Below are 144,179 nucleotides of genomic sequence, written 5' to 3'. Positions count from 1 at the left end.
ATGGGCCAGATGCACTCTGCGCTCTTTCACGGACGCTATCGGTAGACGCGTCGTAAATATAACATTTATTGTTCAGAAACAATTTATTGTAGCGGAGTTTAAAGTTGGGGTAACCGGGGTGACTGGTACCGAACTCGATTAACTTTTTGCGAGCGACGCGGGTGGGAACCGAGAAGTCTTCGCTAATTGTAAGGTTATTTTGTTTAAATTGATCGCGCAGCACGGACACTTTCTCCCGGGTTTTCGAATGCGAAAACTTTGCAGCTATGGGGCGACACTTGTTAGGATCGAAAGGGCCGAGGTGATGTGCGCGAAGGAGGGCGTCATCTGGAAATGTATCGCAGAATGATTTAATCATTGATATTATCTTGGTCTCGGTTTCTTGCCATGATTCTTTTGTGTCAGGGATACTGCGAAATACTAGGTTATCACGGTGCGATCTATCTTCAAAGTCAACGAGGCGTAAGTCAAGCGCTTCCAAGCGACAAGTCGTACTGTTTACCTTGTCATTTACTTCTGAGATTTCTTTGGTTACGTGGTCGACGTTTTTAAAATTTTTTTCAAATAAATCTAAGCGATTTTGGAGACCAGTAATTTTTGTTTCAATGTTTTTCTGGCCATTTATTATTGACTTTACGTCAGCAGCTAGTTCGGATTGTGTTTTGGAATTTCGAAGCGATCGAGTGTGAAGATCCTTAAGCAGTTTGAATAAAACATTCATTTGTTCTGAAGGATCAGAAGGAATCGATTCAATATTAAGCAGAGATTCGGAACGAGTGTAGGATAACAGAAAAACAGTCGTACACTGTGTCAAATAACGCCTGTGGACCCGGGAACAGTACCAGGTAGTGGTTATCAGATTTCTTTAGCATGGAAACAATGGAAATCGAGCCGCTTGATCCCCATTCTGAAACCTGGAAAGTCTCTGCTTGAGCTCTCATCATACCACCCGATTGCGCTTTCGAGCTGCGTCGGTAAACTGATGGAAAGAATGATTCTTGCTCACTTGGAATGGTACCTAGAGCGATTCAACATCTATCCGGACGCCATGACGGGCTTTCGTCGAGGTCGCTCGTCCATCGACAACGTCATTGACCTCGTAACCTGGGTCCAAAATCAAAAAAGCCTCAAGAGCCTATCAGTGGCACTTTTCTTAGATATTAAAGGAGCATACGACAACGTCGCTCATGAGGCCATACTGAACTCGCTTGAGGCTGTTGGAGTTGGTGGCCGGATGTATCAATGGATTCGGGACTATTTAACTGAGAGGTGCTTTTTCTTACAGACTGAAGACGGTCCAACTTCGGAACATTACATCAGGCATGGTGTGCCGCAGGGTGGAGTGTTGAGCCCCATTCTGTTCAACCTCGTCTTGGTAGGACTAGCGGAGTACCTACCGCGGTCAGTTCACGTCTCAATATACGCCGACGACATTTGCATCTGGGCTTCTGCGGTGACTCGACCTCAGGTACGAGCCAGGCTTCAGCGGGCGGCAACCATGACGGCATCTTATCTACGAGAACAAGGCCTCAGCCTGTCTACTGAAAAGTGCGCATTGGTTGGCTTTACGCGCAAACAAATGTCATCGTATCCTGTTTCAATTAATGGTCAAGCGGTATCCTATTCTAAGACACATCGCTTTCTGGGTGTAATCATTGACCGCAACCTCTCGTGGAGCCCTCACTGCGTCTATCTAAAGAAGAAATTGGTTGCCATTGCTCAGGTCTTTAAATTTCTCCGCGGCAAAAACTGGGGTACACCAGTCCGTTCTATGATGCAGCTCTACAGGGTACTGTTTCTCGGACTCCTACGTTACAGTCTACCAGTGTTGTCAAATGCATGCAAGACTAACTTTCGCGCCTTGGAGAGCATACAAGGTGATGCCCTACGCACGTGTTTAGGGCTGCCTCGGTGCACGTCAACAGCAGCAACAATTGCCATCGCTGGGGACCATATGATCCAGACACACTTAGTTGTCGACTCTCTCAGAGCGCACATTCGCCATCTGTCAAGGATCCCCGACCATCATTGGACCTCCCTACCAGCCGAAAGACCTCAAGCGACCTTTTCACGAGTGATTAGCGCTCATCAAGAGTGCATACCGTCATCTTTTACACCGGTGACAAAGCCTTCATCTCCCCTGTGGTGCCTACGACAGCCTCAAGTGAATTTTGATATTCCTGGAATTACAAAAAAGTCCAATCATCCATCGCCGGCTCTGAAGCAACTTACGCTCCTATTACTACACCAGACGTACCTTGACCGCATACATATATATACCGATGGTTCGACCTCACGTGCCAGCTCAACTGCCGCATTCGTCGTTCCAGCCAAGAAGGTTACAGTTAAATTCAAATTGTCGCACACGACTACATCGACATCGGTAGAACTTTCAGCTCTCCATGCCGCTATGATGTACGTAACCGAAGAGCCCACAGAGAAATGGGTCGTATTTTGTGACTCTAAGGCAGCCCTTCACAGCATCAAGTCTGCATTACGTCACAGAGTATACGAGCAGATGATATCTGACATCAGGAAAGTACACCACCATGCTCTGGAAAGAGGGCACACCATTACATTTCAATGGATTCCTGCTCACTGTGGCATTGTCGGCAACAACCTAGCAGACAAGGCTGCCCGGTGTGCCCACGAAGATACCCAGACGCGTTCCATACCTTTGGCGAGGTCTGATGCTGCCAGGGAACTTCGCCTACATGCACGCAAAAAGTCGCAAGATCTCTGGAGTTCAGGTGCCTTCAACTGTCGATTATATAAACTGGACCCCACGCTACGGCTACAAGTGCCATCTAGCCTTTCCCGCGGTGAAGCAACCTTGCTGTACCGCTTGTGGCTGGGAGTAGCATTCACAAACTCATATTCCTTTCGTTGTGGAATGGCCGAGAGCCCGATGTGCGATTCCTGTGGGTGCGAGGAGACCATCGAGCACCTATTGTGTACCTGCCTCCGCTACGATGTACAACGCCTCTCTCTGCAGGAAACTTTACACCGACTAGACTTACGACCTTTCACCGAGTCAAAGATACTCGGACCGTGGCCACACCCGTCACTGGCACGAAAAGCGAATCGTGCATTACTGCAATACTTGAGGTACACCGGTTTAAGAGACCGTTTATAGTGTCCCTGTGCATAGTGTCCCTCCCACACGTACTCTGTGCTTACTCTCTCCCTTTCTTCTTCTTTCTATTCCCCTTTCCCCCACCGCCAGTGTAGGGTAGCAAACCGGATACTCTTCTGGTTGACCTCTCTGCCTTTCCTGTCCTTGCTTTCTCTCTCTTTAGCGTGAAGAGAGGCAATTACACGCACCTGCATAGTGAAAACAAGACGATTAGGCGCGGTGCCACAAGCGCTGTTCCCGTGTCCACTGAAGTGTAGGTCGGTGGATCGGCAGCCTAAATCAGCCTCTCCTGGTGATGGCTGTGTCGATGTGGCTGGGAGGCCGGAGGAAGCGTCGAGCGAAAAGGCCGGTATCACGGCTGGCGTATCGCTGAAATGGGCTTTGGTCATGCCTTGCTCGAATTGCTGGAATGCTAATCGCATTACCTTCGAAAGTCATCGTGAGAGTAGTCTGCTGAACTTTTTTCGATAAGGTTGGAACGGACTTCAAATCAAAGCAAAATTAATTCAAAATAAAATTTTCCTCACAATAAAAAGTCGACAAGCCAAAGGAAGCCGCTTACATTTTTTTTTTTGCTTGACAGGTCTTCGACTAACATTTCCCTCGTAAAACGACGAAAGAAATACATGAAGGAAGAAGGCACGCGCGTGTCAAAGCGCAAGAAAGACGGCTTGGCTCTCGCTCTAGGATTTACTATGTTGATGTAGCCGGACCATCGCCCACGGGATATTACACGGCGACGGTTATACATAGGGGAACTCAAGTGGATGGACTCTCCTTTAGAGCCGCTAATCCAAATCAAGCAGAGGAGGTCGCTATCGCCTTGGCGGCTGCAGACGCTATACCGCACGTCGGAGGCGAAACGTAACACTAGGGAAACGGTGGAGCATGTTTTATCAGAATGTGAAAACATCTGTCCAGCGCTTGATTTAGGCACCACTTGCCTCCTTGAAGCCCTTGGGTTCAGGGAGACCAGGGGAAAAGTAAACATGTCAGCATAGAGATTAGTAAGAGACAATTGGAAGATCGGTTGAATAAAAGTAGGGAAACGACAAAGAAACGGAGACGTACAAAAGCAAAGTTCGCAATAGGGGGCCAGAGGATTCGGTTGTGGGAGTTCGTAGTATTTTTTTTCTTTTTTCCCTCTTCTTTAACCTAGGTAGGACACAAGGCAATATAATAGCAAGAGCTTGGTGGCGCAACCCACCGCCCCGTTCCCAAGGGGGCGATAACATCCATCCATCCTACACAGCAGTATAGTGTCACGTGGTCGTGACGTTGAATAACACAGTAGCAGTGCTGTGAACGACAAAACTAACTTTTATTGGGCGAACCTGTGCCCACAAAACAGGCTACACTTATAGCACAACGATAGCGGCGAACACGCTCGGCGATCGTCGAAAATCTGATCAGCGGGTCAAGCGCGTCGGCTTTTATACAGCAAAAATCGAATGTTCCAGATTAAACGTTGGGACCCGCATGCCTTCTAAAATGTTCTACACCATTCGTGTCAAGCGATGAAATCAGATAACACAACGTTCGGCGACAACAGACAGCGGATAGAAGCATCGATAACTTTCCAGAAACTTCGGATACATGCAGGCGCGTCCCGCGCTGTGCGATTTGTTCGGCGGCAAAACTTGTCGCCCGATAAAGACAAGTACACGTGTCAATACCCCCCTCTTAAAAAGCATAGACCCGATGCTGCAAACAAACGAAAGTAATAAGTCAGCACTTATAGCAAAGAAAAAAGCAAAATAAAGAAAGTTCGTTAGCGTCCGTAAAATGGTTTAAGACGCACCACGTGGACCACTTCAGGTGGTGCGCGACGTCGCTGTGAATGCGAAATGCCGTCTGGCACGACCTCATAGTCCAGTGCGCCAATACGTCGGATGACCTTGTAGGGTCCGAAATAGCGTCGCAATAGTTTCTCACTCAGTCCTCGTCGGCGTATCGGGGTCCATACCCAAACACGGTCGCCGGGCTGGTACTCGACGAAGCGTCGTCGGAGGTTGTAGTGTCGGCTGTCGGTCCTCTGCTGGTTCTTGATTCGCAGGCGGGCGAGCTGTCGGGCTTCTTCGGCGCGCTGGAGATAGGTAGCGACGTCAAGATTCTCTTCGTCCGTTACGTGCGGCAGCATGGCGTCGAGCGTCGTCGTCGGGTTGCTGCCATAAACCAACTTGAACGGCGTGATCTGTGTTGTTTCTTGCACCGCCGTGTTGTAAGCGAATGTTACGTACGGCAGGACGGCATCCCAGGTCTTGTGTTCGACGTTGACGTACATTGCCAGCATGTCGGCGAGGGTCTTATTCAGCCGCTCCGTAAGACCATTCGTCTGTGGGTGGTAGGCAGTTGTCCTCCTGTGCCTTGTCTGACTGTATTGCAGAATGGCCTGGGTGAGCTCCGCTGTAAAGGCCCTTCATCTGTCGGTGATGAGGACTTCTGGGGCGCCATGTCGCAGCAGGATGTTTTCGACAAAGAATTTCGCTACTTCGGCGGCGCTACCTTTCGGCAGTGCTTTAGTTTCAGCGAAGCGGGTGAGGTAGTCCGTCGCCACGACGATCCACTTATTTCCGGTTGTTGACGTCGGAAAGGGTCCCAAAAAGTCCATCCCGATCTGCTGGAATGGTCGGCAAGGAGGCTCGATTGGCTGTAGTAATCCGGCTGGTTTTGTCGGTGGTGTCTTGCGTCGCTGACAGTCTCGGCATGTTCTGACATAACGGGCGACATCGGCGGTCAGGCGCGGCCAATAATACCTTTCCTGTATCCTCGACAGCGTCCGAGAGAATCCAAGGTGCCCAGCGGTTGGATCGTCGTGTATGGCGTGCAATACTTCTGGACGCAGTCCTGACGGGACAACAAGAAGGTAGTTGGCGCGCACTGGTGAGAAGTTCTTCTTTACGAGTAGGTTGTTTTGAAGCGAGAACGAAGATAATCCTCGCTTAAATGCCCTAGGGACAACGTCGGTGTGCCCTTCCAAATACTCGATGAGGTTTTTCAACTCCGGGTCTGCTCGCTGCTGTTCAGCGAAGTCTTCTGCGCTTAAAATGCCGAGGAAGGCGTCATCATCTTCGTCATCTTGCGGCGGCAAGTCAATGGGGGCGCGTGATAGGCAATCGGCATCAGAGTGCTTTCGTCTGGACTTACAGGTTACAGTGATATCATATTCTTGCAGTCTTAGGCTCCACCGCGCCAGCCGTCCTGAAGGATCCTTTAAATTCGCTAGCCAACACAAAGCGTGATGGTCGCTGACGACTTTGAATGGCCTGCCATATAGGTACGGGCGAAATTTCGCTGTAGCCCAAACGATGGCGAGACATTCCTTTTCGGTTATAGAATAATTGCCTTCCGCTTTTGACAACGACCGGCTAGCGTAAGCTATAACGTGTTCATGACCATCTTTTCTCTGGACTAGCATGGCACCGAGGCCTAGGCTACTGGCGTCAGTGTGGATTTCGGTATCGGCGTGCTCGTCGAAGTGCGCAAGTACGGGCGGCGACTGCATGCGTCGTTTGAGTTCTTGAAATGCGTCGGCCTGCGGCGTTTCCCACTTGAACTCGACGTCAGATTTAGTTAGCTGTGTCAGCGGCTCAGCGATACGTGAAAAGTCCTTGACAAATCGCCTGTAGTAGGCACACATGCCAAGAAATCTACGCACTGCCTTCTTGTCGATGGGCTGCGGGAACTTTGCAATGGCAGCTGTCTTCTGTGGGTCGGGGCGAACTCCAGACTTGCTGATGACGTGGCCTAGGAATAGAAGCTCATCGTAAGCGAAGCGGCACTTTTCTGGCTTCAGAGTAAGCCCTGATGACTTGATGGCCTCTAGTACTGTCGCAAGCCGCCTAAGGTGATCGTCGAAATTTTCGGCGAAGACGACGACGTCATCCAAGTAAACAAGACAGGTCTGCCACTTCAATCCTGCTAACACCATGTCCATGACGCACCGGAATGTTGCAGGCGCCGAGCAGAGTCCGAATGGCATGACCTTGAACTCGTAGAGACAGACAAGTACACGTGTCAGTAGGTTGTGATTCCCTCAATGAAGATGTAGCACGTCTATACTGTCACGTTGTAGTGATGTGAAGAAAAATATAGTTTCAAAAGAGTGAGTCACGAATCTACCTCATAATAAGGTCGAGCTTGCGCTGCAAAAAAATAACACTCAAAGCACAAGGATGGCTGGCAGCAAAGTAGTTCTTCCTCGGAACCTAATCTAGGGATCAAGGCACCGGCTCATCATATTGGAATGCTCGTGCATTGTAGCGCAAACTCCGGCGCTTGAGTACCAACTCGGGGCATCGAGAATGTATGCCAGTATTCACTGCGCGCGAGCGATTAGATAACGCTCTTTCACTATTGAATACGTGACAACAGTCTGGATATTAGAAATACATGCAGGCCCGTTTTGAGCTAACCGATAACGTTGGAACAGTGGTTAGACGCTAAAGAAAGCTCACCCAAAAAGAAAAGAAAATTGTGTGCAGTTGCTCTAAATAATAACTGAAACAGTGCTCATGGCAAAAATGGTCCCCAAGACTGCACAGCGGCGCCGACATACCAAAAATTCAAGAGCTAAACACTTTCGAATTACTGGTATTTATCAAACCAGCATTTCCTGGTTCCAGGTAGCCCTGTAGGCCAGGGGCCAGTTTCACTACGGGCACTGTGTCGGAGCTCATATTTCACGTGACTGTACGTATGTAAGCATAAATTGTCACAAACTGGCGGTATTTTCCGCTTGTGGCTGTGTTCGTGACGAAATCTGGGGCGGCGATATTGACAGCTCAGGCGTTCTATTTTTTTGCATTGATTTTGCTTTCAGAAAGAGATAATGTTATAAATGCAGTGTCATCCGTTCTTGTCTCGTAGATTTAAGCATGGATTTAAATAAACTCGGTATCCCATTCATCACCGAGAGTAGGTATAAGCGGGGAAACGCTCGCTCGCTCACTCGCGCGAACACATGAATACACAAGCACGCACAGAGACATACGACATATCTTCACCCGCATTCACATTTACACGCGCTCTCGCATGCACACTCGCACAAAAATGCCCATGCACGCTCAGATGGAACTGCATGCATGAACACACAAACGTGCGTATGCTCGCACGCCCATAGACGCACTGGTACGCACGCACATTCAAGCGCGGAAACACAAACACGCGCGCACACGCAAATTAAAGTACACAAGAACGCACGCTCAAGGTGTGCACACGCATATACACTACCTCTCCTTCCCTGGTGCTTCACAAAAACATACGCGCGAACAGGCTGAATGACGCTCGCTCTGCAATTACCGTTCAAACTCCAGCGATCGCTCCAGCGATTTGACGCTTCTTCAAGTCAATGTGCCCCTTCCGAGAGTGTGCAAAACCATTTGATCCTGTCGTGTGACGTAACCGCACATCCCTGAGAAAACACTGCTTTAATGCACCACCAATGTTCCGACTAAGTGCCGTAAGGGCATATGTGTTAGGACGGACTATCCTATCGGCACAGCCAGTTCACACTTGTTTATGATCCGTCGATGTATCGAAATAACCTTTTCTAAAATATTGACAATTCAGTTACGCATGTGCATTGCCGTGAAGTTCCACAGAATGATGAAGGTGCAATTTCCAGAATTTCTGAATATGTCCATGCTACAAAGTACGACAGGTTTTTTTTTATCTTTCAAAGCAAAAGCTTTAGTAACCGCGTCGAGCCGAGTTTCGCCGTCGCCAGCAATTTGACCTTCATTTGACCGCAGATGCGCCATAGCCTTGGCAACACATCACGTGACTCGCTGTGCCGAGCTCCTCTGCCGCCACCGGCTTGGCGCGCATGCGCTCTCCTAAAGCCCCTCAATTTTTCAAAAGTAGCGCCATTCTTAAATCTTTCCGCCACCCCGCTCATAAAGTTTTTACGCTCTCCGCAGCTGGGCTGACGACGTGACTCGCCGCTCGCCTGGCTAAAAAAGGAGCGCCGCGTTCGCCTAGTCAGTGCGAGCTTGGCCATGGGTGAGAGCAAGGCCGGGCCCTCTTCTCTGAGCATCGCGCAGGAGCGGGAGCCGTCGCCGCCAAGTGGCATCTGACCGCCCCGCAGATATCGCCCGGCGCGCTGCTTCACTGGAGAGGGACCTCCGGAATGCAACAGGCGTCGCACCGTCAAGGTCAATATAGCGACCGCGTCCTGTCCGTTTCTGCTTCGATGCTGCGCATGTTCGCGGCGTCTCTTTGCTTGTCTAGCACTCGCACTTTCCCTGTGGCACAGCAGGCGTCGCACCGTAGAACCATGCGTGTCTACCCGGGACTAATCACAGTGATGTCTAGCCACCGACCTAGGCAAAGCCGTCACACCTGGCTTAACGATGATTGTATACCTAAGTATGATATATCACAGCTAAATCAAAGGTCAACCAAGTAAAACCAAGACTTAGGGCACATTCACACCGGCGACTTGAGGAGGTCGCGCGACCAAGTTGGTCGCTTTGCGACCAGTCGCAAATGGTCGCAAACGGTCGCCTTTCTCGAAAAGCGACCATTTTGGGCGAGTCGCTCTCTGCGCGATTTTTCAGTCGCGCGACCGTGGTCGCAAAACTGATAAACCAATCAGCGGCGCACCGGAAGTGATCTTTCGTGTGTCTACATCCGGCCTCCTCCGGCGTCGCATTCAAATTCCGCGTAGATTCCGAGAGTTCTCGCTGAGTACGATAATCTCCGGGATTGCGACTTGCGGGTCGCGCTCAGCCGGGCTTGCCGGTGTGAACATCAGTCGCCTTCGGTCGCTTTTTGATTGCGAGTCGCAAATGGTCGCGCGACCTCCTCAAGTCGCCGGTGTGAATATGCCCTTAACCAGTCTGTTAGCTGAGCTAAGCCACAGCCAATTTTTTGACGTAACACAAAGACATGCGCGCGCTTGCTGTTACGTTGTCCAAGGAATAAAATCTGATAATAAACGCGATGTTTAATTAACAAATGAGAGACTCATTGCTACGTTTAATTAAGGAAGTAAAAATACAAAACATAATATTTGAAGAGCACTCCTAAGAAAACTAAATCTTGAGTTTCGGCCATCTGGAGGGAGACTGTCGAACTCAGTCCTACATGGAAAAAACAACATGGCATCGAACCGCTGCGAGCATGACGCAGAACGTACGATAGGCGCGAGCGATTAAACGACGCGGCCACGGCTTCCAACGTTTCCGCGAGTGATACGCTCAGGTTTTTGTAGATACCACGTGAACTTGCACGACTGTGTTTCAAAAATCATTTTGGGAACAATGTCACGCAATGTGTAGAGTCACGATAAGCATCAATCAAAAGCTACGTCTCAGGTCATCATAGTCTCAGGACTACATCATCATCATCATCATCATCATCATTATCAGCCTGGTTACGCCCACTGCAGGGCAAAGGCCTCTCCCATACTTCTCCAACAACCCCGGTCATGTACTAATTGTGGCCATGCCATGCCTCATCATCATCATCATCAGCCTGGTTAAGCCCACTGCAGGGCAAAGGCCTCTCCCATACTTCTCCAACAACCCCGGTCATGTAATAATTGTGGCCATGCCGTGCCTGCAAACTTCTTAATCTCATCCGCCCACCTAACTTTCTGCCGCCCCCTGCTACGCTTCCCTTCCCTTGGAATCCAGTCCGTAACCCTTAATGACCATCGGTTATCTTCCCTCCTCATTACATGTCCTGCCAATGCCCATTTCTTTTTCTTGATTTCAACTAAGATGTCATTAACTCGCGTTTGTTCCCTCACCCAATCTGCTCTTTTCTTATCCCTTAACGTTACACCTATCATTCTTCTTTCCATAGCTCGTTGCGTCGTCCTCAATTTTAGTAGAACCCTTTTCGTAAGCCTCCAGGTTTCTGCCCCGTAAGTGAGTACTGGTAAGACACAGCTATTATATACTTTTCTCTTGAGGGACAATGGCAACCGGCTGTTCATGATCTGAGAATGCCTGCCAAATGCACCCCAGCCCATTCTTATTCTTCTGATTATTTCCGTCTCATGATCCGGATCTGCCATCACTACCTGCCCTAAGTAGATATATTCCCTTACGACTTCCAGTGCCTCGCTGCCTATTGTAAATTGCTGTTCTCTTCCGAGACTGTTAAGCATTACTTTAGTTTTCTGCAGAATAATGTTTAGACCCACTCTTCTGCTTTGCCTCTCCAGGTCAGTGAGCATGCATTGCAATTGGCCCCCTGAGTTACTAAGCAAGGCAATATCATCAGCGAATCGCAAGTTACTAAGGTATTCTCCATTAACTTTTATCCCCAATTCTTCCCAATTCAGGTCTCTGAATACCTCCTGTAAACACGCTGTGAATAGCTTTGGAGATATCGTATCTCCCTGCCTGACGCCTTTCTTTATTGGGATTTTGTTGCTTGCTTTATGGAGGACTACGGTGGCTGTGGAGCCGCAATAGATGTCTTTCAGTATTTTTACACACGGTTCGCCTACACCCTGATTCCGTAATGCCTCCATGACTGCTGAGGTTTCGACAGAATCAAACGCTTTTTCGTAATCAATGAAAGCTATATATAAGGGTTGGTTATATTCCGCACATTTCTCTATCACCTGATTAATAGTGTGAATATGATCTATTGTTGAGTAGCCTTTGCGGAATCCTGCCTGGTCCTTTGCTTGACAGAAGTCTAAGGTGCTCCTGATTCTATTTGCGATTACCTTAGTAAATAGTTTGTACGCAACGGACAGTAAGCTGATCGGCCTATAATTTTTCAAGTCTTTGGCGTCCCCTTTCTTATGGATTAGGATTATGTTAGCGTTCTTCCAAGATTCCGGTACACTCGAGGTCATGAGGCATTGCGTATACAGGGTGGCCAGTTTCTCTAGAACAATCTGTCCACCATCCTTCAACAAATCTGCTGTTACCTGATCCTCCCCAGCTGCCTTCCCCCATTTGCATATCTCCCAAGGCTTTCTTTACTCCTTCCGGCGTTACCTTTGGGATTTCGAATTCGTCTAGACTATTTTCTCTTCCATTATCGTCGTGGTTGCCACTGGTACTGTATAAATCTCTATAGAACTCCTCAGCCACTTGAACTATCTCATCCATATTAGTAATGATATTGCCGGCTTTGTCTCTTAACGCATACATCTGATTCTTGCCAATTCCTAGTTTCTTCTTCATTGTTTTTAGGCTTCCTCCGTTCCTGAGAGCATGTTCTATTCTATCCATATTATACTTCCTTATGTCAGCTGTCTTACGCTTGTTGATTAACTTCGAAAGTTCTGCCAGTTCTATTCTAGCTCTAGGGTTAGATGCTTTCATACATTGGCGTTTCTTGATCAGATCTTTCGTCTCCTGCGGTAGTTTGCTGGTATCCTGCCTAACGGAGTTACCCCCGACTTCCATTGCACACTCCTTAATGATGCCCACAAGATTGTCGTTCATTGCTTCAACACTAAGGTCCTCTTCCTGAGTTAAAGCCGAATACCTGTTCTGTAGCTTGATCCGGAATCCCTCTATTTTCCCTCTTACCGCTAACTCATTAATCGGCTTCTTATGTACCAGTTTCTTCCATTCCCTCCTCAGGTCTAGGCTAATTCGAGTTCTTACCATCCTGTGGTCACTGCCGCGCACCTTGCCGAGCACGTCCACATCTTGTATGATGCCAGGGTTAGCGCAGAGTATGAAGTCTATTTCATTTCTAGTCTCGCCGTTCGGGCTCCTCCACGTCCACTTTCGGCTATCCCGCTTGCGGAAGAAGGTATTCATTATCCTCATATTATTCTGTTCCGGAAACTCTACTAATAACTCCCCCCTGCTATTCCTAGTGCCTATGCCATATTCCCCCACTGCCTTGTCTCCAGCCTGCTTCTTGCCTACCTTGGCATTAAAGTCGCCCATTAGTATAGTGTATTTAGTTTTCACTCTACCCATCGCCGATTCCACGTCTTCATAGAAGCTTTCGACTTCCTGGTCATCGTGACTGGATGTAGGGGCGTAGACCTGTACAATCTTCATTTTGTACCTCTTAATAAGTTTCACAACAAGACCTGCCACCCTCTCGTTAATGCTATAGAATTCCTGTATGTTACCAGCTATATTCTTATTAATCAGGAATCCGACTCCTAGTTCTCTTCTCTCCGCTAAGCCCCGGTAGCACAGGACGTGCCCGCTTTTTAGCACTGTATATGCTTCTTTTGGCCTCCGAACTTCACTGAGCCCTATTACATCCCATTTACTGCCCTCTAATTCCTCCAATAGCACTGCTAGACTCGCCTCACTAGATAACGTTCTAGCGTTAAACGTTGCCAGGTTTATATTCCAATGGTGGCCTGTCCGGAGCCAGTGATTCTCCGGACAGGCCGCCATTGGAATATAAACCTGGCACTACATATGCTGTAGCAGCTATTACGATAGCAGCCGTAGTTTCATCACAGCTACCATTTCTGTCTCGAAAATTGAGTACAAGTTTTCGTCGTTTCCAAAGGCTTCCATTGATGAATCATTAACCAATATGGGAACAAGCTTCTAGCTTTCCACAGCGTGATCACAGCGTTTGTCTCGTGTGCATTGTCTTCTAGAATAAGTATGTCACTTGCCTTTTCCAATAATAGACCTGGAGCTTTATTTGTTAAGGACTCGTTCGTTCCATTGAAAACGCGCTAGCTTCGGGCCACGGCCGCTAATTGGTATGTTTCCAGAAAAGTTTGATATATATGACATCCTTAACGACATGGGACCTGTTCCGCAGCGGCTTCCTACATAACTTCAGGGGCGTTGTCCGCTAAGAGCGATGCCAAGCTCTACTAGAAACCTGAGTGCGCCTGCACAATATGAGATCATCGCCATATTCACGGGATAGATGATACGTCTTTTTCGGCACGCCAACCCGGAAATGTCGCAGAAGAAAAAATTCACCTACGATTAAGATACACCCTAATACCAAATTAGAGAACAGCTGTATAAGCGTTTCTATTTCGCGATATATTGGCCGGCGGGTACAGTCTGTCTCGCGCGGCACGTTGCATACGGAGCGAAGTGTGGCGCTACTGCCTCGCTAATCGGCAGGCCCCCGTCCCCGGGGCCAGTGTGCCGGGGACGGGGAGTAGGGGCCTCCTTATCCGGCGGTACAATAAAGTTGTCATCATCATCATCATCATCATCATCATCATCATCATCGTCATCATCATCATCATCATCATCATCATCATCATCAATCGGCAGATCGCGAGAAATAATAATAATAATATTTGGGGTTTTACGTGCCAAAACCACTTTCTGATTTTGAGGCACGCCGTAGTGGAGGACTCCGGAAATTTTGACCACCTGGGGTTCTTTAACGTGCACCTAAATCTAAGCACACGGGTGTTTTCGCATTTCGCCCCCATCGAAATGCGGCCGCCGTGGCCGGGATTCGATCCCGCGACCTCGTGCTCAGTAGCCCAACACCATAGCCACTGAGCAACCACGGCGGGTGAGAAAGAGAACGTGGGTGAGATCGCGAGAAAGAGAACGTGGGTGACGCGTGGCCGCGATTCATAGAAGCCATCGCAAACAGACTTCCGTTAATTCAGCGCTTTGTTTCACGGCACTATGAGGGAGGCGAATATGCTCTGTGGAACATAGCCGTATCGGAGCATTATCGGGAGGGTCAATAGCAGCAGGTAGAGCGAGTAGCACAACACGAGCAGAACAGTCTATCAAAGCGGAATGTGTAGACAGAAAGTCAAGGCCCAGGATGAGGTCGTGAGGGCCAGTGCTCTAGAAGATAGAATAAAACATAAGTATGATGTCCGGCGACACTACGCGAGCCGGACACATGCCAATAACGGCTGGTGTTCCACCATCGGCGACTTGGACCACAGGCGACGGGGCAGGAGTGAGGACTGTCTTGAAACGATTCCGAAGCTGAACATTCATCACAGATACGTGCGCGCCAGTGTCAATCAGAGCCGTAACAGGTACACCATCCACGTTCACTTTAATGAGGTTCCGATGTGTGGGCAAGGTCAGAAGAGGATTTTGCTTCGAGTCGGTTTGGCAGCAATATATAACAATCGTTGGGCGCACTCGCCGCATGCAATCGCTGAACTGGCGAAACGCTGCCCTCAAAAGTAGCGACATTTTTATACCTTTCCGGCACCCCGCTCTCACCGGCCTTTCCTTCTCGCCGCCTCATGTCCCTCCAGCCTCTTTCGCTTTATATTAACTCTATGGAAACTCCCATATCAGATTTCCCTCTATCACTCTTAGAAATATTTACACCCTTTGGGGCTTATCTTGTCCCACAACAATAATCGTCATCTGTCTTGGTGTTACAGTGAGAAACCCTATGGTTACAGCAACCCGGTGAACGCAACACAGCCGCTCGAACGACCGGGTGCGCGCAACGCCGGCCATTTTTGGGTTACATTTTGAGATTGATAATTTGGCGATATTTTGTTTGGGTCATCTGGGTACCCTGACCAAAAACACGCTAAATATTCCACCTTGAACATTGGATGGCCACCACGAGACGGAGCCGAGACGGGCGGATGCCGACAGCTAAGTTCTATTTCTATGTTTATTTCTAATTGCAGCGGCGGGAAATCTGAATGGAGGTAGGGCCAGCATAGAAACGTAGGTTGCAGAGAATTGGAGCACTGCGAAGCCAGGAGAACACTTAGCCAAAGTAAGGCGATAAAGTAGGTCGTGGCCAACACATAACAGTTAGGACTAAAGGTTTAATAGTTAGGGCTAAAAGTGTGATTTTTTCTTTTTTTTCTTTTTTTTCTTTTTTCCCCTGGTTATTGGTTTGGTTATTTTACTAGCTCTCTTTATTCTTCTAGAGATTACCAGTGGTCTTTATTATAGTTAATTTTTTCCTCGCTTTTACACTGTTAAATACCAGTAGGACAAGAGAATTCATGGGATGACCGGCTAGAAAAGCCAAGGAGGAAGGTGGGGACCTCGTCCAGTGTGAGAGGTGTGAACGATGGTGTTTGGATGAAACGACATTCAAAACCGTGGCGGAGGCGGAAGGGAACGGCTTCGTGTGCAGGCTGTGTAAGGTGATTGAGAATTTGGAGAAGCAGCTAAAGAGTGAAATGGCGAGGACAAAGGAGGAACTCGAGAAAGAAAAAACGAAACGCGCAGAGTTTGAGGAAAAGGTCGAGAGGGAGTGGGCCTCAAGAATGGAGGCTGTAGAACGGAAATGGAGTGAGGAGCGAGAGAAAGGGCAGCAATTGGAAAAACAATTGAAAGAGATGAGAGAGAGAGAAGCTGAGAGGGAGACACAGCAGGAACTGAAGGAAAAGGAAGCAGGAGGATCACCCAGTGGAGCAGAATTGGGGGCGTACACGTTAATGTGGGGACCGCGGGAGACACAGGTACAGAGGGATTAGACGACAGGAGGCAGAGAAGGCGAGGAAGCAGGGAAGACGCAGCCGACAGAGACAGGAGGGAGGCAAGATTTGCTTGAAGACAGAAAGGTCTGGGTCATTGGAAGCTCCAACGTATCGCGAATGCAAACAGCACTCCTCAGAACAGGGCAGTATGACAGACGAGTGAAGGTCGAATGCATGCCGGGGGCTCGATTTGAAGCTGTGGCGGAGACAGCCAAAAGCAAACTGAATGAAAACAGAGAGGGAAAAACCCTGGTAATTTTTCACGCTGGGGTGAATGACGTCCTGCAGAATAGGGGGCGAATGATGGGCAGACAGATTCAAAAGGGAGTGGCGAAATTAAGGGCGACCTCTGAGGCAGTGCACATTGCCCTGTGTACTGTCCCAGAGGTCAGGGGACAGGGCCCTTTCATTGAAGAACAGGTAGTGGCGGCAAATGTAGTGATTAGGGAGTTGGGGCGAGCCCTCAAGTGTGATGTGGTGGAGGTGAACAGAATGATTTTCCCCCCTTTCGGCCCGGATGGCATTCACTACACTACACCAGCGGGATGGCAGGGGCAGGTAGGAACGAGGGTGGGTCGTAGGGCTCAGGCTTTTTTGCAGGCGCGCAGGGTGACCCTGCAAGCCAAAACGTAAAATATGAAGGACAGGGGAGGGGGGGGAGGGCGCAGGACAGGAGCGAGGAGGAGGAAGAGGAAGAAGAAGGCAGTAAATGTGGGGTTCATCAACATGCAGGGGGGAAGAAATCGCATTAAGTGGGACGAAATAGAAGAACAGTTGGAAAATTTTCAGGTATATGGAGTTGCCGAAACCCATTTAAGAGATGAGGAAGAGCCACCATTCGTTGCGGGATACACCTGGGTTGGGTGCAACAGAAAAATGAAAGAACGCAGAGGAGGAGGCCTTGGGGCGCTAGTGAAGGGACAGGACTGGGAAAGGGTAAGGGAGAGCTGCAGTGAGCACATGTGGCTCAAGGGCACCGTAGGGAATGTTGAGACAATCCTGGGAGTTGTGTATCTGAAAACGGGGAATGAGTCGAAAGAGGAGAATGCAAAACATTTCAAATGTATGGCCAAGGACATCAGGGAGTTAGCTATGAAACGGGAGATAATCATCCTAGGAGACATGAATGCACATTTGGAATACTTTGACGGGGCGACAGATGCAACAGGGCAGATGTTAGTAGATTTTTGTGAGGCTCATTATTTTGTGATAGTTAATTAATACTGAAATTAAATGCGACGGGAAAATAACATGGGAAAGAAATAACACCCACTCGACACTCGACTACTGCCTAATGTCCCACAAGCTGTATGAACGGTTGGGATGTATGGAAATTGATGAGGAAGGTACAAAAAGCCTGGGGAGTGATCGCAAACGAATCAAAATCAGTTTTGGAAGGACAGTACCACTGGTAGAAACTAAAGAAAGGAAAGGTATGAGCAAATTGAATGACAGGCAGCTACAAGAAGTGGCGAAAAACATTGAAAGCATGGTATCCAAGCAACCGCAAAGGGCATGGACATACGACGAGTTAATAGGTATTTTTAAACGAGAGCTATAGAGAAGGGACATATTAGGAAACTAGGAAGTAAGCAGGGAAAATATAAACCGAAAAGCTTGAGGGACCGAGAAGTTAAGGAGGCCATAGAGCAACGCAAAGATGCGTGCAGAAAACACAGAGCAGCGAAGAAAAGGGGAGCCACACCAGAAGAGGTGGAGACAAAATAGGAGGATTACCTTGCAATGAAAAGAGAAGCATTGGCATTAATTCAAGCCAAGATAGCAAAAGTTGGGGTACAGTGGATGTTAGAGATACGAAAAAAAGACAGAAATGCCAGACAGAAATTTTGGGAACACATAAGGCAACAGAGTAAGAAGACAGAGGTGGTTCAGCACTCACTGACCACACCAGAAGGAACAAAGGTAGAGGGAGAGGAAGCTCAGGAATATATTAGGTTAACAATAGAGGCAGCATTTGCAGAGCCAGTGGGTAGCGAAATGGACAACAATGACAACAGCAGGACAGAATTAGAGGAGGAGTACAGAAGGATGACAAGTAAGGAATGGGACAGAATTGAACACAAGGTCTCCGTGGGAACAGCGACAGGACCTGATGGCATACCTATGAAATTGATAAGCATATTAGGCCAGAAAAGTAAATTAAAATTACGGCATCTTATTGAACAAATAGTAGTAGGGGGAGATGTTCCACAGGACTGGAAATCAAGCAGAATGATATTAGTTTACAAAGGTAAGGGAAGCAAGGACAACATTAAATCCTACAGGCCAATAACTATCACATCAGTCATATACAGAGTAGCAATGCAGATGGTGAAAAAGAGAATGGAGGAATGGGCAGTACGTGAAGAGATCTTGGGAGAACTGCAGAATGGATTTAGAAGGAACAGAAGGCTAGATGATAATTTATTTGTTATAACACAGTGCATAGAGATAGCGACAGCCAGGCAGAAACCGCTATGGACAGCTTTTTAACCGAGAAAAGTTATTTCTTTATTTATTTATTTATTTATTTATTTATTTATTTATTTAAGATACTTTCAGGGCCCGAAGGCATTACAGAAAGGAGTGGGTGAACATAACAAAACATTTGTGCAATATACAAAGACAGATTCAATGTGGCGTTTCATGAATGCTGGTTTTGAAGGTGTCGGTATCCAGGATGGCTGCAACGGTGGCGGGAAGGTGGTTCCAATCTTTGCTTGTGCTAGGGATGAATGCACTACTGCAAAGTTTAGTACGTGAAGACGGCACACCAACTTTGAAACTATGGTCAGAGCGAGATGATATGTATGACGGTTGGGTGATGAGCTGTTCTTTCAACAAAGGGTTGTGGTGGTATATTTTATGGAATAGCGAAAGGCGGTCTAGATGGTCTAGATGGAAAGATGATTGAGTTCCTACAAGTTTATACAGATAATGAGGTAGAGATAACATGGGAGGGGGAAACTACAAAGCCAGCTAAAATAAGAAGAGGTCTCAGGCAGGGCTGTCCATTGTCGCCTCTGCTTTTTATGATCTACATGAGCCAAATGGAAAAGAGACTAGAACAGAGCACAATAGGAACTGACATAAGCTATATGCTGGAAGGGCAGAAGGTAGCTCAAGTACTAGCCGGACTGATGTATGCAGATGATATTGTACTGCTTGCTGACACCCGAGTAGGGCTACAGGAACTAATGAGCATATGTGGAGAGGAGGATAAAAATTGGGACTGCAATTCAGTAGAGAGAAGTCTGGGATAATAGTATACAATGAAGAAAGGGGAGAACCATTGGAAATACAAAACACTAAGATTGATCATGTTGAAAAATACAAGTACTTGGGCATATGGCTAAACGAGGGCAAAAAGTACTTGGAAGAACAGGAAAAAATTATGATTGAAAAAGTGAAAAGGAACTCAGCTGTAATGAAACACAAGGCACTTTGGAACTATAATAGGTACGAGGTGGTTAGGGGCGTATGGAAAGGGGTTATGGTACCTGGCCTCACATTCGGAAATTCAGTACTGTGCATGAAATCGGAAGTTCAGGCATGCATGGAAACGAGACAGACAAGTGTAGGCAGGTTGGCCTTAGGAGCACACGGGACCACCCCTAATGAGGGAGTGCAGGGGGACATGGGATGGACGTCATTCGAAGGTGGAGAGGCAATAAGTAAACAAAAATTTGAACAGAGACTCCCAGCACTGGAGGAAAAAAGGTGGGCAGGAAAAGTGTACAAATATCTGTACATGAAAAGTTTGAACACAAAGTGGACACTCAGAACGAGGAAGCTGAGGAATAGATACGTACAGCCGAGGGAGGGGGTCCAACGTGGTTCTAGTGTGGGAAAGGAGGTGAAGGAGACGGAAAGAAAAATGTGGGAAGAAAGAATGCTCGGAAAGCCAGCGCTATCAATGTATAGGTCACAAAAACAGGAGATTAGCTCTTATTTGATAACTCGGGGGGCAGCTCACTATTATTCGAAGCTAGGACGGGGGTTTTGAGAACGAAAACATACAGGGCTAAATTGACCACTTGCAGAAGTACGACTGCGCATGCGCAAAAACCGGCCGCGGGGCGGCGCTTCGTGAGCGCCGTCTCCGTGGTTGGAAAGCAAACTGCGCTGCTCGGGCGTGACATGCCGGCCAACTGAGTCGCTTTCGGCTGCACGAGCTATTATTATGAAAATGGAAATAGTAATTTCTTCAGATTTCCGCCCGCGAAGGTTAATGTGGAGAAGTTTGCGGACGGCAGCTGTGAAGCGGTCGAACCCGGACGGCACGCCGTTGCAGCTAACAGTGCATTCTAGGATCTGTGGCTTATGCAGGCAACTTCTATTCCCTTGTTATAGTGCCTAGAATTATACTCTAGAAGTATATTCAAGGCACTATACCCTTGTCATCTCCTGCCAGTTCTGCAACGCTGAACAGAAGGCCAGCGACGTGCTGGCAGGGCCCGCTGAGGCTTTAAAATATAAAGAATGCAGTTTTCCTTCGCGCTCGTCACTGAGTGACCCTGAGTAGATGCGAATACGATTAAGCGATTTGTGAAGAACAGCGCACAAACAGATGCGGCCAGTCTATGTACGTCATGTCATTTGTGAGTCTGCGCTCGTCTTCTTTTTTTCCGTACATGTCAGTTGTGTTGCGCTCTCTTCCACCATGACTTCGAATCAATTCGTCAAACTATCTGCCTTGATGAGTACTCGCGAGTAAGCGGGAGCGTACTGGCCTGCGGACGCACGCGCTGCCCATATTTAAGCTAATATAACATATAATAAAATAGGTTGGCGTAAGCTTTGAGGCCTTAGCGCTCGCAAAAACAAACTGAATAACCTACCGCGTACATGTACCGCATGCGAAATTTGGGATACGGCTTCGTAAACCACAAGCATGCAACACAGCAGTTTGGCGAAACAGCACGAGATGAATATCAAATTTGCAAGCTAGAACGTGTACATCTGTTGTTCCATGCTACAACTAAGAGTTCGGGGAATGCGACAGGCATAAAGCACTCATCCGGCCACACATTCACAGTGCTCTCCGGCAATGTCGCCAATGGCTTTTGTGAACCATGCTGTAACCACGTAGATGCCCGACTTCATGGATGGTGTGTACGTAGCTCCTATGAGGCCAAGTGGAAGGTCCACGGTGTTTACGTTAAGTTTTATGTGCTTAACTTAACCCTCTTTTTTTTTAGCCCATCAGCGGTGTGCCTGACAAACGGACGAAGTGTTGGCATGAAGATAACCCCACGCATTGTCGCTCGTTATCCAGCGCTCTGAGAAGTCAGCTGTCCGTCCCATTTGCAAAAACGGCAAGAGAATGAAGTCCTCTTCAATCATATTTGAGGCAGGTCATATATGGCGACTACCAAAGAACGTCGACGCTTTCACAAAACGCGAAAGAAGCTCTGCAAACACAACGTCGCCACTTGATGCCGCCGTACCAAAGCAAGGCTGGAGCCGGGATGTTTTCCAACCAAGCGGCGAGGCGCAAGCTTCCCGTTTTTCGTGCTAGGTGGCGCTCCGACTTCTGCAAGTGTGCACAGCTTGCGGAGCCGAAATGGAGACCACTGAGCCATAGAAGTCATAGTCATAGTCATAGTCATAGAATAAAGAATATAATGCTGAGATGCACAGACCTTCGCCCGACCCTGGCAGAGGGAACAGTGGCAGATATGGAAGAGGCATTAGGTTTTCCCGGGGAACGAGGGCAAATAGACGAGAAAAGAGTGGCAGTAACGAAGGGGCGGCTAGAGGATTGGTGGAGGAAGTCAAGATATAGATAATACCATAAATCGGGGAGATAATGTTTCCTCTACTGTTTTAGATAGTTATGTTGGGGGGAGGAGGGGAGTGAAAACTAGGTTAAGGAAAAAAGGATATAAAGAAAGGAAAAAAAGAATAATAATAAAATAGAAGAGGGAGCAAAAGGCTAGGTGGCGCCAGCCGCCGCCCGTGCTTGGTGGCGCAAGCCACCGCCCCGTTCCAAAGGGGACGCTCATAACATCCATCCATCCATACAAAGGGTATAGCCGCCACCCATCCATCCAATCAAAACAACAACAACAACAAAAAAATGGCGCCGGACGGTTCGAAAGCAGGCGTAGCAGCGCCTGTATTGCCGGTGGTACGCCTGCCAGACAATTCTGGCGAGGTGCTGTTGCTAGTCGCAGTTTCTTTGGCTTTACAAGCGAAGCATCGTGCCGAACTGATGATGCTCGAGTTGGAAGTAGAAGCCGCCAGACATCACGTTCGGGACATTGAATTTCGGCTACTGAACAACTTGACCATGGCCGCTCATGCTGCTTCGCTGCGGAGGCGACGCCGACGGCTGCAGCATAGGCTGGTTTGCAAAGCCATGGCAAAGCGCAAACAGACTGGATGAACAACCGCCCGTACTAAGTACTGCATTGTGATACGAGTGACAGCGGTGAAAGTACAGCTGCCACACGTGCAAGTGTTCGAGGATTCACCGCAAAGAATAAAAGATAACGCCATCCGGCATCACCATTATCTGCAATGAAGTTCCTCATCTTCACCCCTCACCTTGTGGAGCCAATAAGTGAAATTGACGGTCGGTGAAGTCGTGTTTGTCGCTGTCACGAATGCGTTATACGGAAATCAATAGGAACGCCATTCGCCGATACCAGCTAACTGCTGTATTTACCGATTATTCCCACTTTTCGAGAATGAGAGCGTCGTGCGGGTATGAAACTGTGCGTGGTGTGTAGAAAAGTTAGTGCTGTGTTACAAAAGTTTGTCGTGATCACACCATTGGCTCCAAGTCGCCAAACTACTCCCGAATTATCTACGTTTGTAGAGATATCGTATGTGAAGTAAAATATTTGCCAACAAGATATGAGCCTCAGTAGTAATTCCTTGGAATACCTGTGTGTTGGTAACATTAAAAATCCGCGCTATAAAAAAAGAGACGAAGCTGCCCACCAGTTTGCCAGTTGTTTGTCATAAACTTCCTTCCATGGAAACATGCATTTTTAAGCTGCAGCGGTCATGTGGGCTGACAGTAGCACACATGTCAGACATGTGCTATGCAAGCACAACTGTAAACCACGCAATCTTCTAAACTTGTTTTTTCAGTACACCAGGCCTGGTTTTAATGCAAAAACCTTCTGAAAGAGTTCAGTCAACCCTTCCAGTTGCTGAACTGAGACTATAGGTAAAAATTAAGGCAATATATGTACGTTATGCTTCTCCAATATCAAGTGGGTCATTCCTGCTATGGGCATAAGCTGCGTACGCTAGAAACAAAAGCTAGGTAGCTAGTAACACTATTTTGGAATGCCTATACACTAGCTACGTCTGACTTCATGGGCTTTGACAGCATCTGCAAAGAATAGGTGAATTCTATTCATCGGAAGACTCAAGCGGGCAATTTATGGAAGTTTTCATGCAGCCAAAGGATCTACATTTGTGACTGAGGAGAAGGAGAAATGAGGGGCCCGATTTTTGCTTGTCAGAACCATCTAAAGCCAACAGATACATTCATTAATTCTGGAGTATTACGTGCCAAAACCACATTATTAGTCATGAGACGCACCGTAATGGGAAACCACGGAGAAACATTGAATGTCAGGGATTCTTTAATGTGCACCCCATGCGTGGTATACAGACATCTTTACATTTTACCTTCATCAAAATCTGACTGCTGCGGGGGGCATTTTATCTTGCACGCTCAGGCTTAGTAGCATGACTATGACAGGATGGTGAGTGCCAATTCGGATATCTTTTGGCTCCACATTTATGATGTCACGCTATGGTCAATACAGACTGCGAGGTCTCGCATGAATTTTGACCACCTGTGATTATTTTAAAAGAGTACCGACCCATATTACCAAAGTTGTAGAACTACTGCCACATGCTCCTCAAATGTAAAAGGATCACACTTGGCTAGTGTGGAGGTTTGAGAACACCTTTAAGATTTGAATTTTATGCGAAGGTTGGTCGCGAATTGCCATAACTGGTGTCTTCGGTGTTGTCATAGAATGGAACAAAATTTGCTGCCATTCATCGCGTAGAAATAAGCCTAGGTACGATGACGTTGGTTCATAAAAAAACTAACAAGAATGCTCTGCATGTTTCTTCTAGCTGAGGTCATGTGCGGCAGGCACAGCAATCACAGGGGCATAGGGTGCCAGCACTTTGCGAACTCGTGGTGCAGCCACCTCCTGAGGACTGAATGCGAAATCAGTTTTTGCAAAGGCATATCACAGTTGGTGATGTAGGGTGCCCTGATGCTTGCCAGTGTCTTCTACCCATTAGCATTCTTTACCCATTTAGTACTTTTCACACTTTTGGGGGACTATTAACTCTATCTGTTTGTACCTGACAGTTTTGCCATCTACCTGAGTCACTGGGTAGTTCAAGATCGGATGGGCAGCACATAGGCTGCTGTGTTGAGGTACCAGGGTTTGAAACCAACCATCGAACCAACTTGGGTCCCTCGGTATGCAGCAATGTGTACATACATGCTGTTGTAGCTTCGACGGGGCGGCTGGCCGGAGGATTTACGACACGAGGCCTAAACGGCTGGGGCATGCAGCGTCGCAAGAAAGAGCCGGACTGCTTCAGTCGGGGACCAGACAAAGAATGCTCTTTTATTTCTGCGAGGGGAAACAGAAGGCAACTTACAGCGTTTGGCGCTGTAAGTTGCCTTCTGTTTCCCCTCGCAGAGATAAAACAACCCAAAACCGAAACCAGAAGCCAACCCAGGATACCACCACACATGCCTCTCTTCAACACACCTCTTGCACGCCGACATGGGTCACTAGATAGGGGACTAGGTAGGTACTGCTGTTCAATGAACCTCTTTCATGCCGACTTGGGTCATTGGGTATGTGCCACTGGGAATGTGCCACTATAAAATGGCAAAAAAAGAACTATCCCTTCAGTTGCTCCGATTCTGGGCCAAATTGAAGCCACGTCACAAGGGTTCCTCAAGCACAGCAACCCAATGCATTGGCAGGCTGGGTCGCAAGCGCACTGGTTATGTACGGCTTTTTAATAAACGACTTTCATGCCAACCACGAATGCACTGGGTATGTTCCGTTCTTCAGTGATCATTTTGCCAACTTGGGTCACTGAGTGTGTGCCACTGTGATTGCGACAAGCGAGGGTCAATTCTCTGCGTTTGCAGGCACTGGCGCACCAAGCTTCTCATCTTGGAGGCCATGCACAGACCTCTCGGCAGCACCACTAGATGGCGCAGCGTGCCCAGAGAGGAGTTCGGTTGTTGTGTGATGTGTTCCTCAGTGTTCGGATACGCCGGTGAGCCATGTATTCCTAAGGTCATACGCAGGCTTTACGGTGGTGGCGCTAGATGGTGCCGAATGTCACTATATTGATTCAATGCTAAAATGCATTACCAACTGCAGTCATCGTGGGATTGGTTTTGCCACAATCTTTTTTTAGGCTTTAGAATGCTTGGACCTCGATTTAAAGGAAGAAAATTATGTACATCCAACTCACATTTTGCAATCAATGTTTAGTAATTGCATAGAAAACTAGACCAGCTGCCTGGATGGACAGTACATGTTGTGGCACTGTCCTACATTTATTTATTTATTTATTTATTTATTTATTTATTTATTTATTTATTTGTACATACTGCAGCCCCTATTATGGGGCTATTGCAGGAGTGGGTTAGACAAAAGAAAAGTCATACAAAAAAACCAAGTAAACAATAACAGTAAAAATTCACAAGAAATAAGCCACATGCAAGCTATTCGGCAAGATAGCAGCCGCGCCAAGCCATGGTCAGAAAAGTCTGGGAGTGTTTGCAAAGAAAGCTTCATCTTAAAAAATGAAAAGTTAGATATGTCATGCCAATAGCAATTGAATGTGCACGCAATCACTGTTTTGGCATTCCATTGCCACTGTAATGTGGCCATGGCAGCTGGGAATTAAACTCGCTACCTTATTCAAGACAGCAAAATGCTGTACCCACTGAGTCACTGTGGCAGGTGAGTAATTCAAGCTTTTGTGCACTTCACATTTATGTGCGAATAACAGAATTTTGTCTGCGAAAAGAAAAACTGTAAAAAGAGTTTTCGAGCAATATGCTGTGCTGGTCAAAACAGACCTATCTTTTGCATGCCTTTAGCCATCAACACAGCACTATGCCAGCCTTCGTGACTTTACCTGTATGATCTTGCACCATTCAGTTGCAGGTTGTTAATGGAAGTATGTGTACATTCTTGTAATACAAGCATCACAGCTAACCAACAGACACTTTCCAAACAAAATAGAAGTTCACAGGAACGTGGAGACTTTTGAAGCTTTCAACAGTGGTCAAACAAGAAATCCAAAAACATCCCTAATTCGACTACTTTGACCACGGCAGTCAATTTACAGCAAAGGCTACACAAGCATTCCAGACATCTGCAAGCTAATGACAAGGAATAGCAGCATGCAAAGCAGCTCAGCATGCTCAGATGTAGTAGCATCATACTCCAGTCATTTCATCACTTGTGAAGGCATTGCTGCGATTGCTGCAGCACTTTCTTCATTTATTGTGTCTCCTGATTTACTCATGACTTCGAAATTTTATCAGCACATCCTTCGAAGTACATACGCCACTCCTACAAATATTCAGCTTTACATACCCACCAGTTCTCTTACAGCCGACATCCCAGTCTCCAAGAAAACCTTGAGGGACACCCCAGCATAATTTTGACAAATTACCGTGCAACATGAAAAGTTTTGCCAGCATGTTCTCCTAAGTGCAAACACCATTCCTGTTTAACCCAATGTTTCCTGTTTAACTTTAACCCAATGCACCAAGCGATTCTCCCATGGTACTTCTTTGAAACATTGAAATGACCCGCCGCAGTGGCTTAGAGGCTATGGTGTCACACTGCTACGCATGTGGTTGCGAGATCAAGTCCTGGTCGTGGTGGCCGCATTTCGACGGGGCCGAAAATGCAAAAGCGCTTGTGTCCTTTGCTTTGGGAGCACGTTAAAGATCCCCAGTTGTCAAAATTCGTTCGGAGTTCCCCACTATGGCATGCCTTAATCAAATCATGGCTCTGGTACATAAAACCCCAGCATTCATTGAAACATTGAAGTGGCTCGGGAAGCAATCAACGAATAACTCTAGCAAATTCCCCACAGTGCTCCTAATTAGCCTGCACACTTGTTAACTTTGCCCGCTCACCAACCTGGTCACCACGACTTCCGCTCTATCCTACACAATTTCCAGCTCACCATAGCTTCACTGTTCACGTAGATTGCAGTGTCAAATGTAGCACTTTCAGAGTTTACATTTTCGAGTGGTTCACAATAACAGCTTTGCTATAAAAATATGTATAGCCTGCATAAAACTTGCTCAAGTATTTGCCACCTAAATGCACTGCACATAGCTGGCCTGGAGTGAATGAGCAGTTTTCATTCTTTCAAAACTGCTACTAATGTGATGCAACACTTGCAAGATGGGTTATTTACTCACTGAGCAAAGCTGACACGTTCCAGAACTCCCCAACCTAAGTGTAATTTCTTAGAAAAGTGAACTATGAGGCTATTAAATGTTGGCCGCTTCGAAAGTTCTAAAACAAATAATCTTAAACTTTAACTCCGAATTCCGAGCAGCAGTAGTCTGCCAAGTTCATAGCAACATTACTGAGGGCTGTGTCCTACTTCCCAATCGGCTACCCTACTTCTCAAGTCTGCAGTTCTCATGATTTCCTTGGCAGAAACTGGCCACAATTATGGGGCGCATGTGCTTGTTTGAGCACTTGTATGCCAGGCATTCTTTTTCTTTCTTAACTTGATAGAATTTTTTTAAATAGCTTTCAGCAGATAACACAATTCTACCCCTTGACCTGGGTTACTCAAAGGCCCAGACATCACTTGCATCAAAAATAAAAATGCATAATTGATTAATTGCATTAACCTCTTGCTTATTCGTAAGTCTATTGCCTTGTCTTATTTTGTAATTATTGCCTACCATCATTGCAAATTGTCAGCCTGTTTCATTATTTTTTGCTGCCATGTTTCAGTTTCATTTTGTTATCTATTCAAAAACAATGATTATGTAACAGATAGTATGCAGACGAGGGTCCCAAAGTGAATGACTGCAACAGGACCCTCGGTTCTAAAATATAAAAAATCATACAAGACATGAGTTAAAGCAGCAAAATTAAACAAGTGCAAGGAAAACAAATGAATGCGCGAAATGCAATGCATTGGTAAGAGGAAATAAACAAAGTACATTTATCAAAAAGCATAACTATACAGAATAACAGGTTACAAGGCATGAAACTATTTACACAAAATAAAACATTTTAATTAATGTTTGAATACATTAAAAGATTATGTTAATTCAAGTGAATGCGGTAGGTGATTCTATATTTTTATTGCTGAAAACAAGGATGTCGTTTGGCCTAGTCGTCATTACATTTAGGTACTAGAAAGTCGAAGTTATGTACAAATCTAGTGCAGTTGGCATTAGTGAGCAATAGTCTACAAAATCGTAAGCAAGCTGTTTATTAGGTGATTCAAAAAGAATACTTGAATAATACTTAAGCCAGATACAGGTAGTAAAATATGGTAGTATTATCTGGTGATTAATGCCTTCCATTTCATTCACACTTGCCAATTGTGTACCATTTTGATTATCTCTTGCTTTCCATAACGTTATTATGATGTCTTACTTTGTTATTTCTGCCTACTATATTGTTTGCCTTTTCTAATTGCCTATGTATTGTGTGTGATATAAATATTGTGCTAATTATTATTGCTATACTGTAAGATAATGATGTACATGCCCTTACTGTTATGATCCCTGATGGGATCGACAGTACAAATAAATAAGTAAATAAATCGGTGAAGTTTCAGCCAATAATCTTTAGCCAATCACTTTACAGCAAATATTGCAGTTTACAAATTGTAGCCGGTGAGTTCACGAGGCATATTCATTTGTAAATTGTCTCAGGATGACACCAAGGGACAGTAAAAGGAAAAGTTTATAGTAGAGTCAGAGATCAAAATTCTGGAATAGAAGATTATATTTTTTTTCTTTCAGCTAACTTTGCTTACCATCAAAAATGATGACAGAGAACAATATTGAGGTAGACGTCGCCACATACAGTACCCGCAGGCATGGTAAAGTAATGGCAAATAATTTATCGGAGAATGTTAATTATGACAGATCCCAGGTACCTAAATTGAAGGCCTCGCTGGCAGTGTCTTTCAGCACTTCACCAGCAAATTCTGCCGGGTATGGATATGGTATAGGCGACACTGTGCTGGAGTTTCAATGAAGTGACGTGCCAGCTGCTGGTTCATGGTGCACCTGCCATCCAGCCTACTGCAGTACTGCTTGTCCTTTGTATTTATGCATTGTAATTGGTCTTTGTATATACAATTTCACTTACTGCCTTTGCTATAATTAAATGATTAGAATGAAAAGTATCTCAGTGCAACTCTAGTCACTAAGAGATGAATGCAGCAGCAAGCATGTCTCAAAGGTATCATGTACATTTGTACCAGCTAATCAAAGCTGCCTATCCTCTCAATAGCATGTAAAAGAGAGTTTGTGTCTACTTCTCCAAGGCCAGCGAATCATGCACTGCTAACCTGGGCCCTCATAGGACGTACATCTGAGTTTACGCCTGCTTCTCCAAGCCCAGCCATTCACCACAACTAATTTCCCTCTCCTAGCATTGAAGGGAGAAAACCAACACAAAACACACTGTACGTACACAAAGCAAGAAGACGATGGGACGAGGCTGGACATATTCTTGCTAGTGTATATTGCGTTTTTCACTGGTTTTTACCCTTCAGTCATGTAGAACTAACTGACCCAGCTCTAGAAAATTTTGCCAGTCGATCATCACTACTCATCTGTCCTCTCGTAGCATGGGCGTGCGAGTTTATGCACGCTTCTCATAGGCCAGCCAATCATCAACACTTTACTCAGTGCATGCGTGTTTATCTTCCTTAGTCACTACATCACCTTTAACACTGTGGGCAGATGGTAGGGTGGTGCTGTGTCGGGAATGCTCCATTTTACAGACGTGAAGCGCCCTTCCGCAGTGTGTCGTCAGTGTGGGTATATTTTACATTTGCATCGAGTGTTCACGTTGTATTGGTGACAAGTCGCAGTGCACGTCTTTTGTCAAGTTTAGCAGTCACCACAACAGTTCTAAGTTAATGCAGTGCCCGCACCACCCGTTGCTGCCCTTACCTATGCATGCCCAACAATGGCATGTTTGTTGGTTACTGCCGAGTCATTCGGGTACCTTCCCTCTGTGTCTGTAAACGATGCTTTTATTTGAGAATGGAGGGACGGTGATCAGGCATAGCACACACGTGGAGCCTCTCCAGCGACATTCACTCCCCAATGCATATTAGTAAAAAGCCTGGCTTGAACATGGTCTGTTCACATATATGAGAGAGCAGTTTCAGGACGGTTTGCGTCGTTCTGTTTCGCTTAGAACTTGGAGGCACGGACAAAGTGTGAGGCATATAATGCACTGAAATTTACGGAACGTTCATTTCCAGGTACAAGGGACCACTTCCTGAGGCCCACTGCCGTAGCAGCATTTCAGTACGAGGTGCGGTTGACACAAGCACCTGTGCTGGTGGAGGTCTTGCCAGTCGAGTGCATCCCTTTTCTGTAAAACAAAGTGATCCGAGATGCTCTTGTCAATGAGTCACTGTGCACGTCAGGTTAGCTATGCCACACCAGAGCCACCATGCTGCTATGAAAAAGTGCATAATTGTTAGCTGTACATTCTCCCTACCACTGTGCACGCCATCTAGTGGCATTTGCCGATCCTCGTGTGGCAGAATCTTGTGGGCACAGTGCAGAGGAGTACACTGATAGCCAGAGATTGAAGTGTGTTTGCATTCCATGATGCCAGTTTAATTCTGTAAAACGGGGCAAAGCACTGGCATCAAGGCAGATTAAATTTGTTGGTGACATCAAGGAACAGTTTTCTGTTTGCAGATTACTGAAGGGCATTATTACGTGCACACTGCTCACTGATTTCATCAGGGCATGTGCTATGCATAGCTTACGTGAACCAAATCAATTCCCCGGAAACCCGAAAAGTAGAGGCATTTTCATACAAATCACTCCCCGTGCACTTGATAACTCACATAGGACAAGTGTTTTCTGTGGTACAAATTATGGTCACCTAGTGAAACAAGCGGCAGTGAAGCTTCACACGGACATGGCATGAGAGCATCTGTAACATAACACTTGCTGATAACACAATATGGTATAGGAATGCAAGTGATTCCCACTAATGAGACGCCAATTTGAATCAAAATTTTGCTTAATTCAACCATGCCGGAACGTCCTGGTCGGGGGCAGTGCACTTTTATGGTATCTGCTCTATCGTTTGTATGCACCTCTCAACTTCCCCGTGCAGCGAAAGTAAGATGCATCAAATGACTACAAGCTCACGTAATGTGTACATACGTTCTTGTGCCTCTCTTAGCAGCCGCAAAGTTGCACTCCAGTAGGCAAGGTGGAATGCAATGTGTTTAGTCAAGATAATGAGTGCTGTCGTCGTCGCCAGACTAATTATGTTTGCTGCAGCCCAAAGGCCCTCCACCACTAATCTCCAATTAATCCTGCTGTGCGTAAACTGGGTCTGCCCTAGACATGGAACTTTCTTCGATCTCACCTTGACTCTCTGTTGCAGTCACAGGGGTGTATGCACCACTGCACACAAATTTATCACTGATTCCAATTGACTGCCTAGTAAAATTTGCTTCCTTTATCATTATGCAAGTTACCAATAACAAACAAATACTTTAGATAAGAAATTCCCGAATATATATTTGGGTGTGCTGCTTTCGAGCGACTGCTCTTGAAATGCACATGTCAACCACGTGGCTGCCAAAGCCGCAGTAGCACTCAATTATATTTGAAGAAATTTAATATGTTCAAATTCCAACCTCAAAAGTACAGCATACCTAACAAGTATAAGACCAATCTTGGAATGTGCCTGTACTCTTTGGGGCCCGTCTCAAACGTGTCTGATCAATAAACTAAAAAAAAAATCAGAACAGAGCAATCGGGTTCGTCTTGAGTAGGTACAGTAGGAACTATAGTTACACTGAAATGAAAAAAAAAAGGGGGTTTACTTGGGAATTGCTTTTGCCTCGCCAAAAAAAAAAAAAAGATATGCTGTCAAAGCTTTTGTACCAAATATTTATTAACAAAACTGGAATGGATAGCAAAAGTTACTTAAAGCAGCCAAACTATATTATCTGGACAGACTGACCAGCAGTACAAAATTTGGGAATGCCAGGCCAGGACGAACCTGTAAGCAAATACCTTTCATGTAAAAACTATCGCCCCGTGGATTTCATTCGACTGACGTCTCACCAAGTGTGCAACGAGAATGAAGTTTTTTTTTTCTTTTTTTTCAAGTTTGTAATGCCCCTGCTGTAACGGCTTTGGGCTAAGCAGGGAAATGTATGAATAAGGAAAAAAAGTTATTATTTTAGTATATCGTCACGAAGGTAACTAAGACGGCCTCGCCGAAACAGAACAGCATTCTTTTAATGATGGCCGACACGCAAAAAACCCCGGGGCACAACTGCGCCCTTCGTCATCATCTCTCCGGCAATCGGTGCCTGTAGTGGGGAACTCACTTCTGGCGATTGGGACTCGTAGTGGGCAGCTTACATCGCGTCAATATTTTCATTCAAGCTACGAGATTTATTTTCTTGCAACTGTTGCATTGAATTTGTCAGTTTTCACAAATTTGCAAGTGAAATTTAATTTCTATGTACATTTAGCTTTATCCACATGAGTCGTGGACATAGTGGGTATGAGCCAACAAGGAACCAGTTTTGGTGGCATAGGCCAACCAAGCCACATTTTAATCATTTCTGCAATGAGAGTGATCTCTACATCATTTGTTCTTAGCATGTTGCTGTATTACTGTTCAAAGGAAAGGAGTTTTGGAAGAACGTGATTTGAAATCAAGGCTCAAAAATGATACTTCCAGTGGTCCTTTCCTTTGGAAATATCGATCTGGGTTTTAGTCGGAAACATTTGTGATGCTATCTGTATTTTTTCTGTGTTAGACAAGAAGAATTGCAAGCTAAATTTCTTCCTTTTCTTAGTTTTCTCATTTATATTTACTGCAATATTTCTTCATATCTGCATCAGTTCATCTTTAATTTCACAACTTCCAGTTACTATAACCTTTTATTTATTTTCTTGAGCCCTTGTACTGCTTGATTCCCGGCCGAACTCCCATAGAGGAGATTTCATGTTTGGCTGGAGGTGCCAATTTTCAGCCTGCTGTCAGCTGTGTCTCGTTAGGTTTTGGTAATGTCGACAGTGGTTCTGTGGTCCAGTGATGGCATACACCCAAGCAGCAGCATCAGCAATTGGCAGTGATGTTACAGGGGCTAGGAGGATTTTGTTCACTCAACTCAATGGCTGTGAAACAAAGGTTAGGCCCGATGTGGCAGATTTGCTCTTGCACGAAAGAGATGTGTGCTTAAATACAGTGGCATGCTAAGCAGTGTGCAACACAGGAACTACTGAAATGTAACAAGCATGCTGTAGCTTGTGCATATGTTCTGGCAAATTTTCTTTTTTTTTATTGGGAAAAAAATTTATTCTAAGTTCATTCAAGCAACACAGTACCAGCTTATGAAAACAAGAGATGCTACTTGTTACAGCTGCACCAAACTCGTAATCTTTAAATGAAACAGTTGTGCTTCACAGTAAGCTTTACGTGGCTTGATAACAACAAAAGCATCTGTGCTCTGCGTTTTATATTAGGATACAATGTTATAAGCTGTAAGACGTCATCCCAGAAACTGGTCCCAGGATTTCCACATAGTGAAGAACTGGAAGCACAAGTCAACATCCCAGCTATGCATATCTACCGTATTTATGCATGTATAACCTATACCGAGAATTTTTAAAATTGAACAGTAAAGTCGGGGTGCGGGTTATATGCGAATTTCGCCTCAAAAGTGTTGCATCACGGCAGCCCAGCACGTGCTGCTGTGAAGCTACATCTTGAGGCAAGGTTCTCCACCCTTCAAAGTTTCGCTATCTCCACGGGAACCTCACCCTCTCCCCACCCTTGCATATTGCAGTTCCCATATTTATGGTTGCTTATTATCCTCCTTTTTACAGGTTGCTATATTGTGTTTAGTAGTTAGCGAAATGCGTGCATCAGTAGCGATAGTGCAGGTGCTCTGGTGAACTCAGATTACGATGAGCTGTGTTCAACGGTCATCCTTTACAGTGCAACAGAAGCTGAAGATTATCAGCATCGTCGAAGAGGGGGGCAGACAGAGCTACTGGCCGAAGGTAACGACCTGGATAGGTAATGAATTCGTGAATGGAGACTGTTTCTGCAAAGGCTTGAGCACTGTTATAATGCGGTTATTTCCCCGTGTTACACACACATTTTTTTTCCTGGCTGTTGTAATTAGGAGTGCAAGTAGTATGGGGAAAAATTCATTAATTCTTTCGTCACTTTCGCATCACAAGCAGTGCAGCACTAGCTATACGAGCAAAACTAAATAGTAAGAACAGATCATGTAAGATTGGTCTGCTGATCAGAACTAACACTCGAGGACAACCACTTAGCATTACTTGGCAAGTGCACTGCACTTAGCATCTGTAAATGTTGTATTAAAGAAGTGGTGACGTTCCCATCATGGATTACCTTGCAGCGGAAATAGATGCAATACTGCGGTAAAGAGTTCATTTTTAATCAGTTCACTTTTTTTTTGCACTCGTCATTGAGAACACAGCTCACCACAGAAGAGAGTTGCTGGCAGTGGCAACAACATAACTGCAGTCAGTAAACTCGGCTCCCTATTGCAACACAGAACTTTTCACAACTGGAAATCGTCAGGAATGTCAGTTCAAGTCCTCCACCCTGTGCACCACTGCTTTCCTGCACGTTGCAACTGCAGACGAGACCTCTGCTGGCAGACACAAAAGGGACTGAAGCTCTTCGATCAGTCTTGTTTGTTTTGTGCTCGGCGTTTTACGCACTGCTGACACTGCACTCTCCCAAACAACACCACACAAGATCCAGCTTGGCTGTGGTATCTAGCACGGCTTGCACCAACCTTGTCAGTGCACAAATGCAGGTGAGCCTGACTGTAGACAACCGTCAGCTTCTGTGTCCTTGAATGTGTTTTTGTACGGGAATGATCACAAGCAATGTGTACGGTGACTAGCTGACAAATGCTGACTGAGCTGTTCCTACGAAGCAGTGCCGAGCTGAAGACACTGGCCACGAGCAGTGAGCAGCAGTAGCTGCCTCGAGATCTTTGGACACTGTCCACGCGACGTTCATAGGGTGGCGTAACTCATGATGAACAGCCGTTCCTCCTCCTGCTTGATCCAGTGGAGCAGCTTGCTCATGGCACGCACTGCTGTGTCCTTGTTCACCAATGGCTCAAAAGCTGCGTACAGCTCAAATCCAGCCATGTGCTGCGACAAAGAGAGCAGAAAGACCTTATCATGACTTTGCGTGAAACAGCACACAGAAATACCCACTAACATTTCCCAGTTGATTGGTTGGTTGAGTAACTTGTTGATTAACTGATTTATGTAGTTTAATGTTACAAAACAATGCCATGGCTATTAGAGACACCACAGCGGAGGCTCCAGATTAACTTGATCACCTGGGGTTCTTTGTTGTAACGTCAGCACAAGTGTTGCCCGAGAAAAGAAGTATAGGTTTATTTCAAAAGCCACAGAATAGAGCAAGTTTTTTATATTGCAAGATCGTACGTTCCTGACTGGATGAAGGAGAATAATGCAGTCAAACCACAACATAATGAACATGAGTGTAATGAATTATCAGATACCTTCGAATCTCCTGATAACTATGTCACATCTCATATGAGAATACCTCCAGTGTCTGTTATAAGTGGAAGCGTGCAAATATTTGACATCTTAAATACAAATTCAACTGTCCATGCTATTTGATTCATATTCGATTCGAGAATTCACCACTCAAAGATGTTGAATACAGCAGACTTTCATTAAACATATCCTCATGGGACCACGTAAATAAGTTTTGTTTATGAGGAGTTCTATTTACTGTGAGATGGATCTCAAGGGTACACAAGACGCACTTTTGAAAGGAGCAGCTAATTAATTGCCAAAGCAGACATTAGGTGTAGTAGATTTCACTACAAAGCTTCTTTTTACAAAGCTTCTACTTACATGCAGCTGTCAACTAGAGCTAGCAGCATAATACATAATTGCAAAAATAAAAACAAAAGTCATTGAGTAAAAAAAAAAAATCCTACATAGAGGAGTGGGAGGGCCGAGCTATCAGACACGGACTGGAAAAGACAGCCCAGCCTCATCGAACGGGCATGGGCAATGGCCATGGCCAACGGCTACCTGGAATAAAGAGACCACCTGCCTAGGGTACAGACTGCACTTGATCAAAATAAAAGTTTATTCTCTCTGTCTTTGTAGTGAAGCAACCATTCTCAAAGTCATAGACAACTTTGATCTTCATCTCTAGCGTGAGCGTATTTTGTGGGCTGTTTCTGTGCCACCACAAGAAATGCTAAGTAAACTTACAGTTAATCAACACTGCCAACACAGAAACCACAGCAAACCACAATCAGGAGAAAGCCTTACTAGCCATGGCATCAACAAAAGCCAGCAAAAAACCACCTTGGCGATAACATAGAGAATTGGGGAGAAAACATGAAATTGCATACACAGCCATCCTTATTGCAATGCCGCTGAGCTAGATATGCAGTACAGTATTATTTTTGCCAATATGTTTAGTTCCATTTACCCAAACTTGGAAATGGTTCCATTTAACAAACTTTTCTTCTTTCATTGCCTTAACACAAAACCAATCGACCACAAGGCTGTTGCTCTGTTTAAGCGGCAACTGCATTTAATTTAAGCGATTACCGTTTACTGGGTTTCTAATTCATTCCTTTTTTTTCTAATATATACAGGACAAAACACTTATTGAAGCCTCAAGGGAGGCAGAACAATGTATGCGAGGCCTATTACAAGTTATTCTGCTGCAGGACAGCTGTAGTTGTTGCACAGGGGCACCATTTCTTGAGCAAACACATGGGGCAGATAATATCTAGTCAACAATGTGCACTCATTCAGTAAGAATGGCTTGCTAAAAGCAAGCTTATTTACGAATTTGCTAAAATTTATTATTTGGCTAGTCTCACCACGTTTCAATCTTCTTAAAACAATGTGTGGTGCTGTAGCATCACACTTCTCTGCTCTTGTTTCACTATTGCGATTGGCACAGCACCCCAGGTACATAATCGAAATCAGTTGTTTGTCATTTACAAGCTGCTTAGTTGTCTAAGCATCTAACTGTGGACAGTATTACATGCATGTGCCAATGTGCATTAGCCTGAGTTCATTTTTTACCCTAATTGACTCTGTGCAAACTTGCTTCATGATGCTTTAGAAATCGTAAAATATTCTATATTTGATTCAATATTTCGTGGTAATATTTCTTGAATATTCATACAGTTCAACCTCCTTGTAATGAAGTTATATCGAACACAATAATACTTACGTTATGTCCAACATTCGTTATAAGCGCACATGCTGATATTGGTGGGGCGAAAATCTGAATTTTGGATTTACTTCATTATACAGTTGACTTATCCTGATGGATTCTTATGTGCATAGGCTGGCACATGGCCTCAAACATGTCACAAACCGTTATGGTGCTGGAGTTCTTTTCTTGTCCGAAGAAACTATTCAGTCTGTGCCAGGCTATGCAATCATGCGCACAAATGTCAAATTAGGTTGTGCACAATTCATGCAAGGCAAAGCATAGGCCAATATTTGTGGCGTGCCGCAACAATGTGTACGAGATTCCCCTGTCATGTGGATCTTGTTACGTAGGCCAAACGGGCAGATGTATAAACAAAAGGTTGCAAGAACATTCCTCCACATTAAAGAATGCAAGTCTATCACGTTTGGCCACCCATTGTGCAGCTTGCAGTTGCAAGCCTATTTTTGAGTGCGCATGCGTAATCTGGACAAATAAAAAATGAAAAAGGCCCACCTAATTTCAGAGGCCTACCTATAATCAATAAATGTGGTGACAGGTGCGTAAGCTCTTAAGCTCGCGCATCGCAACGACAGTCAAGCGACTTTATTTACAGTAAACATTCAGCTTCCACAATGCTAAGCTCTTGCACTGGCTCTCAAAAATAAGCACAGCAGAATAGTTGAATAGATTAACTTGCAGTTGCACAGTATATATTCAAGAATTCTCACAAATTCTCTCTGCAACCAGCCTCAAAAATCCGTCACGAAAAACACCGCTGCCATTTTATTAGAAACATGACAGCACTCAGCACATACATTCACGGTCCATCTAGTTCACCATCCATAGGCATGCACTGTAAAAAAAATTATGGCTAGCTTGATGCTGTTAACAAGCACGCTTATTACTGGAAAGCTGTTTGCTTTGGCTTTTCAGTGCTGTTATGTAAGCTTACTTAACTACCAGCAAAGTGTAGTAACTACTACTAAAGTTTTTTACTTTTCCCACTGCCGATGTGCAACCGCCGTGGCATAAATGGAAGACGTGACCTCATGCTTGACAAAAACAACATTAGTTTCTGAGCCACCACGGTTGGCATGCACTCAAGAACATTCAGCCTTGATAACACGTTAAGATGGCACTTCGTATTTCTACAAATTCAACATTGCCGTCAGATGATTTACCACCATGAAAACAAAAATGAAACCTCCTAATGTTGCTACACGGCACTTGTCCATGAATGCGACAACTGTGCAGCGAGAAAGGTAAGGTTGTGAAGAAGCACTGCATGAGCTGCCAATCAGCTGGACCGTTTGATATCCCCGCATATATTCTGTAAATACATACTCACTTTCCTTTGCGTAAGCGTAATCCCCACATCAGTTTAGCGGAATGTTAAAGTGCTACATACGACTCTCCCTTTGACTTCTGCATTTCTTTGGAATTTTGTAGGGGTGTGCGAATATCAAAATTTTCGAATACGAATTGAATACTTAGCTTCGAATATAGAATTGAATGTCAAATAATGCTATGCACATGCATTTATTAGCAAGTTGAGTTAATTTGTTATGTTAGAAGATTGCAATTGCATTGTAGATGTAAAAAAAAACTAGACTAGTAAGCCGTTATACATGAACATTGCATATTTAGCTCATGTTAAACTGGAAAATTTAGTAATTCCCACTAGCTGTCCTTACCAGCCTATGCCTTGTTATACCGCATCAAATGTCTGTAAACTCAGAGGTGTTTGACCCGTTGCCAGTTGTCACTCATCGCAATTGCTGTCAAGCAATAAGCTCAAAATTGGGGTTGGTGCTGCAAGAAAGAAAAGAAAGAAAAAAAATGGAGGACGTTTAAGCTTCACCTTTAAGAGTGGAACACGATAGCATTCAAAGATCCCTGACTGCTTCTCATGCTTCCTGGCAACTGGAGCATATGTAACTACCAGGAAACGCTGGCCGCAAATGCTATGCACGAAGGAGGGCTTCCTGGTACAAACGTGGCCTCTTGTGTTGCCCGCGATGCGGCGGAGGCGAGTGCCATCTAGAAGTATTGCAAGGATCTGAACGGCAAGTTGGGCCAGTTGGTTGGGATTCATGGTAAGGGTTGTAACAGCGCACCCAGGACAAGGACAACAGAAGGAATAAAACGACAACACAGTGCTGGAACCAGCTGCGCTGCTCCGTGGCCCACAAGACCCTCAGGTGCCGGCACACACAAATGGCGGACGTCGTGGCTGGTCTATGAATGGTGAAACGTAGGAAAGGGGGTTTCTTTGAGTATTGGCATAACAAAATTATGTTTTCTTGTACAGTCAGATAACAATCCGAGAGCTATCATGCCTGTGGGTTGTTTGTAAGTCGTAGTTAACGATTTTTCCATGTATTTTAGCTTGAGAAATTCAACTAGTTCAGCAGCAGCAGCATGCGCCACATGGAGGGCCTGGGTATGGGCGGTTTTAAAACATTTTTTTGCTGAAACGACGTTCGACGCCAACCCCAGACTTTCTGGGCGACGGGGCCCTTAAGATTATCATGTTAAAAAGAAAAAGAAGAAGTGTACCTTCGCTGTCTGCAAACCCGTGCCCCTTGCCACTGAAAGGCTGGTTTTCCCGCAATGTTTGCACGTTTAGTGGCTAAGTGTGCTCTATGGCGAAATTTTGTTAGCAGCACGAAATTATAACAAAATTTTAAAAACCGGCTCGTTATTCTTAGATTACATAGAAACAAATGTCAAGAACAGTGTTTGCTCCCGCACAGCCAGCAATATATTTGATTTGATTCAAACATCTGTATCCAACTAAATATTCGAACATATTCATATATCGATTTTTCAAATTGAATACAAATATTAAAAATATGATATTCGATAATATTTCAACTTTTCTAGTATTCGCACATCCCTGGAATTTCACGATTTCAAATTGTAGAAAACGGAAGGTAAGAGAAGGATGGCAGCATGTTTAGTGTGAGGATAAGGGAAGGGGATCAAATTTTTCAACGTGAGGGTGAGGGAGGAAAACAAACAAAAATGACGGCATTTTACCACCCCTTGTTATAAGCATACACAGCAGCGAGATGCCAAATTTGTGATCATGTCCTCCATGTGAATGAAATGCAAGCATGATGCCTTCAAAGTGCTAGCAAAGCATTTCCTGTGGATTTTATGAGCCAACTGGTGGCTTGTCGTGCAGGTACACGGCACGGAACAACAATAAATTAAATACACACTTTTGTACCATCACTCATACACAATAATGTGCTTGGTGCGACCACACGATATCACCGTGTTGGTCAGTTGGCTGCAGTCCTACCAAGGCAAACTGCAGTTTAAAATGTGCAGGCACATCTAGGATGTACCGTTTCAACAGGTAGGCCAAACGTTTCATGTTCATGTTGCGGTTGCTAAATACAGCCGCCAACCTATATTTTAGACACTGGGAGGGGCACACATGGACCCAACTTTGCCACTAGTATGCTCACCAGTCTAGCCTGTGCATGTAATCACACGCTTAACCACCAATGAGGTGTACTGGTACAAACAAGGGTAACTAGGGTAAAACTAGGGGTGCGCGAATACCGAACAGTAGATTTCAAATTGAATCAAGAAAAAAAAAAGCCGGATATAAAATGGAATACTGAATACAAAAAATTTTATTAAATAAATTTAACTTAAATTATGCTTCCCAATTTTGTGCAAAGAACAGTGAGGCTAATCACATTACTAAACAAGAACCTTGCTAACTAACAGTAACTTACCATATTTACTCGAATCTAACACGCACTCCTTTCTCGATAAAACGGGTCCTAAAATGGCGGGCGCCTTAGAATTGAGTACCATCATAAATCTGCGTTACCATATCGCCATCGGCATTTCAAAATGGCCACCTCATACGCACTTCGAGCATAGCTGCTGTAGCTTCCTCTATGTGCTGTAGTACATGGTACGTGTGCTTAGGTTAGTTCAGCGTCTGTCTTCCTGTTTTCTGCGTTTGCTTAATCATGGAAGTGCCGACTGCGAACCCACGCCGAGTTCATCACGATGCCGCAATTAAAAGGAAAGTGATCATGTGTGCACGTGATCATGTGTGCAGAGACGGACGGAAATCGTTACCGAATCACGGGCGTGCAGCATTCCTGAAACTTGCATGCGGGACTGGCGAAAACAGCAGAGGCATTCTACTCCAGCGGCTGCTGCGTACCGTGTGGGCACGTGGCCCCTATCTTGAAAGCGATCTTGTGACGGGGACAAGTCTACACATCTAGGCGCAGCGTGCTGTGTTCTCATCACTTAGTTCGCATTGAAGCAAGAAACTGCACAAAGGTTAATTCGCTTGCTTGTGCTACCGAACTACCTCACTCCAGCGTTTTGATAAAGAGTTTCCATGGTCATTGAGTAAGACGTGTTCATGTTTGTTTGTGCAAGCATGACACCATGCTTGTTAATTTAGTTAGTAAGCAAACGTTTAAACGTTTATACGGCTGATAAAACTACTATCCTTACTTTTCATATAGCTGTCTACTAATTTTCTAGTGCAATAAATGCTTCGCCTTTCAGCCGAAACTGAGATTTTCTTTAATTTATTACAACTTTACCATATTGGGAGCAAATCTTTGATTTTTCCAAATAAGAGAAAGTTTTATTTCTGTATGAAAGAATGAGGTGCATGGTACTGTAAAGGGCTTCCTTTTTTTAGGTCACGGAAATGGGTGCGCATTGCAATTGAGGGCATTGCGCGTTAGAATTGAGTAACTATGGTAGGTACCCATGAATCGAGATGTATCATACCCTCTACTGTTATTAAAGAGATCACCAAATTACTATGCCAGCACTGATAACAACTCAGTTTGTATACGAAGGTCTGGAGAATAGTTTTTATCGATAGAATGTATGTCAAATAGAATTACGGTAAGTGCTTTTTTTCCTACTGAAGCTGAAGAAATAGCAAAGTTGTTCTAAATATCAATGGGTTTACCAGTTTAATAGTTGGCCATACTGTGCTTAATCGCAATCTTCTATTGCTTAGAAGGTATTCCAGTTTTCTTCCAAAAAGCATGAGGGTTTTTCCATCTTTATGGCAGGTGGTTTTTTTGTGTTATCGTCAGCTCGTCAAGGCCAATCTGCGTAACAGAGAAAAGTGGGGGAATGTGCATTCGTCACTCAGCACCGCTCCGCATAGCCATCGGCACCAATGGTAATGAATTCTCAAGTTGGGAGGCCCATGGCAAGTTTGCATGACGTTCCCCCAATTCCTCATCCATCTGCCGCCTGTGTAAACACGTCTGCAGCCGGGGGTCAACACACTGTCACATATTTTTGGGCGCATCACGTAGATACAAAGCTAGTTTTGTGATGCGTAACTCAAAGCTGCAAGAGGAGACCAATGTGTGCCTACAAACACAGTTCAGAACGACGAGCCACCAGACAGTATGTCGCGAAGATGGTAGCCGTGAACATGCAATGGTCATCCCGTGCACTCGCTTTCGTTGGTGAGGTGGTTTGTGAGCTTTCTGAGGGTCATGCGACCGTTGTGAATATATCTGCATTGATTCGGTATTAACTTTACGCACGAACACCCAATGATGCAGCTCTGGTTAAGCCTACCGAGCTAGACAGTTGCCAATGGTACGGCTGTGACAAATATTTGGCACTGGCTGATGTGATAACAGGTCGCAAACTGTCATCAAAAGCTTGTCGCTAATATGTTCCTAGAAGTGGCTCATCAGTGATCAGTCACATGGACAGGTAAGATTGGCGGCCGTTGAAGCAGCATTCCAGTATGCGGTCGACAAGATGGCAACTACAACAAGCATGCATGCCAAGTTTATCTGTAAGCTCACGTGCGGCTACAGAGCTACCAACAGCGTGAATCTGCGTGCGTAAACACTGAACTCGCATAAAGTCAAACCTTGTTAATATGTACCCACTTACAGCGTAGTTACAGTTAAAACATAGTTGGTACAGTTCCCCAGCCGAGCCCCCACTGAGCCCAATATATTAAGAGTGTTTTAGCTTGTCCAGTATACGAGTGAATACAGGTGCGCTGGGCATTGGGGCGCAAATGTAAATGTGAACGGCCTGCATGATGCAGCCACCTGGTGGCGCAGCGCTCAACCAAACAAACACAGCTAATATTGCAGTAGCCAAGTGTATTTTACTCTGCTATGGGTGTAAATTTTCAGCAGTAACATGATTATGCCATTGCCAAAAGTTCACACCAGCAGTGAAGTAGAATACAGTTGGTTACTGCAATATGTTTTAGTCAGCTTGAGCTCTGCGCCACCAGGTAACTGCACCATGCAGGCCGCTCACATTTGCATCGCCATCCCTCCACCCCAACACCCACTCTGCCTGCATTTACCCAAGTCCCGGACAAGCTAAAACTTTCTACTAACTGACTGCTTACGGTGTAGTGCCTCGTAGAATGTGCACTCGTTAGTGTGTGCCATTTTCTCTAGTAAGTCACAGTATGGCGACCAGCACGTTGCACCTTTTTTAAAAATTGTTTTTCACTTTTGAAAAGGAAAATCAACGCAGAAACCGCAATTCAATCGATACTTGGAGGTACCGATTGACACCGTGTATCGATGATGCCACGTTGGTGATGGTGATTTGGTCTCCTCCTTTAGATCAGGTCGCCAAGCACGGAAAGCGCAGCACAGCCGAGAGCCCCGCATTGGTGATGGTGATTGGGTTTCCTCCTTTAGATCCGGTCACCAAGCATGGAGAGCGCAGCATCGATGACACCATGTTGGGGATGGTGATTGGGTTTCCTCCTTTAGATCGGGTCACCAAGCATGGAGAGCGCAGCATCGATGACACCATGTTGGGGATGGTGATTGGGTTTGCTCCTTTAGTTCAGGCCATCAAGCATGGAGAGCACAGCATAGACGAAAGCCTCATCGCAGCAACCATCACCCTCACGTTCTGACCTGCCCATAAGTTTGCCATTTTACTGCTTCGCAAGCTGATTGCAAGTGTGTCATCGCATTGCACATGTGACATCGACGTGGTGTCATATGAAGTGGTTGAGTGGTGACTGGATATGGAGCCATGCCAAAACCAAATAGACAAAAGAATCGCATACTCAGTGTGAAGGAGAAGTCGGACATCTTTCGTAGCACTGAAACCGGAACAACGAAGGCCGCTGTCACACGTGCATGGGGACTGCCTTTAACAAGTTTGTGGCATTTGGAAAGTACGGGAAAAGATAAGGAGTGGTGCAGCATCGAACATCAAGAGGTGGCACTTGAGAGGATCAGCCTTTCTCGAAGTTGAAGAGGTCTTGATGTTGTGGCTGAAAAAAGCCAGGGCGCAGAACTTGCCAGTCAGCGGCCCCCTACTCACCGAAAAGGCAAAAATATTTGCTAGTCAAATGAACTGCAAGAATTTTTCTTGCAGCAGCGGTTGGCTAGCAAGATTTAAAGTGCACCACAATGTAAGTGCGAGGGTGGTGTGCGAAGAGGCAGCACATGCGAACCACGAAGGTGCTGTAGAATGGGCAGCTGCCGGAAACTCTAGCCAACTATGCCATGGAAGACGTTTTCAACTTGGACGAGTCAGCACTCTTTTAAAGACTTCTGCCCAACAGAGTGTTGGCATTCAAGGGCAAAAACTGCAAAGGTGGAAAGCATGCCAAGGAAAGGCTGTTGGTTGCTTTTGCAGTCAATGCGACAGGAAGCCAAAAGTTGCCACTGCTTGTTATCGGCTGATATGCAAAACCGAGGTGCATTAAAGGTGCCCAACTGCCCTCAGGTGTCACATACACGAGCAACACAAAAGCTTAGATGACTTCAAAGCTTTTCGAGGAATATGTCCGGCTCAGTCAAGCTTTTATACAAAAAAATTGGAGGCTTATCAAGGTTAAGCCCAGTGGATGCGAAGCATCCACTGGGCTTAACCTTAGCGTATCCTTAGCATTTGGAGGCATCTTGATCGCATACACGCCCGGCGCAAAGACGCTGGCGCGGTTGCGGGCACAGAGACTGACGCGACGGCGGGCGCGCGCCGCTTCATCCCTGGTGTGACGTCACATACCACGTAATGCAACGATGGTGGCGCCGCCGCCGTGTCGCGCGCGACAGCGCGAACCGAAGCGTGGAAGCCTCCGCCGGGCGACGTCCGACGGCGCGATATGAGGCCCCATCTGCAGCCGGTGTGACATCACGTGACGTCACATCATGTGATATCACTTCAGGGTCAATGGTGGCCACCGCCGGGAGGCGACCGACGGCGCGATATGAGGCCCCATCTGCAGCCTGTGTGATGTCATCACGTGACGTCATGTCACGTGACCCCACTTCAGGGTCAATGGTGGCCACCGCCGGGCGTCGCGCGAAGGCCCGAAACCTACGTTAATATGCTTCGCATAAAAAGTACTTGCTGTGCAGAATGCTGCTAGCAATGGAGTGCGACAAGATGTACTGCATCGACATGCTAGGTGAAATACGCCTCCTAGCTTACTTGTGGCAGCAGCTGGATTCTGCCATAGTCAAGAACTGCTTGACTCGAGCGAAGTTCGTTGTGTGTGTGAGCAATGGCAAAAACGAAGAGTGGGCCAACGACTGCGACGGCCTGCTCACAGAGGTGTTGGAGCATCAGGGTAATGCCGAGGCTCTGCAGTTGGAATTGTTCCGTGACCTAGACAGCAACGTGGCAGCTGAAGATGACGAGGACGATGGTGACGACATCGAAGCGGACCATCCATGTCCGTGTCTGACAGCGGTTGCTGACGCCGTGGCTGTGAGGAGGGAATTTGCCGAGAAGAAAGGCCTCGTGACAAGGTTGGCCCGAGGCCTCTCAGAATTTGAGGAGGCTGTTGTCACTGCAAGGCCTTTGCCGCAGCACTGAAATGGACTTTTGGTCCATTGCTTCAGATTAAATCAAGGTGCGTACTGTGAACGTTACTACTCGTTACTTTTTTTTCATTTTTGAAAGGCAAGTCGCAGCTAATTTGTGGTTTTTGGTTAAGGCATATAACCGGTTAATACATATTTTTCGCACGTCCCCGCCAACTATGTATTAACGCGGTTTTACTGTACTTGATGCAATTAGCTTGTCTTTCGGTGGCTAATCAGAAAGATATTTGCACAAGCTCTTGTGCTTTCCATACGCACCGCTGTTGTAGTTCCCTCTGTCCATATCGTGTTAATAATTTCGATCGATATCATTGACCTGGATGAATCTTGTATCAATAGAGATCGCATGCCGTTGGAATGCTGCATGCATCAAGGCACCGACCATGGCCGATTCATTCACCAAAAGTACCGATATTCTAAATATTGAACATTCGAGAAATCAAATATTAGATATTCATTTCACAAACCTGATACATATTCAAGTATTCACACACCCACAGTATGAACATACCGTATCTATTCAAATCTAGGCCGATAGTTTTTTCCAAATAATGATATACAAAACTCTAGGGTCGGCTTAGTTCGAGGATTTTCGAAAATGTGCCTGTTTGTAAGTGAAAATTATAAGTATGGTAAATAGCTAGTGCCATCTAGAAAAGTCAGTATTGCAGCTGCTACTTGCCGGGCCAGTAGTCAACTTAAGTACATGAGCGATGGTGTCGCTTTGACCTGTGTCGTATCGGAGCTGGTTCTATAGTATCAGCGTGCGGTGTGGCATTATCGTAATGGCACACTACAATATAGTGCCACTTTCAAATGAAAAGTTGTGCTAGCCGCAGAGGCATAGCAAGCCAGGCGGGACTTCTGCATCAATGAGAAAAACGTCCATCGCTGCAAGGAGCAACGGGAGACACTTATAGTGTGCTGCAACAAGGAGATGACAGCGATAACGAAGATATGTGCGCAATAACCGAGAGGAGCTGTTTACCAAGATCGCGCCGCATTTTGACGCGTGTGATGATGCACTGTCTGCGCATGCACGGGCATGCGGATGCGAGCTTGCGTGCGCATGGTCTGGGCCATAGGGACAAGGCTAATGGTGGTGACGACATAGGGTGAACTCAGCATGTTCATATTAAAAACGCTGTTATCACTTTGTGAATGCTGTCCTCACTTCTTTTGTTCGGTCTACATTCGGGGGTTGGCTTAGAATCGGGGCCGGCCTAGATTCGAGTAAATATGGTATTAACGTAATTAGCATTCTTTGCAAGCTTCACCCTGTTTGAGGTATGTAAATTTGTCTATATCTAAACTCTTTCAGGGTAACTTGGGTCACTGCGTATGTGCCACTGAGTGTATGTGCTGCTCTTCAATGAAAAAAAAAATATTATGCATAGTTGCGTGGAATCGAACAGCAGCAATATTCACAGCAATATTCACAGCGAATATTCACAGTAGCACCAGTAGATTATGCAGGGGGAAAGGCAATCACGTGTTCAAACGGAAGTGCGAGAGAACATGGCTGCAGTACCTGCCTCATACATAATGCATTTCAGTGCTTGCAAGACAGTGTGTCCCCACATTTCTTCAATGCTAATCGCATAAACTTCAACAGAGAAAGCTGCTGCTTGGTGCCAAGCCACCACGGCAGCAACTTTGTTGAAAGCCGCCATGTTTACAGCATTGTATGTGTGGATAACGTCCAAAACATAGAGCAGCACACCGTGCAGCGTCTGAAACTTTCGTTGCCATTGAACATTGGTCCTATGGGCGTAAGGCAGTGCCACGCAAAATCTGAACAAAAACATGTCTGAAAAAATCTATAATCTAAAAAATCAGCCAACTGCACTTGAGATTGTTGCTATTGGAATAGTACATATTTTGGGCCACACGCAAACAGAGTTGCTCCGTTATAACTGATATTGTGTCAGATCCTGCATTTTTTGGTTTCGCCATAGCATGAAAATACACTGCTGAAACGAAAACATGCCCAACCAAATTTGATATTTTTTTATATCCGATGATTTGTTATATTTGGGTTCCTTGTATTGATGTTCAACTGTAAAACCAAGTAAGCCTAGAATATCTCTGGGAAAATTGGAGAGCAGTGAATACATATATATATGCTTATAATGAAGGCATTTTCGCGTGGGATACATTTTTGTTACAATGGGGTTGGGCCATATTTGGCTCACACGTTCATTGCAGCAGTGTCTATCAACTGGGAACAATTTCTCACCATGGTCTTCAACAAAAAAGGCAAATGTCGTGTCAGCCCTACATCTATTGTTCTGTCAAAAAAAAAGAAGAGCTTTATCTAAACACAATGATACCTCGTTTGCATATCCAAATGCTGTGAATGTGCTTGATGATAATGTGCACAGTGGCAATGTTCTATTGTAACCCTCACAGGATGACGGCCATTTATGTATCACTGTAGGCATAAAGACCAATCGAAGTTCTGCATTTGTCCTGCGTGTCTCGCTCTGTTCTGTCTACATTTTCACCGTAAAATCACATTCCACGATGCTCAAACGTCAATTGCACGTACCCATCCCATAAGAGTCTCCCTCCCTGTGGCCCAGAAGAGGATCTTAAGCGGGCAGGCCGGCTGGTACATGCGGTGGTGTAGGAGCCGGTACAGGGCTAGCAGGCGTCCAGGGTCCTTGGAGTACGGGGGTTCCAGCCGCGGGCTGCTAAGCTGCGCGCCACTTTTGCTCTTGTAGAGGAAGTGGTAGAGCTCGGGCACGCCTGCCTCGCGCACACTGTAGCCACCAGTCACGGTTGCTTCTCTCAGGGCCTCCAGGCAGTTCTTCCGCTGCAGGCTCTGTAGCGCAGGGCAGCACAAACAAGAAAATACGGAGAAGGGACAGGGTGCAAAAGCTTTCCCAGTTTTGTAAAAGCCTAGCAGAACTTCAATAGAAGTGTAGTGTTGGGGATACTGGTATGATGCAAATTTTTTTTTTTCTACGACTCTTGAAAAACGGTTATTCTCACATAATAATGAAAGAGTCTAGGGCCTGAGAGTATTACGTAAGGTAGGAGCAGCAAATGATAACTTGTACAAAATGCAAAAAAGATGGAATTTTAAAAATGGGGAGGGGAGAATGTTGAACATGGTATGGTACAAAGTGGCAAGCAATCAGTATCAGTAACACAGAAATGAAAGTATTGACCATTTAGTATTAAAGACCGTGGTCAAGAGATGGGAAAACGCAATAGCACTATGTGTGTCCCCGTCTCTCCCTTCATTTTTGTTTACCATGTGCGACATATATAAACGGACACTAAAGGCAAATACTATGTGGACTGTTAAAATACCATTCCAGAAAACTTGCAGCGCTTGTGTTGTGCCAGGAAAACACATTAACAGAAAATTGCATCTGAGGGGTCCGTATACCCTTAGCAAAATTCAAAGTGCCCACCCCTGAGCAGGGGAGTGGTGACATTGCAAACACCATCACCACCCTTTAGAACCGTTGGTGAGCAAAACAGCGACCGACAGATGGCGCTAAGTTTTTTCCGCAAAAATCAAATGTGCAGCCATGGCAAAACCGAGCCAAGACAGAGCGGTGTGGATTCAATCTAACAGCTGCTCTTGGTCAAGTGGCGTGGGCAGTTCAGACATCACCCACAATCACATGGACATGGTATTCTCCACTAGCACTTGCAGTTTGTGTGATTTTAGCAAACTAGCAAAATCAGCACAGCACTTCGTGATAGCGAAACTACTGAAATGCAAAAGCGTGGGTGCCGCCAGTATTGGGCGAACACAAAACCTTTAGATCGCCTACGTTGTTGTCAAGAGCAAGGTCAATTACTTCCTTTTTCTACAAATTGAACGTAACTGTACAAGTAGCACTTCTTCCACCTTATTATGCAATTAAATTATTTCTTCATTATGAATGGTTGAGTATTAGGGACAGAATTATAATGAGGAGCACCTTTGTCATCGGGCAGTGTAGTACCTGAACGTCGCGGGAGAGTAGCAAATTGTGTCCTGCATTTACCTCTATTTCTCAATTATTAACTCTCTGTTCACGATAATATTGATGCCTTAGACATTCTCGAGCATTCTATTACTCTAGCATGCCTTAACATTTTCCTTTAGCATTCATTTAAGTCTTGACTAGAAGTAACACCAATGTCTATCTAAGCACTTCATACGAAAGGTGTGTCTGGCTTTCTTTTGCCAGGGCAATGATGATGTCGATCTTTTAAACATATCTTTACTGCCATTTGCTGTTATTTCTTCTAGCTCCATTAGCACTGCATTGTAGTCAGTAGTTGCACTGTCTTTGTATTGCCCCAACTATTCAGTACGTTGCGTACTGCTACAACAAATTGTTGAATGCACTGCGCCATATTTTGTCACATTCCTATCACAGTTCTTAACAACAAGTGATCAAAGCTAATTTCTGTATAACTGATTCACATTGCTTGCCTTAGTGTGCCATACCTTGTGCAAACCCCCCCTCCACCTCTTCCTCTGTGTTATTTCATCCTTGTACTTTGCTGTTGCATTTTGTACGAGTAATCACAAACACTCCCAACCTTATGCAACATTTTCAGGCCCTTAACTTCTTATGGCCCTTAATTAGTGTTGCCTAAGGAAACACACCAAGAAATAAAATGTTCTTGCCAAGTTTTGGTAATGAGTATCGAGTTTCTGGCTACATATTTTCAGCCTTCACTGAATGACAGGCAGTCATTAGTTGACTGAGAGAAAGAACACAGGATAAGGAACAAAAATCTCGGCACATGTCCATGCTTTTTTTTGAAAGCACGGTCAGAGAAAACAGACCACTGCAAGATCTCCGGCTGTTGTGGTATCACACACAATGCAAAGCAAATGTGATGTCTACTTATAATTCACATATGATGAAAGCTGGCTGTTCAAGTTTCACACGAAGCCATACGTAACTTGGGGCGAAGCCCACTCCCAGTTTTCTTCCCAGTATTGGCCCTCTATTGCTCAAAAGGTTTCTGCAAAATACCGTGTTTACTCATGTGATGAACGCACCCCTAACTTTGCTACTGTGCTGTCCCACGATCGAACAGCCGTGCTGTAGTTTTTCGGAGACTACAATCTTTGACTTTCAGACTTGTGTTTAAAGCAAGTGCATGCACTTTATGCTTAACGCATACTTTCCGGCAGTGCTGGTGCAAAGGCACCTTGCAGATTCAAGAGAAAGAAAAATGCAACTGGCTCTCTGCAACATACACAGTTTACATACTTTACGCTGACCTAATAGGAGAAAGCGCGAGCGGGATGTGCGGCCTGGCGTGGCGCACGGGAGAGTCTAAGTGGAGAATGGGTGGCCAGCACTTGATCGTTATAGTGGTCATATTCAGGCATAGTGTTGAATTTGCGTGCCTGTGGCTTGATTTTCTGCCTGCCTTGGGATTTGATGTGCGTGATGGGCCTTAAGTCGAGTTATATATACCTGCTGCGGGACACAGAGTTCATCTGCTCACAAAACGGAAATGCTGATGGGACACCGATAAACTTTGACATGCCGATGAGCAGGATGGTCAAGGAGACGCACACAGCGTGCTTGTCAAAACAAGCGTGCGTTTCAACCTGATGCTTGCGATAACAGCAGATGGCCGGAAGCGGCTGCAAGGATGAGCTGGGGCGCGATCGTAGATCGCTGTTCGGAGCACGCATACAGTTTCACCGCGCGCTATTGGGATAGGCCACGCCGACTTCGTGCAGCTGATGCATTGGTTCACTATTCTATGGTGGAATCACAATGTGGATGAAGCGGCCAGCGGCCTGAAACGCACATCTGGTGGTTTTGATGCGGAGTGAAATTACAGTTTACAAATAGTATACAGTTCAGACATGCTCGATTATTCAGAGTGCTTCGCGGCACCACCATTCTCCCCATAGACCATAATGTATAAAAACTGCCGAAAGTTCGGACACCTTGCAACCTCTCATTTGATTTTTCAGACACTCCTTAAGCCAACTCAATCGATAGCACTCGCCCCCACCGACTCTGACCGGTATGGTATGGTATGATGAACTTTATTAATGTCCTGAAGATCAACCCTTAGGTTGACGCAGGCGGCTCCCACGTCGGGACAGTAAGGTTTAACCTTACCGCCGTATCATGGGCCTTCTGGACGGCCTGTACTTGATCGGAAAGAACTCCACTGTGTAGGACTCGCTGCCACCAGTCTCTCTCCTTGTCACAGTCTGTGAAAGTCACAGGACACTGCCAAAGCATGTGATCCAGAGTAATGATGCCATTACACTTCTCGCAATTGATTGGTATCTCTCTTTCAGGATATATCTTGTTAATAAAGTTTGGACTTGGATAAGTTCTTGTTTGCAGCAATCTCAGAGTCACCGCTTGAGCTCTATTGAGCTTAGCGTGTGGCACTGGGAATTCCCTTCTGTTCATGTAGTAATGCCTTGTGATTTCATTATATGTAAGTAATTGGTCCCTGTTCTCCACCTGTATATTATTAAGGTCATGGTCGCGTAGTGCACGGATAGTAAGCCCTCGTGCAGCTGCGTTAGCCATCTCGTTTAAATTCTTCCGAGATGGATCGACAGACCCCATGTGCGCAGGAAACCAGCGGATTTCGATCTCTTGGCTGTCCAACTCACCGATCAGCTGGGCAGCCCTTTTGGTTACAAAGCCATTGGTAAAGTGTCTAATAGCCATCTTAGAATCGCTGTAAATCTTCGTCCACTTATTATTCCTTAAAGCCAATGCTATCGCTACTTGTTCCGCGACTGTCGTGTCTCTAGTCATGATTGTAATAGCATCCCGAGTGAGACCATCTGCATCTACTACTACTGCCGTAAAGGCTTTCTTTCCTCTGACCCACGCAGCATCTACAAATGCCGCATGTTCTCTGTCGTGTTCTATCTCTTGCAGGAGAGCTTTGGCCCTTGCCTTTCGTCTTTCCAGGTTGTGCACTGGGTGCATATTTCTGGGGAAAGGAGTCGTCTTGATTATCTCTCTTATGCTATCTTTTAGTTCTACTGTGCCTTCACCTGAAATTTTGGATTCGGTTGGGCACCATCCTACCTCTTCTAGTATTGTTCTACCTGGCCTTGTTCCAGAGAGCCTCTCTCTGTGGGCAATTTGCTGAGCTTCAATTATCTCGTCTATTGTGTTGTGGAGCCCCAGTTTCATTAATTTGTTATCCGGGGTGTTAATCGGTAGCCCCACTGTTGTTTTGACAAGCCTTTTAATTAATCTGTTCAACTTGTTTAGCTCTGTCTGTGTCCAAATGAGCATCCCAGCTACATATGAGAAGTGGCACAAGGCGAAAGCGTGGACCAGTCTCATGGCGCTCTCCTCTCCCAGCCCTCTTTGTCTGTTAGTGATTCTCCTTAGCAGTCTTATTACCTCCACAGTCTTGCTTGTGATGTGTCGTATTGTTCTTCCATTTGCCCCATTTGCCTCCAGGAATAACCCTAAGACTCTTATGGATTCTACTTGCTTAATAGATTTGCCTGCCTTCGTGGTTAGTACTAACCGGGGTTCTTCTTCGGGAACGTATCCCCTCGGTTTTCTACCCCTTCTTCTGTTCTTGAGTACAAGGAGTTCAGACTTACTAGCAGAGCACTCTGACCGGTGCTGAACACCATTTTTGTTTTGAACTGAGCCTCCTTGCTGCCCCACAAGGTGGTTCTACTGCAAATCCCCACTCATCACCATCGTTTCTGCCTGGTTCAGTAGAGTGGCTACACCAGTTCCAGTCTCGGCTTAGTAAGCCACATCAAGGAAATCCAGCAGCTGATTTGTTTCTTTGTTCGTTCACGACGCTGCGAGTAGGCCCTGTTTTTAGTTTGTGCGACTAGCGTCGGTGTGACGGCACAGTAGTGTTCGCTTTGTGTGCTGTGTTGAGGCTGCAGTGATCCAACGCGGCATATGGAAACATTGTGTCAAGTGTCTAATGGCGCCGACAGTGCCCACACAGACTGCGCTGGGGAATTGCGGCAAGCGTGGTACTAAATATACTACAATGTCAATGGTGAAAAGAATCGCTAATTGTGCTGCAAGTCCAGAGCAGCCGGTCTCAAAGCGGAGTTGCCTGAGAAGTTAATATTTTGAAGCAGATGGTCCCGGATTACATGCAAAACAAGACAAAGATTCTCAGCAAAGCAACTAAGTCTTCTTTCAGCTTAGAAAGGAAAAATTTTAGAGACGGCAGCCACCCTAAGCTCGAAAGAGCCCTCTACATGTGGTTGTGTGCCACGGTTGTGAAGCGGATTCCTGGAGACTTTCTGAAGCAGAAGGCAGAGACGCTCGCTCTCCGGACAAACATTGAGGGCTTGTTCAGAGACGGATGACTTCGTAATTTCAAGAAAAGGTATGACATCGATTTCAAGAGAGAGATGTGTGGTGAGAGTGGTGCTGTCCACCGGACCCTTGTTGCAAATTATCGCTCAAAGACTCTGGAGTCGCTGTTGTGCCAGTTTTCGCCAGACATTTTTAACTGCGATGAAACAGCTCTGTTCTTTAAGATGCTGCCCGATAAGCCCCTTTCTGTGTCTGGTGATCCCTGCCACAGCGGGAAGCATGGTAAAGAGCGTGTCACCATAATGGTAGGCAGCAACATGTCAAGGACAGAGAAGTTTCCCCTTCTTGTGATTGAAAAATAAAAAAGCCCGAGGTGTTTCAAGGGAGTGAAGTCACTGCCCATGTGGTATGTGACCAATACAATAGCGTAGATCACGCAACAGCTTTTCGCTGACTACATCCGCAAGCTCGACAGGAAGCTAAATTTGCAAAACCAGAACATACTGCTTTTTCTGGATAACAGCAGTGCACATGGTCACTTCCATGATCTCGAGTCCATGTGCTTGGAATTCCTGCTGCGCAACACCACGGGTGCCCTCCAGCCTATGAACTAGGGTGCTATAAAAATTTGAAGGTCCTCTACAGAGCACGCTTGTTGAGCTGCATGGTCCTCTGCGTCGACGCCGGCAAGCAGTACGTTGTTAGCCTTTTGTCGGCAATAAACATTCCAACGGATGCCTGGAAGGCGGTGACCCCTGTCACACTGCAGAACTGGTTTCAGCACGCTGGATTTGTTGTAACTGATAATGCGGGTGCCATGGAGGTCCAGGATCTGTTGTCTTCCGATGTGCTCCTTACTGACGCTGAAAATGTTCTTCAAGACCTGTGCAGTGGTGGCATTGCAATTCCAGACACCGTCTCATTTGACAGTTTCACAGATACTGACAGTGCTGTACTGACATGCGCAGAACTCGACGAAGACAAGTTCATTAGTCACGTTTCTGCTGCCCCGCCGGACGATGACTCCAAGTCGGAAGATGACGCACCATGTGCACCGCTGCCATTGCATGTGCAGCGTGTACAAGCAGTGACTGTGCTTTCAGCTGCCTATAGTGACCACACGACCCTCTCTAAGATTCAGGCTGATCTGATTGTGCATAAATGGAACAGCGTGCAACGGCGCATTCACAATTTCTTCAAGCCTACTGCCGAGCCTGAATAAGTGCATGGAAATAAAGGATTTCTTTTTTTTTTTCTCAATCTGTTTTTTCGGACACCTCTTTATTCGGACATTTCCGTGGTCCCCGTGAGGTCCGAATAAACGGTCGGCGACTGTAAATGTATGTTTACTGCATAGATAACTTATGCATGTTCCAAATCATTACTGCCTTACTTTTCAATTTTTGCTGTTTTGAAAATGTCTCTATGAAATTTACGCCGCATAATGAACGCAACCCCCAACTTTGCTTTGGTACATTGGGAAAAAAAGTGCTTTCATTAAGCGGGTATATATGGTATTTCTTTTTGCTTACTGTGCTTATTATCTGTATTTTGCACATGTAGATGGAAAATCAACATATATGATTTTTGTTGGGTATTTATATGTGTTAACCCATTCGCTACCGAAGCAGGCAAATCGGCAGGCAGCTGCATTTTGAACTTCTCAAAGCCACTGATTGATGGCAACACTTGCCGGTTTATCTAAGCATGGTTTGATATGTTACTGTTAGTTGGCAAACTCAGTTTTGTATGTCCTTGGTTGTGTTTAATTATCATGAGTGGAAGAAGATATGGCGGCATCCCATGGCAAAGCTTTTTCTGGGCCTTCTTTTGAAGAAGAAAGTGAATTCAACTGTAGGTGCATTTGGATTCACCAGAGGACGATGGTGCATGCCAGAGTGCTCCAAACTGTTTCCGACTATAAACGCCTGTGACTTCAAAAACTCCACACAGTAACACTTGAATGATTCTCAAATGTAAATAAATGTATTTTCATAATTTCCCTACCAAGTATTTGACCTAGGCACTCATGGCGCAAAGAAAAATGAGCGCATAGCATATTACTACTTTGGTAAAAAATACATGCAATACAGAAGGCCCACATGCAAGCACAGCAGGCAGCAGGGATTGGGTGAAAGGATTAATGCTACAAACGATTAGGACTTAACAGAGTGTTTGAGTGCAGAACACAAAAGGCTTGCATTCTGCTTGCATGCAGAATATATAGAATTAATATAGAATATAGAATTACATATATATATATATATATATATATATATATATATATATATATATATATATATAATATTGCTGTAAGTGGGCTATTTTCACAATCCAAAGTTATGCAAGAACTATGAGAAACGCTACAGCAAAACACTCTTGACATGAGAACACGGAGTTCCTTGTCGTGTTCTTTGGATCAGTGCTGTTCAGGCCAGAGGCACCCAGAACAATAGGCTGAGAGTCAACATAAGGGGATGTGATGCTTCAGCAAGGGGTGATGCATTTGCACAGAGACCTAAACCATCTGCAGTTGAAGACGTGCTGGCAAGCGGCCATTCTAATGCACTGCCAAGCAAACCTTCTCCATAAAGAATTTTTTGAAAAGCCACAGTAGTAGCCAAGTTATGGGCATTCAAAGAACAAATTTCTTTTTTTCTTTCATAGCGTCTCGCCACCTGGATACAAAGCCACCATCCAGAAACCTGTATGGCGAATTTTTTATGCACTGTCAGTTCAAGAACAGCCATAAGCCCATATATCCTGATATCCTGCAGGTCATTGTAAAAAATGCCACTGTACAGCTTTGTTTGAAGGCACATGTGTTTTGAGTAAGTACAAAAATGAAAAATGCTGACTGATACGCAAAGCTGTTTGCATTAAACAAAAAAAATGTGATAGCTGCGTGCGCACAGCTTCAACCATGCTTGATTAGCTTTGTCAGTGGCCGTGTATTACCCGTACAGTAAGAGTTATGGTGGTCATGAGCACTTACTGTATCCCATCCTGTTGTCACATGGATTGTAATGTATTTTTTGTAGTAAAAAATCAGTTGAAGACCGGCATTCCTTCTGTCGTGCTGCTTTCTGTCCTTTTTGCCTTCCTTCTTCTTTGTGTTACAAAAGGATCCTGTCCTCCCGGCGTTCGTGGCCGAGGCTTGCTTCATTGTGCTAGAGCTCTACTGCTCAAGTTAAGGTTCGGCTTTGTCCTGGTGTCTGAAACTTTATACCGGCCAGGTCGTGTAGACAGTGCATTGTGTGCCTCTTCTGGTTCCTGCGAGACACTTGTGTGCCTTACATTAGAGTGTCTTGCTTTCCTTGCATAGCACACATCGCTACTAGGAGATTACACCCTACCTTTCCTTGCATAGCACACATCGCTACTAGGAGATTACAGCCTACTTGGCCTGCAGTATATGAACATGTATCCCAGTGGCTGTGCTTTTTGATGCGACCAGGCTCATTGTGCCCTGCTTACTTTTGTACAAGAAACATGGCTGGGCTTTCATTTATTTTATTATTTTATTTATTGATACTGCAACCCCGGTATCGGGATTATATCAGGGTGGGAAAAAGAATTAAGCAGTTTCACAAAAATGGAAAAATGTAAACAAAAGAAATAAGGGTGCAGGCTCTGCAGCCAGCATCAGGAATACATTTGAACAAGATATCAAACAGTAAAAAAAAAAAATACACAATAGAACAGTAAAGTGATGAAATGCAGTAACACAGACTAGGCAATACGTTGAGCGAATAACGTCAGGGACGGTTGCAACACTTCATTGTTAGTGAGGTTATTCCAATCGGTAATAGTTCGTGGAAGAAATGAGTATTTAAAACAGTTATTACGGATGCGAAAAGGAGTTAAAGTTAGCTGATGTCGTTGTCGGGTCGCATACCCTGACAAAAAATGAACTAAATTGGTGATTTCAGTTCTGTAGTGTCCTTTAATTAACTGGTACATGAATTTAAGTCTTGGAGAACGATTTCGCTCATTTATTGTTGGCAGACCAGCTTTGATTAAAAGATGTGTTATTGATGTATGTCGGTGATTATTATATATGTATCGAGCAGCCCTCCTTTGAACCCTCTCTACTTTGTTTATGATGTGAAAGACTTTGTGCGGGACAAAATCTTTTTTTTCCTAATTTAGCTTTTCTGTATTTCTTACATTCTGTTATAATTAGTGTGACCTGCATGTTTTTTTCTGCAGCTGTTTGTATGTTCTGTTCCTACTTGCGCACTCTATTCCTTGTTGCTGCTTTACTTGTGTCTTTGTGGACTGTCATCATGCTGTATCTTTCTTCTTTACTTCCCTTCTTTTCATCTTCAACTTCCTTTTCTACCCCATTCATCCTAAAGAGTAGGCAGGCTTCGTGCCTCTCTCGGTGGCAGTTGCCAGCCTGCTCCTTCCCTATTTCTCTCTCTCTGTGCATTGTATATGTGTTTTCATATAAAACAGTATTTTTTTTTTCTTTTCCACTGAGCGCTGGAAAAATCTTTTTATTAGCATCATAAGCACCTTGCATAAAATTCGATATATGCTTTGCACCATGTCACAGCTGTTGCATGTGTAGCTGCAGAAGAGAAATGTGCAACACAAGGCCCTCACCTCGGCGATCTTGCGGCGGCACTCCTGGAGAGGAAAGAAGAGGTCACGGTCCACAGTGAGGAGCAGCAGACAGGCAGGGCTGCCCTCCGCCAGGTACGACACGTGGGCATGCAGGAACCCACTGCATAACAGCGAGGTGCCGTTTTCACTCGGAGCACCTAGACAAGCAACCGCTAGTTCATGCGGTTATACAGTCGAAGCTCAATATAACGAACAGCGCAGGGATCACAAAATAGTTTGACATAGACAGCATTCTATATACAAAATCAAGCAAAAAATGCATCAAAAACTTTGCATATCGATCAGTGAACCAAGGGTGCAATCGAGGATCGTTGTTCGGAGTGCACGTTCGATTGCGCCGCACGCAATTGGCCTAGGTCACGCCGACTTTGTCAGCCGTGAGCGCACGGTCGATTGTGCCGCACAGGTAGCGCCGAATTCATCTGCCATGCGAAGTCGGGGTGGCCTAGGCCAAACGCGCAGTCCGAACAATGATCATGCCCCAATCGTGGCACAGGTAATACACACTCAAAGCTTCACACAAAGTATTTATTTATTTGGCTGAAAGTACTGCAGCAGTGTACCCTGCTTCTTATTGGCAGCCGCATGCTTAAACACGGAGTCCTCAACATAGTCTAAACAATCCACAAGCGATAGGCCGATGCTCTCTATTGCGCCATAGTAGCAGCGTAGAAGGGCCAAAGCAGCTACAGCACCAGTCAAGTCGGGAGCGGGGCAACATCAGCGCTTGTGGAATCAACCTCGGCAGCACCTTCGTTTGGCTGCTATTTGTGCTACAATCTCCAATTCCATCAGTCGAAGCATATTGCAACACTATCAATAACAAAGTATTAAGAGGCGTCTGCTAAGGCATCTATCTATGAGTGAGCCCAGTGAGCGCGCATTGTGGATGCAAGTCTTTGTGGATGCAAACCGCCAGTCCTCGCAAGACGCAGCAGGCGCAAAGCGCGGCACCAAGGAGGAATCAGTGTGGCAAATGCAATGCGTCATTGGCTTTGTCGAACTAGCCAAGCTGCCATTTGCGTACGCCGCTATGTTCAAAGGGCGCCCTCGGCGCAATCGCAGCAGTCGGGAACGCCCATTGTGCCACTGCTATCTTCAAGTGCGTTGCGGGAAAGCTCATTGCCTGTCAACAGAGCGCACATGATCTGGGGTGGCAGAGTTCGATATATCCATTTTACATCCGATCCCGTTCGAAATTTTTAAAAACATAAAACGCATGCGATTTTCCAGGTTATATACAAAGTGTTCGATATACGCAATAATTCGTTGTATCTATGTTCGATATATCAAGGACTGACTGCATATAGTGCAGCTGATAGTTCGAGCCTGACAAAAATTGCAGATAGCTTGCAGATTAAACACGGTTTCTCGACTTTACACCTGGGCAGACTGTGCAACAAGTACGAACTGTAACCTGGATATTATGGCACAAGTCCTGCATGTCACTTCTGTTTGTTTTTCAATCAGAGGCTACAATCTTCACTGGATAAATGAGCTTGCATGCCAGGTGATGGCACAGAGTGTTTTGCGTGTAAATTCATTGTTAAATCATACTGTCAAGTGTCTACAGCCTGGAGAAAATGAAACACGATGGAAGCAGCACACGATTAACAACACAGCCTCTGTGACTTCTGAACCGTTGATGGACCGATTGACATAGCCTTGCCTGCATTACAAGTTGTTATCACAACCACAAATGATCCAAATGATTACACATGCTGATGTCCTTTGTCAACTTAGTAGCATCACAGATTGGGCTAGTTGTCCTCGTCTTCTCTTTGGTTAATGCCACACTTTTATATTTTGTCTCCTTGTAGAATCATGCAGCAACACATATGCTACGTAGTGTGCACAGCAGTGACTGCCTTTATATATATTTTTTTTTTGCCAATCGCACACGTCACACATGACAAGTGAAGCAACTTACAACTGATTCACATAACTGAAGCAGCTCATATCACATAGAATGCTGTGTTACGCATTGGGCAGGCATTCATTTTCCTTTCCCAGGAAGAGTTATCATATCTTGAAAGTGCTCACAGCTGGCCATTCTTTTTGATAAGATGTGTATTTTGTATTTCCTAGGCTTGGGCAAATATTTGATTGAATAATATGCTATTCGATAGTCACTATTGCTCCTACTTTCAGCATTCAAAGTTTTCTAGGTATTCGAAACGAATGAATATACATACGAGGGTTGATCCAGAAATAAGGTTGCCATCAATTTTAGAAGTAAACATTGTTTATTCTCACAGAAATTTACATCATTGGAAAGATGAAACTTTGCTCTATTTTTTTATATAATCGGCATCTTTTTCTATGCATTTTTGTAGACGGTGCTCCAATTTCTGTATCCCAATGTTGTAGAACTCTGCTGCCAACCCGTTGAGGAAGCGTTTCACCTCTTTGACTTCATCGTTGCTCCGGAAGCATTGGCCACTCAAATGTCCCTTTAACTTGGGGAACAAGTGATTATCACTAGGCGCGAGGTCTGGACTGTATAGTGGGTGGGGCACAACAGTCCACCCAAAGTTTGTCAAAAGTTCCTGGGTTTGACAGGAGACATGAGGTTGGGCGTTGTTGTGAAGCAGCGTTACACTGGCTGCCAGTCGTCACTGCCGGCAGTTCTGGATAGCTCGCCTGAGTTTTCTTAGTGTTACACAATAACTGAGTTGACTACTGTCCCACATTCCACGAAATTGATCAGCACTATCCCCTTACAATCCCAAAGTACACTGGCCATGACTTTGCCAGCAGAAGAGTTTGTTTGAACTTCTTTGTGACTGGTGACTGGGTAACGCCACTGTTTGGATTTTTTTGTTTCGGGAGTGAAATGAAACACCCATGTTTTGTCTCCCGCAACAATGGAGTCCAACAATCCTTCCTTATCGTCTTGACACTTTTGAAGAAACTGGCGAGCACAGTCAAGGCGTTTCTCCTTGTGGTCTGATGTCAATAGCCGCAGTACCCATTGAGCACAGCACTGGTGATACCCCCCTCTGACCGGCACTAATGGCACGTTCACACTGAGGAATCCGGCGTCTACAGTGAATGGAATTCTCCTGCCACCGAAAATCGCGTCGTTCACATAGCTTGCGCACCGCGCCGCCGGAATGAGATACAGCACCATCTGCCTCATAATGTGCTAACCTCCAAGCGAGCGCAGGATATCCCACATGTTCGCGCAGCTCAAAATTGCGCAGTTGTCTCCGCTCACGTCGAGTTCGTGTGTTAATTTTGCGTGTCTCCACCATTGCTTGGAAAGGCAATGAACCCTGAGCAAGAAGAGGCAGTACTGCTAGCCCTGTTGGCGAGCACGTTTCTGGTGAAGCGTGACGCGCAGAAGCATTCACCGAAGAGACGACGCCACCGGCGTTGGTGGGTTCATCCTGCTTTGCAAGGGCGCGCGTAGCTTGGTCACACCACCTTGTCAGGTCGCTTAGACCTTGTGCTTCGCATGGTACTTGTCGAAAAGGACGGGGCAGTTATGCACCAATTCAATGAGCATTCCCGATGTCGCGATGCGTTCGAAGACTGCGATATGATGAGCACATCGAGCTTAGCCGCCATCTTTCGAATTGCTGAAACGCGCACTGATTCGTTTGCGGTGAGGGAATCCGGTGGCAGCTGTCGCAAAAATTGGTCCGGGAGCGATCTGCGCAGAAGGGGCTATTCTGGTGGTTCACGCCGCCGCCGAACTGGGTTCCGCCGAACTGTGCGCCGCTCTAGACGCCAAATGTCTCAGTGTGAACGCGCCATAAAATCTCTGCACCACTTTCGCATGTGTTGAACGGACCTACACTTGTCACCATACACCTCTGTTAACCGACGATGAATATTTACGGGTGGAGTCCTTTCGGCGTGCAAAAAACGAATTACTGAACGAATCTCGCACTTGGTGGGATCAACAATGGGAACCTCCATGTCGGACGGCTGCTACGCCAAGAATGAGCGGCGCAGCAAAGCGCGACTAGGGGGAATCGAGAGTGGGAGAACAGCCGTGCGCAGCAGTGTTGCTGGATTTCGCCTCGCACCTTCCCGTGTGGCTGGAGCTCTTTGGGAACCTTATTTCTGGATCAACCCTCATATTTTTTTTCTACATAGGTCACACCTCCAATTACAACAACCTGGAAAGGAACAAAAATCTGTGCGAATAGACCACATCAATAACTGCATACAATTCCCCAATGTTTCTAAAAACAGTCTCAATTCGCGGATGCACGAATCGTACATGTCATATATCTTCGGCCAGCAGCTCTGGTTCCCACTTTTTCGGCAATGTTGATGGTGGAGAATTTTGCCCTAGAGGTGGTGTCCCGGCAGCGTGGTGCTGTGAAAGCACACCTCGACACAAAATTCATCCTGTCGTCAGGCCACACCTCAAATCGAAATTCGCATGTAACTTGCACCCTGATTTAACTGTTAAATTTTTAAAAAATTTACGCCCGTGCACTTGCAAAACAGAATGCTTCATTAAGCTCACGTGTAACAGAAAGCATCAACCTGAATTTGCGCAACACAACATAAACTGCCGATGTCCCGCAATCGAGGTTGCATTTCACAGCATCGGGATGATGGGCGAACACAAAACACTTCCGCAGCCTCAACCCCAACAAAATTGAACAGTGGACTGAAGTACAATGAACAAGCGTTGTAAGAAATGTTGAACTTTCATTTTTGCACGAAAATACTCATATGTGGATAACGATACTTTGAAAATAAACTACCTGCAGAGATGAACCTGTTTTCGTTTTTGCAAGCAAAGAACCAACTTTTCTTAGACTAGCAACATCTGGCTCTTATGTCAAGGATACTTAATGCAAATCCACAATTATTTGAACTATTAACTTAGAAATTATTCAACACTAATTACTGCTCACTTCAACTTCACTTTGAACCAAAAATTGATATTCATGCAAGCCTAGGATTTACTTCTACATAAGGAGAATTTAGGCGCACATATACTACAGTGTCATTTCCCAATATAAATTGTAGCTGCAAGCAACAGAAAGGCTGAAAGATTGGTCTGAGTATGCATGCCCGGCCTGCTCCTGAGTATGTTACTTGATTCTAATGCACATGTCACATTTACTTAAACTTGTTCGCAAAAACGGCACACTGCCCTCAGACCTTGCAATCCTGTTCAATCTTCAGTAATTCCACAGCAACAGCTGGAAATAAGTTATTGTACCTTAAAAAGTTAACGACCCTTTCATTATCAATCCTGTGGAACCTTAATCAGAGATTATAGTAGCCTGAAGTGGTTCTGGAGCAGCTCTTAAAGCAATAACACTGCCACTTCGAAGCAGCTTTAGAAGAGCAGTTTCTGTTTTGAACAGGGTCTCGAATTGAATTCAAATCCAAAACAAGAACTGTACTTGAACCAGAATTTTATCCGGAATTGAATCTGAACTTAACCATTATTCTTAGAACGTGCCCGAACCCAAACTGAACCTGAATCGAGAAAATATAATTGCGGTTACAGGCTTGGCACAAAACGGTTAAAGCATGTAGGGTGACAATAGGCATTCAATAGGCAAGCAATTTTAAGTAATAATTACTTCTTCAGTCAGACACCAGCAGATTATTACAACTTACAGGTTGCATTGTGTGTGAAAATTGGGATATACAATAGGTATGTGTTAGTAATTATACAGCCACCTAGGCCAAGACACTTGCATTTCCAAACTTTACCACGCCAGTTGTATTCCATGACCGAAACATTGTTTCAGGGGCTCTACAGAACTATTGTTTTTGTCGAAGCTTCCAATTCAGCCATTAGGTCAGCTTGCTACTACAGACGATCCTGGATATATATTATATATCCATATATTATACATATATTATATATATATATATATATTATAAAAAAAATTTTATAAAAATTTTATAAAATATTTTATAAAAAATATTTTTTATTTATATATATATATATATTATTATATATATTATATATATACATATATTACATATATTATATACCGAATTATTCCTTAGACCGAAGAGTCGTAATATGATATCCCAGGCAAAAGAATAGCACTGTACTACACATATATATTGTACTTCCGTTCACTGCCACATTCAACATACCGAACGCTGTGCCACACTGTTCCCCTGCAAGAGTGCTTCACCTAATAGACCGTGATCACTTCTTGCGTCATCTTAAATATTTAAGCCAACGAAACGGCACTGTTTCGGCAGATACCGTTAGACAAGGCATTGAATCTGAAGGGCAGTACATGCCTTGGAGGAAAAAATGAGGAATATGCGTGTCTCAAGCTTTGGATGGCTCGTGCAGCAAGGTTCTTATTTGTGCTCCACAATAATCAAAGGCCTGCTTTAGTAAGCTTCACCACAACATAGCTATAGTGCCTGGAATATACTGGCTAGTGTGCCTAAGGTACTTGCTAACGTGGTCACCGTGGAGATGCCTTCCTCCAGCTGCCACACGGCAGTGCTGCCAATCTTTAAGGTGCAGCTGTGCGCATGCGTGGCATGGACCTGCGTTGGTAGTACAGATGTGCTATGCTTTTTGCTACGAAACCTGTCTTTCTCCTTGCAAAAAAAAAATTATGGAGTTTGACATTACAAAACCACGATCTGATTATGAGGCATGCCGTAGTGGGGGCCTCCGAAAATTTGGACCACCTGGGGTTCTTTAATGTGCACCTAAACCTAAGCACACGGGTGTTTTCACATTCCACCCCCATTGAAATGTGGCCACCGTGGCCGAGATTCAATCCTGTGGCCTCATGCTTAGCAGACCAACACCATAGCCACAAAGCAACCACGGCGGGTCCTTGCCTTGACAGCCCTTTGACTAAAAGCTTTACTGGTGGGAGACATAAAATTATTGCCTTACCCCTATCCGAAAAAAATCCTCAACCCAATAGCATGCCGACGCCGATGAAATATTGAACACCTACTAACACTGGCCTAGGCTGATTTTTATTATTTTATCTATAGTTGGATGCTCCAAATTAAATCTGATCTAACTTAGAACACCACTGGAAACAAACACAAAAGGTTTGTTTAATGTTGATCACACTAAGTCATTGTGGATGAAAGTGCCTCACAACAATTTGAACCGCGACCCAGTCTACTGCGATCGTGCTCCTTAATCACGGGTGCAGCATGCATGCATAGCATCATGCGGAGTGAACTCTCAACTGGATCCTAGCGGCCATTCTTAACCCTTTCCCTACTGTGAAAAAAGAAGGAAATTGTACCAAACTTACTGGAAATTTTTTTTTCACTCAGCTTGTAGAACTTTTTTTCCTGAATATGACGGCACCATTATTTCAATTCGATGGGGTATTTTTATTTCACAAATTGTGTAAAAAGATTGAAGAAGGCTTCACTGCATTACCCTGTGCCTTGCAAAAAATAATTTTGCAGGGCTTGATACATAACAAAAAAAGAGAATACAAATAAAAAATAACCTAAACGTTGCAAAAACATGCACATGAATAGTGTCTACTTTTGAAACATGTCTCCATGTCTACATGAAACATGTCTCTTCTCTGCCCTGATGCTTCGCGTTCCGCACCATTAGTCGATGCAACTCACTTGCATGAGCTCAAATTACAGCACACAAAAACAAAGAATACTGCACACTTTAACAAAGTGACTGATAAAACCGCAGCACGCTGGAGCCACGGACACGTTAATGATGCACAGCGCCCCTGGTGTCAAAGTTCGAAGGCAGCGCTAGTGTGGCTATCTCCTCACATTGGCAGACCCCTCCGCTCGCCACACTAGCAAGTATACCGTAGCGTAAAGCAGTGAAGCACATTGAAAGCAGAAAGAACTTATCATTATGCAGTGAAGCATGCTACCTGCAACCAATCATTATAGCAAAGGTCAAAAGGTCTCCCAGAGATCTCCCAGAGTCCCGGTTTGAAATGCACATTCCACTAGAAAGCGTGAATGGCACACGACCTTTCTCACTTAGTGGCTCTTTGCATGAGATGCCGAACTAGAGATGCCTGCAACACTGAGATTGTCTAGTGGTTTCTGTGAACAGCATTTTGGGGTTCCGCAAGCAGCCAAAATGAATCCGACCCCAAAACCTACTCGGAAAAATTGTTACATTACAGCTTGGATTTAACAAAACCTCCGCACACCACATCTACACTTCGCGGAAAGGATATCCAGGCAGTGGCACAAAAGGCTTACTGTACAAACTGCAGGCATACAGTTTGTGTTCAACGCGTTCCTTTCGTGCTCACAGGGACGCATCAGTGGGAATGGGCTCGGATGCTGTGTAGATGGAAATGCACTTTCGAATCTAACAGTGCCTGCTTAGTTGCTTCATTACCACCCTATAATTATTGGCTGTGTAAACGGCAACAGCGTATTGTAACAGACACACCTGGCCGGGCACATTTGCACGCGATTTGCAGCGCAAGTGCACTGATGGTGCACATGGTGCATATCCATACAGGCTGACTTGCTTCCACGCTGTGCTCATTTCTAGTTTGCCCTGAAGAGAAATGTGCATGAAGTGCTACATGGCCAGGCAATGTGGGCATTTAAGGTTAGTGCTGCAATAAGTTAAAGACCGAAGTGTAATTGACTTGCGAAAAAAGCAGAAGAGAAAGTAATCTCTATGTACAGTAGGAATTCGTTGATACGTTCCTGTTATATACGTTTTCCCGGCGCCAACGTTCACGATTGAGAACATAAAAAATGACCCCATTGAGTTCGGCTCATTTTTTACCGGTTCATACGTTCCCAGAAAGCAAAATTTTTCAGTGCTAACGTTTACTACATCACCAAACTGTGATCGTACACGTTTTCCGGTTGCTGGATCCCATGTAAACAAGAAAATGCACGAGGCACATGTCATCGAGAACAGTATACACCTTCACTGTAATACTTGCCTGCCCGTGTCATGTGAAAACACTGGCGCGCACTCAGTTTCTCATTTCAGTACCAGCAAATCTTCTCGGGGTCGTCACACGCAGCATTCACAGCTATCATCACCAGTTCTGTTGCGTAAGCATCTTCGCTTATCTGCTTCACAGTGTGTAGTGCCGTCACAAGCGTAGCACACACTTTTAATTGGCGATAACCAAAATGCGCTGTCATTCCTTGCTGCAGGCTGTGATTGTATATGTTTTCCAGCCGCTAGATCCCATGCGATCAAGAAAAGGCACCAGGTGCATGCAATCAGGAATGATATATAGTCGCCCATCTCATGTAAAAACGATGGAGCACACAGTCTCTTATCCAGTACCAGCAAATCTCCGCCCAGGTCGTCACACGCCCCGTTCACAGCTATCGCCACCAAACCTACTGCAATAAGCATCTTCACCTATCTGTATTACAGCGTGTGGCATGTAGTACCGTTGCTAACATACTGCATGCTCTTTGTAGGCAATAATCCAAACGCACTGCCGTTCCCTGCCGCTTGCCTCATGTTTCAGTTTGGAGGCATCCGGTGTCGCCCACCAGCTCGATTTCGTTTCAGTTTTTCGTCACTCTCTTAAAACACCATGCAATAGGAAAACAACAATGTGTGTTTCGGCGTCTCGTGCCGCAACAATCTGTGCGACGCTTTGCATTACGTAGATGTCAACAATAGTTGAGTAAGTCAATTCTTTTAGTTACTTCGGATCGTACGTCTTCCAGATTAGTACATTTTTTAACAGGGAGAGGCGGGCTAGTTGGTGGTTGATATTGGAATGCATCATGTCTTCCAGATTAGTACATTTTTTAACAGGGAGAGGCGGGCTAGTTGGTGGTCGATATTGGAATGCATCATGTAACCGCACAAACAACAACGAACGAAGAAGGCAACACACGCCTGTCCTGTGTGTTTCCTTCTTCGTCCATTGTCATTTGCGCGGTTACATGATGCATTCCAATAGTACATTTCTCTCGCATTTTTTACAAAACGTATGAATGAGGTTTACTGTATTTAACGCGGGCTTGGAGAAACGAATCAGTAAATTCCCCCATTTTGCATCTCAGAAGGCTGTCCGAGATGTATGGAGTCTTTTGTTGCAAATTATTGATATACCACATTACGATCCCCTTCGAGTTCAATGTTTCTGGAATTGACTATATTACAAAATAAATCGTAAAATGCCACATGCCCAGGGGCAACAGAAAGGTTGGTGTCCTCGAGAATGAAAGAATTTGCAGTTTCGCCCAAAAGACAAAGCACCAATTGCGATCACAAATTAGTAGATAGCTGTGTGAAATAAGGACTATCGGCATACCGATGTGTCGAACTCCGTGCTGTGCTGCGCCCCGGCAAGCGCGCTTCTCCCACCATACCCCACCCCTGCAAGCGCGCTTCTCCCATCGCATCCCACCCCCGCAAGCGCGCTTCTCTGGGAAAGGAGCGGGTAAAAGGCATGTGACGAGGAGCACTTCGAGTGCGATTGGGTGTGAAAGGGAAGCGGGAGGGAGAAACCATGCTGACCGCAGGCGCCCGTTTCCTGTGTTTTGGTTGGCTGACACCGCTGGTGCAGCGAGACGAACGAGGTCAGTGCAGCTTGGGCTTGTGGTAGTGCAGAGACGCAAAGCGGTGCATCTTTCAATTCGCTTTGTTCCTTTTATTCACAAGGCCAATGCGAAGGCTTGAGACTCATGTTGTGCAGTGCATTTTTCTTTCCGCTTTTGGCATGTGTTCCAGAGCCATGGCCACGAAAAAAAGCAAGAATTTGGATTTTTCAACAAAGGCGGACATCATTCGACGGGTGGAGGCTAGCGAGAAAAAGTCGTCGGTCGCCGCGGTGTTTGGATTTCTTCACAACACCTTGAGTACGATCCTGAAGAACAAAGCCGATGTTAAGCTGAAGGCAGTGCAGTCCAGTCACCCTGGAGCGTGTCGTGTGCATGTCCCAACCTATGACAAGGTCAAGAAGGCATTGTACGCCTGGTTTTTGGAGACACGTGCCAAGAACATACTTGTTGACGGCCCAATGCTCATGGAGAAGGCCAAATGGTTTGCTGTGGCCTTTGGAGAAGAAAACTTCACTGGCGGCACTGGTTGGCAGCAGCGATTTAAGAGTTGCTACAGCATCGTTGGAAAGACCCTTTCGGGCGAAAGCGAGGCGACTAGCACAGGTCACATAGAGAAGTGGTTGTCAGAAGAGTGGCCAAATATTTCCGACCGCTTTTCGCCACAGCAAATATTCAACGCAGATGAGACGGAACTGTTTTGGCAAATGCTGCCAAACAAGACTCTGCATCTGAAGGGCACTGCATGCCTGGTGGAAAGAACAGCAAAGTGCGCGTATCGATTTTGCTTGCTGCAAATATGGATGGGTCATGCAAACTACGGCCATTTGTTATTGGAAAGAGCAGGTCGCCACGCTGCTTTAAGGACGTGAAAGGCCTCCCGGTTCGATATGCTCCAATAAGAAAGCTTGGATGTCACGCGATTTTTTCGCTGCGTGGCCACAGGCATGGGATGCCGAACTGGACAAGTCTGGCCACAAAGTTTGTCTTCTACTTGACAACTGTTCGACCCATCGTGTCATCTGCCCATTAAAGCAGATCACCCTCAAGTTTCCGCCGCCAAACACAACGGCAGAACTTCAGCCTCTCGACAGAGGCATTGTAAAAGCGTTTAAGGTTGGGTACAGACAACGACTGGTGCAGAGGCTCATATTAAACCTTTGATTAGGAATCGAACTCAAGGTGGACCTCCTCGGAGCCATTCAAATGCTGACTGGTGCTTGGAACGACGTGAAGAAAAGCACAATTGTGAACTGCTTCTGCAAAGTCAGCTTTGTGGTAGCTGCAGACGACGGATGTCTTGACAGTGAAGATGATGACGCTGGATGCCTGGACAGCGAATTTCGCGAGCTCTCAGCATTCCCAGGCGCCATCCCAGGCAGTGTTACAGCACAGAATTTCGTCAGCACTGACGACGGCGTGCAAGCTGTAGCGTATCGCGCTGATGCGGAGATTGTGGCTGACATCATGGGTGACGAGGACGCAGACTCGAGCAGCGGCGAAGATTTCGACAAAGAGGACCAACCACCATGCACTGCAGCTGAACTTGCATCAGCTTTCAGCGTCATTCGCCGCTGTTGTGGCACAATGGAAGAAGCTGGCCTTTCTCATTTAGACACTGTTAACAAGCTTGAGGACAGCTTAATGAACTTGATGGTGCAGAAGAAAAAGCAAGCAAAGGTCACAGATTTTTTCCTTCCGAAAATGAGTGCTCTGGTCATCGCGCTGTGTTTTTGTTTTTTTACGTGCCTTGGAGGCACAGATCGGCAAGTTCCCGCTAGTCACGACACCAGGAAACTGCCTTGAGATGTGTGGAGTTGTTAGAGAAGCTTTTGACATGCATATTTTATATGTCGAATTATCTATATATCGAATTATTTTGCGATCCCCTTCGAGTTCGATATATCTGGGATCGACTGTACTAGCAGATACAATTTGCCCACTGCACCATGGTTTTTCCTCACCTCTGTCTTTTTCATATTTTTTGTCAGCGTTCTGATTTTCCATGTAACATTTATTGATGTGCTAGTGTTCATTGTTTGCAGTAAGCAATAACCTCGTGCGCTCCCAGTTATGAGATAGCTGTGATGGCTTCAGCATTTACCACCCGCAATATTTTGCTTGTTATCGGTCTTAGGCGACGTGAACAACATAAACTTATGCATGTATGTTTAACCCTTTCGCTGTCACGGACGTACCAGTACGTCATCGCGCTTCCCCCCCAGGGTGTCACTGACGTACCGGTACGTTCTCTATCGTGCGTTCAAAATTTCGCTCCTGAATTGGCCATGCCATCTGTTGACTCTTTCTACAAGTTCGTATATTCTCCCCCACCTGTGTTAACCCATGTATTGAAGAGTACGGTGCGACTGCCACTCCCCACTTTCTCTTTGCTGAGTGGCGCGGTGGCTCCGCGTTCGCTGGATCATGCGTCGCGCGCGTGTGGTTATGGGTTCAAGGGTTGTTCTGCCATCTCCGCTGGTTTGAAGGTTTTTATTTTTCTTCTGTTGGTGTGTCTGCTACGCCGCGTCAAGTTCAGGCGCACATGCCGTTGCCTCTCCGAAAAGTGTGACTCGATTGCTGCTTTCCCTCTCTCGCCGAACCCTCGCTTCCGACTTGCAGCAGTAAACGTAAAGCCCTTCGAACTTTGTTTAGCCTTTTTCCATCTCCCTCTGTCTTCTTGATCACGCAACGTCCCATTTCTCTCCGTTGTGCGGGCGACTGAAAGCGCATCCTCCCAGCGCGCGGTTACTTTTGGATGGCTGAGCACGCGGGACCTTCGTCTGCTCATTGGTGCGGTGGCTCAATTCCGATTTAGAATAGGAGCCGAGCTCGGATTCGGACTCGGACAGAGTTGCATGCGAGGAAGAGGGTTCCGCATTGTCAGATTCGGATGTTGAACGGATTTTATAGTCAGGCTGATGATGATGATGATGTTTACTAACAGCAGCTGCAGAACACTAAAATGTGCATACGGCATTGACTACGTTATTTGTATACCAATCATAATCAAAAATAAATTGCCATGTTCATTCCCTGTTATGCTCGTTCCCTGAAACCAAGCCGACACTGGGGGTGCGTCACGGCCAGAAAGGTCCGACAGCGAAAGGGTTAATAAGTGCTGTGTTATAGTAAAGTGAACTGATTAGTATGAAAAAATCTAAAAAAGTGTGTTGTAATAATAATAATAATATTTGGGGTTTTACGTGCCAAAACCACTTTCTGATTATGAGGCATGCCGTAGTGGAGGACTCCGGAAATTTCGACCACCTGGGGTTTAACGTGCACCTAAATCTAAGCACACGGGTGTTTTCGCATTTCGCCCCCATCGAAATGCGGCCGCCGTGGCCGGGATTCGATCCCGCGACCTCGTGTTCAGCAGCCCAACACCATAGCCACTGAGCAACCACGGCGGGTAAAGTGTGTTGTCATACTACAGTCTGCAATATGTGAATAATTAATTTGCAAGTTTGCCATCTTGGCAAGATTAATACAATAAAAATAACATGTTGTTATTTGTAATAGCTTGTTGCCTTTCCAGTTGCTTTGACTTCTACACCTCCTCCCCTCAAGGCTCCGAGAACCAGCACTCTTGCCCTTCTGCCAGCAGCGATTGGTCATCCATTCCCTTGTTTGAAATAAATTTGATCTAGGAGCTCCTGCATCTTGAATACCTTTCCACTTGACGATTTGGTGCTATGAAGCAGCTGGTTAGTATTAACTATGAATGAATCGTAAAAGTAGGCTTTGCATAAAATGTGTGCATGTGAACATTTGAAATGCGTTGAAATCTATGTGTCAGTACCGCATATATTGAAAACGTGTAGCTGCTGCAAATGATGGTTAGTGATAAATGACGCTCTCTTAATGGTCTCTGACATAACTGCAGGCACGATAGTTCTCTCGGCAACGTTCATTACTTGGCTGGTTTTGGCAGCCAAAATACGCCCATATAATTGTCCACTTATGTGTGACACATTTTCTTTAAACACCCCTTAAAAGATTTCTTGCCTTCCAGCCTAAGTGAGGAAACTTCATATGCAAGCTGGAAAACATTGCATCACTTTTTTTTTTTTTTGCAAAGTACAGCATTTTTGCAGAAGTTTGTGTTAGCACACAAACTTTTGAGCTGTTCGAGCCATGTGCGTAATCAGAATTTTATTTCGCGGGATCGAGAGAGGTCCTACCCCCTATATGTACGTTTGTGTGTGTTTGTATATGTGCGTATATACAGTCGAACCTCTATATATCGAACATGAATACAATGAATTATTGCATATATCGAACACTTTCTATATCACCTGAAAAATCGCATGCATATAAAATTTTTTATTTAGAACAGGGTCGGATGTAAAATGGATATATCGAACTCCGCCGCCCCAGACCAGGTGCGCTCTGTTGACAGGCGGTGAGCTTTCTCGCAACACCCTCGAAGATAACAGTGGCACGATGGGCGTTCCCGACTGCAGCGCACTATAGCTGCATACATGGATTGCACCGAGGGTACCATTTGAACATAGCGCCACACGCATGTGGCAGGCTTGGCTAGTTCGACATCCACAATGCATTGCATTTGCCGCATATTTGCAAGAGCACGCACTCACTGGGCTCACTCATAGCTGCCATGGCATACGCCACTTAATACATTGTTATTGAAAGTGTTTCAAAATGCTTCAATTGATAAACGTGGAGATCGCAGCACAAGTAGCGGCCAAACCAAGACGCTGCCGAGGCTGCTCCTGCGAGCACTGATGTTGCTCCACTCCCGACTTGACTGGTGCTATAGCTGCTTTGGCCCTTCTATGCTGCTACTGTGGCACAATAGAAGGCACCGGCCTATCGCTTGTGGATTGTTTAGACTATGTTGAGGACTCTATGTTTAAGCACACGGCTGCCAATAAGGAGCAGGCTACACTGCTGCAGTAGTTTCAGCCAAATAAATAAATACTTTGTGTAAAGCTTGAAGTGAGTATTTACTGCGCCGCGATTGGGGCACGATCGGGGATGGTTGTTTGGAGCACGTGTTCAGTTGCGCTGTGCGCGATTGGCCTAGGCCACGCCAACTTTGCGCGGCTGACGAAGTTGGCGCGGCTTAGTCTAACGCCTCCAATAGTTAGAGAAGGTGTTGCCTAGGCTAATTGCTTGCGGCGATCGACCGCACACTCTCAGCCGACAAAGTCGACGCGGCCTAGGCCACCAAACGCGAGCTCGGAACAACGATCCCTGCTTACACCCTTGGTTCATTAATTGATTTGCAGAAGTTTTTGACATGTTTTTTATGTGATTTTCTATACTGAATTCTGGCTATATCAAACTTTTTCACGATCGCCACACTGTTTAATATATTGAGGTTCGACTGTACGTACATACAAACAAAATTTCGGGGGGTTGGAACCCTACCCCATTTCGGCTATGCCAATGGTTCGAACGTAGCAACATTATCAAGTACCATCTTGCTCAGCGCTTGCAAAATGGCGCATGTAGCTCGCGACCAGCCGACAAAAAAGCAAATGAAACACCGTGCGGCATTTGCCTCCTGTGTGTGCGAGGAGTGGCTTCACTGCATAGATGGAACATACTGGCATACCTATGTGTAACTCTGCTCCCTGCGGGAGCATATACAGGGACACTCAGCTTGTTCAGAGCAGTGCGCACCCTTGTGGAAGCCCAGTGTGGCAGTGGCGCCGTCTGTCGGCTTAGCGTCTGGCATGACAGACGCGCGCACGGACAACAACCACGTTCGACCGACATTGTGAGCCCCTAAACAGCTCTGCTGTTAAAAAAAGAAACGGATTAATCGGAGTAAAATTAACGGAAATCTACTGTATTGTCTAACCAACTCTATGCAGTGAAGCAGATACTGTGACCTGTGTTAGCCAATCAGGAATGAAAACCCACAGCATTTCAGAGATAATGAAGACAGCTGCCCATCTTTCAGTCACTAATCCTGCAGGCAGCATAGCGCACAACAGGATATGTGCCAGACAGTGGGACAGCACTTCTTCCACTTCTCATCTGTGGCTATGTGACATAAATTGTATTTTTTGGTGCACAGGATGAATTAGGCAAGATGGAGTTAGTGCTCCAGTTAGTGCCATGAAGTTCAGCACTTCATATAAAGCATGGAGGAGTGAATAGAAGGGGGTTAGTGAAAATAAAGATCACCTGGGATCAAACTTGGGCAAGCAGACGGGCGTCCAGGCCTCGGCCGTCTTGAACGACTCGGAGGCGTGCACAAGGTTCAGTAAAAGGTGCAGGTCGACGTGGTGCAACTGGTACTTTCGCATGCCCACCAATGCCACCAGCTGCTGCTCTGCCACCAGAAGGCCAAACACCAGCTTCTGCACAGTGTGAGAATTCAATGTGGCTATCAACCATGACTGCATAAGAAGTTGTAGAGAGGTTCTTGCAGCTTTTTTTTTTCATTATTGGAGAACAGATTACAACATGTAACAGAATCGACAACTGCACAGTCAGCTGTAATGCGTACAGTGACCTGCAACACAATAGTCTGACACAACACAAAGGAAGAAGAGACCACATCAACACAGCATTGGACTCACAATTTTGTTGGAAGCCACTAACAAAATTTTTATGCATGAGGTTTTCTTGTCTTGCAGAACTTTTGTACCGTGGCTTGCTGCTTGACTTTCATCATGCCTTCTGTTGTACTACTTAGGCGTGCGTGAATCTTAACTTAATTACATACATAGTTGTTCACGAGCTCCTGATAAAACTCAGTTACTAAAAACTAAACAAAAGTCCAGAAAAAAATAAATAAAACTAAGTCCAGAAAGCTGATGTTATGGACCCTTTCTCACATGTGTAAATAAGACATCAGTTCCTTGTACTACAGCTCAACTATGGACAACGAAATGTACAGTTAAACCTGGATAAAACGAAATTGACAAACGCTCAAAAATTTTCGTTACAGAGAGGTTTTCATTATATGCAGTTTCGGCATGAAAATCAGAAAACTAAATGCACAAATTAAACAAAGGGGGAACAGGAGATAGACTTCACCTAAAGAACATTTATTTAGGGACAAAAAACTGTTATTTTGCTCTGCTGCTTGTTCGTGTGAGACGGCAAAGCTTGCAAGACATCAAGGAACACAATGCTGCTCAATCATATCCTAGCAACAGCAGAACTTCAGTTTGGCCTAGTCGGTGTTCACTGCATATCATATTGACCGCAAATAAAGACAGGGACAGCGGAAGAGAACACAAAAACAACACAGGGGAACTGGAGGCCCAGTGGTTCCCCGCTGGGTATCTAGCGCAGGAGCTGTTTTTGTGTTCTCTTTTGCGATCCCCGTCTTTCTTTGCGGTCAATATGATATGAATCTTCTAGCAAGCGCTCGCGACGCAGTGCAAAACGTCAATGGCATCTAGCACTTCCTTCGCAGAAGGCAAAGCATGTGATGAATCGACCTCCGAAGATCCGTCGTCGTCACTGCAATATCGGACACTTTCTACCAGTGCCTCATCCGACATCTCTTCAGTATTGAAGTCGCAGTCATCTACGTAAAAAAAATTGCACAGCTGCACGTCATCCAGGGTTGTTCCATTCGCGCAAAGTGAAACCCAAGCTTCGGCGAAATCTGGCAGGCCTGAAGAATGCAACTGGATGAGGTGACTGGATGCGTGGACACTGGAGCCAACTTGCACGCATGTATAGCGTCAAAAACGAGGAGCAAATGACATGATGACGAAGAGAAGAGACAGAAAGGCACCACTACTCACAGGACATGGAAAGCTACAGCTCCTTTTCTTCTAGTAGCGCCACCTAGTGTCAGGTAAACAAAGTGAAATGCAGCAACCAAAGAGTGGTGCTACCGGGGCGCCGCCAGAGCTGGCAGAAACAAGCAAGGTGCAGCAACGGTAGAACGAGCAGCAGGATGAGGTTTGAAGTGAGGAAGAAAGGACACGGCCACGGCGGCAAGAATCGCATTGCCGGCTCGAGGGATACAAGGGGCACATCAATGCGCGCACAGACACACACAGACCAGCATCGTCCGCATTGTCCCTTCCTGCGCCGGCGGCGCGGCACTCTGCGGACGTCTCGCTGTCGCTGGGGGTACATGCATGCCAAGCGCGATGACACCCCTTCACGCTCCGGCAGCGGCAGAGCAACCACAGCAGGTGTGTGTGGCTGCTGCTGGCACTAAAATAACAAAATCTGTGGCAAGATCACTAAGTGGTGTGGGGTCTGATGTGGGATTCTCACACCGTACTCTTGGGGCAAAGGAACGACAACACAGTAGTGCAAACAATCACAAGGGCATTTATTGCACCTTTCATAGATCAATGCCCACTAGCCGAGTTGCTATCCACAAAACATGCCGATGGGCGCGCGACAAATCTAGAAGTCCGACTCGCCGCGACTGGAAGCGAGCGAATATGTTCGCCCCATGCTGGATCCCAACGCCTGGTCGTTCGCGTGTATAGTCACGCGAATCGTGGCGCGTTCGAGGGCGACCACGCGAGGCGGTCTCGCAGAAGCATGGGTCGGTGCGCACGCGGGAGACGTCCCTGCCGTGCGCCGACCCGCCGGGAAAGAGGGTCGCTGCACGTGCGGCACGGCACGTCCGTCCCGCTTGCTGTCTTGAACCCAAGAGAGCAAGCGCCTTCCTCCCAGCGCCCAAGTAACCTCGCCTGTCGGCAGCGTTAGTAGCGCAACACTCGCGCCATCTCTCGGACTGCGCTTCAACCACATTGACCGCCGCGGACGTCACGCAGGCCACGCGGCGAAGCGGGATTACAGGAGACGCGCTATGCGGGAAAAACATCAGGGGAGGCACGAGGGTCGCGCATCCCCACAGTGGTTAGCGGGGCGAATTTGTTATTTCCAGGTGTCTCCCACTTCCACTTTGTTACACAGAGGCCCCAATTACATGTGCTTCTATGGGGTAGTGGTGGGGAATAGAAAAACTCCAGAGTATCGAGGAATTCGTTGTATGGAGGTTCGGTATAGGCAGGTTTAACTGTATTCAGTCTTGAGTCATGACCACTAGGCATTCTCGGAGAATGCAGCAGCCCTGACAGTAGGCTTGTGCAAATATTTTATACTTTCAAATTGTCAATAGAATATTATTGTACAGTATTTGATGTTCATTGCAGCTCAAATTTAAGTATTCATAGTCCCTGAATTTGAAGCATTCTAAACAAACGAATACTATACATATTTATTCTGCTAATTAGGTGCACCCCCAGTTACGACACCTCGGAAAGGAAAAGAAAGCTGCGCATATAAAATGTGGAACTGCATACAATGCCCAAATCTCCGTTACAGCAGTCTCTATTCGTGGATGCACGAATCGTCCACATTGCGTCCTCAGCCAGCGACTCTGTTTGCCTAGAGGTGGTGTCACGGCAGTGCGGCGCCCCAAAACCACACTTTGAGGTGAAACTTGTGCTACCGTGAAGCCACACCTTAAGTTGGAATTTGCATAACCTGCACCTCAATTTGACTGCCGAATTTTTAAAAAAAGTGTCATCCGTGCACTTGCGGAACAAAACCCATTAAGCTTGTATGCAGACATAAAGCATCAAGCTGTATATCAAGCGCTGCGAAAATCAGTGTTGTACTTCACAGCACTGTGATGATGCACGACGGGCAAGCATAATGCGCTCTCGTAACCTCAACTACCACAAAATTTCACTTTAGACTGAAGCACAGCAGTGAGCAAGAGCCTGCAAACAATTTCTCTGTGCAGCTAGAGTCTGAAAAATGTGGAATTCAAATTTTTTCATCAACATATTTTAATAACGGCAGTTTGAAAACAAAGTGACTCTACAGAAAGACCTTTTTCCTTTTGTGCAAGCAAAGAACCAATTCGTCTTACATTTGTCAACATCTGGCTCTTAAGTCAATGTTTTATGCATATCCCACAACTACATGAACTATTCGTTTTGAAATTATCCACCAGTAATTACTATTCACTTCGTTTTGAACCAAAAATATTGGTATTCACACACACCCGACTATCAGCTATTAAAGGGATGCTACAGAAAAATTAATATTTTGTTTTTTGCATTAAAAAATTTGAATCTAGATTCTCTACATCACATTTCATGACTTCTATGCTCACTTAAATGCTCATTTGAGAAAAATGGGCTGAAAGAGTTCATCCTAATTCTGAATGTGCAGACATGAACCAAATCCTTTCCACTTCCCCCTGTAATGCATGCTCTTCTCTTGTGATGACATGTGGGTGCTATCTGGGTGTATTTAAATGTCTGCCAAATTGTTTCTAATGGCGTCAGCAATATGTATGTAAAAATGACTCTGACGCTCTAGAAAGACTACTCAACCTTGCTGCAAAATTTCATGCTCCTGGCCCTTAGTACTTTTCTATAGGGATCACTTAATCTGTTTTTTTTTTCTTTATGCACTTAAGTGCTGTTCTTTCCTGATTGGCTGACATGATCCATAGCATTCACAGCACTGCATGAAGTACGGAGAGACAAGAAAGCCCGGCCTGTGCCCCCGCTTGCCTTGTGCTTGGCACAGTGCTTGAGCATGGCTTGGGTGATCTGGTCGCGCAGGGCAGGTGCCAGGGGCAGACAGCGGACGGCGCCGAGCAGGAAGCTTGGGTCGCGATCCATCAGGTCGCACAAGGAGTCAAGGAAACGCTCGGACCCAGCCAGCAGCCGCCGCAGGTCAAAGTTGCACCGCCGGTTGAACACCCGTTCCAGCTGGCTGGCCGTCACCACCGACAGGATCTGTGCAGCAAGCCAGAGTGCAGGGAAGCTGAACACTGGATGAAGTAAGGCAGGGGCTTCCAAACTGAATGCCATGGATGGCATTTTAGGATCCCCGCAAGTGGCCAAAACTAATCTGGCCTACAACCCACCTGCCCCCTTCGTTTCCTCAATTTCTTGGTCCCAAGAAGGAAATTTATATTGCACTACAGTGTAGACCGCTTATAACGCAAGTCGTGGGAGTTGTAAAAATCCGCATTATAAGCGGTACCACGTGATAACCAATGCATGCTTTTTCTGGCTTTTGCCCATACCAAATGGACCACCCACCTTTCAAACACAATTTATTACATATTTCACCTACACACACATGCAACACAATCGCAACACAGCACAGAAACCAAGTTCTCCTGGCAAGTGCGGCATCAGCGGAAGAACGCTGTTACTTTCGTCTGGAGATTTTTTTTAACAGCGCTTCGAACACTTTGTCCTCTACAAGGCTTAAGTACTGAAGCACTTTCTCACTCAAAGTGTTCTTCACGCAGTAAATCTTCACTTTGCTGAGGTATTTCAAAGCGTCTTTGCACGAGACATCTGGGTCTGGCACCTGGTTGACATCGTCGTCCAACTCGTCTTCGGTTGCAAGCTCCGTGCTACCGCGCAACGCTGCGACGATTGTATCATCCGTGCTCGCTTCCTCACAAACAGGAAGCTCCGACTCACCGGCATCTGCATATTCTTGGAAGGTGTCTGTGGTGGAAACAAACTTGCTTTCAACAAGGCCGGAACACATGTCGTCGGTGTTGACCACTACGACAACTACGACAACTACGACACGACGAGATCACGACGTGCACACACCAAATGCAACAAAGAGACTGAAAAAAAAAAAAGGAGTGCGCTGTCGCCGCTATCGCTTCTACCCCGCACTTCGCGCAGTGTGCACTTTAGTTGGACGCTGCTATAGTGGCGAAAACACTTGCCCTCCTTCCTCTAAAGTTCGCCCCCCCCTTCCTCTAAGGTCTCCCACACTTCTCCTCCTTTTATGCGAAGCATATTACGAGAGCTCAACCCAGCTCCTCAGGCGCGGCGGTGTCGCCTTGAAACCACGTGACACCGTGACGTCACGACAGAGAAGAAGTGGCTTTGGCTCAACTCTTGCAAGACGGGCTGGGTGGGAATCGAACCAGGGTCTCCGGAGTGTGGGACGGAGACGCTACCACCGAGCCACGAGTACGATGCTTCAAAGCGGTACAAAAGCGCCTCTAGTGAATGCGGTGTTGCCTTAGAAACGAGCTGTTTCTAAGGCGTGCGTCTCTTGCTCAGGCGCACATTTCGTTGCCGCGCCGAACGCTGCTTTGCTCGACGCTCACCGCGTCCAATGCGGGGCGCGTAGTCGCTGCCCTGTAGCCCATTGTCTTACACCCCTTGGCGGGTCGACGGGAACGCTGTCGCGTTCCACTCTTGAAGGCGAAGCAGTAATGCATGAGTTGTTTCTTCGTCTAGCCGAACCAAATATAGCCAAGCAACAGCAGTTCACCAGGCTAAACAGTGGTTCAACAACTAAAATAAAGGCTAGTATGCTTCGCATCCTGGGCTTAACCTTACCTAAGCCACAGCCATTTTTTTTTGTTTCACTTTTTGCCGCTGGTCTCCATGCGCGTGCATTTGCAAGCCCGGCAACCGTGCGGCCGTGTGGGCCATGCTCAACGCCTCCGAGAAAAGGCCGTGCTCCATGCGCCGATTTCATGGTCGCACGCTTAAAGGAACCGCGCTATAACTGGTATTCTGCTTCGCGCGCCTACGAAATAAGTGGTCCGCCTATACATTGAGTTCCATGAGAGATATATTGGTGGTAAAAAAAAAAAACACGCACAACAGGTCCCACGCTAAAAGCGGTTACATAATAAGTGGTCTGCACTGTATAAACGAAACAAAGTGGGTGGTTATGCTTCTCGTCCCGGGGCCATATTAATTACTGCCAAGGAACGCAGTTGTTGACCTGACAAGGGCAAATTTTCTTGTCAAAATGTTGGCTTCAGCCTGAAACTTCTATTCTTCTCCTACAATTGATAGCTTTACATCTCTATCTTCCTGTGAACCCTTAATCTTGCTTCTATCACAAAGTTATATCTCTGTATAGCGACAATTTTTTAACAAGCTTTTACGTCCGAATGCACAAGGGCTATGAGGCACATTAGTTCTTTTTTCCCCATCTTGTATCTCACTTCTGAAAGTGGTTCAGTACATACTACATAATGGCAGTATAAAAGAACTTTTACCAATTGAATAAAGCTCATTGGGAAAGCTGGAATTTTTTTAGCTTTTGAGTGTTCTTGTGTATCTTTGTGTGCAATAAGGCAGAAACAAATCCTTTCTAGTTCTTTGTTTTGTGTCACGCTGCACTTATGGGATGGCATTTCAGGGGTTGTACTACAAATAGGAAACAGTGAGTGAGTGTGATCTCACCTGAGCATGGACGTAGACAAGCTGTGCCTGCAACTGCTGCAGAGAGAGAGGCAGGCTGGTGGCTGCCACCAGGATGAGTGGCAGCCGCAACAGGAAAGCCAGTCGCAGACGACCTGCCCGAACGTACCGCACCTGGTCACATTGCGAAGGAAGTTATAAAACAATGACTAATTTGGTTTAACATCCTGAAGCAACACTGAGGTTACAAGAGACACTGTAGTCTATGGTTTTCCTTTGAGAACCCCACTTCTGCCCCCATCACAATGTGACCACGACAGCCAAGAACTGAACCGAATACCTGGTGCTTCGCTGAAGCCATAGCCACCGTCACAGATCCACTGGAGAAAAGGTCATACAAACTTTGTGCAGGCTGAATTACCAGAGTCAAATGACAGATGTATGACACAATAATTCGGCAATTGGTGCACTTCAAATAGACAAAAATTGTATTAAAATATATGCAGCAGAGACCATCTTGCAATGACTGTTGACAGTAAGCGTCGGCACTGAATCAATACAGCGACACGAAGTACTGCCATCATTGAAATCATTGAAACGAGTTATGTATGAGGCATGTACTGCAGCGGGACTCCTCTTTTTCACTTCCCTAAGAACACTTGGCGCCATCTAGCACCGCCACCGCGAAACCTGCACATGGCCTCTGAAATGCACGACACACTGGTGCATGCAAATGCTGAGAAACGCATCAAACACAAACATCCGACTTGCGCCGCCATGAATGGGATGTTGTTCATGTTCACCTCCCGAAACAATACTACGGCCCGCTCGTCCCCATGTCGTAGGTCGCCAGGATGGCCCTGCTTTTGCACCAAGGGTAATTGCAATGAAAAAAAAAATGCACAGCCAAGGCCAGTCCAATCATATATGTGATGCCTGCAGTGCAACCACTGGGCCAGTTGGATTGCCGGTGCTTGGCACAAGTGTGAACTTCGGCTTCCACCTGTTCCTGCTCTGTGTCACTTGAATGCCAGCTTACGCTTGGCCCTACCTGCTGAACTGTTGAATACATCCCTTTACACATTAAAGACCGGCACAGACCAAGTAGTACATACCCAGTGCTCCAAGTCAACGTCTAAGAGTTTCTTATAACAGTGGTACCTACCCAGTCCCACGTCTAGAGTGACCCATGTTGGCATGAAAGAGGTTCGTTGAAGAGTGGTCCCTACATACCCACTGCCACATAATCAGCGACCCAAGTGGGTCCGATGTTTGGTTTCAAACCCCGTTACTTCAGCACAGCTGCCCGATGTGCTACCCATCCCACCAATAACTACCCGGTGACCCAGGCAGGCGGGAAAATGGTTAGATACAAACATACATAGATAACCCCCAGAAAGTGTGTGAAATACCCTAAGAATGTTAAAAAATTAAAAAGTCAACAAACCTGGTCTCCAGAAAGGGCAATGCACGAAACGAGGGCTTGCATGACTCCTGCAAGCGCAGCAAGCTGCTCCTCACTGCCATGCCGACAGTAGATTGGCTTCCCTGCATCGCTAAGGACAAACACATGCTTCTCTTGCTGCCGCCAGGCATGATTGTCCCAGTCCTCAGCCAGGGCACCCAACTCGGGACCTAGCAGGTCAGTAGCGGTTGAAGCTTCGGTCACGTCCTCAGCTGACGGCACGTCCACCTCTTGCACAGAAGTGTCTGATGGAGGACGACCCTGAACAGGTACACCACACAGACTTGGCACAAGGAAGCACTGTTGCCAGGGTTGGCTACTTTGGTGTCAATCCAACTTCTTTTTAGAGCATGTAAACAAAGAAAGCTGCAAGCAGTAACCGTAGTGTTAACAAGAGGAACACAAGAATGGTGACAGGGCAAACACTTTTTTTCCTTTCAGAATCTTTGCCACCAAAATGACAGAAGTGCATCTGTTGAATAGGGCATATACTCTAATAACCAGTAGCATGAAAAATTCATTTGAGCAGCATGAAGTGGTAGTTTTGGGGAATGCGAATGGGCTAGAGGGAACTTCAAGTATCCTGAAGAAGACAAGACAAGGTAACTTTTTATTTATTTATTTAGCTCTATTAACTTTTTATTTCACTGCAAGAAAGGCAGTCTCCTTTTCTCAAGAAAAAGAACCTATGAATTCTTGAAGCAGACACAGACAAAGAAGGTCATTTTGTGGCCATGACTGCGGAGCTGCACCACGAAACGGCAATAGAGGCAATCACCAAGAAAAAGAAAGTAGCATTTCATCTTGTAACCTTTCTTGTTAGTTAAATTGGTATATTGGCACAAAAGAAACTTAGGCTACGCTGCACCAGCCACAACCCTTCTTGTCAACACCTTATTAGTTATTTAATTGTGCACTGAGTAGCCCAGGAACAAGTTCTGCAAAAAAAACTTCACCTGCTCTATTGATTCATCATCAATCTATTATATGTACACAGCAGGCCAAAAGTCTTTCTCAGTGATCTACACCTACCCCTATCTGGCGCCAGCCAATTCCATCCCAAGCCTGCAGATTTCCAAATCTCGTTGCATCACGTAATCCTCTACGGTCAGCAACTACGCTTCCCTTCTCTTAGAGCCCCACACTGTTACTCTAATAGAACACCAGCTATGTGCTGTAAGCATCACATTACCTTTTCTCTGCTCCCTCCCCTGCTGCTTCCCTTTATTCCAATTTCTAGTGACTGGCTACTTTTAAAATAAACATAGAATAATGTTACTATAAGGTGCGTTCCAGTCAAGATGAGTTTTGTACTGTTTGACACTACACCAATAGCACACACTCTAATAAAATACTTTGTATTTTCGTTTTCAAAAATGTTAAAATGCAATACTGCCACAATAGAAAGGGCACCTTTTCTAGTCACACTGAATAACATGGTGGAGTGTGGGTTCCTTCATAAGCACTCCGTTACAGTGAACTAGAAAGGGGCGCACAGAGGCAGTGACGCACAGGGGCAATTGACGATGCCAGTGGCAAACGGAGTGGTGGCGCTAAAATCGCCCACTCTCGCATGCGGTTGCCTCTTGCATGGCTAGAACGCATTTGTTAAGCGGTCTTTTGCCCACTTCCTATGAATGTCTGCCGCTTTTCGATTCATGAGCATTTCAGTTCGCGTCAGCAGCAACATGTCCAGCTGATTCTGTTCCATGTTATTCATTTGAACAGTTTATTTTTTCTTCCGGGGCATCATTTAATATGCTGCTGAAAGGTGTGCCAAGGAGAGAATGAGCTTACAATGCAACTGCTTAATTTAATCGTACTTTCGATGCTACGGGGCCTAGCTACACTTAATGCCCCGGTCACACGGTCACCTTATTGCGATTCTGTACCATGGGAATGATTTCAGTATACTGTCAGCCCCAAATGGCATTTTTACAGGGATGCACTCAAAGAAGCAAGAATTTAAGACATAGCAGTTATGGAATGATAAGCAGTTATACAGTGCTAAGGGTACAAATCAAGCATGTCTAAGCTGGTCAAGTATCTAACCATCAAGCATGTCATGCTAAGGGCATGATACAAGCATGATACAATCAAGCAAATCAAACAAACAACAAATTCGTAAATATGAGCTACAATAGAAAGCATATATCACCCGTGTATCATTACAAATCACGTCAATTTGGTGGAATTACTGTCAGCTCGGCAAGCTCTAGAAATTTCAGGACTGCCGGCTGCATTGCAGCCGAGGTGTCTAGTGCATTCCATTCACATACTGCTTGGGGAAAAAAGCAAAAGTAAAAAGCGTTGCTATTACAAAAGAATTTCTCAAGAGTGAGAGGGTGTTTGTGACTGGAGATTCTGGAGTGTCTTATATTGATGAAGCCTTCGGAGTTAATCTTAAATGAATTGTGAGAAGTAAGGAACTTCAAGCGATGTAGCTGCGATCGGCTAGTTAGAAGGTAGAGCCCCAAAAAAAAAAAATTATGGGGTTTTACGTGCCAAAACCACTTTCTGATTATGAGGCACGCCGTAGTGGAGGACTCCGGAAATTTCGACCACCTGGGGTTCTTTAACATGCACCTAAATCTAAGTACACGGGTGTTTTTTCATTTCGCCCCCATCGAAATGCGGCCGCCGTGGCCGGGATTCGATCCCACGACCTCGTGCTCAGCAGCCTAACACCATAGCCACTGAGCAACCACGGCGGGTAGGTAGAGCCCTGTCCAAAGCTTAATCAGTGGGTGAACATGTGCTTCTGTATCAGCTATAGATGAATTTCACAGCTTTTAATTGCACACTTTTGAGTGTGGCTACATTGGTAGCTGTAAAGGGAAACCATGCAATGTTAACATATTCTAATATCGGACGTATAAGCAATACATAAACCAGTAGCTTTATTCCGGGAGGCAAGTTATTCAAGGCATGTTTAAGGAAAAAGAGCTTGTTCATGGCTTTTTTTGCTACATATTGAATGTGTGTTGTCCAGTTTAAGACGGATGTGATAATGATGCCCAGATATTGGTATTCAGTAACAGTTTGTAGCGCAGTGCTACCAGAACCATAAGTGAACTTATGCGGAACTTCTTTCTCTGTAATAGACATAGAAACTGTCTTTTCTTTGTTAATGATCATGTTCCAATCATGACACCACTGAAAAACATTATTTAAGGCGCTGTTTAGTTTGATCAGGTCGGATCGATGTTTAATTTTGTGGTAGAGCCGACAGTCGTCTGTAAATAGTCTCATTTGTACTTCACTTTGGTTACTTATGTTATTGATCAACAGCAAAAATAAAAATGGTGCCAGCACATATTCTTGGAGGATGCCAGATACTACGGGGTTAATGTTAGAGGTACGTCCACCGAGTTGGACAATTTGGTAATGGTCAGTTAAATAATTGCTCATCCATTGTGTGACAGGCCTGCCACCTATTAAATGCTCAAGCTTGCAGATCAATTTCCGGTTAGATACGGGATCGAATGCTTTGGAAAAGTCAAGGAAAATTATGTCGAACTTGCGACTGAATGTTCATACCTTGTGCGAGAGCGTGTAAGAATTCAACAAGTTGTAGACTGTAGCAGAATTCAACAATGTGCTCACTCACAATCGTATAGACTGTCATCGCCCTCAAAGTCGGTAAGTTAAAGAAACTTGATCCTGATTGCTGAACGTGTTGGAACGATAATTTTACATTGTGTTTAAAAAGCTCATGTGGATGGGACTCAACTGTGATCGAAAGTGCCCGTGTTCTCGAGAGTGTGACTATACAGATTCCAGTGGCAAGGACAGATGCACTATAATTATTTCAAAAACCACTTTTGCATCTCTGGCAAAGAAACAATACGCAATACATAAGCATGTAATGCAGACTAAACAAACGAAGTGCTTATGGGCAAAAATCTGAATGAAATTTGCCACGTGTGCCATACATATATGTGCATAACCACGGATGTGAGCGTTTCATCAGCTTCTTTTCAAGAGTGGTTGATAGCAGCGCCGCCACTACTGCCGACGCCACCGGAGCGACGTGGGGAGTGCAGCCCACTGTACTGCCCCTCCTTCTAGCACACTGTGACTCATTCATGGCTTGGATAGCTGCCTGGCTACTTCTCTCCTGTGGCTTAGGTCAACTAGTTTGTGGCTGCTTTATCGAATTTCATGGCTCTTTTTTCTTCTTTCCCCCCCCTTTTTTTTTTCTTTTTTGAGACCTCATAACATTGCTAAAACTAACATAGCGGCCAGGAGACAAATTCTGAAAACAGCCGCTGCCCAAATGTTGTGGGTGCTAGACAGTGTTCCAGGAAGTACATTGTGCAATGTGCCCATTTTCATGGTTAATTAGTTATTAAGACATCTAGTTAATAACAGCAACAAAAAAGTTGCAGTTTCGCCCGAAAGGCAAAGCATCGATTGCAACAGCAAATTAGCAGACAGCCATACAAAGTAAAATAGTACTTTTATTGGCTGTATCATCTTGTAAACATTTGCTTGCTAACTAAATTAACAAGCATGGTGTCAGCGCGCACAGCAAACATGAACACATCACACTCGATGACCGTGGACACTCCGTGTCAAAACACTGGCATGAGCAAATGTGGCAGCAGCAGTGAGGGAAGTGACCTTCGTGCTGTCTGTGGCTTCAATGCAAACTGAGCGCCAAGAACACACAGCCTGCACAAAGGTACGAGCCACCGCCGTACCTAGACTCTGCTCCCAATGCAGATCACTTTGAAGATAAAGACAATGAGACCGCATCATACGCAGTTGCCGCCAGAGTAGAACGCTGCCCCTCCCCCCGGTGCCTTGCGCACGATGGAAGGCGCACTGCAACAGTGTTATCGCCCTTGGACTTTATATAGAACATCACGGCGACAGTGATGCTGATGGCAGAAATGCACCTAGAGTGTCGATATAATTGTTATCGCAATAAAATAATAGGCACATTACTGTGAGCTGCCAGTGCACTTGAAAAATCAGCTATCTGAGCACATAAATAAGTACTCAGTGCATGTGTCCCTGCACAAATGAGCAAAGTTTGAGAAATGAAGATAAGACAAGCAGCAAAGTGTTGATCTTTCTTTTCAGAGTTGTCATCATCTGCCCAGTTCTCATATTATGTCATGAATTACCAAATCGGCCATGCTTCCACCCTTGTCAACCCCACACTTGTCCTGTCTGTCTCTTCAGCCCCAGGTTGACTGTTTGTTATGTTGACTACAGGAAAATAAGCGCAACTTTGTACGCTCCCTCACCACAAAGTCATACAGTCCGACTCCCAAACCTTCAAAGGCTAAAGAAACTTGAGCAGGATAAAAGACAATAGAGGGAAAGGGAGAAGCAGGCAGGGCAGTTTGTCTTAGCCTTTTAAAATGTACCAACTAGCCCAATTAAGCCCAAGCCCCATGAGAGCGATATTGTGTGGGACAGCAACGAGGGTTGGCTTCGAGTGATGAACCGGGCCTTGCGTGGGCTCGTTCCCATCGCTCGACTGCTCGGTTTTGGAAATCTAAAATTTGCTTCTTGTCGCTCAGAAGTGCTATGAGCCGTAACAGGATGTACAACAGTGATACTACCGGCTGTCACATGAAACGAACAAACGACTGAATTTTAGTATGCACAAGGATAAAGAAACCTGCTGCAAAAATTTCATAAATACTTTATGCTGTTCTGCACAGCTAAAGAACAAATTAACTTAAATTATTAAAGCGTGTATCACACCAGTTTCGGTACATATTTGCTGCCCTCATACCAGCCACACTGGCGAGACGTCGCTCAAACTCGCCGCCTGCATGGGGTTTGACTTGTAGGCGACGAGTAGACGTGGCAGTTGCACGTCGCTTGCCCCCTTCGTGCGCAAGATCGCTTGCATGGATTTATACTTTGTCTTTATTAATCTCAAACCTTTTTACCAGAAAATGTCGCAGCTCTGACTCAAGATACACAATTATGTGGGCAAGCAGTGGGTGTTAAAAGAAACACTAAAGAGAAGTATTGGCTGAACGAGTAAGTCAGAAAAAGCTTTCAAATAACATAGCATAATTTTTCACTTTATTAGAGACAATTCTTGGACATCACAGTGCTTTTGCTGTCCAATTTGTTGGTGCAAGTGACCATGTTGGGTGTGAAGACCACTTTGATAAAAGGTACACCTACCGACAAATGTTTTTTCTCCCCTTCAGGGCATTTTCATTCTTTTTTTTTGTAGGTCTAGCCTACAGGTGTACACTGAGAGTGACTGTTATCCCCGGAAAGGAGTGCTCTCTGGTGTGCTTTTAAATAAATGATAATAACCTTGTTATAAATCAGTTTAGGCCTCTTGTCACTAGAAAGGAGCATGATTTGCATAGTCTTTTCACTGCTCATGTGAAAATGCTGGCTTCAACGCATTTACTGGAAAAGTTGAATCTCTCGCAAAGCATGAAAATACCAGCTATTTTCCCATCATGCTGTGGCACCTCATTGTACTGCACCTCTGTCCACTTGGCTACACCACACCGGGGCAAAGAATTCAACTTAGTCCACATTGCTAGCCACTGCAGTGCCATAAGTCATAGACAATGCTAAGCCAGGTGACAAATATGAGTCGATCTGTAAGAACCAGATAAACTATAGCGATGAACTTATATGTCATCACAATGATAAAGTTTTAATTGCATACTGAGAAGTTTATAACATGTATGAAACACAAATAAGCATTCTCTGGTCAGTGCTTGTGCTGCACTTCTGCAAATCGATGGTCCATAGCATAAAACAGTGTGTGTTGAACTCTCATCGCCTAAATGTCATAACAGACCTGCATGTATAAACCAAGTGCTTTGCACTCTAGCAGACTAGCCAAACAGGTTTAGGTGGTCTGGCACATAATAGTGAGGTCAGCATTGGCTTCGTGCAATACTTTTCATCTACCCAACGCCCGCAGAAGACAGCATTCCAAGGCTCAAGCGCGCAAACTCCGATATAAGTTGCATATACGTTCGTCTTCTACCAGAACATCCTCACAGCGAAAATGTTATCTGACAGCGTAGGTTTCATAGAAGCTCTATGACAGCTGTTAGCCACAAACAAAGCGTCGTTTTCAACTGCAGGCAATTCTAGCGAGCAATCTAAAGACAGTGGCTGCTTTTTTTTTCTTTTTTGGAGCAAATATGTGTGTCCTAGGCAGGCATGTCAACGGGAAAGCGAAAGCATCTTCGCGTCAATGTCCGGAAATACTAAACCTCAGAAGCGCACCGCGCCTGGAGCAACCCCGCACGCTACATGCGAACCGACAGCGCGAGTGGAGTAGCAAACACCCTCGAGTGCGATCTCACGTCGTGGCAGACCTGAACTGACGGCACGTCGTCTTCGGAGGCAGACCTTTCGATCTCGTTGATGGTACTCTTGGACCGCGATCGCGGAGACATTCCACCGTCACCCTGCGCGAACACTTGGCTCTCCAAGTCGGACGAAGAGTCCACAGACAGTATGATGGGGTCTTTCGAGGCTCCGGGCTCGAAGTCCTTGGGAATGTCGCCCTCATCGTCTATCAGCCTGGCTTCACCCGTCAACGAGGAATCAATCGGCGGCCTCTCGCCGTTCCTAACGTCGGCCTTGACGGACGCCATGATGAAGCGCCGGCAGCGCAGTCACGCAGCGAACTCTACTAGCTCCGCGCTTCCTTAATACGTTTAAAGGATTTTTGCCGGCTTTTCAGGCCGCAAGTCATTCAGCGGTAGAGAGCGAAAAAAATTGGCCATTTATTGCCTAACTACAGTAATGATCGCAGTGCCGCCAGGACAGCGTCGTTTCGCGCGCATTTATTACATTATTAGCGCGATGCCCATACATTGCGGCGATGGGCCCCTCATTCAGCAGCTAGCAGCTGTTTCCAAAGGTCGACAGCAACGGCGGCTTCGGGCACCAGGGAAAAGCGCGATTCGCTAATGTGCGTTTCCTCGTGCCGAAGGTGCCGCCCGTCACGCCGCCGCCAAAGTTCCGTAAATGTTTTGGTTCTCCGGTAGCCAGAAAGAAGAAGCCGCGAGCGAATCGCCGCCGTCGCCGCATTTCTGGTGGACGCAGACCAGCCTGTTCACGGGACCGTTGGTCGAAGCGTACGAGCAGCTCGATACGTGGTGCTTCGGCAGCGACGAGTTCGAGAGGACCGTCGCCAAGACCCTGCTAGTAATACTCTCCATTAACGTCGTCCTCATCGTCTTCGTCTGGCGCAGGCACGGTGAACGGATCGCCGACCAGTTTCTGAACGTCGGTGAGTCTCGGTGCGCCATGCAAGTGGTCGCTCAGCGAGCGAAAGATTGTTCGCGATTGTTCAGCGTTGCGATGACACGCATTTGCTGCCGGCATAGCGTAAGCGATCGACCGTGCCCAGTCTCCCTGCTGTGACGCTACGGGCCAACTGCATTGTCGTTCGTGCACGAAAACAATTCCTCTTCCTGGCTCACCGCTAGAATCGACAGGTGACGAGCCCGCAGGTGAAGCGGTAGCGCTTTAATTGCTCCTCGAAAGTGCCCTCCGAGCGGCGGCGGTGGCGGGGCGCGGCGTGTTTTTGGGGGTGGGCGGGGTCTAGTTTGTTTTTGTCGTACGCCGTCCGGGACGGCGCGCGTGCCGTTAACGGGCGCATTTATCGACGCCTCACTAGCGAGGCACCGCTTCGTGACCCGAGGGCACGTTTTGTGCATGATCTCGTGTGTCAGATTTCCGCCTTCGGCATCGTTGGCGTCGACTGCTGCCTTCGTGAGAAGTTGTCCTCGGGGCGCCGCTTGCTACACGCCCGTAGTGGAGCGGCGACTGTCGTTGCGTCACAGGCGGTGCGCAGAGGCACGTTTCTGCAAGGTTTCAGCGTTCTCGATCCGTTTACGGCAAGGGTAATGCTTTCGCTTTAAGTGCGTTGTCATCGCGCCGTTGCAGTTTCAGCACTCTCTGCATTGTCATTGGTTGCCTGCATTGTCATGTTCTGCTAAGATTTCATTGCACGGTGAATGCTGCACGATTGCGGTCATTCACCGAAATGTAGGGAGACAATGATGCACTGCTTTTAACGTGTCATCCATAAAATCCCCGAGAAAAGCCATCCTCAAGCTAAAGACTATAAAGATCAGAGTTCTGTGACATTTGTTATTTTCCACTTATTGTCATGTGCCCTAGCATATACGTCATGCATGTGTATAAAAAGCTTTTTACTTAATATATTTGGGGAGCTAACGAGCACAGTGCACTTAAGCAAATGTGACCCTTGTACAATGTGTATTGATATTGTAAAGTACAAATTGTATCCAATATCCAAATATCCTGGATTGACTCATCATATTCGATCGAATGTTAGAATTAATTCCTTAATTTAACTAGCATTTCTCAGTGCCTTCTTAATTTAAGTAAAGCTGTTCAACGAGAAACACTGTGGCATGCGTCGCTGGTAAGCTGCAAGGTACTGAGGGAGCCGAACTATATTGTTATAAACGACTAGCACTTTGGTGAAGTTCAAAGTCATCTTAAAAAAAAAAAAACTGAAGCACGAGTCCTTGGGGCTTGCTGTGGCCCCGCAGAGTTTTATTGGTGTGCATAAAAAGAAGCGTGCGCAGCTGTTAACTCTGAAAGGCTGCAGCTGTTGTAGCTTCGTATAAATGAAGAGGCCATGCCCAGGGCATAATTAGTTGTTGAAGAAGTGCTGCTCGAATCCTGCTGAAAGTTTGAGACTTGCAGCAGAAATCATTGAGACTACAATTACCCTGAAACAAGTGTTCCTTAAATGAGCTTTGCATCAGTGGTTGTTACTGCTAAATACAAATAAAAGGGGTGTTTATTGTGTTATGGGAGCACTTATAAAGACATTCGCTTTGAAATTGGCCTGCCGCGGTTTACGACTGCATTGAAAAGTGTTTTGCAGTGATTGTCATGATATCCTTGACTGCTCACTTATCCGCTAATGTTGCATATTTGGCTTGTTAGTACATCAGTCTGGAGAGCTTAGGCGCAGTGCACAAGAGCTCGCTTAAGGTTAGCTGTAAGCCTAGCTAATATCATTAGCCTATTTTATTTACTGGACAAAGGCCCCTCTCGGTGATTTCTGGTCTGTCTTGCATAAACCAGCTCATTGCCTAATTCTCTGGGGCTTAACGTGCCAAAACCACTTTCTGATTATGAGGCACGCCTAATTCTCTCTCTTCCTCGGCTGCGCCTTCCTTTCGCCTGGCATGGTGCCAAAGGGAGCCAAGGGGTTACACACATCCACCATAGTAACACTCCTAAAATTTCTCTTGCCAACCTTATCTCAATGAACTGTATATCGCCGCTGCCAAGGTATGGACACATTGTGCAGAATTTACAAAAAGCTTGAGAAATCTCAGCTGCTCACAGTGAATTATCCTGTGCTATGCATTAATGCAAGAACGTTGTGCAGATAATGATGTTACAAGTTTGTACATTGTGCTTAAAATTAAACCTTGAGTGGTGAAAACCTTGTAATATACGAACTCGTATGTATTATTCTCTAATTTTCTTGATGCCATGCGGCTATCTATTGTTGCTGGAACTGTAGCTGCTGTCATCGATTGTTTGCATGTTCATCATTGCAAAACAAATTTTCGAAACTGTATGCCTTCCTGAAAACTTCCGTGTGCCTCCCCATTGACTCCCCAGTACGTAATATTTGGTGCTGTCCTTGCTTTTCGCACCCATTCTGTCAGTGTGATAGAGAGAGAGTGCCAGTTAGCTTCTCTGTGTATTACACACTCTGCCCAACTCCACTTGTTCCTATTGGCAACTAAATATCAGCTATGTGTTCTTGCTCTCCAATCCATGCTGTCACATTTCGGTCTCTTGCTTTTGCACCTATAAATTTTCCATTCCACTGCTGATTGCATGCTACTCACTAGCTTCTTTTAACATGGCTAGCACCTTAATATTTCCTGCATCCCCTCCCACATCACTCCCTTCCTACCACCATAGAGCGCCAAGTGATCAGATGCTCTCCTGCAGCTGTAAGGAAATTGCAGGATCATGCTCTGCCCCCTGATTGACATCGGCCCCTGATGTGTGTGTGTGGGTGTGTTTTTTTTTACAAGCACGCTCAGTGCATCATCTATGGCATTCTGCTGCTGGGCATAAGGTCGCAGGTTTGATTCCTGGCCACCATTTCAGCAAGGGCAGAATGAAGAAAACAAGGGTTGTTCATCAAAAGACTGAGACTCAAATCTATTGCTTAAAACTATTTGTCGGCACTTTATCCTTTTCTATGTGCTTCCCAGCAAGTGAAATGCATGTGTGACACTGTTTCTATAGATCATAGATAACATGAGTGAAGCCATCTTTCACCACATTCTTAAAATTCACCTTTAATGTCTTAATTACACCTTGTATCATGTCTTGTTCCATGTCGAAGGAGTGTCCTTTTTGAGCATTTCCCGAAGCAATGCAACAATCCCCTAAGCCATCCTGCCGTCCTGACACAATACTCTCCAACCACATAGATGGTGTTGGTTTCTTGCTCATAGTTGCTTGCATTGTCATGGCTAATACTGAATGGGATGACTTTGGTAAGCTGCATAGAAGCAATCTGCACAAATTGATTTCCCCAAGTGCAGGCATAGTGTTTGATCATCATGCTTAAACATTCAACAGTTTTGTCATGTGAGGGTGAAGCAGAAGTAAATGCTCATACTTCATGATTCTGTTGCCTGAGTTTACAGCCACTTGGGCTTCTTTATTGCCTGCAGCCTCAAGCAGCCAGCTCGAGGAGTTCCAGAAGGAGGCAAGCTCGCTGGAGCTGCCAGAGGAGCACTCGCCTCGAATCTGAGTGTGGGCAGTGGCTCTAGATGGCAGCCATTCGCGACTTCTTCAAGAAGCGAAAGGCTGAGGTCAAGTTCAAGCAGGCAGGCCCTGGCAGACGACTCAATGCAGACGACACCCCGTCGGTGCGGTCCCCCCCACGACTGCAACAGTCGCAGCAGCGCGGAGCTCCGTCCGAAGGTGCACAGCGGGCCGCCGCGGCTGCACTTGCACGCTGCGAGCAACAGCATGCCAAGATGCATCCCAACTGGTCTGTGCGACTTTCCTCTCGAGTCGCATGAGCAGCAAGTGTTTTAGAAAATAGGCAGCATGAGAACAGCAAAGCATGCAGCCATACGCTGTCAATCATCTAGTCCTAACAGTTAATACGGAGCAGGGGAGAAAACAGCGCTATACCACAGGGCGAAAAGAAAAACGCAGACCACAGTGCAGTGGTCTGTGTCCTTCTTTTCGTCCCGTTTTTTAGCGCTGTTTCCTTCTTGTAATCATGAGCCAACCAGCCCAAATGCGTACCCTTCTGCAATATGAAGCACTTTGTGCTCTTTTTTTGTGTGTGTGTAAATAGAATGAATTTGATGGTACGTGCCATGGTGGCTGACCAGATAGAAGTTTGCTGAGCACAATGTTACGGCTTTGACTCCCGGCCATGGAAGCTGCATTTCTACAGTCGTAGCATCCAAAAGGGATCACATATTGAACTTTGAGTTCGTGTTCAAGAACTCCATGTGTTCAAAATGAATCTTAAGGCATTCTCCTGGGACATTTCTCACATCTACCATGTTTCTTTGGGATGTTGAAATCAGTCTATCAATCAATTACTTTATGTGATGTCACAGTCTGTCTGCTCAGGCAAAAGAAAGAATGCAAATATAGTTTACTCAGGATAACCCAAAACTTCAAATTAATAATTTAAAATTTTCAGCTGGGCTGCTTTGCTTTCAGTGCACTTTGGAGCCACTTGACTAAAACAAGGCATATGTTTCTTAAATTTTCTGGCTTTCAGGGCCAAGGAATGTTGCCAAAGGTGGCCAATGAGTGTACAGGGATAAGACATGAACAGCTCAAACATAACCACTAGCTCGCTCGCTCACTCGCTCACTCACACACTCACTCACTCACTCGCTCACTCACTCACTCACTCACTCACTCACTCACTCACTCACTCACTCACTCACTCACTCTCTCTCTCTCTCTCTCACTCTCTCACTCACTCAAAAATATACTGCTTATTACGAAACCAAGCAGGTATCAAATACAATAAATGAACCATGACATATATAGACAAAAAAAATCTATGTAGCCAGAGGTGAATGCAAACAATATATTTATTTTCATTCTCGAAGAATATATAAAACAAATTAAGCTTGTCTGTAAAAGAACTGCTTGAAAATGTTAATGATGACAAGGTAGAACAGATCCATCATCATATTTAGAGGGCGTATGCAGCACGTTCAAATGCGGTGATCATATGGTACAAGAGAATGCTGGCAGGCAAAGCATTCCACTCTTCCTTGGCATGCAGGCTGTTATGTATGTCGACGACTTCCAAGTATGCATTACTTGCCAGGTCACACAATCATTGCTGTATGATTTCCCAGCTGCCGATCTCCTGGGACTCTCCGTTTCCTCCATCGCAGAACCCTGCCGTATAGTGTGGTATTAATGATCATGTGGATCCCACGCCTTGAGAGCATCAGTGTTATGAGAAGCATTGATCTGTTTCAGTATAAGCACCGCCTGTATTCTTGCACTGCATCTGTGGTTGCTTTTCATTACTGCATGGCCAGAAGGTATTTTGCAACACAGTACTACAGAGTCGCTCCTTTCATTGCATTGTTAGACGGTTCTGAACCATTCTAATCTGAAGGTCACCTGTGCCCCACTAAATGGCATTTACTTGTCATTTATGCCTCATCAACACAGCTGCTGTGGGAGGAAGGCAAGTGCTACTGCCAAGTACCTACCAGTAAAATGGGTACAAGTGTGCCGCTGGCCCAGTTTTTGGCAACTACGGGATGCCACGTGGGAAATGGCCGCCATAAGACAGACCCAAACCTCCCCTTTTTTAATGAACAATGCTTTTGGTTGGCCAACACCTTTCGCAGCCCAAGGCTGTAGTGAACGCTTGGACTGGTCGTGCATTCAACTTGACAGCAGCTTGCCATGGTGTGCGCCGGTGCAAAACTGCCGTCTCAGCCACGTGCATAGTGATACCACTTTTGCAGTTGCAGTCGTTCGAAATCCACAAAGGGGCCAGTGGTGCTAGCAGAGCCCCTCCAAAGCGAGCACCCCTGAAGAAAGCCTGGTGCCTGGTCGGAGGGTGCTTGTGCCCAATTTGTATTTTGGTGGGTGTCCGGCCGTGGGTTTTGAATGAAGCACCTTCCGCAGTCGAACAGCCACCCTTGCATTAGTCTTATGCATTAGCAGTAATGCAGCACAGACTTATGCATTACTCGGCAGCCTCGAGCACTTGTTAAGGCTTAATTATTTAACCACTTGACAATGGCTACGCTTCTAACCTGAATGGCACCAAACAGAATGAATACATAAAGCTGTCATCTTGTTTGGTGCTGTCTAAATCAGAATGTTATCAGGTGTAGATTCCTCCACCTTTTTCTTTTTGCTGGAGACCATTTTCACCATATTACATTATTTATCAAGTTATCTCTCAGCACAAGACATGCCTACTGTATCTGAAATTTCTTGAATGTCGTCAATAATATAGCAGAAGATCATTGTCAAATTACATGGCGTGCACAACGTAAGTACTGTTGTACATCCTGAATGTATACGAGCGTGAGTGATTACTTTGGGATCTACAGAGGGATATGTATAAATGGAAACGTGCTTGGCACGTGACATTAAATCAGAAACCCCCAACTGTGCTCATTGTTATCATTGTGGTTTGATTGTTACTTGTCTTTCTTGGCACAAGGTCATCCAATGAAGAGTAGACTTTTTAACTCATACTTTCGGCAGTGTTTCGTTGTTCACCGTCACTACTGTGTGACATGGTGTTCAACCAAAAAGGTCTCAAACGCTGTTGAATGGTTGTGTAGTTTAAATAAAAGAAGGCAGGTCATGGGCTGATGTTAGGTTTCTCTTCCAACATTTCATGACATCTCAGGTCTGTAGCAGCCATCAAATCGCAGGCTAAGAAGGAACTTGAACAGCAGCTGGCCGCAGAAGAGGTGACGAAACAGCAGCTGGCTGCAGAGGAATTGAGTAACAAACGGAAGTCTACCTCGGTGAGCCTTTTTCATGTTCATTCTCGTGTGTAAATTGCCCCAAGTACGGTAACACCTTGTTAACTTGACCCGTGTTAGTTTGCAGGATTGGATAATTTGAATTTGCCATGTTGTCCTTGCAGTCTTATGCATTACTCAGCAGCCTTGAGCACTTGTTAAGGCTTAATTATTTAGCCACATGCTAACTAGTTCAGACAAGCCCTCAGATTGGGGCAAGTGTGGAGGACCACAGATTTGTGGCATAGAAGCAGTGCACCCCCCACTGTAATGCATTAGTGGGATGCACATCGCCACTGTCATCAGTCGGAGAGAAACGGTAGGAACCACATCATAACTCTTTCTTTTTGTTTTCTTTAAGGCATGACTTTGTTGTGCAGTAGGAAAGGTTTTGATTAGCAGGGTGTGAATACCGAAATTGTAGATTTTGAATCGAATACCAAATCTAGTTGGGAAATGAAAACTGAATATCAACTTGAATACGAAATATCGGATAACTTATCACAAAGTTTATTGCTTACAAATTTCGGGTAAGAAAATGCGGTGCTGCACATGCTTGGGTTTCTCCTAGTACTATTGCATAACAAAAACGTAGCAAGCTGTCAGTAACCTGAGTACACAGAAATCAACATGATGACACGTGTACTTGTTTGTCTTTAACGGGCGACCACGTTTCACCACCTAACAAATGTTATCACACTGCGCAGGACACGCCTGCATGTATAGGGAGTTTCTGGAATGTTATTGATGGTTCCATCCACCGTCTGTGACCGAATCTTGTGTAATCTGATTGCATGTATGCGCAACGCGAATAATGTAGAACTCTGTGAAAAACACGCGGGTCCCAGCGATTACTCTGGAAAATTAAGACAACTGATGTATAAAAGCTGACGCGCTTGACCTGCCGTCAGATTTTCGACGATCGCAAACTGTATTTGCCACTGTTGCCGTTCTTTGAGTAGAGCGTGTTTTCTTTAGGGCACAAGTTCACCCAATAAAAGTTAGTTTCGTCTTCCACAGTATTGCTACATTGTTCTTTATACATCTCTACCATGTCGCAGTATACAGTAAGGTCTACCCTTAATAAAGAGAATTCCAAATTAGTATGCCAGCACTGATTACAGCTCAGTTCTAGTTTATGAAGGTCTGAAAAGCAGTGTCAAACCAAAACTTTCTTTGTTCGGGTTTTCGTTTTGATTCACAGAAAACTGTTCAGTTCCAGTTCAACTAGAGAGCAAAAAAAAATAACTGTTCAAACTTGTTTGAACCAGTTCAAGTTCATTTGCATAACCAAAGAATATTGCTGAAAAACAGCACAAATTTATTTTGCTCAAGGACTCGTTGCTGCTGCTAAGCTGCATTGAAAGGTTACGTCTGTTTGTTCCTCGGGCTGCACGTACTTACAGAATAATTATGCAGATCTGAGAGCAATGCTGCAATCTATGTTATAGCTAAGCTATCTATTAGATAGCTTAGTTATTAATTGGATAATCAGTTAATTACTTCATTTAGATTTGTTAGGTCAGTTATTATTCAGGTTCAGTAGTGAGTTTAGTTAATTAACTAGCTGGTTTAGTAAACTTCTTATGCAATTTTGTTCAGAGAATTAGTAGGCTTAGCCTTTTAATCAGTGCACTTAGTATAGTTGGCACCCTTGTAACTTGACCAACATGCAGAAACACAACAAATGTTGGGCATTGTCACTATCGCCAAGCGTGCTGTCACTACACGGAGAGAGATGTACAGTATAAAAATGAAGTGCAAGCAACAAAAAGCAGCAGCGCAGGCCTTTTATGTGTAACTGTGTAAAAATGCGACGTGAAATTGCTCTGCTGCAGGTTTCTAACGATGGAGAAGTCCCAATTGTACCTTTTGAATTAGGAATTAGGTCGCTGTTACAAATGCAAGTGGACCTGGAAATGAAACAAGGCGTATTAGTTCTTTCGATATTGTTCCCGCCTAGACTTTTGAACACTGTGCAGAAACAAGGCAGCATATTGTGCGTCGTTCGGACACTGTCCACGCACCAGTAATGGCAGTCGTCCCTTGCGCAAAAGCATGCTTACTTGCAACACCTGTGGTGTCCTTCAGGCATCTGCTCAGATGCCCTTCTACTTGCAGCAGTGGCACAGTGCATCCACGGTGGGTGCTATTTGAAGTGCTACCACAGTGTTACACGGGAGTTTCATGACCAGTTGAAAAGTATTGAAGTACCCTGGTAATGATGAGGAAAGACAGCAGGATGCGATCTATACGCGATTGCTTCATTGGCTCGCTTCACTGATATCTCCAGTCAATGACCCAGTAACACTTTTTCAGTGAACAGTCTGTTGTTAATTATAATTAGTGCTAAGCAAAAATCAATACCTGCCATTCACAGTCATACTGAGGACAAGCAACAAGTATATGTTCTCCACTGTTTCAGATACTTTGTACGTATCGCAGTCTCACGAATCCATGCATTGGATGGGATGCATATATTGTCACATTAGCACAGCACCTGGTCTGCCATTGACACAGTACCGTGGAAACTGTATTAACGCTCCTTCTGCTTTTAAAATCATGGGAAGATGGTGTGTACAGTCAACATCCAATTTTTCGGACTTCCTAGGGATTGCGAAAACGTCCAACAAACTGGGCAGTCTGAAAGAAACGAATGCATGCCTTTAACTACCCTCTCAAGAGCTCAAATTATCACAGCCACGTCCAAAATAGATTTAAAGGCTGACTGGTACAATTATTAGGTGTCTCAGTGCTCTTGCTGTGATAGGATACTGCAGTTGCCTGCATGCAAAATTAAGGAACACTTTATGTTCTGTGACGGAGGCATACTCTTGGTATGCTTTACCGCAGTATATTGCATATGCCTGACATGTAACACTGCTGCGTTGCGGCAAGGCTTGGCTTTCGGGAACCGGCATTATGCAACGCTTTTGCCATCCTTTCCGTGCTTCACCGTCCACGGCAAGTATGATGAAGGCAGAGTTGGCTCCATTGCTGACAGTGGCAAATCCCTTAAATGTAAAACATTACACCGAACAGCAGGAAGCTTGATAGTGAATTCGAAGCAGCAAGGCCTAATGACAGCACAAAATGACTGTTACAGCTGCCAGCGGATTGGCATGTGACAGTGATGGTTTGAGGCTGCGATACAACCAAGTGGCAGCGGTGGTGGCTTCAAGTAATGCCGTTACAAACCTGCGATCATGTTAGAATGTCCGAAAAAATGGACGAGCAGGGGTTTCAGCATCTGACATTTTGGACGTCCTCATACATTGGCTCTATGAGGTTCATGGCGGTGCCCCTCGAAGGCATCCAAGTTGTCAGGCATGTCCAAAAAGTCAGTCTCTGACTGTATTTACACTTGATGCAGCATAGTTAAGCCATAAATGCAGGCAATGTGTGGATCAAAAGCTCCAGAAAAGGTGGACAACCTGAATGAAAAACAATTATTTTTCCTTCAGTTCTTGCTCTGCAGGGAAAAAAAAAAAAGCTTTAACGTTCCAATTCAGTTACAGTTCAACCAGATGTAACATTTTACTTCCGATTTTCAGTGTTCAGTTCAGGTCAGGTTTGGTGCCCTGCTGAAATTCTTTTTTTCTCCTCTGAAGCTAAACAATTGGTGACGTTTGTCGCACGGAATACCAATGAAGTTGTCATTTTAATAGTGGGCCTGTGTTTTTTGGCAGTCCCTTATTGCATAGAAAGTTTTGCTTTCCAGTTTTCCTCCAAAATGCAGAAGGGGTTTCCCATTTTTACAGCAGTTAAGTTGTTCTAAAGCCAATCTGGGCGACAGACGAACATGTGGACTGTGCATCACGTTACTTAATCACAGCTCTGTGCTTTAGCCATTGTCGATGCTGGGCCGGTCAACTGTGGTCAGCATTGATGGTAAAGAGCAGGTGCCTTTTTAGTGTTGGATTTGGCGTAATTTGCCTCCTATCAAAGATTACATAGGGAGAGCAACAGTAATATTAAGCTTCACTCCCTCCTCGTCCATCCATCTTTGGCGCAATTAAATGTATGAAGCCGGGTGATCGGCACATTAGTCATGCGACACTTTGACACCCACTGTGTAAATCCAAAGTTATAGTCTTGGTTGCTCGAAGCTACTGAAAGAAAATAAATGTGTGTATATGAATGGTGTTGGGAAGAGGAGGCCTCCATAAGCCTGTTTCACATGCAGGCGATTTTGGGCCAGAAACGGCGCGGCACTCGTCGCGTGAGCAAGCCTCCTTTCCCAATACCACTTTTCCAAGCAACATGCGCCAATGTGATCACGATCAAAATATTTGGAAAAATTTGCGAGCGGCGAGAGTGGCAACCAATGCCGGAGCGCCTTGAGCAGTGACGTCAAGATCACATGGCAGGGGTGTGGCCGAAGCGCGGGCGGCGCGGGGAGCTGGGGAACTCGCCCACTCGAGCAGACGGTTCTAGCAGACGATGCCCGCTGCCAGTTTGCAATGTCTCTTGCATTCTTCAATGAGCCATTCATCACTCACCTTGTGCAGTGTCCACTTGTTTAGGATGCTAAAATGAAGGATTTTCGCAACAACGATAAGAGGAGGCTTCTTTGGGAAGAAATTATGGACTGAAGCTGATGGTACTTGTTGGAAGTGGCACATATTTCCATAAGTGTTGCCGTCGCTCGAATCGACCATGTCCTTTGGTGCCTCAGAATTGCCGCTTGTTTCCATGTGTTGTTTTCGAGTTCCATTCTCTGGAGCCAAATTGCTCGCATGTGCTGTTTTCTTTTTCTTGCCCCTTCTTTTTCTCCATATGAGTCCAGACAGACGGGACGAAACAGTAGTCGATACATTTCGTTTGCAGCGCATGTAGGTGTCTTTTTCTCTCTTCTTTACAACTCCTAGCCAGCGTGTTCGTAGTTTTGTTTGGTCTTGTTTCTTCAGTTGAAAGGTCACGTACCCCGAGCTCTACAAGGGCCGCCGCGTTTCTACTCGAATGCCTAGAGGTGAAAAGAGACGCGAGCTCCTTTGAAAGACATCCATATGCCTCTTGCATCAGGGTGGCCGAGATGGTGCCCAAACGTCGTGCAGCAATGGAAAACAAGAGCCATTGGCAGACGTGCACATGCTTCAAGCCCAGATCACTGAAATATGAACCAACCCACTCATTTGCTTCCATGTAGCTGATTCTGTGTGCATGTACTTAGCCAAACTCTTAAGCTGTCGCCTATAAAAAGCTAAAGTGGCATAAATGTGAATAGAAATGTTGTATTAACCGTTCGATACACAGTGTTTTTATTTTTTGCAAGGTTTACAAGCACAAAAGTGAGGCACCAACTTAATACGCTCGTCAAACCAGCAGCTCAAGCGCACCAAAACATAGAAATGTGGAGCAAGGCGCAGCTCTTGAAGACCGCCGGTACCCGCGGCTCACGGGCACTTTCCGCAAGCAACACTGTGCATCACAGCGGCACGCACCACGCCAAAACGGAGCATGTCAAACAAAGCTGCATCTGCACGCCATGGTGCCGCTCAGCCGCCACGACCACCGCCACGCCCTCACTTCCATGTGAAACAGGTTATACGATGTATCACAAAGATGGCAGCCACGTGAACATCTAGCAGACATACTTTCCGACAATCTTTTTCGCTGATACTATCATTTTAACAAGACGCAGTACACGGTACTTTCTATGATTCAAGTGGTTTTGCTCAGCCCACCAATCATTGCGCACTGAAAGTGATATCTCCAAAAGTGACTGTCCAAGAATGTGCCCCCAACTTTGTTTTGCTTGACATTCCAACATCACTCACCAGCCTGTTTTCATTGCAGTTTCTCGTCGCTGCCTTAAAAAACTACGCAATAGAAAAATAAGATGCATACCACTTGGGCTCCACCAGCTTGGCACGCGTCAGCGTCTCATGCAGCAACAATTCACTCAGTGCTTCACATTGTGCAGATGTCAACTTCAGCAAGGTTCTGCTTTGTGCTCTATTCACTTGTTTGCCTTGTTTTTCAGTTACCTTCCCTATTCATTCTAGATATCATCATCAGTTTCTTATATACCAATCAGCTGTGTCGGCTCAGTGGCTAATGGCATTACTGAAATGCTACTGAACAGGTTTGAACATTAGCACAGTGGCCATGGATATCTGGCCACAATAGCTACCTTCCAATGCGGTTGGAATGCAGTAATGTCATGGAATACATTTTGAGTGCACGTTAAACAACAAGTGCAGGTGGTCAAATTTAATCTGAGCTCCTTGCTAAAGCTGATCTCGGGGACCACTGTGTTGCTTCGGAACATTAAGCCTAACCAATCAATCAGTCTTTTAAGTTATTAGACATCTTTCTACAGGGCCATGTATATGAAGTCTAATCCAATATTTCAAATGCAATCGAACTTTGATATAACAAATTATTGCACATAATGAATTAAATACTATAAAATTGGTTGGTCATGTTTTATTTTGATGACGCAATCTCCTGCTATAACAAAAACCAAGCCTGCGTGGGCAACATGGTGTTGGTTATAGCGAACAATATTTTGGCTTGCATGTGGCTCGCGTTATGTATTCTAGCACTAACAAATGTCGAGTACATTTGCCAGTAAATTTTTCAGATGCCTGATTTTCTAGACTAGACCTGTTCAATTCAGACTTCCCCGTGGCATTGCCATCAACTCCTTGAACCAATGTATAACGGCAATTGAAATTTAAAACTCCACATGGTATATTGGTAAATTTTTCCGACGTGGTTTGTGCATGCGATGCTGCAAATATGGCAGCCATGAACAAAGTTGCACCATCTCGACTTGGCACCAAACCGCAACTTTGGTTGCCAACAAAATGGTGCAGGTTAGGCCTAGCAGCCTTGGCAAGTCCAGCTAAGAAAAAAAATTTGCGACCACCATTGGAGTAGCTAAGCCATCGCAGGAAGCTCACTGTTAATAGCTCACTGTTAATGTTTGTATCATTTGACCTTATCGATAATAGAATGTGAAGTTGCACATACTGCTTAGACTGGCTACCTTAATAGATTGGTTCAGGTCAACAAACAGCTCTCTCCGTGTCCAAAAAACTAGTTTTCAGGTGTAGTCAGCAAGGGCGACATGAAATGGCGCATTATAGTCATGACCGCGCGTTTTGACTAGTGGCTTGGTTTGGTTGGAGTGCAGCTGACAAGCCAATGTGTCACTCGTGTGATCATACGGTTATGTGGCAACGGTGCATTAGCAACAGTGCAAAGCACCTGTACATAACTTAATGTTGTTCTTGTGCCACGCGCTGACATGGTAAACCACTGACTGGCCATCAAAATCTAGAGCTTTTAGGACTTGTTGGAGCTGTTACATTTGCATTTCTTTAGCACAGATCTGACTGAATTTTTTTCTAGCGTATATGCTTATACTGAATGTTAACAAAGATATTTTTGTGACTTTGTTATACAGTTGTTCTCCATTAATTCGATCCTGACGGGACTGGCTACACTGGTTAAAGGAAACAAAAGGCAAACATAAGGCAAAAAGGGCCGAAAAATGCCGTTGATTTACGTGGCAAAATTTGCCTTTAAAGGGCCCCTCACCAGGTGTGGTCTTTTTGAGCTGACAAGCGCAGAGCATACAATGCGTGCCAACAATTGTGTTTGCAAATAATTGCATCGCTACGCACCACGGAAAGGTCTGAATTTTCAATCCGAATGCCGTTTTCTCGTCGCCGCTGCACTCCAAGCCGGACGGTGACATACTCAGGTCCGCAGTGTGATGTTGCTTGTAGTGACACTTGACTTCAAGAATTATTCGAGGCACCATCCGTTATTTGTGTGATCTGTTGCTTGAATTGACGAATGGAAGTGTTGAGAAATAATAGAACACACAAATGGAATGTCTGCGTGTTTTTTTGTTTTACTTTGCACCGAAGAAAGAGACATGTACTTCCTCTTCATCTACTTGTTCTCACGGTTCTGCAGTCATTGGTGCACGCACCAAAACTGTGCCATTTTCTACTGTGTTCCAGCATGTGATCATGATATGTGATCCACTTGTTCTACCACAGTGTTCATGTAGCACTGAATTATACCGCAAATCATGTGTCCTTGTGCACACTGCGCAAAATCGTGCGCTGCGCGAAACCAGGCAATCGCAACAGCTTGTGCGCAGTGCCGCAAAAAAGACGAAAAAAAGTGAGAAGAAAAAAATTGAAAGCGCGGCCTGTGACGTGTGCGTCACGCGGTCCTCGAGATCCGGTTTGGGAGAACGCAGGGAAGGAATTTCGCTTGCGGAGGCTGGCTCGCTTCCTGAAATCATGGGTTCGTGGCACTGAAATATTTCTATCTCGGCTATTAATGAGCTGATTTGGAAAATTTTTGCGGCAGAACGCTCCCTAGAGTACACGTAACAACTTTAAGCATATAACCAAAATTTGATATAGAACCTAGTGAGGGGCCCTTTAAATTTAGCTTCGCCGCAATGCAGAGGTGTGATGTGGTGAAGCATAACAAAAGTTGCGTGGGGGGTCGCTTTTACGGAACAGAGGACGTGTTCCTTAATTTGCTCATGCACATGAGTCGAGATGCCTAATAAGTTTACCGGCGGGCCTCCAGAGTCTTTATACTTCCCCTCAACTTTCTTCGCTTTATGTTACCTCTTTTCTTTTCCCTTGCTTTCCCAAAACACACATGGTTTTTCTCTGCTTTTCGGTGCACGGATCGTGCGCGCGCGTATAATTAAAGAATGCGTGCTAGGCTCCGTTAATGATCCAGGGTGTCTACCAACCGGGAAAATCGGGCATTCTCAGGGATCTTGAGTAGTCTGGAAGCACTCGGGGAATTCGTGCTTCTATCAGGGAAAATTAGCTCTAATGTTATTGAAAGGGTCGAAAGTCGTGGTAATGCTGGCTCGAGTAACAGACAGGAATCGTAATGAATCGTCTTTGCCGCCCTGTTGTCGGCTGGAGGAGTTGCCAGTGTACTGATTCCTGATAATTGGGACGGCTACTCAGCACCACCAAGTACCCCATAGAGTCAATGTATTTCGGACGCAAGAACTCTTCGCCGTCCGATTTACCGGACGTGTTGCCGTGACCGGTGTTTTTAAACGGCATTAATCAAAGCCACCACGGCTGCCATTTTGATTACCTCGCCACCTAGAACCGGCACTCTCGCACGCAGATCCGCTGACAGCCGTAGCCACCACTGCGGCAACGCTAGGCATAGCTGCTTCCACGTTCGCTGTGAAGCTTCTTGCCGTTGGGTACCGTGTTTTTTATTGAAAGAATTCGCTGCTGTAAGCGATGGCACGGACTCCGCCTTTGTGGTCCTCGCGATTGGCCTAGAAGCTTAGAAAGTTCGGTGCATTGCATAATGCCGGTTCCTGAAGGTTAGCTTCGCCTCTGTACAGAAATGTTACTTAGTGAAGCATATGCAAAAGTATTGAAGTGAAGCATAACAAGCGTGGGAAGGGGCTATGCCACGGGACACAGCGTGTATTCCTTAATTATACCCGCGTGCACCCGGTAATTCCTGTCACAGTACGAGCACCGATATGCCTGATACGTGTACCGACAGGCCTTCAGAGCATTTTCGAATGCGCCTGTGGTGGTTTGAGCTGTTAACGGCAGTAAATGACATACATTTTCTTTTTCCAACTGGCCTATTTTTCGGACGTTTTCGCAGCCCCTAGGGAGTTCTAAAAATTGGATGTGGACTATGCAACTGGCTAAGAAGCTGCTTCAAATGGTCCGTGGGGCGATTGAGTGGTGGAAGAAGGACAAGAACAGAAAGGACCTACACAGTGAGGAATGAACGGGAAAGGAAGCGTGCTGCCGTCGTTTTGAAGGAGCTTGAGCTCAAGCAAAGTGTTGGCTGATGTCGAGATGCAGGTGTCTTTCATTCAAACCAAAATAAACTCTTTAAAGTAGTGAAACACAACACTGAGGCATCATGCGAGGGCTGAGAGTATGTCGGGACAGTTGAGGTCAACTTATGAGCTGTTGAGAGAGAATCTCAATTTTGACAATGTTCGGGCCTCATACCACTGAGCTTGCTATCAGTTGATAGAAATAGCTCATAATCGAAAATATTGGCTTCTGCATGCATGTCGTTTTTCTTCGTATTTGACAATGTCCGATTCGATATGCTTACTAGAGAGTGACAGCATCGGGCGATATGGTTTCAGCCCATCTTGACATAAAGCATAGTTCTGCGCCACTCAGGGAATTTCGCAAAGGCGCTCGGGGAAAACCTGGAAAACTCGGGGAATTTAGAAATGTCAACTTTGTAGACACCCTGTGAATCTGCAGTTAAAAATAGAGCTAATTTTCTTCTCTCCTGTTGCGCAAATAATAACCAAACTTGGCAAGGAGCTTCTTTGTTTCGAAGAAGCTCCTTGCCAAAACATCCGAAACAGAATCCAAGAATCCGAAACAAGCAAGGAGCTTGCTTGTTTCGAATTCTTAGGAATTCGAAACAAGCAAAATTAGAAAATGCATATTTCCGACAAAAATTTTGATTTTAGCCCCATATCTCCCTTTAAAACAATATTGCCACTTGTTTAAGCACGTAGTGTTGAACTGTTGAGACCCAGCTTAACAGCTGTTGTGACCCTGATGGGTTCTTTTGCCTTTGCCCTGCAGGCTGACCATGTGCCATACCAGAACTCTAAGCTGACAGGGAGAGTAGACCCACGTTCCACGGGGAGAAAAAGAGAGTACTTCCTTCAACGGGGACCAAACCTAGATCAAGTTTATTCAATTGAGGGGAAAGGGAATACAGGGGTACGCTTACAAAGTTGGGCGCAGCGCGGTGCCAGTGGTACAAACACCCGAAATTGAAACTGAGAACACAACAGTTCCTAAAGCTCTTTCACTCTAAAGCACAAAAAAAACTTTATTATGGCAGCTACATATTTAGCCCTTGTTTTGCATGTTATGGTCTGGGTTTGACATGTTTTTTTTTTTTTCTGATCATGACTTAGCTTAGACATAAGTGCCATTGTGGGAGTCCCCGAGTGACATTAGCAGGCCTAGAAGTCTGATGGTCAAAAGTATGGCAACCACAGTCCTGCGTGCTTTGTTTGCAGGCTGTGCTTGAGTCAGGGCCCCAGGCTGGCGACAATGCTGTCGTGTTTGGCCATCCACTTCTGGGGCCCGAGCTACGGCTGCCGTACGAGGAGCTCCGGTTGCGTATCCGCCAATTCCTCTATGAGCAGATGTCCGAAGAGCCAGGACTCACCTCCTGCCTTCTCATCCACACCTGCAATTCACCACAGTCCAAGGTAAAAACCGAAACAGCATAAAGTTCACAGATAGGACAAAGAAAGCTGACACATAGCTGACTCACAAGTGAAACTTTTATTTGAGGCACAAGAAGTATATATACGTTGGGCACATGTAGATGGAGATGAAAAAATGCACACGGCCACCAGTTGGGTCTACGTAGAATCTATACACCTTTTTCTGCACCGCCTCTTGCATAAAATAATTTTTCTTGCCTCAGTGTTGGAGCAATGCTCATACAAAGATGTTTAAAGAGTCCTGTTTGTTAATCTTGATCAGGTCGATGCTGGTGTGGAGACGCTGTGCAAGTACCTCAACAACATAGCAGACAACCCGACGGAAGAGAAGTATCGCCGCATTCGCCTCAACAACCGGATATTCCAGGAGCGTGTGCTGCCACTGGAGGGCGCCCTCGAGTTTCTTCAGGTTGGCTATGCTTTCATGTTAAGGCACATAGTGCATGTTTATGTATTTACCTTTTATTTATGTGTAGTATCAGCCATATCCAAGAAATTCTAACACAAATATAGGGGGCAGAAAAGCACAGCTCTTGTACAGGAATATACAGCATCTGTAAAATAACTCCTCATAAAAGTAACTCTTCACATATGTTCAGAAATTTGCCAGATGTTGCTTCTATGTCACCAGCTGTCATTGCTAGACATCATTTATGTACTGATAATTTGCTTTGACAGAATGACAAAGTTCTTCGAAGGGGCCCTGAACCACTTTTTAGTGAAATGGAGAAATGCATTCGGAGTTAAAATAGGTTATTTCATAAGCACATTTGTTATTGCAAAACACAGTATCTAGTGTTCAGTACCATGCTGGATTATGGGCCCAGTGTCACGCGCTGGATGCTGGAGCGCTGGACAGGCATGGCCTACTGGGAGGCGCTGGGAGCTGGTGCGAAAAGCAGCTCTAGAGCATGAAATACAAGGTGCCTGGCCACTGTATATGTTTTTTTTAAAATACAGAAAGCAACAGAGAGCATTTTAGTGCAATTTAAAAAAAAAACGAGAAAAAAGAGTAAAAAGAGTAAAAATAAAAAATGCTTCCACCAGAATTCGATCATCTGACCAATGGATCCCAAGCCCGATACTTTACCACTTTACTTTACCACACCACAACAGCACATGGCAAGTTGTGAATAATTTGGCATATCAAGATCCAGGCACAGATTTAGTTTCGCGCAGACACATCTCGCAGCAACATGGTAGATGCACTGTGGCTCCACAGCTAAAACTTACCCCTGTATTGGAAGAGAAAAGTTGTTGTCCGTACTCAATAGTATGCATGGCAGTGCCACAACACTAATTTTCTTTTGCGATTGGTATTTTAACTTCGAAAAAGTCCTAAATGGTTGCCGATTCAGGATGCTGTATGGGCTGTTACTGCAGATTTTGATGGCCGTTTCTTGTTCTTAGCGCAAGGGATATGCAACGTTTTCTTGGATCAGTGATGCGTTTCAATCAACATGTCTATCTAGTCACATATCTTCATCAGAGAAGCGTAGGCTGACCCGCCATGGTTGCTTAGTGGCTATGGTGTTGGGCTGATAAGCACGAAGTCGCGGGATCGAATCCCGGCCATGGCAACCGCATTTGGATGAGGGAGAAATGCGAAAACATCCGTGTACTTAAATTTAGGTGCACGATAAAGAACCCCAGGTGGTCCAAATTTCTGGAGTCCCCCACTAAGACGTGCCTCGTAATCACATTGTGGTTTTGGCACTTAAAACCCCATAATTCAATTTTTTTTTTTAATTTAGAAGCATAGGCTAGAGCTGGCAACCTTCGGTGATAGCACATATACGTGTGTTTATAACGCGTCACATCAGCGCTCATCGCTTCTTGTGCTAGCACTGCAGAAAAAAAGATGGTTTACTTAAGAACACCAATGCGAAAGCTGAAATATAGAGTGATTTATCCTTGTTAGAATTGTTGATTCCTGAGCCCAGACGATAACATGTAGACGGACTGAGCAGGTACCCTAGGCCTCAGCTTCAGGTGGAAGGGAGCAATCTTAATGTGGGTACTGGGCAAATGCTAAAATGTGTGTATTTGAGCCTCAGAACATTTTATCCATTATGTTTTTAGTACATTAAGGAAAGTGGAAGTGCACGAATCACCTCAGCTTTATTATCAGTGCAATAATATCAATCAGTGGCAGGCTGGGGGTCCCTTTGAATGCATCTGAACGACTTCTAGGTTTCCTGTCGACTTCACAACACTGTGACAATGGCGACAACTCAGTCGTCCTTTGCATACAAGCTACAAAAGAATGAGGCGTTATCTGTGTTTGCATAATTTTGTTCAAGAGTAGACTATATTCTGGAACCAGCGCGGCACAAGTACAACCAGCGCAGTTTCTAGTACGAGCCAGCAAACTGCAGCGAGAACCAGCATGTGTACAGCACAAACCAGTGCTCCCCAGCGTCATGCCAATGGGACCAGCGATTTGCCCAGTGTGACCCGGCTCTTACCCTGCGTTCTTATTGGTGTTCCAGTGATTCCCAGCGAGCGCCAGCATCCCCAGTGCAATCCAGTATCAAAAAACGTGCTGGTTTCACACTGGAAGGCACTGGTTTTTGCAGTAGGGTTACCACATCACCTAATTCAATGCATTCAGCAGAAGCGGAGTTACTGGCAACAAAACACCCCTTTCACAGTGCTTCCGTTCCTTCTTCAATGCCTTGCACTGCAGGGTGTGCTCACAATGCTTCACCTACTGAACGTCATGGTGGAAAGCAGTTCAAGTTTGAATTTGGATGTTAACGTAGATGCCACTACTTCCGATTTTGGCACCTACAACGCACCATGTGTAATCCAAATGCAGTTGTCCTTAGCTAGCCGCTGTGCGCTTAGCCAGTGGACTCATCACAGCACCCCACGGCGGCCGCAGTATCTACGCTACACAGCGGACTGTAGCTGCATGCAACTGTAGTCCGTATACGTAGCCTTTTCTTTGTGCATGACAGGGCTTGAGCGCGTGCTCGTGCTCATACGCTCAAGTCTGGCCAAGCTTTGTGGTGCAGACTGGCTTGACAAACGGATAGTAACCACACCCAACTTGCGCATTTTGAAGCGCTATCAATAGCTTAATACGAAATGGAGTCTGCCAAGGCATCTAGCCAGAAGCAGCCACGAGTGAGTATGCTATGGCAAGTGTGCATGTTGTCTGACCTTAAGCTTCACTTGGTTCAAGGCTAGTTGAGTATTCAAAGCTAGCTGGAATTAGTCGGACCCGACAGCTAGGACACCGATAAGCAGAGTGGCAAGTTTAATCCCTACGTGGGCGGCCGCGGCCCAGCATGAGCAGACGATACTCAACATTTTCCGGAAGTACATAGTTATAATCTAAATTTGAAAGCAGATTTTCGTTTACTGCACAGCCTGTTTATTAAACTTCATCAATATACACGTAACGGTAGGAGGAAGCACACTGATCCAAACACCCTTCTTGATTGATGTCAGCGCTTGGCCAATAGCAGCCACATACGGGAATTTACTATATTACAAAATGAAGCATCCAGAAAAAAGTGAGGAGCAGGCTTCTGTTGAAAATACAGCATTTGAGAAAACGGTGGCCTCGCACTGCGCTTACGAGCTTTACCCGCCATGTATGAGTGCAAAGTTTGGCTCTGATGTTTGAGATGTTCGCAGCAGCGCATGTTATCCACGGACTGTGTTTTCACCAATCCCGAGGGATGGTTCAGGACCCCTTCAGATCTTGTCATGTTTTGCTCAGATTGTGAGCTGTTAAAAATATAAATATATAATCATAATTTACACTACATACTTATTACATTTCTCATTTGTCCTATGCCATAAAATCTTTTGATACACAAACTAAGTTAGAAAACAAATCCCAGAAAAAATGGATACATCGTCAGAGGATTTTTCGGACTCAGAAAATTCAGGCTTGGTAGATATTCAGGGCTAATAAATGCACTGTCAGGGCTCCCATAGATGTAATGCGTTTGAGCGACCGATTTTTCAGATGAATTTAGGCCCCAAAGTTTGATTTTTCTGGACTAAATCACTTGTTCCGAGCCATGCCACCTGATCTTAGAGGCCGCCATGTTTGATATTCCACGGGCTTGGCTTTTAGTGGTCCGCTTTATAGCCTCCAAGATTGCAAGATTGCAAGGTGCACACTGTTCTCCAAGCAAGTGTGTCTCGGAGACGTGACATCTTTGGCCATGTTTGTGCCGCCTTGCATTTGTGTGCTCGGTGCCGCCTCCTGCACCTTAGCAAGAACCAAGTGGTGCGAATGAATGTGGCTTGTTTCTTTGATCTACATCGCAATCTCCGTTTGCGGAGATTGCCATCACAGTGATGCTTTTAGTTACTGTATACAGAGACCATGGACATGATGCCAATCTTGCACAAATCCAAGCAAATCTGATTGCCTCCAAGCATAGTACGAGGCACAGCATTATTGGATATTTTTTTGAGCCACTCTAAGCCTAATAAAGTATGGGAGAGGCCTTTGCCCTGCAGTGGACGTAACCAGGCTGATGATGATGATGATGATGAAGCCTAATAAATTTAATATTTTTTACTGCATGAATTTTTTGGACTGTTTGATTTTTTAGACTAGTTTTTAATGCCCATGAAGTCCGGAAAATCAGTCAATGATTGTATTTCAGCGGTTGATGGCAGTGCTAGTTTGTGATCTTGTAGGAGGTTTTCTTCTTCTGTTGTTTCAACCAGTAATAATTAATGTGCAAAAAATGAAAGCTGCCTAGGTGTCTTCTGGGGCAATTTCATTGTGCAGCAGTCATTTGCTGGAAATGTTATTGACGTTTGAGGCTTGGCATGCTAATTTACGCATACGATGAAACTGGTTGAAATATTCGAAATTTTGGTGGTGTTTTGCTGCTGTCGTAGCACTGAAGTATCTCAACAAAAAGTTTGAACTAAAAGTATTGCTCTCTGGAAAGGTAACATTTGCTGTTAATGTCCTTGCAGGCAGCTGGCTTTGAGCGGCGACACGACGAGGAGTCGGTGCCATCTGAGGAGTGGCTCGAGTTCCCTTTGGACGGAGACATTGAGCAGCTGCGCATCTTGGCCGACGCGCTGTGCTGTGCCAAGCCCGTGAAGCCCGTTCTGGACCGGTCGCTACGCGTGCTGCTCCCCCACGAGGCAGCACAGCAGCTGGTGCTGCCCGACTCCTTCTTCAACCTCAGCCCTGATGAGGTGCTGCGCGAGCAGGAAGCCAGGTGGGTGGGAGGTGTAACTGCCGCTTGCATTGCACCTCGCAAAGGGCGAGCCCCCGAAGATCTCGTGAGCCATCCAGTGTGTTGCACTCCAGCTTCTGCAGAGGATGTCCACCACTTGTCATGGTTCTTCCTGAGAACAAGGGCTACTTGAGAGAGGCTTCTGAGAACTTCCAGGCTACTAACTGATCAGACAGTTATAGCACTGGTCTGCGGGCGATAATTTCGTTTAGCCGTTACTGGAATTTATAAACAGCATAGACTGCTTATAGCGTAACTCACCGGAGTCCTGAATATATGCACTATAATGAAAACATTTTTCTAAGGCTGTACTTATGAAAAACAAGTATAGATCAAGCAGCCTGGCATATCTGAGAATTGAGGCACGCAACTTGGGTGTTTTCATGCGTTTAAGTTGACAAACGTTGAAAGGTTGATGTCTGAGTACCCGCAGTCTTCAATTGAAGCAGACAAAGTGACACACGAGAAAAGAGACGCACGCACACATGCGCACACACACAGACTGACAAGATTCGCAGACTAAATTTTCAGACCTGCTCGATTACTCGAAAATTCCTGCAGCACTGCCACCAGCTCCACAGAAATAATGTAGAACGGCAATTGAAATTACAGCTGCCGTACTGAACCGCATGCGTGTGATGTTGAGCATGTGGCAATCGTGAACAAAGCTGGCTCCATTCGAGTGTTGCCCTTGCCATCTCTGGCCTAACTCTTATGTTTTCAAGGTGGTTCCTCCGTTTTCCGTGTACCATACAGCCATTCCAATACTCGGTACCAAAACGTAACTTTGGTTGTCAATTGCTGATGAGGCGGACTGGTTAGGCTTAGCCGGCGGTGGTGTCGGGCAGCATGCCACTGTGGGAAGCTTGCCCTTGATATGTTCGTACCCGTAGATGATTACATAGAGATCGAGCATGCCATCACGGACATGGGCTGAACTGACAACAGCACGTGTGAAGTGTAGCTTGGTTTTTTGGGCGATCAGCTGCAGCAACTACTGCGAACGCCTAACAAGTTTGTATGTGTGCATACTGGTAGTGAGAGAAGGTTTATTGGCGGCTCCTAATGCAAAGGCACAGCAACCGGGAACGGCGAAGCAGCCCGAAGCACTGTCCAAACGGACGCCAGCAATCAGCAGCGCGAGCCGAGACGAGCCGCGCGTTGGCGATGCGGCTGTGCCGCGAGGCGCGTCTTCTTCTTCACAATCTCCCCCCGGACAAAAAGAGCCATCCTGGCGCCTTAAGAATCGGGAGGCAGAGGGTCGTGGTAGGGCTTGAGACGCGAGACGTGGACAATGTCACGTCCACGCCGGCGCAAGTCTTCAGGTGGTGACAGGGGCTCAATGAGAAAATTCACCGGGGATGTTTGCTCCAAGACTCGGTAAGGCCCTTCGAATTTTGGGACGAGTTTCGAGGAAAGCCCCGGCGTTTGGAAAGGGACCGACAACCACACAAGAACGCCTGGAGCGTAGGTCGTATTTGGATGCGTGTCGATGCGGTTTTCTTTCTGGCGCTGCTGTTGCTCTGCCGTAAAGGAGCGCGCTAGCTGGCGGCATTCTTCGGCTTGTCGGGCGACGTCGGAAACAGGTAGACACTCGGAGGCGTCAGGACGGTATGGAAGGAGCGTGTCGATGGTATGCGTAGGCTCGCGGCCATACAGGAGGAAGAAAGGTGAAAATCCCGTAGTGGCCTGGATCGCGGTGTTGTACGCGAACGTGATGAATGGAAGGATGCGGTCCCAGTTACCATGATCAGATGCCACGTACATAGAGAGCATATCACCAAGTGTACGGTTAAATCGCTCGGTGAGCCCGTTAGTCTGTGGATTGTATGCCGTGCTTGTCCGATGAATAATATGGCATTCCGAAAGCAAACTTTCGACGACTTCGGAGAGGAAGGCGCGACCTCGATCGCTGAGGAGTTCCCGAGGTGCGCCGTGTCGAAGCACGAAGCGATGTAGGACGAAAGAGGCTACATCCCGCGCTGTAGCACTTGGTAAAGCAGCAGTTTCGGCGTAGCGTGTCAAATGATCAATAGCAACTACGATCCACCGATTGCCGTCTGGTGTCATAGGTAGCGGGCCGTATAGGTCGATGCCGACGCGATCGAAGGGTGTCGCAGGGCACGGGAGCGGCTGCAAGGCACCAGATGGGCGTAAAGGCGGCGATTTGCGGCGTTGACAGTCAAGACAGCACCGAACAAACTTGTGTACAAAATTGTACATGCCGCGCCAGTAGTAGCGGTGGCGAATTCGTTCGTATGTCTTGAAGACTCCGGCATGGCCACACTGCGGATCGTTGTGGAAAGCGGCACATATTTCAGACCTTAAGCTGCGGGGAACCACCAGAAGCCACCGACGACCGTCAGGAGTGTAATTGCGTCGGTGCAGCAGCTGGTCATGAATGGCAAAATGAACTGCTTGGCGTCGGAGGGTTCGGGATACAGGGATGGTCGACGATCCAGAAAGATAGTCGAAAAGAGAAGCGATCCACGGGTCACGACGTTGTGCGGTTGCAAAGGAGTCCATGTCGAGAGATGACACGTAATGTGCGGAAGTTGTTGCGCAGGCCGAGTCTGGAGGTAAAGGTGAACGAGACAAGGCGTCTGCGTCGGAGTGTGTGCGTCCACTGCGGTATACGACGCGAATGTCGTACTCCTGGATGCGTAGTGCCCAACGGGCTAGGCGGCCAGTGGGATCTTTCAAGTTGGCGAGCCAACAAAGCGCATGGTGATCTGTGACCAAGTCGAATGGGCGCCCGTACAGATATGGTCGGAACTTGCCAAGTGCCCATACTAAAGCCAAGCACTCTTTTTCGGTCACGCTGTAATTGGCCTCAGGCTTCGTCAGTGTGCGACTCGCATAGGCGACTACATATTCGGGGTAGCCCGCCTTTCGTTGGGCGAGTACGGCGCCGAGACCGACCCCGCTGGCATCTGTATGTACTTCAGTTGCAGCTGACGGGTCGAAATGGCGAAGAATAGGTGGGGAGATGAGAAGACGACGCAGCGTAGCAAAGGCGGAGTCACATGCAGGGGACCAGCAGGAGAGGGCGGCGTCACCGCGTAGAAGCTGAGTCAATGGCGCCATGATCGATGCGAAATTTCGAACAAAGCGCCGGAAATATGAGCATAGGCCCACGAAGCTTCGAAGTTCTTTGATGGTCTGAGGCTTCGGAAACTCGGCGACTGCTCGAAGTTTTGCAGGATCGGGTAGAACGCCGTGCTTGGACACAACGTGGCCTAAAATGGTGAGCTCTCGCGCGGCGAAGCGGCACTTCTTGAGGTTGAGTTGAAGGCCAGCGTTCGTTAGACAGGTCAAAACTTGTCTGAGGCGGAGCAGGTGAGTAGGAAAATCAGGCGAGAAAACCACGACATCGTCGAGGTAACACAGACATATAGACCACTTGAGGCCACGCAGCATGTTGTCCATGAGTCGTTCAAAGGTGGCAGGGGCGTTACAAAGCCCGAAAGGCATCACCTTAAATTCATATAAACCGTCAGGCGTAATGAATGCGGTTTTCTGGCGATCGGCCGCAGCCATCGGGACCTGCCAGTACCCTGAACGCAAGTCAAGGGACGAGAAGAATTCTGCTCCCTGAAGACTGTCGAGGGCGTCATCGATGCGCGGCAAAGGATATACGTCTTTGCGCGTTACCTTATTTAACCGACGGTAGTCGACGCAAAAGCGAATAGACCCGTCCTTCTTGCGAACGAGAACGACAGGAGATGCCCAGGGACTGTGCGAAGGTTGAATAACATCACGGCGCAGCATATCGTCGACTTGGGTGGTAATGACACGACGCTCTTCGGCAGAGACGCGATATGGTCGTTGACGTAACGGCGGATGTGAACCGGTGTCAATGTAGTGCTGCACTTCCGACGTGCGGCCCAGGTGAGGTTGTGAAACGTCGAATGAACTTCTAAATTTGTGCAGGAGATCAAGAAGGTCGGCGCGTTCGGCAGGTGTGAGGGTATCGGCGATGGCAGGCGAGAACGCAACCCTGGACGTTTCCTCAAGCGCGGACATCGAAGATGGTTGGCCGGGGTCGACGTCAAAAGAGTCTCCAGGGACGTCAACCAAAGAAGAAGAGTCGAGGAGTTCCACGAAGCCAAGGCATTCACCAACGAGCAACGTAATAGGCGCACAGAGGGGATTGTAAAAGGATATATTGCTGCAGCCGCCAGCCATGTCAAGCGTCGCGAAGGGTAGTGGGAGAGATTTACGGCTCATGAAGACGTCGGACGGCGTGAAGAGGACCGTTGCATCAGCGATGGCATCGCAAAAGACGGGTACGAGGGCGAAGGAGCCAGGTGGAATATCTGTGTCCTCGCGCACGGTAAGCTTAGGAGGGCGGTCGCAATCTTCGTCCAAGGGTGCGTCACAAGGGGAAAATTCAACTTCGGCGCGTGCGCAGTCGATCACGGCTTTATGACTGGATAAGAAGTCCCATCCGAGGATGACGTCATGCGAGCAGGTGGGAAGAACAATACACTCGACGATGTAAACAATGCCGTGAATAAGCACACGTACAGTACAGGCTGCGTGCGGAGTGACGTGCTGTGCGCTTGCCGTACGAAGCGACAGTCCAGAAAGCGGCGTGGTCACCTTGCGCAGCGAACGGCACAGTTTGGCGGCTATCACAGAAACGGCTGCGCCGGTATCCACAAGAGCGAATGCTGGAACACCTTCTACACAAATTTCGACCACGTTAGCAGGAGAGGCGCGAGAACTTTGACAGTTCGAATGGGGCGCAGTTCTTGCCTCTTGAACTGCGACGTTCAGTTTTCCTGGTCAGGTGGTGCGGGTCGCCGACGCATTGGGGAGAGCGAGCGTCGGCGAGGGGATGGCGAGCGACGCGAAGGAAATGCTGGGATGTCAGCACGAGCACACGGTTGGGGGGAAGGAGCGGCGTATTGGCGAAATGGCTGGCTGCCGTACTGGAAGGGCCGCGAGGCGTCGCCGAACGCTTGAGGACGACGGCGGCAATATCGGGCGACGTGTCCAGGAGTGTGCTAGAGTGCCTTTTGACCGTCTGCAAAAAGGGCATGAAATGTCATGCTCTGTTGGGAACATCTTATGCAAGAGCACTGGATGCGCTAGCGACCCCGCTTGCATGCGTCGCACGATCGTTTGCTGAATTCGGTTGAGTTGCGGATGCGGACGGGGAAGCCTACATCTGCCGCTTCTGTACATTTGCGTGATGTCTTTGTAGCTTGTCACGGGGTGCGGTAGCCCTGGCTCGTCCTCGGCCCGGATCGATAGTTCTCGGGCATAGTGGTCGGCGAGTGCGTTGCCTTCCACTTGCGAGTGAGCCGGGACCCACACGAGCAGAGTGCACTAAGCTCAAGAACCCCCCACCACCCCTACCCCCCACCCTCCCCAGCCCCAACCCCCCCGAGCGATGGGAGACCTTGTTGTCCAGCCCCGACCTACCGACCCAGCTCGCGCTGGCGGCTAGGGGCCAGGAACTGCTGGACACATATGGGACCTGAGAATAAGGTTCCACCCCATCTGGTGCAAGCGCGCACCACCCGTCACTAAGGGCTCAGCACAAAAGTTGATTCTCTCTCTCTCTCCGGGAGTGCAGCAAGTATAACAGATGGGTCGATTGTCAGGTGTCCGCCAAGGATTAGCGCGCGGTGCGGTCCAAGATGTAGCATGGGCTTCCGGTGGCAGCGGTTGGGACTGGGTCGTGAAAGACGCCGGTGGAGGCCTGCGTACTGCCTGGGCGTACGTAAGAGGCGCGGCCACAGGCAGGACTGGCTGCGCATAGGTGAGAGGCGTGGCGACAGGCTGCACTGCCCGCGTAGAGGTGAGATTCACGGCTGCAGGCGGCTGATGTGGTGCGGAAGGGACAACTTGGGCGACCTCTTCGGAAATGAGGGTGCGGAGCGTGTTTGGAAGACGGGACGTGGGCTCCTGAGTGAAGGGGACTAAAGAAAGTTGGCGGGCAACTTCCTCACGCACAAAGTCCTTTACCCGCTGAAAGAATGAAGATGGGTCGTACATGTTGTCAAGGCTCGCCAACGAGTCGTCGCTACCCAAAGGACGCCGAGTCGAAGCGCGTTGCTTCCTTAACTCATCGTAACTTTGGCAGAGGCTGACAACTTCAGACACAGTGCGCGGATTCCTGGCTAGGAGCATCTGGAATGCGCCGTCATCGATGCCTTTCAGTATATGGCGAATTCGCTCAGCTTCGGGCATGGCGGCGTTGACTCGTTTACAAAGGTCCACGACGTCTTCTATGTAGCTTGTGAACGTTTCCGCCGTCTGCTGTGCTCGGGCGCGCAAGCGCTGTTCGGCACGCAGCTTGCGAACAGCGGGTCGGCCGAACACTTCCGTAAAGGTGGTCTTGAAGACTGACCATGTGGGCACGTCACTTTCGTGGTTGTGAAACCACAGTTGGGCAACACCAGCCAGATAAAAGATGACGTGAGTTAACTTGGCTGGATCATCCCACTTGTTGTGTGCGCTCACCCGTTCATATGACGCAAACCAGTCTTCTACGTCTTCGTCGTCTGCACCGCTGAAGACCTTGGGGTCCCGTTGTCGTGGAACGCCGGTGCAGGTGACGGACTGTGGCGTCGGTGCCGTTTGGGAGGAGCTGTCGGTCATGGCGGGTGGTAGCGTTCTTGATCGCAGCTCCAGGGTTTCAAGCGACGGGGTTTGAGTCCCAGCACCTCCACCAATTGAGAGAAGGTTTATTGGCGGCTCCTAATGCAAAGGCACAGCAACCGGGAACGGCGAAGCAGCCCGAAGCACTGTCCAAACGGACGCCAGCAATCAGCAGCGCGAGCCGAGACGAGCCGCGCGTTGGCGATGCGGCTGTGCCGCGAGGCGCGTCTTCTTCTTCACAGTAGGAACAGCAGGAGCTCATATGTGGACACAAAGCCTAAAAGCTCCGAACTAAATTTGCAGAAGACTGCTTAAACTGACAACAGTCAAGGTCGCACACGCAGTATCTGCACTTGACGACGACACGCATTGTGATGGGCGCACATTAACTACAGAGCGAAAGAACGACTGTGTGCACATGTTCGGTCAAAAGGGCAATCAAAAACATGGCAATTGGCCACTGATCAGCAGCCAAGCAAAGGCTTCTTGTCGCCTAGGCAACCCCCGGCCGGCCACATTTTTTAAACGTTTGTTCGTTCCTTGTCTTGTGGTCTGCCTCTGCATCACCCTTATCATTCTCCCCTCCCATCAGTCAGCGCACCTTGTTGAGAAGCACGCTCACTACCATGCTTGTGTGCGGGATTTTCTTGTGGCAGCTGCATTACAACCGGTATTTCATCTTGTGCTTTAAGTCGTATGCATATGCACAAATATTTATGGGAGGGTAAGTGGGAGCCGGGAAAGGCTGCATTCTAGCTGATTCGGCACTAAATGCAGCTATGTTATAAGTAGTATAAGCTGTATAAGGAGGGTATCCAAGCCAGAGGAAAAGAAAACTCAAATGGGCACCAGCATTTCCAGGTGACACAAGGGCTACGACATACGTACACTGTAGTGGAGCTCTCTGAATCAATTTGCAACGTAGAGTGCAATGCGCAGTGCACAGAAGCACCACTGAAAATGCACCACGTAGCAAAAAAGGATAGAGTGAAAAGAAACAACAGCAGACTTGTGCGGCCTTGCAGAATCGCAGCACAATTTACAGTAAAGCTGTTTTTTTCAAGCACTTTCATGAATTGCAGTTGTCTAAAATTAAACCACGCACTTTAACATATTGCCCGCACACAACTTCCTGTTTGAAACCTTGCCTGCATATAATGCCTTCGAGTAGTTTCTTACATTTCTTTTACAAAGACTAGTTGATCCACATGCATTTCACTTCACATATTAACTTGGCATAATGCCCCCACCCCCATTGTTATTAAAAAAGTTTGAATGCAGTGGCAGTTACAGTTCTTTCGGGACAGTGAGCTAACTTCTGCACTGATAATAAAGCAGACTTATAACATTTTGCTCTGTTTTCATTTATTTAGCAAATACTGCCGGCCTGTATTACAAGCCTTAGGCAAGAGTGGGGTACAGAAATAATAAAACCAGAGAAAAGATACATTGCAGCAAAAGAAGCAAACAACGAGACTTGACCAGAGTTCAAAACACAGTAGAATCGAGTACAAAAGCAAAACACTTGATTCAAAACAAATTACATGTGTGCCCTATTGTTCACTCAGGGCTCGTAGAAACAAGTTCACAGTTTCGGAACTGACCATGTTTCCAGGCAGACCATTCCATTGAACAATGGTGTGGGGAAAAAAATGAGTGTTTAAAAAACATCTGTTTTACACAGAAAGGCGCTAACCTTTTTGAAATGATAGGAATGCGTAGGGCAGTGGGTAAGGGGCTCAACTAAAATGTCTTCCTCTAGTTTTATTTTATTATGATAATATAAGTAGAATAATTTTAGTCATTTGTGGTGACATTGCATGTCCCGCTGTTCAAGTCCTATGGTGTGCAATAGGACTGTTAGGTATATATTCCAGCTTTAGCAAATACATATAAACTTGACTACCTTGCATTGGACATTTTCTAGTTTCACTTCGTTACTTTCAGTCCAGGGATCCCATACTGCCACAGCATATTCTCATAGGAGTCGTACATAGGTTTTATAAGCTAAAAGCTTCATTTCTTGAGTAGATTGTGTTAGTGTTCTCCTCAAGTAATGCAGTTGTCTTAGAGCTTTTTTTTTTTCAATATGTGAGATATGCACATTCCATCGAAGGTCAGAGGTTATGTGAATTCCTAAGTATTGAAAGGTATTTACAACTAATATAGGTTCTTTGGCTATGCGATATGTAAAACTTTAAGGATTCTTTTTACGTGTGACATTCATTGCTGCGGTCTTTTTGGAATTCAGTCATTTGCCACGTCGAGCACCAATTTTCTATTGCACATAGGGAGTCACTTAAAAGAAGTTGGTCGTTAGGAGTAGAAATTTCTTGATAAATTATACAATCATCTGCGAACAGTCGCATTTTAACATGTATATTTTCAGCAATGTCGTTAATGAACACTAGAAAGAAAAGGGGACCTAGGACAGAGCCCTGCGGAGTATAGGAATCCACAGGGATCGCATCAGAAAGAACACCATCGACAGCTACACTTTGACGTCTGTGTGAAAGATAGGCTTCGATCCACGAGAGTAGGAAATCTTGTTTTAATATGGGTTTTAATTTCAGCAATAATTTGTGATGTGATATGCGGTCAAACGCCTTCTCGAAGTCAAGAAAAATGATATCGACTTGACTTTGCCTATCTAATGCTGCTGCTAAGTCGTGAACAGTTGCAATCAGTTGCGCAATAGTTGAATCCGATGAACTCGGGGTCCAATCGATTTCCACTTCCTAGTAGGCGGTCATGCTGTCAAGCTTGTGTAAGGCCACTGCGCGATTTCTGCCCGTAAGCCAGCTTGATGACTCTGCGACAGTACCAGCGCTGTTGGTTGCCAATAACAAGATTCTCCTCAAGAAAATTGGTTATGTGTTTACAGATGATATGTTCTAGCAATTTTATGGAAGTGCACAAAAGAGAAATCAGCTTGTAGGAAAAAGCTGCTGATGGGTTTCGTTCTTTAGGAATCTGAGTTATTTTTGCGAATTTCCAATCTGTTGGCGACTGAGCATTTCAGTGATTTCTTAAAAACTAAGGTTAAGTACTTCACGCACCACTCAGCATATCGGACTAGAAAGGTGTTAGGTATTTTATCGACGTGGCGACTTCTTGGTGTCTAAGTTGAGCAGAAGAGATAACACGCCGTCCTCAGTTATACAAGTGTCATTGATTGGAGGTAAATCATCAATGGAAAAGTACTGTGCTGTGAAACCGTCGTCATCTGTGAATCCACCGAACTGAAGTACTGGTTGAGCGCCTGTGCAATTTCTAACTTGTCCTGCGTAGTCGCGCTATCTGTAGAGAGGCCAAGGAAGGATTTCTTGCGTGGCACGAGATATTGCCAGAACTTACTTGGAGATAAGAAAGTTTTTCACACGTACAGTGTGGAAATAGTGTTTAGCCTTACTGATAGCGTTCCACATACAACTGGCATAGTCCGGAAATCTTATCGGCTGTAGTCGATGAAAGACGTTTTGTATGTTGACGTCTTGCTTTTTTTCAGTTTACGCCCCAGACGCGCAATGTCTTTTGTCATCCATGGATTGCTGCTGCACACTATTTTCCGTTTTCTTGGCACAAAATCATTTATGCATCGGTGAACTAAGTTTTTGAAGAAGGCCCACATGTGCTCAACCAAAGAACTCTGTGATTCATACAAACAAGAAAAAAATAGAAAACAAACTGTAGTTCATCAAAAATATCGACGTCACTTGCACGTGAGAACAAGGGAATATTGGTGTAGGTTGCAAATCCAAGGTTAGGTTTAGCATTTTGTGGTCTGATATTCCTTCTAAGACATCCACATGGGGGCTTACAGCGTAGCAGGTTGACGGTAACTATGAAGAGGTCCAGAGTTTACTGTGAGCAATTTTGTACCCGGCTCTGCAACTAGCTAAGTCAGATTATGCAAGAGCACCACGTCGAGGAATGGTTGTCAGGCACTAGTGAAAGCCTCTGGAGTATCGGTTAACTAATTTATTGACGGAAAGTTGAAATCCCCTGTCAACAACAAGTTAGCAGAACGAATTTAATTTTGGCATAGGAATTCATTAAGCTTTTCTACGCATGTATTATTACAGTTCGGGGGCCGATAAAATCGCCCGATGATTAAATGAAATTCTTCAAGGAATACTTTGACTATTAGTATACTTTCTAGCCCGTCAATGCTTAGTGACCTTGACATTTGCAGAGATTCTTTGTATATTATTGCGACGCCACCACCGCGACCATTCCTGTCACTCCGGAAAATATAACTACATGGTGTTACTTCACTGTCATAAATATCTGGACGAAGCCATGCTTCCGTCACTACTACAACGTTAAGAAATGTGTCATTCAAAATGTTACTGCATTTTCATAGCCTCTACACTGGATGGCGTTGAAATATTTTAGGCCAACTAATGACAAATTTTAAAGCCATTGCCTGCATCCCCACCCTGTTACTTTCTCAGCCTCAGTGTGCTGTTTCTTTACTTTAGAGCATTGTTTGGTCATGCACTTGAAAGCACTACAATCATCGCATACAAATGCACAGTCGCGTGGTTATTTTTATATTCCATGGGCTTTCTTTATGAGGTGCAAAAAAAAATGATTGCCCATTAAATAGAATGTGAAATACTGCTGTATTACATGTCTCTGGGAACGCTTTACAACCGTGTCATTGGATGTTTCTTGGTCAGTATTTTACTTCCAAAGTTACCAAAATGTTGGCAGCATCGTGGCTGAAATCCAAGGGAGAGAGATCTGTTTGGTGAGCAGCACAATGTGTTGAGGCATGCTGCTTGTACAGCTCGTCATACTGCTGACAGAGTTGTATGACCTCAGCAATCATCCAGGGACTCTTAGCAACAAGTATTTGGAAGGCATGGTTATCGATGCCTTTCGTGACATGCTTGATCTTGTCAGCTTCGTCTATAGATGAGTTGATGCGCTTGCAGTGCGAGAGCAGTCTTCAGTGTAACTTGTGAAGTTCTTGTCCTTGTGTTGAACTCGACCATGCAAACACTGCTCGGCTCAAAGCTGGCGAACGGCAGGGCAGCCGAAGGCCTCTGTCAATGTTGTTGTGAAAGCCGACCAGGTGGTAAGATTGGATTCACGATTGTGAAACCATAGGCTTGCTACATCCATCAAGTAAAAGATCACATTAGTGAGCCTGGCACGGTCGTCCCACTTATTATAGGCACTTACACAGTCATACTTGGCAAGCCAGTCTTCCACGTCACGGTCGTCTATTTGTCTATTCCGCTAAATATAGCAAGATCACACTGCCGGATGATGCCAGGGCAGACGGTGGTACAGGAGCAGCAGCCTGGGATGGTCCCGGATAATCCATGTCATTAGCTGGTGGTAGTGTCCGACTTAGGAGTTCCAGGATGTGGAAAAGGAACCCAGTGCCTCCACAAAGTACTAGAGGGTGTTTGCTTAACAGCATTAGTAGCTTTGCAGCGGTAGGCCGAAACAAGTAGTCGGTGCTGTGGAGAAGCGGGCAACCAAGCACTTCTAATCGTATTCTTCTTTCACCAGCACCATTCCCAGTGCCTTCAGTGCACCGTATTTTCCTGCATGTAATCCACCACTACACATAACTCACACTCCCAATTACAGCAGCCCAAAAGGGGGGAAAAAAAAAATCTGTGCATATAACCTACATAAATAATTGCACATGACAATGCTGCAATCCTTGCAAATAGTGTCCGTTTGCAGATGCACGACTCGTCCACGGTATCTTTGGCCAGCAGCGTTTCCCTCCATCCCCCTTCTTCAGCGATGCTTATAAAGCTGGATTCAAACGACGGACGTGATATGTCACATGACATGTGACATGATTCGGGTCACTTCACAGCTAGCATTTGCACGACGAAGGATAACATTGCAGACGGAGCAGCCCTCACATGGACAACAGTAATGAAGCAAACGCTACTCACATGTATCGCGAAGCTCTTCGCCCAGACCAAGAAAGCACAGGGGGCGTGGGTGTCGTACGTATGATCACATGATCCACAATCCGCAAGCAGAAATTCAATTCGCTCCATTGTATGAAAGGTTTATCATCAGCTTATGCTGCACTAGGACGACAAGTTCTAGTTCTGAGTTCCAAATTCTAGTTTGCTTGTGCCGCGTGCACTAAGTACTAAACGCAACATGGCAATCTGTAAAGAATAGATGACTGCGGAGAGAGGGGAGCTTCAAAGCGCAAGGGTGGGAAGAGGGTGGGGTTCTCTGGGAGATAATGAAACTAAATGGCAGAGAACCTGGCCTAAGGGGAGACGCTCCTCGCAAAAACATTTTTTAAATATTTGTACTAGAGATTTGAAAATCCACCCACTTTAAAAGCTTTACAAGCAGATTTCAAATATGTCATTAGTTTCGGTGTAGCCAATATAGTTCTTGAGTTATGTCATACACAATGGCAAAATAGAGCGATCTTGTGGGCACTTTATCGTGTAATAAATTTTAACGAAAATATTTGCACTGTAGCTTATATAGTTCTTTGTAAACAGTTAACTGCCAATATCTATCAAACAGCATCTACAAATACTGCAACTATGAAAAAGAAATTAGGACACTTCAACTATTTTTTTTCACAATCACATGAAACTAACTATGTACATCTATAATTGTCTTATACCTACTAACAAAATTCGGCATACGTACTCTTGAGGATATGTACAGTGCTGATACATACTTGAAATTGCAATATCTCCCAGCAGTAGTTGCAAAAGTGCAAGGTTAGATTTCAAGGAATCGAGAAAAAAAGTTAGCTGAAATGCTCCAATATTTTTGCATGGTTCCAGTAATTGTACACGCTGTTTGGTTAAGTACTGGCATTTTGTGATCTACAAAGAGCTAAACCATGATGCTTTTTGTGAAAATTTAGTATATAAAGAAGCATGCCAACAAAGTTGACTATATTTTGCCATTGTGCATCACATAACTTTAACAGCTACACAAAAGGTAATGACATATTTGAAATCTGCATAGAACACTGACTGGCTCAATTTTGAAACCTCTTGTTGAAGTAAAAAAAAAAAAAGGTTCCGAGGAGTGTCTCCCCTTAAAGTGTGGCTTCACAGCAGCATGCGCTTCACTGCCGTGAAACCCCATTTGAAGATGAAATTTGCATTTAACTCGCACCCCGACACTACTGTTAAAATTTTTGCATTTTTGTTGCAGCTTATACGTGCAAAAATATAGTGACTTACAGTTTTCATAAAAACATGCTAAAGACGAAGACAAAAGGAACATATACGACAGAACGGGCACTGGGAATGCTGGGAATGGCACTCGTCCTATCATATGCATTCTTTTCGTCTTTGTCTTTAGCACTTTTTTAAGAAAACTGTCAAGATAGGCCAACTCGTCCAAACCTAGGTATTGTTTGGTAACTGAGTAATCTTGACTGATTGTGCAATTAAACGCAATGCATAAAATTCTACTTGCTCCATAGGCTCATGAACAAGATGTTTTTAGTGAGGTCTTCCTATAGTACACACGAATATTTTTAAACCTTGGCTAAAGTTAGCTGGGACACCCTGTATATGTGTCCCACTGCAGGAGAACTTTTCACTGTCAGCAATGTGAAGTGCTCACGAGTGTATTACATTTGAACCCGCTTATATCACAACTCAAGTTCTAAGAAAATCCCGTTATTATAATCCATAATTGTTCTGACTGTATTGCACGAAAAAAAAAAATAGGGGACAAACATCCGAACATTTTATTTAGCCAGAAAGAAGCACAGTCAAACGCACTAACAGCATTAGCAGCTTTAACAATACTCGAATGCAACAATGAGTAGCTATTGCACTGTGAAATCTTGTGTGTGTTCCATGGTAAAATAAACCGCTTACTACAGTGTTCCTGTGCCGCATTATAGGCTATAACAATTAAATCCGGCTACTGGTTGTCTGCAGCAAAAGGAAAAGGAACACGAAATCCAGGAAAGGCAAGAAAACTCGAGCCACTTTGCCGCACCCACTTTTGAGTCTTTATGCATGCCTTCGTTACCCCGTTTCAACATCGGCGAGAGGGTGGAAGGCAGGCGGGAGAGGGGCACGCAAGGCCAGCAATGCAATGCAGTGAAGCTGTGCGGTGCAGGGTGTGTGGCATAAAGGCGAGTGTGGCAAAGGGGCTCACATTTTTATTCTTTAATTTTCGTTTTTTCCATTTTTGGCACACACATCCAATAGCCAGATTCAACTGTTATACCTGCTAACACGACATAGGAGCGTTGTTGCAAGCGGTTTATTTCACCATAGAACAGACACAAGAGATTATGGTGCGTCGGCTGCTCATTGTTATATCCGATGCATATATTGTTGAAACCAGGGTCATTATAAGCAGGTTCAACTGTACCAACATGCCTGCACCCCATTGAAAACTATGCTAATGGTGCTGCCACATTAAAGAGTCTGCAAGCTCGTGTACCTGTACAAACCAGCTGCAAGTGCAGGCAATGCATGGATGAAGAGCTTCTGCGAACATGGCTAGCCTGAACTGCAAGATTATTTTTTCTTTTCGGCTTCATTCCAGAGTGAAGAGGAAATGCGTTATGTTCCAATTCACTACTGGTTCACACAAAAATGTTTTTTTTTGTTTTTGCTTCAGTTCCTGATCGATACCCTGTTACCCATAACCTCTGCTAATTTAAACTAACATTATAAACAGTTATAACATTTATTATAATGTTATAACATTATAAACATTATAAACAAGGTGCCTAGGTGAGTTCACCAAATATACTACTGAGAAAACTTACTACGAACCTTGTGCCATGCATGAAAATACAGAAACTGTTAGAGAGCTTAGTAATTGTTTGCAATGTTTCCTAATTAAACCAAAAACATTAAAATTTTGCTACACACACAACACTTAAGATGCTCCCATTTTTTATTAAATATGAAATTGGTATGGAGTACCCTCGGGCCACTGGGACGTAGCATAATATAGCAATATTAGTGCTTTTGAGCTCTTGCTAAATAAATTTTAACAAAGGCTGTATTTAATCCACATGTATTTAACCTATTGTACTGATTTGCCATAGTCGTTTCCCCATTTTTGCTAAGTTTGATCCTGGTGGAATTAGTAGTTCTGCAAAGGAAGTGGGCTAAATAATTTTACGCTGCTCGTTAAGCACACTCATAATGCTCTAGAGCTCTTGCAAACATAATTTATTGCAAAGGCCACAATTACCCCTGCACTTCAAACACTGTGAACACTTCACCGATATCGTGGCCCTTATATTCAGCAAATAAATACAAGGTGCCTCATTTAGTTTACTGAAGACATTAATCCAGGGTCCTCCACTGTTGCAGAGTTTATCTGTTTTCATCATCAAGTGTTTTCGTGTGACTGGCATAGCAATGAGCTCATGCCAACCACCTAGTGATCAAGTGCTCCCTTCTGTGCTTTCTTTTTTGTTGTTGTAGTTTACCTTAAACGTGCCTTGGTTGGCATTCCAATCTAAGGCACAAGGTTACGAGTTCTACCCCCAGCCACAGCCACTGTATTCTGATTGGAGGAGAATGCAACAAAGAAATGCTTGTGCACTTTCAGCCGCTGCCTGTCCAGAATTATTTCGTAGCCCACAACCTTGGTGTTTCTGAAAGTCCCAGCGTTCCTTTTGCTCATTAGACCTTGTGATTGAATGAATCAACTCGGTCAGTAAGTGGGCTGTTTCTGTTGCAGGCGTCGCGAGGTGGAGCTGCAAACAGCGCTGCGGACCAAGGCCATGCGCGAGCGCGACGAGAGGCGCGAGCAGATGATGTACCGCTACACGCTCATTCGGATCCGGCTGCCCTCTGGCCTTTTGCTGCAGGTGAGTGCTTGCCATGGATGGTGTGCGAGACACACTTGACATCTAGTAGTGCCTCCGACACTCGCAGCGTCATATCAGCGTCCTATGGCGCTATTGTGGACGTCAACAGATTTTTCCACGTTGGCGTTCTCCGTCAGTCGCAGAGATCGCAGCCCTGTTAGCCAGTCAGAGCTGATGATACGATGATTTCATTAAAGATGGCAGTATGTGCCGGTGTCCTGAAGGGTAGCACCACTGGTTGGTAAGCTGATGCCAGTGGGTGTTTCAAAGCTTGCTCTCAGCTGTCTGTGCTGCCTGTCCTACACAGCTCATTAGAACAAACTTGGCTTTTCTTTTTGTGCATTTGGCTCGTCTGAGGTAAGGATGACTGCCAAGATTGCAGCATACAAAAGTGTAGCTTCTGCGATTATGCCTCAGTGCACTGTCGCAACAGCAAAACAAAACATCACAATCTTGGAGGCCATGAAAAGTAATGCACACTGTGAACTTTGTCGTGGTGTTAGGAAGAAGGCCATTCTCTAAGTAAAGGTGTAATGCTTGTGGATTGCTTTTTCAGCCTATATTACTCCCACAAGCTGGCCACAGCACGAGTGAAGTGACATTCCTACTGCTTTCTCTTCTTTCAATGTCAAACACCTGTATTCACAAATGGTCCTTAGCTTGAAGCTCTTCCTTCAATTAGCCTGTGCAATGAAATCTCATTACTGTGAACTTCATATTAACCAGCTTTTCCTTTCTCCAGCTTAATCAAGGTTTGAATAGTTCCCAGCTAAAAGCCTGCGGCTTAATGTAAAAATACCCAGTAATACAAATTTCGAAGCTCCATGTTTTCGAAAAAAAATTAACAATTTTATGCTTTCTCCATGTTAGTAGCACCACAAAATAACACATTTACGGCTGCTACCGCTGCCGCCACGGTCAGTTGCTGCTGCTTGTTGTCATCGTCCTCCTCCTCCTGGACAGTTCTGATTGCAAATTGATGCCAGCCCTGCTGCCATCACTCGCAGTAATCACGGCTCGCAGAAGTAGGAACCACCTGCAGAAATGCAAATTGGCACTGCGAATATAGTGAGATCACACTCATTGCATCATTCACAATCGTTGTAATCTTGAAGGATTGAATAAAAAACATCTGCAGCAACAGACGGGTTTAAAGTTCCACCTAAACCTAAGATCAATCAGCCCAAGGATAATGGTAAAATTTGTGGATGCTTCAGGGCTTTGGTAATGTTTAGTAACAACATGCTGTGCTGCAGCGTGTGCCGATGGTAAATATATGAAGGACCACTTGCGTTATCAGCGAACTTATGCATAGGTCCGAAGATATGCGCCACTTCCAGGTTCATGGACGATAGTCGGTGGGTGCTCGAGAATCTCTTTGTCATGATTGTTGTTCAACTGCAGCATGACATTTCATCCTGGCAAGAACAGGATGTATATGGAACATGTAGATCAGTGATGCTATTAGCCAATGCCTTATCGGAGCAGCTTTTGGAGCAGCCAAAAATGCATTTCGAAGCAGTAAAACGTAATTTCGGTGCAGGTTTGTGAAAGCAATTGCAAACTCTCTATATTACAAAGTCCTCTAAAGTTCAAATACCAGTAATATTGATAAACCTAATGCCAGCTACACAAATAGCTGCTTGCATAGGTCATTATGCAAAATTATGTTTTTAATATTGTTACGTGAACGATACTGAGACAGAAGTTTTTCTGACAGGCCAACATGACGAGTCGGGGACTACAGGAGTACCAGAGATCCAGGTGAAAAGTGGACGTCTCTGTGTTGGCGATCGTACAAATGCCATTGCTTCTCTTGGGAGGTCAGGAGGCGAGCGCGGGCACTTTTGCGTGCTTGGGCTGCCCTGGTGATGGTGTCAAGTGCATACTCGCTGGTCTCTGCTGTGGCGGATAGAAGGGATGCTTCCAGAGGCAATGTGGGTTCTCGGCCAAAAACAGAACGGGAAATAAACAGCAGTGTCGTGACACGAATAATTATATGCAAAAGTGACAGGGTAGGGCAAGGTTCCCAATCAGTATGGTCAGACGAGACATACTTTGTAAGCATGTTTGTCAGGGTACGATTCAGACGCCCCGTGAGACCGTTAGTCTGTGGACGATAAGCGATAGTCAGCTTGTGCTTGGTTGAGCAGGACTGCAGGATGTCGGCGATGACTTTTTAAAGAAATGTCCAACCATGGTCAGTGAGAAGTTGGTGTGGAACACCATGCTCCAGAATCACGTCGCGTAAAAGAAAATCGGCAACATCTGTGGCGCAGCTTTTTGAAAGAGCTCTTGGAAGAGCCACAGCGACCCACTTGTTGCTAGACGTGAATAGAGGTAAAGGGCCGAGTAAGTCCAAGCCAACGCGAAAGAACGGCTCCGAAGGAATGTCGAGCAGTTGAAGGCACCTGGCAGGGTGCGTCAATGGCGTTTTTCGATGCTGGCATTTCTCACATGCCACAACATATTTCCGTATGGAGCGGGCAAGGCCTGGCCAAAAGAAGCATCCGCGAATCTGGTCGTAGGTGCGGGAGACAAGGTGACCTGCTGTTGGTAAATCATGAAGTTGTTGGAGAACAGCTGACCGGAGGTGCTTAGGAATGGTGAGGAGTAGGGCAGGACCGTCGGGGCGTACATTGTGCCGTTATAATACACCATCCCTGAGAACAAACAGGTGAAGGGATGAATCAGAAGATGAAGATTCCAAGCCATCAATGATGGCGCGCACGGTGGCATCACGGTGGTGCTCGCCGGCAACATGTAGCAGCTGAGAAATGGAGAAAACGCAAGCGTCGGCATCGGGGTCAGGGTCGGCGGGTGGTTTGTCCACTGGATAGCGTGATAAACAGTCTGCGTCTTGATGTAATCGGTCCGACTTGGACACTACCGCATAGGAATATTCTTGCAGCCGCAGAACCCAGCGACCAAGCTGGCTGGTAGGATCCTTGAGTGAGGAAAGCCAGCAGAGCACATGGTGGTCCATGATGACAGAGAAGTGTGTGCCATATGAGTACAGGTGGAATTTCGAAACCGCCCAGATGAGAGCCAGATATTCACGATCTATAATCAAATGGTTGTGCTCCGCTGCTATGAGGAGGGGGCTAACGTAGGCGATAACACGATCTTGACCCTGTTGGCGCTAGGCTAAGATGGCTCGCATACCGGGACCACTGGCATCGGTACGCACCTCTGTAGGAGAGGACGGGTCAAAGTGGGCCAGCATAGGTGGCATGGTGAGAATGTTGGCGAGGTGGGCAAGTGCGGCAGTTTGAGCGGAGCCCCATGTAAACGGCACGTCATTCTTCAGAAGATCAGTAAGCGGTTCGGCAATCGCTGTGAAGTCTTTAATGAAGCATCGGAAGTAGGAGCAGAGTCCTATCAAACTTTGGACGTCTTTTACAGACTGAGGTACAGGAAAATACGTGACAGCACGAATTTTCACTGGGTCTGGTTGGATACCAGAAGCGTCGACGAGGTGGCCCAGCACTGTAATCTGCCGACAACCGAAGTGACACTTCGATGAATTTAGTTGCAGCCCAGCCTCGCGGAAGACTTGAAGAAAAGCTGATAAGCACTCAAGGTGTGTCTCAAATGTAGGCGAAAATATGGGAATGTTGTTTAGGTAGCAGAGGTATGTTGACCATTTGAAGTCTTGAAGCAACGAGTCCATCATACGTACGAAGGTTGCTGGGGCATTGCATAGACCGAACTGCATAACTTTGAATTGATATAGACCATGAGGGGTGACAAACACGGTCTTCTCTTGGTCCTTTTCATCCACAGAAATTTGCCAATAACCAGACCGAAGGTCCATTGATGAAACGTATTTGGCACCGTGGAGACAGTCGAGGGAATCGTCAATGTGAGGCAAGGGGTAGACGTCTTGGTAATGTGGTTTAGATGATAATCTACGCAGAAACGCCATGTGCCGTCTTTCTTTTTAACAAGCACCATGAGTGACGCCCATAAGCTCGACGAAGGTTCAACAATGCCGTTGGCAAGCATCTTGTTGACTTCATCTTGAATAACCTTATGCTCTGAAACAGAAACTCTACATGGCCGGCGATGAATAGGACTGGCATCACCAATATTTATGTGATGCTTCACTCACTCGCTGCCGCCCGCCGCACGCAGGTACCACATGCTCATCTTTCTGTGCGTCATGAGCGCCTAAGCAAACAGTTTGCGGGACACCGATAAAAATACATTCATCAACATTTGAGAAATATTCCCACTTTATTCCGTGAAGTCTTTACACGTCACAGGCATTTATAACCGTGTGAAAAATCTGGAAGCACTCAGGCATGTGCAGAGGAGCACCACACTTTTCGCACTCCCAGTGGTTTCTCACTTTTCTTTCCTTTAGCCTTACACACCTGGCATTGCCTTGAGGCTACTCATCGCTGTTGCTATTGAAGAGGATATTCAATATCTCATGCTCGGAAAGACGCCGTCTACTGGACACCGCCATTCCTTCAGCCACCAGAGATCATCATGAAAAAAAAAGACGAAAACATAGAGGTGCGTTCAAACGACACATCTCAGTACTGCCATCTATCAGTAATACATCCAAACATCTTCAGATACAGTGGAATCTCGATGATACGAATCTCACGGGGTCATGAAAAATATTCGTATTAGCCGAAATTCGTATCATCGGAACAATTAAAACTAGCTAAATTTAAGAGTCAGAGGTGAATTTACTCAGGCACACGTACGTAAAAAGCATTTATTTCTTGAAGAAAAAGTCTCTAATGTCCTTCTGCTTCTTTTTCTTTGTCAGGTCACTTAGCAGACTTTGTTCAAATCCATAAGAACGCGTGCACGTGTCATCGCTGATTTCATCCGTGGCCATAGCACGCCTCAGAACTTCGAGCGAGTGTAGCGTTTCAGCCGCCAGTGGTGGTCCTTCACCGTCGCCCACGTCTAACACAAAGAACGCGGCCTAAGCACAGCAGCTACTCCGTCGATAGCACGCGGAAAAGGAAGGAAAGCACAAAAGCAACAAAAACGCCACCGCTTCAAACTCTTCGCGCCCAGTCGCGGCCTCCGCGCTGTACGGAGCTGTGTCTGCGCCTCCGCACCAAAAGAGAAAGGGAGAAATTGTGTGACGGCGGACTGTTCTCTTTTGCGGCCGTCACGAGCGAGCATGAGCCCACCGCGGCTCATGCTTGCGGTCGCGTCCGTCCGTGCGCTGGAATCTTGCCAACTGTGGCCTCTCCTCCACACAGCAGCACAACCTCCTCCCTTCCTTAGCAACCGGCGCGCCGGTGGAGGGCGCAGCTGCGCATAGCAACCGCGACGTCACGCAGTAGCGGTAGAACGAGCGCGCGCGTCGGCGGTGGCAGCTGCACTGCCACTCCTTCGCCAGACGTCTTGTTGCAGTCGAGTGGGTGTGACGCATGGCTCCGGAGCGGCCCAGTGATTGCGCGCCAAGCGGTTTGGGGAAGCGGCAGCGGATGCCGGATTCCCCCAACACCAAACGCCAGAAGAACAAGGAGCGAATGCGCATGCGACTGCTGAACATGTCACCAGATGCGAAAGCAAGGGAGGCAGAACGGAAACGCCAACAGCGACTGATTAGATCGCCGGGTATCAAAGGCAGGGAAGCAGAACGAAAGCGGCAGCAGCGACAGGCGATATCGCCCAACACCAAAGCGAGTGAATTGGAGCGCAGACGGCAGCAGCGACTGGCCATTTCACCGAACAGCAAAGCCAGAAAAGCAGAGCGCAGACGGCAGCAGCGTCTGGCTTTCGCCAAGCACACTTTAGAATTTCCAAAGTGTCTTCGGTAATTTTCGTATCAACCGACGTGGGTTGAAAATTGATTCGTAACAACCGTTCTTTAGCACGTTGCAAAGTAATGGGGCTCGGCTGGGACCAAAGAAAAATTCGTATCATCCAGAAATTCGTACTAGCCGTGATCGTATCATCGAGATTCCACTTTAATGTGATAAGTGCTGCCATCTATCAACAGCTTCAGGAAATCGTAAAAGCGGCAGCCCGGTGATTCGCCGGCTTCAGCAACATTGCCACTGCAGCTATGCCCGTCGATTCACCGACTTAGGCAGCAAATGGCTTAACAATTGAAGTCTGGCCCAATTGACGATTGTTAAGGTCGAAGAAGTTGTGGTAGGAAACCAAAAGGCGACACCGAGCTGCTGCTTGTTCAGGCAATAAGTCCGCAGCAATCATGGGATGAACTGTTGCATCAGGGCAAATAGCATCCTGTGGACATGGTGAAGAATCTGAGCAGGCATCTACTGAAAATGTTGTGATGTGGTTATCGCCTATAGTACCCAGCGTTGCAACCGATATGCCTTGGGGTAGAAGTTCCTTTGTCAGGCCAAAATTGACGACGGGGACGCATGTCCAGTTATCGGCGACGGTGAGGACGGAGTGGGGCACAGTGATATTTCGCATCAAAAGGACATCAGGAACAGGTGTGGCGACGTAATCATCATCGGGCACAGGAAGAGATGATAGCAAATCAACGAAAGTCAAGGCTTCAGGTGGCAGGCGGATGAAGGCAGTCATACTAAAATTATTCAGCAATTCAACACGAATATGCGTGAGTAGAGGAAGTTCGAGGCAAAGGGTACCGGCAGAACAGTCAATCAAAGCTGAATGCGCCGTAAGAAAGTCGAGTCCGAGGATTAGGTCATGGGGACAATTGGTCAGCACTGTAAAAAGAACAGGAACGTGGCGGTCGGCGATACTAAAATACGGGAAGTACACATTCCGGTGACATCAACAGTGCTGCCATCGGCCACGCGTACAGCTCATGTCGTAACTGGCGTGCGAACCTTTCTCAGTTGACGACAGAGGTTACAACTCATTATGGGCATCTGGGCTCCTATATCTATTAACGCCATCAAAGGGACACCGTCAACATGAACATCAAGTTCTGGTTCGTTGGGAGCGTTAGTGGAGGATTTCGACACGACGAAGATAATGCAGCACTACCCCCAGGAGCTGCATGGTGAAGTTTTCCGTGTGGGAGGGTCTATAATTGGGCGGCGACGAATAGTGGTGTGGCTGGGGCGATGGGGACCGACGGCACTGAGGTGACGGCGAGCGAGCAGGACGACTGTCATCGACAGATACACCTGAGGTAGGAGGCATATGGCGAGGAGAGTAATTGCGCGGGTCGGCATATGGGGGCAAGGAGACGGGGAAAAGGAGCTCGAATACGGCGACATCCAAGAGGTGTGGCAGTGGCGAGCAACGAGGCCAACGTGGAGGCAACGGAAGCACACGGGCTTGTCATTCGGAGTTCTCCACTTGGAAGAGTTGCGCTATCTGGGAGGGGAATACAGATCACTGTGAGGTGTAGCTGTCGGCACCAGTTGAGCATCGGGTTGGGAGACTGAGCAGGCAGCAGAAAAACCAAGGTTTGCAAGTTCTTGCCGCACAACTGCCTGAATGAGAGAGGTTTCTGGGGCTGATTGGTCAATGGTGGGGTCAAGTGGGCGTGGATAGAACGGTGCTGGACTTGTAGCCTCGAGCTCGTGGCGAACAATACGTGTGATGTGCTCATTTAAAGGAGGTGAAGCGGCGGCTTTTGGCGAGCTCAAAGCGGCGGCATTCCTAGACAATGACGTCGATGGTGGACACATTTTTGAAGACCAACAAGTTGAACGCGTCGTCCGCGATCCCTTTAAGCACATGGCCAACTTTGTCAACCTCGGCCATTTTGTTGTCGACTTTCCGGCAAAGACCAAGCACATCTTGTATGTAGTATGAGACATACGATTCAGTAGAAGACTGAACTCGGGTAGCAAGCTCTTTTCTAGCAGCCATCTGCCGACCGGTGAGATTTCCAAAGAGGTCGCTGAGCTTCTCCTTGAAAACATCCCGGCTAGAGATATCGTCCTCGCGTGTCCGGAACCAGACACGAGGAGTTCCGCCTAAGTAGAATGGGACATTTGCTGGCATAATGGTGGGGTCCCAGCGGTTGTTTTGGCTGACACGCTCATATAGGCTGAGCCGGTCCTCAACGTCGACATTATCTTGGCCGGAGAATATGCTATGATTGCTGGGATTGGTAACCGTAACGTACATTGTTGGCAGGGTCGCAGGAGTAGAAGCAGGCGAGGTGTCGTTACCAGCAGCCATGGCAGAAAGCAGGATGGTGTGGCCACTGCGGAGCTCCGTGGTGAGGACGGGGAACGGCAGCCTTCACCAAAATGTTTCGCGAAAGAAGGATTAAGAACTGGAGACTATTTACAAAGTATATTTGCAAAGGATAATTGCAGTGCTGGCCAGTTCAGCCAACAGCCAGAGAGCATTCGTTGTCTTCGTCGGGCCTACCGCTTGCATCGTCCACTAGAAACACGCAATATGCATGTATCAATAATCGTATTCAATTCGAAAAATACATATTCCAAAATGTTCGAATACTCTGTTGGATACGAATATTCGAATCAAATCGAATATATTGCTGGCTATGCAGGAGCAAACACTGTTCTTAGCATTTATTTCTATCTGATGCAAGAATATTAGGGCGATTTTGTGCTGAACTTGGTGATAATTGTGTGCTACTAGCGAAATTTCACCTGTAAAGCACACTTAGCCAGAAAACGTCTGAACTCTGCAGGAAAGTCAGCCTCTCATTCACCATGTCTCGCAAAGTCATTGTGAAAACCTTGAGCCGCCGGAGCGCAAGTATGGCAGGTGTAACGTCACACCGCATGATCCGCTGCGGAGAGGCATCGCAGCTGCGCTTGGTAGGAGCCTCACCGCTGCAGCACCACGTGATTAGGTGAGGGTTTAACGGCTGCTTCGCTGGTGCTGCTCAGTCTCGCCTTGGATGGCGTGCCAGCTGGGCCATCTGTGCGTATGCTTCAGTGCAAGCAACAGGCTGAATCCATTCATCCAGTAGCTATAGCTAGACAGCAGGCTGCAAAATCTCAAGCAAAGGCAAAGTTGCCTGCTGAAACACCGGAGCAAAAGGAGGCCGGATACGCTCGTTATAGAGAAGCTTGCCAAGCGCGGAAGCATGCCAAGATCGAAGCTACTGCAGCCACCACTGTCATTCAGCAACACGAACAACAAGGAGAATGGGACGAAGCCATGGATACAAGCAGCGGCATCCACAACGAATGTTTAACAAACCACACCCTTTGGCTGGCCACTGCAGCTCAACTGCAGTGGCCAGGTTTCATCGCGGCTTCATGGACAACCCGTTCAGCAGCGTGTGTAGCGTGTGTGACAGACTGTGGCCTAATTTTAATGAGACACTCTGTGCATAGTCTTTGCAAAACTAAGCCAAACAGACCTTTTACTCGTGATGACTAGGTTTACAAGAATTAAACCTCAGCCTTTTCTTTTCTGCAGCAGCACTTCTAATTTTGAACTTATTGCTTGACAGAAAGTGCGATGAGTGACGACAGGCAGGGCATCAAATTGCATCGAATTTATGGGCATTTGATGCGGTATAATAAAGCACAGACTGGCCAGGACAGCTAGTGGAAATTACGAAATTGTCCAAGTTAAGATGAGCCAAATACACAATTTTTTAGTATAACAGCTTACTAGTCTGGTTTTTTAACATTGGCAATGCAATTGCAGTGTTCCAACATAACAAATTAACCCAACTTGTTAATAAATGCATGTGCATATCATTACTCTATATTTGGTTCGTATTCGAAAATTTTGGTATTTGCTCACCCCTAATTTCTACAGGCTGCATCTGAGTAAAGCTTCCTCTTAGGAGGAAGCTTTAGCTTAGGCCCAACTCCAATGTGGCCTATTCAAATACATGTAAAACGCAAAAACGTTTTTCTGAGATAACCCCTGGACTGATTTTAATGAAATTTGTTGCATTTGAGAGAGGAAGTTAAATTCTAATGATTGTTGGGAGCGGAATTTCCATTTAGGACCTGAATTTTGTTTAAAAAAGATTTTTCAAAAATTCACAAGTATGAAAGAAATATCAGCACAAAGTTTACAAATTAATAGCTCTGCATCAAGAACAAATATCATGGTTCTGTAAACAGGATCCATTAGATCATTGAAAGCGGACACATTCGATATGTCAAGTTATATGTTATGTGGATTTGTTATGTTGTTTACAAGAATTCTGCAAAAGCTGTATTTCCATATTACATTTTTTTTAGGTTCACGTGTAACATTTAAATTTTGTCTGCTTTAGATGTACTATTAGATGCAAGTCACAGAATTGTGGTATTTTTCATTGCTGAGTTAGAGTTGTAAGCATGATAGTTTCATTTTCTAAAAATTTGATTTTTGTCAATTTCTAATAAAAACTGACGACCTAAATAAAAAATTTGAAACCAACAGTCACTAGAGTTTAAGTTTTTCTTTTAAATGCAACAAACCTCGTCAAATTTGGTGCTGTGGTTGCCAAGAAAAATGAATTCTCCTTTTGCATGTAATTATATAGAAGCGCTAGAGCTAAAGCTTCCTCTCAAGGCCTAATCCTGCCATATACAGGATGTAGAAACAGTGCCTGGATAGGGCATTTTGTTCAGCTTGAAATTTCTCAACAATCTTCTTTAACAGCCCTCCGGTTGTTGTTGTGGGGGGTGGCTGCAGGGGACATTTTCCGTGCACGAACCCTTGGCTGCCGTGCGGGAGTTCCTCCTGAACAGCATGGAAGAAGCCAGGACCGAGTGCATGCTCACGGGGCCAACCGGCCATGCATTGGACGACCCCAAGGCCACCCTGCTCGAGTTGAAACTCGTCCCAGCTGTTGTGCTGACCGCATCGTGGGGCCAGTCGAAGCCACCCGACCTCCTGCCCGAGCTGAGGGCTATGGTGCAGCCGGTCTAGCAAGTGCAGTCTACACACCATGGCCACTCGCTCAATTGTCTGAGCAAAAAAAAATTGTATTCCAGTGTTGTATAAAGAAAATGAAATTTATGAGACTAGGAAATGAGGCTGCATTGTGTGGAACTTCTGTGAGGACATCAAATGTTCTCAGCCTTCTCTCTGTTCCTTTCTTTTTTCTTTTTTTGCTGCTTTATAGCTGTGGTGTTGAAAGTTCCACTGTGTGCAATGGAAACTGACGAACTGTGCATGAAAAGAATAAAGCATGCTTGTTTCACAACGAGACTGACTCTTTTTCAGTTGGCAGAGCAGTGCTTGCACTGCAGTTTGCTCACTTTGAACACTGCTTCATTTTTTTTTTAAATAATATGCAACATGCCTAAGAAAAGTGGCAGTTGTGCTAAGCATGCTACGCTTTGGAAATGCATGCAAGAACCTAATTTAGATTTACATTAGCCCACCTCTTGTGAAATTAATTGAAGCTATGCGCATTTTTAGCGAGTAAACTGGCATGAAAAACAGCAAAATTGACATGTGCACACCGTCGCCACTACTCGC

The 144,179-nt window shown here is 45.9% G+C and overlaps 2 protein-coding genes across 5 annotated transcripts; one reads left to right on the top strand and one right to left on the bottom strand.

Annotated features, from left to right (window-relative positions):
- Nucleotides 1-35,204: 35,204 nt before the first annotated feature.
- On the bottom strand, nucleotides 35,205-92,519 carry Mon1 (vacuolar fusion protein MON1 homolog). 2 transcript variants are annotated; one of them, XM_065439833.1, is made up of 8 exons: nucleotides 92,186-92,519; nucleotides 84,852-85,130; nucleotides 83,447-83,578; nucleotides 80,771-80,998; nucleotides 76,437-76,612; nucleotides 59,772-59,892; nucleotides 49,442-49,717; nucleotides 35,205-35,958 (listed from the first exon to the last, which is right to left on the bottom strand). In XM_065439833.1, the coding sequence occupies exons 1-8, from the start codon at nucleotides 92,477-92,479 to the stop codon at nucleotides 35,818-35,820; spliced, it is 1,647 nt and encodes a 548-aa protein (XP_065295905.1). In that variant the 5' UTR covers nucleotides 92,480-92,519; the 3' UTR covers nucleotides 35,205-35,817. The 2 variants fall into 2 exon arrangements, with proteins under 2 accessions (XP_065295905.1, XP_065295907.1); XM_065439835.1 differs by having other exon boundaries at nucleotides 92,198-92,519.
- Nucleotides 92,520-92,705: 186 nt separating this feature from the next.
- Gint3 (GDI interacting protein 3) lies at nucleotides 92,706-143,901 on the top strand. Of its 3 annotated transcripts, none has more exons than XM_065439844.1 (8): nucleotides 92,706-93,120; nucleotides 96,584-96,906; nucleotides 99,784-99,904; nucleotides 110,946-111,140; nucleotides 111,421-111,567; nucleotides 116,118-116,368; nucleotides 132,695-132,824; nucleotides 137,194-137,340. In XM_065439844.1, exons 2-8 carry the CDS (start codon nucleotides 96,683-96,685, stop codon nucleotides 137,323-137,325), a joined length of 1,200 nt encoding a protein of 399 aa, XP_065295916.1. In that variant the 5' UTR covers nucleotides 92,706-93,120; nucleotides 96,584-96,682; the 3' UTR covers nucleotides 137,326-137,340. The 3 variants fall into 3 exon arrangements, with proteins under 3 accessions (XP_065295916.1, XP_065295914.1, XP_065295915.1); XM_065439842.1 differs by lacking the exon at nucleotides 137,194-137,340 and adding an exon at nucleotides 143,388-143,901 and having other exon boundaries at nucleotides 92,711-93,120; XM_065439843.1 differs by lacking the exons at nucleotides 92,706-93,120; nucleotides 137,194-137,340 and adding exons at nucleotides 93,456-93,736; nucleotides 143,388-143,901.
- The last annotated feature ends 278 nt before the right edge of the window (nucleotides 143,902-144,179 follow it).

This window comes from Dermacentor albipictus, chromosome 5 (assembly GCF_038994185.2).
Source record: "Dermacentor albipictus isolate Rhodes 1998 colony chromosome 5, USDA_Dalb.pri_finalv2, whole genome shotgun sequence".
Lineage (NCBI taxonomy): Eukaryota > Metazoa > Arthropoda > Arachnida > Ixodida > Ixodidae > Dermacentor > Dermacentor albipictus.
This window is presented reverse-complemented; position numbering and strand designations above follow the sequence as displayed.

Bases quoted from the DNA above. Each gene is read 5' to 3' on its own strand.
- Mon1 (XM_065439833.1), bottom strand. From the start codon at position 92,479: ATGGCGTCCGTCAAGGCCGACGTTAGGAACGGCGAGAGGCCGCCGATT. The intron at 85,131-92,185 runs GTGAGATCGCAC...GTACCTGTTCAG, and splicing joins CAGTTCAGGTCTGCCACGAC to GGTCGTCCTCCATCAGACAC. The intron at 83,579-84,851 runs GTTTGTTGACTT...CAATGTGACCAG, and splicing joins TTGCCCTTTCTGGAGACCAG to GTGCGGTACGTTCGGGCAGG.
- Gint3 (XM_065439842.1), top strand. From the start codon at position 96,683: ATGGCAGCCATTCGCGACTTCTTCAAGAAGCGAAAGGCTGAGGTCAAG. The intron at 96,907-99,783 runs GTCTGTGCGACT...ATGACATCTCAG, and splicing joins GCCAAGATGCATCCCAACTG to GTCTGTAGCAGCCATCAAAT. The intron at 99,905-110,945 runs GTGAGCCTTTTT...CTTTGTTTGCAG, and splicing joins ACAAACGGAAGTCTACCTCG to GCTGTGCTTGAGTCAGGGCC.